Genomic DNA, 144,179 nt, shown 5'->3' on the forward strand with positions numbered 1-144,179 from the left:
ATTTATATTATCAACATGTTAAATTACTTATATCAATGAAGATATACAAAAGTGACAATTGCCATAATTGTTATTATTTTTTTAAATTTTTTTGATGCAAAAGTAAGTATAAAATATGTATTGTAAACATGTTAAATTAAAATTTCAATATAGATGCACGATAAAAAGTGACAATTGTCATAATCGTTATTTTTTGAATTGCAAATGGGTATAAATATATATATTGTAAACAAATTAAATTTAAATTTAAATAAATATATACCATCGAAAAGTGACAATTGTCATAATTGTTATTAACTTTTTTGAATTTTTTTGACGGAAATGGGTAAAAATATAAATTGTAAACATGTTAAATTAAAATTTCAATAAGGATCTACTATCGAAATGTCACAATTGTCATAATCGTTATTTTTAGGCCTCATCTGAGCCTCACATCTTAAAAATTACTAGTATTCAACAAAAAAAATCAATAAGCCATATATAATATAAAATTAAAATATCGGCCTAAATAATTTTTTATTCGCGAATGTTTTATGATTCTTAAAATTTTACGAATTTTGAAAATTTTATCATTAAAATTTTCAAATCAGTTATTTTTGCGAGAAAAATGTCATAGAATTAAAATATCCTTCACATCCTAGGAATTTTTAAATTGCTGGAGATATTTGATAAAAAATTTTATTTTGCGAGAGAAGTATGAAATGTGCGAAAGAAATAGAAATTGCTAAAAAAAATTGCGGAAGGCCGGGGTTAGAAAATGGCTTAGTTATCCTCCCCTTCCCCCTTTTTTTATAGTTACTTTGTATAGATATTAACAAACTCCGTAACGTTTTGTAATATTTTTCAAAATAAGTAATATTTTTCAAATAAGGTAATATTTTCTAAAATAGGTATTATTTTTCAAAATAAGTAATTTTCAAAATAGGTATTATTTTTCAAAATAAGTAATATTTTTCAAAATAGGTATTATTTTTCAAAATAAGTAATATTTTTCAAATAAGGTAATATTTTCTAAAATAGGTATTATTTTTCAAAATAAGTAATTTTCAAAATAGGTATTATTTTTCAAAATAAGTAATATTTTTTATAATAGGTATCTTTCAAAATAGGTAATATTTTTCAAAATAGGTAATATTTTTCAAAATAGGTAATTTTTTTCAAAATAGGTAATATTTTTCAAAAATTTTTATTTTTCAAAATATTTAATATTTATTAAATAGGTTTTATTTTTCAAAATAATTAATATTTTTCAAAATAGGTTTTATTTTACAAAATAAGTAAAATTTTTCAAAATAGGTGTTATTTTTCAAAATAAGTAATATTTTTCAAAATAGGTAATATTTTTCCAAATAGGTAATAGAGAATACATGCTCGCATATTTTTTCTAGGAGTGGAGATTTATCGCACCAATGTCTTTGGATCATTTATTTTAGAGTGTTCTGGAGAATCATAAAAATAAGGGGTATAACAATCTCCCCAAACAAGTTATCAATTATTGGTGTTTTAATATATTTATCAAACTAAAAAAATCCATCAATTAATTTTTTTTATTCCAAAGGTCAAAACATTTAAAGTTAATAGAATTATTAAAACCAAATATTGATTGCAAATACTTTAAAATTGTTTTGTAATAATATCTATTTCATTAAAAGTCCTTGATTTAATAAATTTTTTTTAATCTAAATGGATTCGGACTTCGGCAAAATTATATTTTAGCTTAAAACTAATAATATAGAGAGCTACAGAAATATCAATGTTGATAAAATTTCAAATGATATCGTATATTTTAACACTCCAAACTTATTTGGATAGAATCTTCAAAAAAAAACTTCTCTTATCATTGCGTATAATGAAAAAGAAACTTCTTAAATTTATTATATAAAAATATAAATTTTAAGGATAGCAGTTTTTCCAAAATTTATGATCGTTTTGACGGAATTTTTACTGACCATTAAATTAAAAATAGAGCTTATAACTTGACAAACCTGATATTTTTTTCACAAAACATTTATTTTTATAAAGAAAATTAGAAATATTAGAATAATTAGAGTGATCTGTCTACAAAATCCTAGTTTGATTTAATTGTTTTGCTATAAACACTTATTGAAATTACATTATATGACTAGTATATCGTCTTAAAAAGGAAATTATCTTATCTAATTTAACTAGGTATTCTTAGATCAATATGCCGAGGTTCAAGAGAGACCAGGATAATTATTATATGGGTTATTAATTTTATTTTTCTAATGGTTCAATTTCTTTATAATTATATTAATTCTACTTAAGAGTTTTCATTTGAAATTTGTAAGCCAATATTATAAACTTTATTAAATATCACATTTATATAAATATAAAATATGATGAAAGATAAGCTATATATATTTTATAAAAAAAGGTAAAGGGAGAAAATAATGGTGGAGGGTGGGAGTGTGAATAAATAAATAAATATTAAATTAAAATACTAATAAAAACAGAGTTGTTAAAGTAGCGCGCTAATTTTTTGGTAGCTATAGCTAATAGCGGCTACTTTTTTTGCAATTATTTATTTTTTTAGCGCGCTACTTCTACTTAGCTACTTTTAAAAATATATTGAAGGTGAGTATAAACATGAAAATTTAAATATAATATCATAATTAATTATAATTTTTATGATTTATTATTTAATTTTGAAATTGAAATTGAAATATATTTTCAATTCTTAATTTATATTTTCAAATGTATTATAAACCTAAATCACGTGTTAATAATTTAAAATGTCATCGCCTATGGATATCCAAATTGTTGAAAGTGATTCAGACAACGATATTAATGAAATGGAAGATACCAGGGAAGAAAATGTTCTTAATAACTATAATTTCCAATTCCCTAGATTTGAAACCTTTTTAAAATAATTATATAATCCAAAACTGGCTTCAAATTTATTTGTTTAAAATGTAAAAAAAAATATTTCCTCAAATCAATCCAGGCTATAACCTTAAGAAACACCTAAAGGTAAATTGTCATTTTTACATTCTAATAATATTTATTTTATAAGACTGTTCATGAGTTTTAAGGAAATGGAGAAACATCTAAATAATTTTGGTATAGTTATTGTTGATTTTATAATTTATACAGTTTAGCCAATGTCCTTGGATGATAATCCATCATTTACCATGATGATTAAAATTCTATCCCCTGGTACAACAATTTTATGCCGGCTGACACTAATGAATAAAATATCAGATAACTTTAAAATGATGAAAGATGCTCTAATAGTAGAGTTATCAGAGATATCATATATATATATACCAGGGGAGATAGTTGGACACATAACAGAAGGTAAAAACTTATTTATATTTACAAAATTGATCTGATTAAATATTTTTGTGCTTATTTAGGAATCACATTGGCTAGACCCTAGGACTTTAAAAATAAGATCTGTGTCATTAGCCCTCAAAATGATAATAGGATTCCAGACATACGATGTACTTTCAAATAAAATTATTGATAATCTATCTTATATTAAAAATATGTATATAAGATTAAATACCCCCTTACCCTCAAGTGCTAGTCTCGAGAGATTATTAAGTAGGCAAAACTTATACTTTCTGATAGTCGCTCTAGACTTGGGGATGATATAATTGAAATGATTTTATTATTAAAATGCAACAAATTACCATAAATATTTATTTTTATTACATAAATTTAAATTTTAAAATTAAACAAAGTAAAATAAAAAGATTATGATTTAGAATTAATTATATAATTTAAATATTCTTAATAATTTATATATATATATTTATTATATGAAATTGACTAATTCGTTCCTTTCTAAATTAGTAGCGAGCTACCGTTATCGTTATTTTTTTTTACATGTAGCGTGCTACTTGGGTTAAAGGTTAAATTTTTTTAAATAAATAATGGGTGGACGGGTATAAATTTTATAACGTGGGTGGGCGGGTGGTAATATAAGAAATTTTAAACTAATGGAATAGCGGAGATTAGCATTGGCGGGTTGGCTGACTGGTTAAAAAAATTTTTAAACATTGAGTATATTTGTCATATGTGCTAAAACCCGCCCATTGCGACCTCTAGTGCATACTATCGTGATGTTTTACTCGTGAGCGGTGAGCACTTATTGCCGGCTATTAAAGAATTGTCAGTCAGTGAATTTCTCTATCAGCAAGTCAGGGCTCTAGCTCACTAAGAAAGAAACTGTGGATCTTTTTACAAGAGAAACTCCAGATTATATTTTAATCACTCTTTAACCCCCACTCCCAATAATCCTGATCTAAATCCGGCCCAACAATATATGGAGCATCTATCAAAAAGGTCTTTATCAAACCCGCATGCGAAACATCGACCATCTCATACAGCAATTTGTGAAGAATGGAATTGTTTCGATCAAAGAATTGTTGTGCAATCAATGAAAGGCGAGATCGCGTTATATTATGCATTCGAGCTAATGGCTGCATTTTGAACAGTTTTGAAGAATAACATTTGAATCAAATTAATTTTAAATGTTGATGCTTTCATGTTTTTGTCGAATTATAAAGTTCTTTAAAAATAATAAAAATGAGGTAAAAATTATTTTCACAATGTTTTCCTTCAAATTGATTAATATACCTTTTGATGTGTCAATTTATGATATACTTTATGAATTTACTTATGATTGTGATATACAATATTCAAGAGAACCCAATAGTGATGATGTTATCTTTGAATTTTTTATAAACGGAAAATTTTATGTTTATAATGATTTGGAGTTTATTCAACTCCGGTGTATATTTATAAAAATATAACGTATCATTTTTATTTTAAATGCATATATGAAATGTTATAAAAGTTAACAAATGGACACTAAACCAGATTTCATATTTTATAAATTTCCAAAACTTATTGGACCACTTACTGAGATTTATTTAGATAGGGTGTTAAGTTATTTTTCGACCAGCACATTACCGGACTCCATTAAAATAAATACTTTACTTAATAATTTATCTGATGATGTGTTTGATAATATTAAATCAATTTGCTCAGATACCGATATATTAGATCTTAAGATAGTGATTAAGAAATTAGCTTACCTTTTACCTGTACAAGATAAAAATATTTTTAAAAATAAATTTAATCTATTACAGCAGAATGCGAGTGAGAATTTCATGTAATAGTACATAAGAGTATCAAAGCTGCATAAAAAATGTAATTTTTTAGACGACAGTGGGATTAAAGAAAAATTACGTACGTATACCTTAAATGACAAAATAAAATATAAATTTTGTAAAAATATTAATTTAACTTTAAACGAAATGGTGGAGTTAGGAAGTAGATTAGATAGTATTAATGATAAACCAGATATTGACAATATAAGTTATATGAATCACGATAAAAAGTCTGATAAAGATAAAAACTTAACAATAGAAATAGAAATGACAATAATAATTATTTTAGACCTGATAATAATTTTAGAAATAATTATGATAATAGAGATAATAATAATAGGAATAGAAATAGGAATTATGACAATAATAATAATTTTAGATGATAGGAATTACGGTAATAATAATTATAGATACCAAGATAATTATAATAACTATAACTACAACAATTATTGCTACAACAATAATAATCAATCTAATTATGGTAGAAATAATACATGGCATGATAATAATCAAAGAAAACGGATCCAATACGCTGACGGAAATCATAACAATTACCAATCCTATAGCAACAAATTAAATAACTATAAAAGTAGCGACAGCAGTCAAAGAAAGCAAATGCAATATAACAACAATTCAAATAATTATAGTGGTAGCGACAACAATAACAGAAAGCAAATACAATACAACAACAATGATTACAATATGATTATTGAAGAGAAAGTCGACTTTACAAAGAACAAAGATGATAACGATTTTAATGTTAACAACTTATCTGGAGACATGCTCAATGATAAAGATAATGCATTTATGACTACTTTAAAAGTGAATGATATTGTTACAAGTATGTAAGCCGACACAGGTTCCAAACATACTATTATACCTCATGGTCTGGTTAAAAAACTTGGTATTAGAGATGTTAAGAAATCCGAGTTACAACTTACCGCTTATGACGGAAATTTAATTAAGATCATCGGCATTACACAAGTTAAAGTGACTTATGAAGATATCTCAAAATATTTACAAGCGGTAGTCGTTGAATCAAGGAAAAATTCTTTGTTAGGACGTACATGGATCAACGCTTTCAAAAATATTTTAAATAAATTTATAGCAAATGTTGACACTAATTATGAAGATGAAATAAAACAATTGATTAAAGAGTGTGAAACAAATTGACTAATGGGCCAATCAACAAAGCAAGTGTCAAGTTACATTTAAAAAGAGATGCCCAACCTAAAATTATACCGCCTAGATGTATTCCTTATTCAAAAATCGATCTTGTGAGCAATGAAGTTAAAAAATGGATACATGATAAAATTATTGAGCCGGTAAATGATGTCCGATGGGCAAGTCCTATTACCGCTGTCTACAAAGATGATGGGAGCATTAGGCTTTGTGCTGATTTTAAGGACACTGTAAATTCAGCTCTAGAAGATTTCAGATACCCTCTACCACGAATCAATAATCTAATAGCTAAACTTTCAGAATGGAAGAAATTTATGAAGATTGACTTTAAAAATGATTCCTTACAGGTCCCGATTGATAAAAGTTGCATAAATATTTTAACTATATCTACGCACAAGGGATATAACCGATTTACTAGACTTCCTTTTGGGTTTAAGACCTCATCTGCAATCTTCCAACAGATCATGGATCAAATTTTTGGTGACATGGATGATGTCATATTTTATATTGATGATTTACTAATAACTGGGAAAAACGATGAAGCCCAACTTAATAACATAAAAAAAGTGTTTGATAAAATATAATCGTTTGGGCTAGTACCTAACTTCAACAAAAGTGTGTTTGTCAAAAATAAAGTGAGGTTCCTGGGTCATGATATTGACGCCAAGGGGATTCATGCTAATCACGACAAAATTGAAGCAATAATTAATATGCAAGAACCAAAATCAGCTGCTGAATTATCAATGTTTCTGGGAATGGCTAGCTACTATAGAAAATTTTTGAACAATTTTGAAATAGCCGATCCTCTATATAAAATCGTCAACAAAGAAAAATGGGCTTGGAACTTAGAACCCTCAAAAAGTTTTAATGATCTTAAGAAGATGATTAGTCTTCCACCTGCTTTGACATATTTTGACCCTGAATTACATATAGGGATAGCCACTGACACATCTAAATGTGTTAGGAGCTGTATTATTTCATACTGAAAAAGATGGTGAAGAAAAACCTATAGCTTTCGCGTCGAGAACTTTATTAAAATCCGAAATGAATTATACTAATATTGAGCGTGAGGCTCTCGCTATTATGTTCGCTATAAAGAGATTCCAGGAATACCTAATCGGCACAAAATTTACAATTATTACTGACCATAAACCTCTTGTTCACATCTTTACTAAGGGTCTTAAGGATAATAGTACCATGTCCTTAAGACTCCAGAAGTGGAATATAACATTAGGAGGATATGATTTTAATATAAAGTATAAAGCCCGTTAATTTAATGTTGTTCCTGATTGTTTCTCGAGATTACCACAAGAATGTCATAATGAAATGTTGAAAATATCATTATAATAAATGAATATGGGGATTTACCTATTAATTTTAATCAAATTCGTGATGAAACTTTGAAAGATATTGAATTAAAACAAGTCATAAATTATATTAAGAACAACAGACCTATAATGAACAATATCTATAAAAACATTGAATCGGAATTAAGTATAATTAAGGATTGTCTTTACAAAAGCAACAGAATCATAATTCCGTCTTTTATGAGAAAAAATATACTACAGTCATTACATGAAGGTCACTTAGGAGCAGGAAAAATCAAATCCTTAGCCAAATATTACATGTGGTGGTCTGGTATAAATAATGACATAGAAATGGAAGTGAAAAGTTGTGACGATTGTAACGTATATCATGACAATCCCAAAAAGATACAAAAACCATGGGTTTCGGCAACCAAACCGTTTGAAAGGATACACATAGATTATGCTGGTCCGTTCTTCACAAGAAATTGGTTGATAATAGTCGATGCCTACAGCAAATTTCCAATTATTGCTCCTGTTAAAAATATTACTACCGATATTACTTTAAAAGAAATTTTAAAACTATTTCGCTATATGGAATACCTGAAACTATAGTTACTGATAACGGCACTAACTTTACGAATAACGATTTTGAAAAATTTTCCAATAATTATGGTATCAAACATGTGCTCACATCTGCCTATCACCAGCAATCCAATGGCCAGGTAGAACGCATGGTGAGAACGTTCAAAACACATATGAAAAGGTATATCAAAATTTACTTAGACATTGCACTTGACAAATTTTTATTTAATTACAGAAATACGCGTAATGATACTACAGGAGTTACACCATCTAGGAGAATGTTCAATCGAGATATTAGAATTAAATGGGACCTATTAAAACCGTTGGAGGAGAAGGATAATAAAATAAACGTTAATTTACCACGAAATAGAACCTTTAATTTTGTTTGGTACAAAGTACAAGGTGATGACAAATGGTGTAAAGGCATGGTCACACACAAAGAAAGTGACATGATGTTCCAAATTAAGACAGATAAAGGTATTTTGAGGAGGCATTTAGATCAATCAAGATTAAGAAACTATTTTAAAACACTTTTTAACTCTAAGGATTCTTTTAAGGAGGGAAGTGTGGACAAAATATAAAAATTATTGATAAAAATGATATAACACCGATTTCTAGACCAATGCGAATTAAACAAAAACCTGCTTATTTAAAATATTATATAACTTAAAACATAAAAATAAAGTAAATTAAATATTAAAACACATAAAGTAAATTAAAACGCTTATACTAAAACGCAAAATATGAAAACGCTGAAAATATTATATAACAATCTTATTGTTTTATCATTCTTCATTTATTCTTATATCCAACTTGATGAACTATTATTTCTCATGCAACTTACTGAAGATAATAACAATTTTGAAAATTGATAATAATAACGACTGAGCATTACAAACAAGCTATATGACAAATTCACGATTTATAAGGACAACCTACGATAAGGATATCAAGCTTATGATTTGAACAAACCAACGTGCAAAATCGATTTAAACAAATTAACGTGCAAAATCGATTTAAACAAACCAACGATTGGGACAAGCCAACGATTACTATGACTTATGAAGCTATAAAACAACTTGATGGTCAAAACGATAAACCACTTGTACAACAAACTAACTATGACAGCACAATTAAACTTATGTGAAGGCTTCTTTAGAAGAAGGATAATGTTGAATAATATAATTTTAGTTTTACAAATTGTAACCTTTATTTTAATTTTATAAATTGTAACCTTTATTTTAGTCGTAACGTATATTTTAGTTTTATTTTAATATTATATTTTCATTTTAGTTTTATTTTAACTTAACCTTTTTATATTTATTCAAATATTACTTTTGTAAAAAGATATATATATGTTATGAAAAAGAGTAATAAAACAGATAATAAAAATATATTTTTTACTTTCTCTACAATAATCGACCGTCACCCTATAGAATATCTCTCATTATAGGACAAAGCAAATCTTCGCCATGATAATTTGACCTAGCTCAAAACTACGCAGTGATAGGATACAGGGGCGTCGCTAGCCTTAACAATCTCAGGGGGCTCAACTAAAAAAAATTTTATGGAGGGCTTCGCCCCCCATACCCTTCAATTTGAGGGCCTTCGGCCAGGTTTTATATTAATATATTATACTTTTTTAAAATTTTTTAACTCTGAACAATTATTCTGATTTTCATATTTTGTCATTTATTATAGTATGCATACAAAATAAACTGGCATATAAAAAATCACATAATGCAATAATATAATTCTTAGCACTTACATTGACAAAAGGTTATCAAACTAGTATAATTCTCTGTAACCATTTTAGACAATGTTTTATAGAATGGACTAATAAGTAAAAATTTATAGGCCTAAACCAAATCAATAATTTTTGTAGGAGAGAGTATAAAAACCAATCCAAATCATAAAACTATATGGTGGTTAGAGCTTCCTTTTAGATGAAATTATGGAAGCTAGATAAGTAATCGATGTGAGATATTAAATTTCTAAAAGATTATCTTCCATTTTAAATGGTATATAAACGACTACGCAGTTGACCATTATTGTTTATCTAAAATATGCAATTATATGCTATCAGCTGTTATAGTAATAATCTTAAATTACATAGCAACACAAATAATAGATGCTGGTTAATTTGCAGTATTAGCCATGACACTCACGATGTAAACTAATATCAGAATTTATTATGTTGGATAAATTAATAAAATAAAAACACTAAAAATCTTTGGAAGAAATCATTATGAAAATATATTGAGGCCTGGAGTTATTTACACGGCAATGCCATATTAGAAATAAAATATTTTCTAACTATAAAATAAGGACCAGAATGATATGATTAAACAATTAAGATTTTATATATTGTCGCACCACCTTGGTATATTATATCTTAAAATAATAGTAGTTTGTAATAATATCAAAAATATACTTGTATTAAAAATTTAACTCAAAACTGTTTTTCGAAAAAGAAAAAATATCTTTCCTAAAAACACGTAAAAAAAGAGAAGAAAAGATATCAAATTTATTACATCTATTGCAGGATGAATAATAAAATATTTAATTTTAAAAATCATATATAACTAAATAGATGGCGTTAAATACTTGAATGCAATTTGTTATTATATTTATTATCAAAACCATTTATTAGTAAAATTTATTATATTAACTGCAATATATTATATAACTATCTAATACGTCTATAAAAGTGGCATTATATCTAATATTTTATAAACAACTGTATATAGTAGAGGATTATAAACTATATGTCTACTTACTTTTTATAAAGAAATCTCTTATACTTATTTGTACCTTGAAAATATTTTTAAGATATGATAATAAAATTTCAAAATAAAAATACAGTTGATTAATCATTTTGAACTCGGCTAATTACAATATTAAATTTGTTAATTTTCAAATAATATATGATTATATTTATCTAATTAGGGTTAAATAATAATTTAAATAATAAAAGTCAATTAAATTTCAACAGTTAAAGCCAAATTAATATTTAGTGAGTTATTGATATTATATTTTTAATACAGAATTTGATTGCAAGCTGACATAGTGAAAATATAAATTATATGTATTAATCTAATCTAATAATTAAAATAATATTCATTTAATAAAAATTTAAATAGTCTTATTAATTTCTAAATAATAAAATTATATCTATATATTACTTAATAGAATTATAAAAGAAATCATTCCGTGGGCAATCAAAAAAATTTATTTTTAGTTCAAAGGGATATTAATGAGCCATTAAAAAAAAAATTTTGCTTCAGGGGGCTATTATTTTTCAGGGAGCTCAAGCCCCTGCGCCCCCCTAGCGACGCCACTGAAGTTGCTCAAGATGCCTGTACCTTAATTAATGAATGATGGGAAAGTTATGACAAAAATATATGGTATAATTTAAATTAAATATATCCAAAAGTATAGTCATGAACACAATTGAGAGGCAAGGAGGTTATCTATGAAGGCTGTGTACAACTGAGGTCATGGAGTAATTAACACGCGAGACGTTGCAAGGAACGATATGTGCCGAAGATTCACATAGGCGATAAATTGTAGGATTCAATCTCATGGAATCACTGATATATAAATAATTGCCTTAAATGGAGAAAAAAGAACTCACATTTATTAAAATCATATAATAATTATAATATAAATTATAATAGGAAAAATAAATATGATTTGCAGTAAAAATTAAGATTTTGATGGTCTCAGAAGATAAAAAAATAAACTTGTTAAAAATTCTAGAATCTGTTTAATGACGGACTCGGAAAATTTTAAAACTTCAATCTCAATATCATTTTTAAAGAAGTGGCTCAGCAAAATTTTTTTGAAGCTGGTTCAGTTTCTTTGGCCTGAAAAATAAAATAGACGAGACTTTATAGGAATTCCAACGTTTAAAGATAATAGAACGTATTACACTTTTCCAAGTTTCTACATTTTTCTCTTTACAATATACCAAACGCATTAATATAATATACGCATGTAGTTATTTTATTTTTATTAAAGAAATAATAAGCCCTACATATTGGAATGTTAGATTAAGCGTTTCCAATCATTAGACAAACTTCACGGAGCTGGTGATAGATTAATATATATTTTTTAAAAAAGGACAATAAAAATAGCAAAAGAATCTAATAAATATTAAATAAAAAAACATAATTATTATTTGCCATTCACAGAACCCGGATAAAATTTTATCATATCTTACATTCTAAATTAAGCAATTTGAAGGTTAAATTCCCTTATGTGTTAGATAGAATTAGAATATTGAGAAAATCATGTTTATCATAATCTAATTTAAATATTGAGTTAATAAAATATTATATTGAACATTTATTTTTTAAAAAAAAACAAGTATTTTGATTTTAACATTCTAAATAATGTCACAAAACAATAGCTCATAATATACATAGTAATAAAAAGATTTGAAGTAAAATAAAAATTAATAATATTTTTATAGATTAAATGAGGGCTTCTGAAATAAATTAATTCCGGACATTGGATGGAATTTCAGTATAATTTACTCTTTTATACGATATAACTGTAGCGACTTCTTTTTTTATTTCGACTCATTTGCATGCGTCGTTTAGTTTTCATATTAATAAAGAGTCTATAGCAAGTTTGAAAAATTGCGGTAATAAATATTACCAACGATTCGATTAAGATAATTTCGACAATTAATCCCAAAACTACATTAAGGAACCATATAATTCCAATATTAAAATACCAACTCTTCGATAGGTACATCGTAGCTACTAAGGAAAATATTATTGATAAAATACTAATAACTAGTATAAGTTGATATGCATTTTGGGGAAATTCAATGTGTTTGAACAAAAAGGATAATTCAGATCCAACTAAATCGCTATCTTTCATAGTTTCTTTTTTAGTCACTTTGTGTTTGGTAGATTGTGTATTATCAGCTATATATATGGCCTTACGACTTTTAGGAGGTTGCCCTTTACCTACAGGTTTCAAAATTTTCTTTTTTGCCAAGTCGTTTTCTAAATTTTTCTTATCAGATTCACCATGGCCTTCATTAGGCGATTTTTTAGCCCTTTTAATAAAAACTTTAATGCTATTAATTGGCGATATTGAAGGCTTTCTATCTATTTTATCATTAGATCCAGTTCTATCTGTGCGCTGTTGTTTAGTTGCATTATATTCATCATAATACGAAGTATTTAAGTTTATCAAAGATTCTACTACATCTTTTAGTATAATCGCCGATGGTATAACTATTTTATCCAACGACACCCTTTCCAAGCAAGCGTTTATCAACTGAGATAACCATATTTCGCAAGTTTGAGTTGCATGTTCAAAAGGAAGGCTTCTTAACACATCCTTGATCAAATAATCTCTCATAATGGTAACATAATACAATATGCTAGCTGGTCGATATGAGGTAATTCCAAAGTAAACCTGTGGATCTGTCCTGAATTCATTTTCTGTTGGTCTCATCATAATTAATTCAGGATCGTTTAACGCTCGTCTAGTTACATAGTTGCGCAAAAAGTTTTCCAATTCAACATCCTGTTCCCACATAAATCTTGACATTTCTTTATGCATATTTAATTTTTCTTCTGATGCCTTATCGCCAACAACTTGGTAAGTCTCAAAGGGTCCGAGTGCCAATAACCTCTGCATTAAATTACCTTCATAGTAAGCGATAGATGAACGAGACACGAATTTTTTGGCAGGGGTTTCATCTTGGCTTTCTTCTAAGACTATACTAGTTCTTTTATTTTTCGATGATACATCATTACTACATCAATTTTTTTAATGTTACAATTAAATATAAATATATATTTTTTTAAATAATACCTTATAAATCATTAAAAGGAATTGAAAATTATTTAATTAGGGCGTAAAATTATCCTCAACTAATAAAGATTTGGAATTAAAATGGAAATACCTCAAATTTTCTATAGGCAATCTAAGTTCATTCTTTGCATGCTCACTAAAATAATTTGATTTTGACATGGACGTTGTTTGAATATTTATGTCTTTTACCTTTTTAAAATCAATCGTTCCGTCTTCCTGCATAAGGACATTTATATCAGTTAAGGATTGGATTCTATTCTGGGAAGGAGTTTTTGGGTAAAGACTCACATAAGGAATGTGTGTTGGAAGTTGCGTACTTCCTAAACCTAAGCAAAAAAATTTTGTTTTTTGAGAAGGTTTATCATACATATCATAATCATCTTCTGAATCATTTTCTTCTAATTTGTTAACAACTGCTTTAGAATTTCTTATAACAAAAAATGCTGAATGATTAAGGCATGTTACCACAATTAAGGAAATGCATATCTTCAATGTGTCCCGAGCTATAATACCAATTTTATTATCCTCCATATAAAATGTTACCGTTAAAAGATCAGCGAAGGTTTCTGCTTGATTGTATTTATAAATCTTTGAGTCAATAACTAATGCAATTAATAAACAAATATTGGCAAATAAGCTAAAACAAATGGATGACTGACCAATTAATACACTCAAAACTTTAATTTGTCTGAATTTATTTCGCGTCTTATATATATTTATGTAGCGTGAACCCATCATTGACAACCACAAATGACATATTATATGATATTCATACATTATGCTCCAAAAATATCTCCAGTTACTTAGACCCCTTTTCTGAATTTTATCATGTTTAAAATGCTTCGATTTGATTTCGCATTTAAAATACTGACGCTAAAATAATAATAAATTTAAATGAAATACTTAATTATCAGTTACTTTTTTGATGATTTTAATTAATCTCATTTGTAAAGCAGAAAATATTGAGAAGTAAAAAAAAAAGACTAATAAAGATGTCACAATTGGAAACACATATCCATAAGGTAGCTTGTTGGCAGTGGTTACCGAATAAGTTGTCAAAATTGTGGAACTTGTAGTTGTTGCATTAGGATCAAAAATATCAAAAAATTCCATTTCAGTCTGTTTTAAATTTTACCTTACCTTTAATATAATTTTAAAATATTGTACCTTGTTATCCATTATTGTTAAAAGATTTTGCTTGTGTTTATTTTTTTTAAAGCGAATAAATTTTTTTCTAGAAAATATACTTTCTAAAACACATATTAAATAAAGTTTTTAATTATTATGAAATGAATAATTAAGATTCAGTTATTTTATTTATTATGTTTTAAAATATAAATTCGTTATATAAATGGCCCTCCATCAATTTTTATGAGCATATTCAATTATTTAATATTATTTATAATTAGTTAATAGAATTTTTAGTTACATAACGATTCTGAGTTTTTCATTTTGAATACATGGGTGAGTGTATACCTAAATTAAATATCAAATAATTCGAGTATTTGAATTATTTGTAGTGTTGCTAAACGACTTAATTTGAGTCTATTTTTAAAAACGGCTAACTCAATATTTTCTCTAGAAAAATATTATGCAATTTTAAAGATTTTGCTCATCTATGGCATAAAGGATTGAAATCTATTGGCGAAATCTCAACGCTTAGGGAATATTTTCCTGGCTATATAAAAATCAGCTCAAATCGAGCCTTTTAACAACACTAATTATTTGTATACCTATTCGGTTCGAATCGAATAATTCCTTATTTAATCTGATTCGATTCCTAGAATATTCGACTAGATTCTAAAGCTAAATTCTTTAAAAATATTTTCAAAAATGAAAAAATGGATTATTAAAAATTTAAAAAGTGATAATTGATTGTTATGATAAATTTGGAAATAAAAAAATCTAGTTTTTAAAATAATAACATTTTGATGTGAGCAATAGAAATTGGAAGATAATTTTGGTACAAATCATACTCCCTGAAAAATGATAATATTTAAAAAAAATTCTTAAATTCGTAAAATAATTTAGTCTCGATTAAAAAATTATCTCAGGATATAAATATCTTTGAAATATACACTAGAAGGTTTTATCATCAAAAGACTAGTAGCTGCTTGAGAAAACTTTAAAAGCAATATATCAGACAATATCAGTGTGTAGCCCAATCCTTTATCCAGTAGCGTCACTAGGGGCGGGGGGGCGCTCAGGGGCTCGGGCCTTCTAAAAAATTTGAATAGATTCCTGAAGCAAACATTTTTTTTTTTATTGGCTCCAAATACCCTCCTGAACTAAAAATAAATTTTTTTGATAGCCCCTAGAACGATTTTTATTATAATTCTATTAAGTATTATATATAAATTTGATTTTATTATTTAAAAATTAAAAAGACTATCTAAATTTTTATTAAATGAGTGCCATTTTAAATATTAGATTAGATTAATACATATAAATTAAATTTTCAAGTCAGCTTGTACAATCAAATTCTGTGTTGAAATTGGATTATCAATCATAATATCTAAATATCAATTTAGCATTAACAGTTGAAGCTTAATTGATTTTTATTATTCAAATTATTTAATAGCCTTAATTAAATAAATAAAATTATTTATTAATTAAAAATTATATTTAATATTAAAATTAGCCGAGTTCAAAATTACTAATCTATTTTTAAATTTAATTACCATGCATTTTTCTAAAAATATTTATAGGGTCCAAACAAATATAAGAAATCTCTTTATAAAAAGTAAGTAGAGATATAGTTGAGATAATTTTATATTATATAGAATTGGTTACAAAATCTGAGGTAAAGTACCCCTTTTACAGACATATTTGAAAGTTATAGAATATATTACAGTTAATATTTTAATAAACTTTACTAATCAATGATTTTGATAATAAATATAAGTAACAATTTGCATTCAATTCTTTAACGCCATCTATTTATTTTAATAAAAATATATTATTAAAAATTAAATATCTTATTATTTATCCCACATTGGATTTAATCTTATTAATATTTTTTTCTTCGTTTCCTTTTTATATCCTTTTAGGAAAGCTAATTTTTTCCTTCTTTGAAAAACAGTTTTGAGTTAAATTTTTAATACGAGTATATTTTTGATATTATTACATACTACTATTATTTTAAGATATAATATAAAAACTAGAGGAGCAAAAATATATAAAATCTTTATTGCTTTCATCATATCACTCTGGTTCTTAATTTATAGTTATAAAATGTCTCATTTTTTATATGACATCCTTGCCGTGTAAATAACTCAAGGCTTCAATATATTTGAATAATTATTTCTTCTAAAGATTTGTAGGGTTTTTGTTTTATTAATTTATCAAACATAATAAATTCTGATATGAGTTAACAGCAGTGGCGTCGCTAAGGTGGGGGCGTCGGGGCTCGAGCCCCCTGAAAAGTTTGAATAGTCCCCTGAAGCAAAATTTTTTTTTTAATGTTCCTTAATATCCCCTTGAGCTAAAAATAAATGTTTTTAATTGCCCTCTGAATAATTTCTTTTATAATTCTATTGAGTAATATATAGATTTAATTTTATTAAAAAATTAATAAGACTATCTTAATTTTTATTAAATGAAAACTATTTTAATTATTAGATTAGATTATTACATATAAATTATACTATGTCAGCTTGCAATCAAATTCTATGTTAAAATATAACAATATTACTCACTAAATATTAATTTAGTATTAACAGTTAAAGCTTAATTGATTTTTATTATTTAAATTAATATATAACCCTAATTAAATAAATATAATCATTTATTAATTGAAAATTAATAATTTAATATTTTAGCCGAGTTCAAAATCACTAATCAACTATATTATTGATTTTTAAATTTAATTATCATGTCTCTTCCTAAAATCAAATGTAAAATATTAGTTGACTCCAAAGGGAGACATGGTCTAAATTGTATATATAGTCAAGGCAGGCATGCAAGGCAGGAATGCAAGGCATGCAGCAATTAAAGCTATTAGCCGTTCTCTAACCAGGGCTCGAATACCAAACATCCTGGAGCCTACAAATTTATCATTAGATGATGGCTTAAGACCAGATGGCTTAACTTCTGTTTAAATTATGATCAAAATATTTATAATATAAAATTTTTTTTTTATTATTTACTCATAATAATATGACTCATATTATTTGTTATTATCATGCAAAATAAATCCAAATTTTTTGTGTTCAAAAGCGTTCCTATTTTTTTTAAAATACCATTTAAAAAAATTTAAAATAACAATATTTATTTATTTTTTAAATGTTTTTTATATGTATTACATGATTTTTAAATAAAAGAATTAAGATAATATATAATTTTTACGTTGATAAATCTTTTATCATGGGGGAGGGGGGGGGGCTGGAATTTTTTTTTTGGGGGGGGGCTTCACCCCCCAACAAACCTTCCATTTTTTTGAACACATAATTGCTTATATTTTTGGATTTGTTAAAATTGTTTTATATTTTCATATAACAAAATTTTAGGGTATTTTATTATATATTTTACATTCCTTTATTTAATCATGTATATATTTTTATTAATTAAAATATTTTCAAAATGTTGATATTTTATATAATACAGATTTTAATATTAAAAATTATAATGTATAAGGACTCTATTTTAAAAAAAGTAATTACAATTATATAAAATATGTGTAATTCTTATGCAAATAATGGTATTTAAAAAAATATGATGATATTATCTTATAAATAATACTTTTTTTACAAAAAAAAATTGATTATATATTAAAACTAATAAAATTTTATTGCTATTTTTTGATTTGAATTTAAAAAGAGAGATCTACTTTTCTCTGAGATTTTGCTAATTCATCTAAAATCAAATTTTTATCTAAAATAATCTCCTTATAAATATTCAATAGGGCTAATCCATTTAAACGTTTTTCACCGGTTGTGTTTCTTAAATAGGTTTTTAACCATTTTAAAGTTGAAAAAAACCTATCATCAGTGCAGGTACTAATTGGCAAGATAGCTAAAATAATTAATAATGTTTTGATATTAGGCAGGGAATCTAAAATGAAATTACACATGGAAAGGGCCTGCAGAGCATTTTTTGGTCTCAAAGAATACCCTATTCTGTCAAGATTTTTACACCCAAATTCGACATCACAAAGTAACTTATCATATGAACCTACTAAATCATCAGCATAAAACTCTAAGATTTTTTTAATATCCTTTCGTGTTTCAAGTGTAATCAATAGTTTAGACTCTACCGGCAAAAGAAAATAAAAGCTTTTTAAAATATAATTATGACTAATAAATCTTTCTTTTAATTGAAATAAAAATGTATCAATAAGGGGAATAAAAATGTTTATTTTATAAAAATCCTCAATCGTAGATGCATCAATATTTGATCGATTGGATTGTCTAGAATCTACTCTAGGTCTAAAAATTTAAATTCCAAACATATTAGCAATCTCCTTTACTTTTCCATATATTTCATGAAATTTTTCTCCACATTCTCTCTGATATTTGTTAATATTTCAACAATATCCTTTGCTCTATTCATAATCTCCCTTAAATCCAAATCAATTTTTTGTAGCATTTTGCTAAAATCATATGTATAATTAAATAAAAAATAAACACATTGAATTGAAATTAAAAACTGTAGATTAATAATAGCCTGCAAACGATTTTCGGCATAAATAGCTGCAAACCAAAAAAATATATAAAAATAATCAAATGTGTATATATATTATTATTTATAATAGATTTAAAACATAAAAATCAAGCGTTTATTAAGAATTTATTAAATTAATATTCAAAAATTTTAAAAAAATAAAAAAAAATTTTCATTTTTCATGGGGGAGGGGGGGTTGAACCCTTAAACCCCCCCCCCCCCCATGCCTACGCCACTGCTCATACAACTAACATTAGAAACGATCCTAATTTTTCTTCGTCTATATTATTTCTCAGCCTATTTTTTATAATTTACTAAATGTTCTCTCGCAATTAACTTGAGTAAATGATAAAGAAATGTATTCATATGCGAAAAATAAATTTGTGTATGCACTTGTTTGCATATTGTATCTTTTAAGAATTTCATACAGGCATATTAAACAATTGTTACATTATTATCACAATTCACATTCTGAGTTATTATCTTATTCTACTTTTTCATTAGACTCCTTACCTGCTCATACGATATCATCGTCCGTTTCATTTAATTCTGCTATTAAATCTTTGATTTCACAGGCAAATGAACACAATTCGTTACGTTATTTAACATTCAATATATTTGTTGTGTCACTATTTCCAAGGCCTTTTCAGAAATACATTTACTATTATTTTTATCAAAATGCCTAGGATAATATTGCACATTCAAAATAAACTCTCTTTTTGCAGAAAACCGTTCTGATGTTTATAATTTGATCAATTATAGGACGAAATACTTCTACCCTATAATTTCAAATCAAATCCAACAAGTTTTTTTTATCTCATTAATTTTTCCGACGATAACATCCACAACAGTTATCGATAATCTGGTATTTAAAAAAAAGTTATGAAGAATATATTTTTTAATGCTTACCTAATAAATTTTAAATAACAAATAAAAGTTGTTTATTAGCCTACCCATTGTTAAAATTTTTCAAAGGTCCGTTAGCACTTTTTAAATTATTAAGCTAGCCAGCCCAATTTGATAGAAGGGCGTGGGCTAAAAACCAGATCATTTCGGCAAAAAAATTCAAAAATATTTTAAATAACGATTAACTGAAATTTTAATTTAACATGTTTACAATATATATATTTACAAGTTTGCTTTAAAAATTTTCAAAAAGGTTCACAAATAATGATTATGACAATTGACACTTTTTTATGGTCATCTTCACTGAAATTTTAATATAACATGATTATAATATATATTTTTACTTATTTTCTTTGAAAAAATTCAAAAAAGTTCTAAATAACGATTATAACAATTCTCACTTTTCTATGGTACATCTTCACTGAAATTTTAATTTAACATTTTTACAATATATATTTTTACCCTTTTACTTTAAAAATATTCAAAAAAGTTCAAAAATAACGATTATGACAATTGTCACTTACTATCAGAGTTGTTAAAGGATCTAGATACTTATCTAGATCCTGTATCTAGATATAAAAATGTGGTATCTGTATCTAGATAGATTTTTAATTAAAATATCGGTATCTAGATATTATTTTAGACGATGTATCTGTATCTAGATCCATTTAAAAAGTATCTTTTAACAACTCTACTTACTATGGTATATCTTCACTGAAAATTTAATTTAACATGTTTACAATATAGATTTTTACCCATTTGCTTCAAAAAAGTTCAAAAATAACGATCATGACAAAAATTTTAATTTAACATGTTTTCAATATATATTTTTACCCATTTGCTTCAAAAAAAGTTAAAAATAACGTTTATGACAATTGTCACTAGAGATCTGCAAAGTTAGGCACGGCCCGAGTCTCGGGCCTAATTCTATTTAAAATAATCGGGTTCGGGCCGGGCTGGGCCTAGGATATTTTTTTAAATATATCTAAATATATCTAAATTTATCAATTTTATATTGAATATTTTGTCAATAAAAATATTTGATTTTTATTTATTGAAACTAAACTACATATAACATACGTCTTTTATTTTGAGTAATTATAAAGATTAATTTCTATATTTAAATAAATTCTGGCCGGGTTGGGTCGGTAAATTTTTTTAAAAAAAATTTCGGGTTCGGGCCGGGCTTGAAAAATTAGGCCCGATGCAGATCACTTATTGTCACTCTTCTATTGTACATCTTCACTGAATTTATTTTAACATCTTTACAATATATATTTTTACCTATTTACTTTAAAAAAATTCAAAAAATTAAAAAATAACGATTATGACAATTGTCACATATCTATTACGTCAAAAAACATTAGGAATAACGATTATGACAATTGTCACTTATCTATGGTACATCTTCATCGAATTTTTAATTAAACATATTTACAATATAAATTTTTACCTATATGTGTCTAAAAATTTCAAAAAACTTTAGAAATAACGATTATGACAATTGTCACTTATCTATGATACATCTTCATCGAATTTTTAATTAAACGTATTTACAATCTATATTTTTACCTATGAGCGTCAAAAAAATTTCAAAAAACTGTAGAAATAACGATTTTGACAATTGTCACTTAATCTATCACTGAAATTTTAATTTAACATATTTACAACCTATATTTTTACCTATTTGCGTCAAAAAAATTAAAAAACTTTAGTAATAACGATTATGACAATTGTCACTTATCTAGGGTACATCTTCACTGAAATTTTAATTTAAGATATTTTCAATTTATGTTTTTACCCATTAGAGTCAAAAATAAACTAATATATTTAAAAATACAGATTATGATAATTGTCATTTTTATAAAGGAACATCATTGAATTTATAATTTAACATCTTTATAATATAAATTATATTTTTATCCTTTTCTGTCTAGATTTCATAAATGTTAAAAAATAACATGACAATTATCACAAAGACGATCATGTAAAATAACTTATAGAAGTTTAATATAAATATTTAAAAATAAATTATTTAAACTAGTTCTTATATACTAAAAAAATAGATAATTTTACAAAAATTATAAAAATAAACCTATATAAATAAAAGATTTCAACTAAAAAATTGTTTATTTAAATAAAATTTATAAAAGAATTAATAAAAAAAGTTTATAGAAAAAATCATTTAAAATTCAAATCAAATTTTGCTTAAAATTTGGGCGTGAAAATCATTAATTAATTGTAACAAAAATGATATTACTTAACTTACATTGCAGCTTATCATTTTTTTATTAAAAGATATCAAATAAATATTTATTTTCATAATATATTATAAAATAAAAAATATTAAATTATATCATTTCTTTAAAATATAATAAATATTTAAATATAAATAAAATAAATTATTTTACTAAAAATAAATAAATAATAATTAATGCTTGTAATTTCTATTCACGACTTACTCAAGTTGGAAGTCTAAATTAAAAAAAATAATTGTATTGTTAATTAATAATAAAAACTAATTTGAAATCACGACTTGAGTCGACTTTAGTCTATTTGAGTTCACGACTTGAGTCGATTTGAGTTCACGACTCGAGTTCATAACTCAAGTCAGCTTGGGTCGATTCTTAGACTCAGTTTTCGACTCAGTCGTTATACTAATTTGGGCTAATAAATTCTAATTTAAGTGTATGTATAATATTTACCATTCTTAAAACGATGTTGGAGATTAAATTGGAATTTGAAATCATCTGTTTTAGATTTCAAATATGTCATAAAATTGACACCAAACAATGTCACATAACTTTTCATTATGTCAGGTTTGACATGTGGTGCCTTATGCCAATCTTCAATATATTATTATCTGTTAATATTACCTTATGTCACATACGAATCCACAAAAACGCAATTACAGACAAAGAGCTCATTCGAATCCTATTTCATATCGTTCTTTATATCAGTTCGTAAACCCTAATGATTTATAATATCCATAATATTTTTAGTCCAATTAGGCCACAATCACTAAATTTAGGCGCGCTTTACGCTGAAAGTAATTTAGATAAAAAAATAGAATTTGTTGATATAGGTTGTGGCTATGGAGGACTCTTAAGTATATTATATCCTGTTGATTGTTAATTTATTATTGTTATAGCACATTTATCTCCTATCTTTCCTAATGTCTTAATGTTGGGATTAGAAATAAGAACAAAGGTTTCTGATTTTGTTATTGATACTATTAAGAGTTTGAGAGAATATAATGAAATAAGTCATGCTTATGGAAATATTGCCTGTATTAGAACTAATGCCATGAAATATTTACCTAATTTTTTTGATAAAAAGCAGGTATAATAATATAAATTAACATATAATAATATATATTATAGGTTAAAAAGTTATTTATACTTTTTCCAGATCCTCATTTTAAAAAATCAAAGCACAAATGGAGATTTGTTAGTGAAACAATGATTGCTGAAATTGCATATATTCTCCACGAAGATGTATATATTATGCTTTAGATAATGTTGCTTAATAATTTATTAGGGCCTGGTTTATTCTATAACTGATGTTTTTGATATGCATGAATGGATTTCAAAACATTTTAACGAACATCCCCTTTTTGCAAAACTTTCAAATGATGAAAAAGTATTAATTTAATTATTTATATAAAATATTTTACATCAAGTGATAACCTTTATTAAAAACTAAAGACCTGATGCCATAAAATTTTAAATATCTAGACCAGGGCTGAGAACTTAAACCCCCCAAGATTTCACTGATGAGCCAAACCCATCTATAAATTTGAGGGTTCAAGAATATTTTTTTTCCTCAATATTTAAACATTTTTTTGTGAAAATCTTGTGGAATCATTTATATTTTATGTAAAATTTTACTTCTACAATTTGTAAAATTTTTATCAGATCTAGAATATATATAAAAGTAATGTCACACTCACAGTCACAATTTTTTAATATATTTTTAAAAAATCGTAAATTTTGAAAGGCATCTGTGGCCTAATCGGCAAGAGTTACAAATCTGATGGCTTTGAATTCAAATCCCAACAAAGATCATTTTTTTTTCTTAATCCAACTTGGTGGTTCCATCTTTTGGGATGGGCATTAACTAATTGTGCCTGAAAATGTTATTTGCAGACCTCTGGTGTTAAATGCATGGGAAAATAAAAGTGGTCGATACATATCATTTATAAAGGATTTTTTGGCAGAGGTAAAATCCATTATGATCTACTGTTTCCAGTCTGCATTGGTAAAGTTTTGGTGCACCTGCCTGCTCATTTATTTAAAAATTTTGTTTAAATTGCCTATCCAATGTTTAAAAAAAATTATTATATTGGATTTGGCTCTTAATGTATTATTTTAATGTTTTTTACTTAGACTTATAAATTATGAAATAAAAAAATAATATCTAATAAATAGAAGTCAGTTGCTTATTTTGACTGAAATATATTTCAAATTCACCTACCCATTTAAAAATTTTTTTTAACCCTACCACTCACCAACCCAATATCTTTCAGTCTATCCACAGAATAGGCAGGTTAGAATTAGATAAAACCATCATCTACTAAGAATAAATTTTTAGGTTTTAAATTGCAAATGATAAAAATTCTTGTAGAAATAATTTTTTATTGAGCACATAAATATAATTTTTACAGATTTTATGAAATTAATTAAATGAAAATTCATATGTTCTTATTATATATTTATAATGAAGGTAATAAATATATCAGAGACCTGTATGTACCATTTGCATAGCCTGCCATGATTTTTTTTAAAAAAAATTTTGGCATGGCCCAGTCTGGGTTTTAAGATATATTATATTTATTTTCAATTTTTATAGATAATAATGGCTACTTAAAATATACAACCCGACCTGGGTATCTTTAAAAATTTTAGGCCCAGCCCTAGTATATTTAAAAAAATTAAAATATGCCTAACACCTATACCTGTATCAAAATATATTTTCTTATAATAAAGATCATCTTGAAGAATGGATCCATATCATGAGAAAATGCAAATTTATTCAAAACTGTGGAACAATTTACCAAGGAGTGCTTTGTTGCTTCCATTGTAAATAAAAAAACCCTTAAGGAAGAATCCATTCCCACAATCTAATAAATATTTGCATTTTATGATTACTAACTGATGTCTCAAAAGAATGACAAGGAATTAGTATTCTCCTTAATTTGATGATGGATAAATTAAAATAAGCTTATATGAGGTGTGAATCAGAAATTTACCTTATTTTGATGAGAGTTAATTCCAAAATTTTTATTATTCTTATAATATGTTAATGAAGTGTATATATATATATTGCATTCTATATGAACAAATATTTGAAACATGTTTGAATATACTTTTTTTAATTATATTAATTTCCTTATTTTTTATTATTTATGTACTCAATAAAAAATTTAATCCTGCTAGATGACGGTTTTGTATATTGTTATCATGGAAACAGTTTTTGGATTTGGACTTACTAAGAAGAAGTAAAATTGGCTTCAAGAAAGTGATAACAAATTATTTTAGTAAGAGTGTCACAGATTGTTCCAGCATCAAGATACCAAATTTTTTTATCCAAATCAAATTTAGATTTAAGATAATGAAATAATGAATATCAAGGTAAAATAAACTAGGACGTATGGCCCCTGCTGGATCCTTTCGTCAATCCATGACACGAGGGCTGAATAAAGAAGTTTTAATGTTACAGTATGTCTAGGAATTTTGAATAAACAGGAAATTTGGAGTAACAATTTATGAAATGTTCACGAAATTTTACTAAGCATTTTAAAATTCTACTTTTATAATAGCCATGTTAGGAGGAGGATTTGGATATAATACATGTTATGATAGTATTTTTGTTTATTTTATTATTTTTTTCGTGAAATTCTTTTATATTTTTTTTTATTATTATTTTGGTGCGGATTAATATTTTATAATCTATGCGGAATTATTTACTTTTGAAAAGAGGAGACTCTTGGTGAGTGGAGGACATTTTTTTTGTTGGAAAATATAATTGGTATTTAATTTTTAATTTTTTTAAATATATAATTTTTTATATTAAATTTTTTTTTGAAAAATTGGAATTGTTAATTTTTTTTTTTGTAATTTTAATTCTTTATAATTTTTTTGTTTAAAGAAAAATAAAGTAGAGTGATTAAACTTTTGGTTTCAGTTTGTGTAAAGAAAAATAAAAGTAGAATAATCAATTAAATTCGTTAGGAAGGTCATTAAGATACTGCACAGCGTCAAAATACAAATGGCATGTGAAGCTTTTTTATTTCTCCTTAACACCAAATCCTAATTGATACGTATAATTAATTAGTTAAGACCCTAGGTTTTGATCCGTGGCAATTATTTTTGCTAATAATCTTCTAAATAGCCCATTGCAATGGGTACCACCACAATGTTAGTGAGATAATCAAGTTTGCCCCAATAATTGATTCTGCAGGTCTTTTTTTAAGAGTTTCTAGGAAGGTTTTAAAGCATTTAAATGATTCTATGAATGTAGATTTTATACGAAATGAAAGGGCAAAAGCCATAGCGTCTGGATGTGGAAAATTTGTTAAAAGAATTGATAAATATCAAAATTCACAAATCATATTTTTTTACTCCATATTTTTCATAATATATTTGGCCTTTTCTCTAAAAATTTATAGAAATTTTGTAAGAATGAATACGGATAATCTATTCCTCTCATTTGACTATTCTGATTAATCCATTGTCAAATGAAAATAAAATTTATTATTTATCCATAAAAAGAAAATTCGGATTCCCCGTCATTCTTGACGGGTTATCAGCTAGTAATATATATTTTTGGAATATCTATTGCTAGATTTTTTAAAATTACTTTTTTTTTATTTAATAAAAAATATAATTAATTAAATTAAAGCCTTAATAATATAAACTAAAGTAGATTAATCCAAAAAATAAAGAAGAAATATATCATAAAAAATAAAGCAGGAAGAATAAGTCTAGGAAATATGATTGCTGTTAAAGCTAGTTCGCATAAAGGAAGAGTATGACCAGCCTCTATCTTAGGAAGAAGCCTTCTCGAAGATTGCCAGAGAGCCTGCAGATGTGAGATCCTAAATATTTATAAAAAGATAAGGCTGACCCATAGAATGAGCAGGCGGGCTAAAAATTCGCCCATTGCATAACTTTAACTTTGGCATCCCCAAAAAATTAAATATAATAATAAATTTAAATTATTTTTAAATTTTCATAATTTGAATTATTCATAGAATTTTTTAAAATTAAAGCCACGGGAATCAAATATTTTATTTTTTTGATGACTTATTTATAAATTTTAAGATTATTCAATAAGGATGGAAAATAAAGCTTTCTGTATTTTATAGGATTACCAAAATCATATGTCTCTAATAGAAGAAATAATTGTATCTGAAAGAATTGCCCTTTTAAATATAAATTTATTTAAAAAGTTTGTAATTAAAAGTGTTGACAAAAGTTACTTTTGAAGAGTAACTAGTTATCATTATTCCTCTCTGGTCTTACTTCTTATGTTTAAAAAATGTAGCCGCCAGTTACAGGTCACGAGTTACATTGAAAGCTACTTTATAACTTTTTTATGTCTTTTAATAATCTTTATTATACTAAATTAATTTAGTAATTTTAATTAAGGTCCAAAAAAAATTGGCCACATTTTTAATTTTTCATTAAAATAAGGCTTATATTGTGTTTCAATTAAGTTTTAAAGGTTTTGAATTAAATTTTTTTATGTTTTGGGCACACTAAAGTAATTTAAATAAAGAAATAATTGCATTGATAAAATATTTATTTTTCATTAAAAAAATTTTTTGTCGAAAAGGTAATTTAATTTACATGAACACCTGATGTAATTAAGAGACATATAAAAACAACAATTTCAAATTTAGGCAAACATCTAACTAGTTGCTGTCGTTACATTCTAAATACAATTTTTTTCCTATAGTAATTACAATTATTTTCGCAAAAATGTAAATAGTTACTTTAACAACACTAATAGTTATATAATAAAATGTTTGAATTTTATCTTTTGAAATAAAATTTTAGATTTGACTCAGATCTTTAAAAAAGCAAAAATATTTTCAAGGATTGAGCCAGACCTGAAAAATAAACTCTGGTGCAGAGATTTTATATTAAAAATAGTTTAATAAAATTTCTGGTATAGTTGAGTTGGGTGGTGGTTAATCGGCTTATCTACAGGCGTGTGCCGAAAAAATTTATGCATCATATTGCAATGTCGCCTTACTATAAATCAATAAGTCCTTGTGTATTTTTAATTATAATTTGTTTTAAAATATTATATTTTTTAATAGGTAAGGTTTAGTAGACTTAAAAAATCAATAAATATGCTAATCTAACTTTGTTAAACAATATATTATTGTCATATTAAATATTTTTTAGATCATATTCCTTTTTGTAATAAAAATAAAATACTGTAGGAAGAATACGATTGGTTAAAAAATCTATCAAATCACACACAGGAAGGACAGAAAGCTCACCGTGAAAAGAAAACGCTTCATTATGCAATTTTTAAGTTAAAAACCATCTGAGGTGTACTATTTGACTATTTATTCAATATTTTTATTTATGTATATAAAGATTGCAACTACAATGATAAAATATGCGTGTAAAAATAAAAAACCTCAATCCACTACATACATTGTATTATATGCAAATTAAGCTAATTAAAAAGTATGTATATTATGTTTGTCTACACTTGAAAAAATAGTTATTTCTAAACTTCTGCTTCATGTTTTTCCTCATTAAATGAATTTGGAGTGTTTATCTGATATTAACATAGAAAGATTAAATTTTTTTATATAATTTAAAAGTAATTTTATTTAAAAGTAAACTCATTAAAAACTTGATGCAAGTCAAATGGCACAGGCTTTCCTTGTGATGTAAGACAGTTTTTAAGCTCTCTTAAAGCAAATATCCTAAAATGCTCAGTTTTTAATTGATGTTCTTTTATTGCTCGATCATACAAAGCTAATGCGTCATTGTACATAGAATTATGACCTAAGAATTAAAATTTTTGAAAAATTATGTATAGAATGAACGATATTATGTTAAGATAGAAGGTTTATTCACGTTGAAAACAATAATTAACAGTAGTCTTGAAATATAGAGATTAATTCTAATAAGGGGTATAAGAATCAATGTAAAAAATATATATTTAAGAGATAATTATATGGCATAAATAAAATGTGTCTAAATACCAAAAAGAAGCATACTCACATTTCATGCTAATCCAAAAGCTGAAGGCTAAACCAAGTTGCGATTTACTTGAGTTTAATCCTATATCATTTATCAAAAATTTGATCGATGAATCCTATATATATTAAATAGTTATAATTAGAAATTGTCTTTTAAAAGACCTAATATTTTTTAAAAAAATCGGGTTGAGACTAGTTTAAATTTAGAAATTTAAAACAAAAAGCTAATATTTTTAACTCGATTATGCTCATGTTCAGTGTAAAGAATTTTGTTAAAAACCCCAATTTGGGTAGATTTAAAAAAAGGCAAGATTATGATTTTAGCCATTAATATTATGTAAGTCTCAAAATTTTGCAAATAAAGGTCCTGACCTTTCTGCAATCCATGCTTATATGATATTATATTGGCTAAAATCAACATAATTGGGCCGTTTTTGAAAATCGACCTGAATCGGGTTTTATAACATTAAGATATTGGGAAAAATTTTTTATATTTAAATAAATTCGGACTGGGACAAATAATTTTTATTTTAGTTTGGGCTTTGCGAGGAATAAAAAAATTATTCAGAATTGGGTCAGGTTGGACAATATTTTTTTAAAAAAATCCGACCTGATTTGGCTTTAAAAAGTAGATCCAAAGCACTAGTTAGAATTACAACTTATTGAACTAGTATTTAATAGATAATCTCTCCATTACTCGTTTCTATATTGATAGAAGAATTTTATAATTAAATTTTTTTATTTAAATCATTCATAACTATCAAATATTTTTACGTCATTTTTCCCTTTAGCGTTTTTGCAGATAGTTATGATGTTAATAAGAACAGGTGAAGATTTCAATGATGAATCTTTTAAATCACTATCTGGATTCAAAGTGGTTGAATTAACGTTTTCTAGGTTTGATTCATAAATAGGGCGGAGCGTATCTTCATAAAGAATCTTAGCTTCCTGAAACCTGTTGTTTAGGGTGTAATGAGTGAATATTAGGTTATACAGGTGATAACTTTGACCTTTTTGGGCATAAGCTTTGGCTAAGGACATAACTATTATAAAAAATTTTAAAAATTTCTAAAAGATTTTTTTTTAAAATAAACGAATGTGATAGATTCGAAGTTAATAAAATATAAGGCAATAATAGGCATAGAATGAATTGTATGAAAAGTGGGAAATTTTAATTATATAAGGGAAACTAAAACTATTTATGTATAGTCAAAACTTCTTTCAAAACATTCTGGGAATTTGTTGATAGCATATAAAACCCCTTGAGGAGAAATGTTTTTTTTAGAATAATCATCGAGGTTGTCTTCAAATTGTTTCAAATAGGTTAAATATTGACCACTATTTTTTTTTAATAATAAAACAAAATGAATGTATTAATAGCACTTGATAATCTTGCTCTGATTTACTATTGTGAGTTGATTCACTAATTATTTTACTCAAGATGCTTTATAAACTTAAAATGATCACAATTTAAATATATAATTGTAAAAGTGCGATCTGACCTGATTTAAAATAAGATCTAAATCTGATCAGAAATAAAACTAAGTTATGATAATAATTAGTGATGCGGAGCTCAATTTAACAGGGATCCAAACCGAACCATTAAACCGCTAAAAACCGGTATTTTTTATCGAACCTAAACCGCTAAACAAATTTCTAGCCGAACCTCTAAAATGCCTCTGAACCGTTTTGAGTCTCATAATTATATGCTTAAAAAATAATGTGTATGTTATTACTAGTATATTGCATAAATCTTAATTATATTCGAATTGTTTTAATTATCAATCACATTTGATTGATAAGTGTCAGTCATATTTTTTATAAACTTTAGTATATTGCTATTTTACAACATTTTTTAAATATTTTAAGCTTATAAATTATGCCTAGAGAAAAATTAATTCCAATATATAAATTATTTACATATAGTATTATAAATGACACATCAAATCTGATATCATACTAGCAGTGCCGGCTACCCAAGTTAGTGTGGAAAGATGTTTATCAACAATTAAATTTATATTATAGATGTAATTTGAGTGAGACTAATTTTTAAAATATATTAATTGTGCGGCTTAATAAAAAATTTTTTAAGTAATTATTCATATTAAAATTTATCATTGATATTTGTTATATTTATAAATTAAATATTATTTTATAATGCACAATTAATAAAAATGAAGGTTTTATATATGTGTTTTTTATTTTAACTATGAAATAAATAAAAAAAATTCCCTATACATAATTCGAGGTTTGAATACAAAAGCGTTAAAACTAGTTTTTAGAGGTTCGAACCGAACCGATATTTTTTATTTTTTGCGAACCTGAACCTTGAGCCGTTATTTTTATTCGAACCTGAACCGATACTCTTCGGTTTGGATCCCTGCAATTTAAGCCAGAAATTACCTAAACCTCGAGATTTGACTAATAGATGTCCAAACCTTTGTGCCATCTATGAGCAAAATCTTTAAATTTGTGTAATATTTTTCTGGATCAAATACTGAGTTAGCCATTTTTAAATAAAGGCTCAAATGAAGCGATTTTGCATCACTAATAATAAAATTGTAAAAAGCATTTTAAAAAACAAAACAATTTAAAATTTGGCTATGGATGTCCAATAATTTTCTGTCTAAACCACAACCTGATTAAAAATTTAAACAAGGGCTTGACAGTCTGTTTGTATAAGATCCGGGCCGGATTTTAATTTTTTAAAATATACCAGGGCCAGGCCTGAAATTCTTTTTTAAAAAAATATCTGGGCCGGGCTTAAAATTTTTTTTTTTAAACAAATTTTAAAATCGCCTATATTAGTTATAAAAATCAAAAATAAATATAATATATTTTAAAAAATCGGGACCGGGCCATGTAAATGGTACATCCAGATCTCTGAAAAATACAATAAAATAATTTATTGAGCAAGCGGGTAAAACAAATAATTTTTAGGTGAATAAACGATCATTTTTTAAACCCATGGGCGGGCGGGGGATCAGGTTAAAACAATAAATAGATGTTTGGTTTAAAACGTTCATTGCAGACCCCTCACTAGTATATTCTTATTCCTCGTGGAACTCGGCACAACAAAACGGGCTATAAAATATTAATTTAAAAATCCTGATTATAATTTTGTTCCAACAAAACCGGGCTGGGCTGATTTCTTAAAAAAAAAATTAAGTTAGATAATTAGTTGGGAAATCAAATAATAGTTAATTTACATTCTTTTGATGCCTAAATTTTCAATTTCCCTAGAAATAATCGAAAATGACAAAATAAACTTTAATAATAAAAGTTTTAAAAACCCAGTCCGGGCTAAAAAACAACAACTTATTTTTAGGTCTTGTTTGAAAATGGAGAAAAATGAAATCCAGAAATAGCTCAAAAATTAGACCTTGCAAAAAAATAACATTATTTCTCATTAATATTTTTATTATTAGAATAAATGAAGATAAAATCTGGATTTTAATTTTTTTTTAAATAAACTTAATGTACTAATCATCATAAGCGAAGTGCACTTATATCTAATCTATTCATTATTAGATTCAAACCAATTTGTATAGGCGTAGGCCACATATTTCTCTATATTTAGCCTAAATAAAGAAGTTGGATTGTTAACTAAAGCTGGGATGCTTTGTTTTATATCGTCGTATCGACCTAAATGGCTTAGCTTGGAAAGTAGAGATTTCACGAGAGGTATGGACACAAACAAATGATTTTGTTTCATTTCTTTAGCTAAGGCCAGAGCTTCTTCTATCTTATCTATAAATATGTAGAGCAAGTTGAGTATATAAAATATAATATATGTAGCGAAACTAAACTTATTTTCTTTCATATTTTTATTGTTAAATAACATTAACGTTAACAATTAATGATTAGCATCGGGCCTATTTAATCTAAGAAAAAATTTGTCCGACCTATCCAATAATTTCTTCAAAGAACCTACTTATTAAGTTCAAGTCCGATCAGATTCAAAAAATATTTTAAGAAAAAATAAGATTTTATGGTTGTGGAAATTAATTCGAAATGTTGTAATAAACGTATTTATATTGATACTGTTATATTTTAATATCTTATATATTTAAAAGGTTACGTTATTTGTATATTATATTATTATAACTTTCCTACATTTAATATTATATTATGGAGGTGAATATAATTGCATAATATTAGAAGTTAAATTACATAATTATAAAACACTATATATAGAACAGAATCTAAAATAAAGATACCGATTGTATTGACTATAAAAGATACATATTTAGATTAATGAATTATTAGTTAAGGTAGTATATATGTCATTGATCCCAAATGTCTATCCAACCAATCTAAATTTAACCAAATCAAACATATTCCAGCAGGGTTTTAGATTCAAGCCTTTAACCAGGTTACTATTAAATTAATTTATATTGTGCTTGGTTTGGCGAATTCTATTAACATGCAGATAGAAAGGTTAATTTTTTGAATATATCGACCTAAGAAATAGAGACCTTAGGGCAAATAGAATGTATTTCTAATTTTTCGAATAATTTATAATGTTTCAATAAATAATTTAATTTGCTGAAAAAATTTTACACATTATTTCATTATCAATATTAAATTGTCTTTATAATGATAGTAATTGTGTATAAAACAGAATCTTACCGTCAATCCTTATCAAATTTTCTAGTAAGGTTGAATAGGTATGTGGAGCTAGCACCTTCCCGTTATTTTTTAATCTAAGAATAAAGTTTAAAAAAAATATTTCATTTGTCAAAATATTTATATAAAAATTTTATCTAAAAAACCGATTTTTGATCATCAAAGCCTTTTCAATTTGCCCTTCATTTAGTAACTGGATAATTTCCCTGTCTTTTTGAATGTCCTAGAAAAAATTATAAAATTTTTATTTGAATACATATAGCCAGCTATTTGACTTGTTTTTATTATAAACGTTTTTCCGCTTTTAATACTTGAGATGGGTTTCAGAAATCTGTTCATTTTACACTGTTTCATGATTAGTTGTGATTACATTTAAATCTTAATGTGTGATCATAATTAATTATAAAAATTATTGAACAAATATATTTGTTAAGAACTATTTATAATATCATAACCTGAGATTTATTTTATTTCTTTGTGCCTTGAAATATTTTAATGTTCCATTAAATACATAGTTAACATGTTATTTTTATTATAGTATATATTAATTTATATTTTAAATCCTTCGAAACTTTTTTTAAAATAAACTTTATAATAATAATAAAAAAAGTAGATATAACTTGAGGCATAACATTGTCTCCATAAGGCCCTCCTACCATTCTCTCATTATTAGTCATATTTTTTGTAGTATCAACATTGAGTGCAGTAGCGGGTATTACAAATGGCAAAGGCTTAGAAGCGTCACCCTTTTTCAATATTTGAGCTAACAATAAAAGATTTTTAAGCTTGGCGTTGTTCAATCGATATCTATTTTACGAGTTTCATTTAAAAAAAATTTTGTTCTGATATATATAGTTTGTTTTAGAGATCTGCAAAGTTAGGCCCGCCCTAAAAATTTTTAAAAAAATTTCGGGCCGGGTCAGGACGGACTTTGGAAATTTTATCAAATATATCTAAATTTATCAATTTTATATTGAATTTTTTATGTAAAATAAAAAATTTTGATTTAATTTATTGAAACTAAACGCTATATAACATATGTCTTTTATTTTAAGTAATTATAAAAATTAATTCGGGCCTGGCCGGGCTGGTAAATTTTTTAAAAATAAATTTCGGGTTCAGGCTGGCAAAACTTTTTCAAAAAAAATTTCGGGCCGGGCCGGGCTTGAAAATTAGGCCCGATGTAGATCACTAGTTTATATATCTTGTATTTACTCTCCTTTTCATTTTTTTTATATTACCTTTTTTTCTCGCACATATTTTTATAATTCGTATCGTAGAGTATTTTAGTTTAAATTGTCTATATGAAATATGTTGTTTTCAATTTTTCCCCCTCTCCCTTTGTTTGTAAATTTATAAAAATATAATTAAGTATTCTGTTAGTCCTTTTTTATAACGTCAATTGTGTATAAATATCAAGGCTGCGTATCCCGGGGTGTGACTAATATCTTCATTAAATTTATAATTAGGATCTAAACCTTAACTTAATTAAACTATTTCAGTCAAAGTTTTTTAAAAATCCCCACTTATCCCAGGGTGCTAATGTCATCTTTGAGTAAATATTACTCTTTTTTGTAGATTCCTTAATGATGAATAACATCCTTGAATTATGTTAGGTGTACTCAGGAAAGTATTGGCCAAATAAAAAAATATTATACCATTTCTCAGATTATATTTAAGCGTTCTGAGAATGTTTAATTACCAGAGTTGTTAAAGTAGCGTGCTATCTTTTTTGGCAGCGATAACTAATAGCGTGCTACTTTTTCCCAATTATTTATTTTTTTAGCACGCTCCTTTTTTTGCTACTTAGCTACTTTTTAAAAATATAATGAATGTAACTATAAACATGAAAATTTTAATATATTATCATTTTGAAATTTATAATTCATTTTAAATTATAATCCTAAATCATCTGGTGTAAATTATTTAAAATGCAATCGGAAATGGATATTCAAATCGATGTAAGTAAGTCATACAATTATGATATTAATGAAATGGAAGGTACCCTGGAAGAAAATGTTCATGATAAAAATAATACAAATTTTACATTTTAAAATTAATGTAAATACAAAAGGTGGTTACAAATTTATTTGTTTAAACTGTAAAAAATAAATCCTCAAATAAATATAGTAGCTATAACCTCAAAAAACACCTAAAAGTAATTGACCTTTTTAAATTCTAATAGTATTTTTATTTTGTAAGAATGTTCATGACAAGAGATAGAAAAACATCTTAATAATTTTGGTATAGGGGAGACTACATCCAAAAGACCAATTCAATTCAAGCTAAATTGATTAACAGTTCAGCCAATATCATTGGATAATCTATCATTCATTTATCATGATGATTAAAACTATATCCCCTGGTAAAACAACTTTTTGTCGCCAGACACTAATGATTGAGATAGCAGACAAAAATGCCCTAGTTAGAACCATAAAAACGACTTCCATTTATAATTTTTTAGAATAAAGAATACAAATATAAAAGAAAATCCCCAAGACGCGTTTTTTAAATCTAAAAATACTCAATTGAATATTTTTGATAATTTTTCTTATATTAAAAATATGTATATAAAATTAAATACTGCCTTGCCCTCAAGTGTTAGTGTTTAGAGATTATTTAGTAAGGCGAAACTTATGTTTTTTGATCGTCGATTTAGACTTGGGGATGATAGTATAGAAATGATTTTATTATCAAAATGCAACAAAATAAATAAAAAATGAATATTACCATAAATAGTTACTTTTATTACATATATTATAGCCTTTTTACATAAATTTTTTTTATAATCAAAACTAACTATATTTAAATATTTATAATTGTTTATTTCTATGTATTATATTATAGGCAATTACAATATAAGCAAAAAATAAAACAAATTTATTTCTAATTATTTTTTATAAAAAGTAGCCAAAGCTACTTTTAAATAATAGTAGGTAATAGTGCGCTACTTTTTTTGATGAGTAGCGATAGCTGTAGCGCGCTACTCTTAAAAGTAGGGTTTAACAACCCTATTGACCACTCCCTAAAAAAGGCTAGCACTTAAATTAAAAATAGTATTTACTTGTAGCTAACGTCTCTATTTTCCTTATTAGTGCTATCATCATGAATTTGATTAGGATCCAAATCAGAAATGGCTACGTTATTGTTAATCAGCAAGTAATAATTGCTATCCTCATCATCTAACATACGATCCCACAATTTAAGGGCTGAGAAATGATCGTCATTTTTATCTTTGAAAATTATTATATCTTAATTATCACGTTCAAAATTTACTTGTGGTTAAAATATTATCATCTATATTCCCCACCCCATTCTTTCACCTTAAAACCCCAATATGTTTTTTAAATGAAATAGTTTCTTTTTAGAATGTTAACGAAATGGAATTGTCGTTTTTAAAAATCTCAGCCAACTGTAAAAATTGTCGAAAGTTTAAACTTCTACATAATCTAATTTTCAATGTCTCGCATTTCCTACAACAATTTCCTCTTGCTATACGTTTTTCTCGAAATTAAATTTCTACTTCAAGCATGACTTTTTTTTCTCTTACTATTACCTGATAGTTTTAAAAAATGATCATGATATAGTTAGCACCCAATTCAATATAAACTTTGTATTGTTGAAACCAAAGATAGCGCTGATATCAAGTATATATTTCATTTTTTTAGGTTAGGGTAAGGTAAGGTTAATTAGTACATTTTATATAACGCCGTCCTCACTACAAGTCGTCGTAATGTTTTTCAAAAAAAATTCCTTTTGCAAAAAAGGGTCTACATTAAAGGTTCTCTATGATCAGATCACCGCTGGAATCCTAATAATTATTAGAAACATTTTTTTCATATTAGATTACTTAGAACCATCCAAAAATGTTCATATTTTAATAAGACTTAGTTTATGAAAAAATATTATGAAGCACATAAGATTTCTTTTATCATATTAGCAAATTATTTTATTAAACTAAGATTTATTAAAAGTTTTTTGACCTCCTGAATAATTTTAAAAATTCCACATACAAGGATTTGCAGTAAGGACTCTGATATGCGAGCTGAAGTATTGGCCAAAAAATATTTTTCCAACTTCACATTCTTAGAGATGAAAATTTTATTATGTTTATTTATATAAATTTTAGCTTCCTAAATAAAACAATTAAGGCTTAACTGAACAAGATTTCATAATTATTCTATTATCAAATATGATAAAAAAAACAAGAAAAATGATAAAGAGGAAGCGATAAGTATAAAAAATTTCATAATTATTATTACCATAAACTTTCAACAAGTAATAATACATTTGATCTTTATTTATGTCTTTCAAATTTTTCGTGGCGTTAACAATGTATTCCAATTCTTTAACCTAATTTAATAAGTTAAACTTTAAAATAAATATATGAAATTGTCAAAAATTGAAAAATACATACAGGTTTAAAAAAAATCATATAATCTTTTTTTGCCCATTCCAATTTTTAAAACTACGATATCCGATTTAAAATATATTGCAGATTTATAAAAAAGATATATACTTTATTGTCTTTGACATAACGCAAGCAATAAAAATCGAATCTTGAAAATTTATACACCATATTAGTTGTCTAAAATAGATAAAATAATATGCAAAATTTGTAAATAATAAAACTTTAGTTAGCCCACTATCTCGAGTTTTTAAATAAATGTATGTATATCGTATGATCTAGACAATCAAAATCATTGATTACATAGGGACTTAGATGAATACTGTTCTAAGTCCTGAGGTTTATAGCTATTTGGCTTATTGAATTTAATTTTAAAAAAAGGAAGTACATACCTCTAAGACTTTATTAGCCTCTTTATATCTTCCCAAATCAGTGAAAGCGAAAAGAAGATCGATTAACGTGTTAGCCTCTGTGTGTATTTCAGATGCAACATCGACCACTTTACAGTTAATATTGTTAACAATAATAAATGAATAAAACTTTTAAATATATAGCACAATTTCTTTTACAAAAAAAATTAAAGAGAGAAAATAAGTTTCCAGTATATAAATCTATTTATTTTTTAAAAAAAATATATATTTGATTTTAAGTTGACCTACCCCATCCACCTTTTATTATAAAAACACTCAAGAACTTTAAAATTACGTTTTATTTATTCTAAATACATTCAGAAAAACTTTAAAATATTTTTTTTATTTATTTGCTATAAATTTTTTTGGCTAAATTAAAACATTTTTCAACTGAAATCTGAATAAATTAAAAAACAACATAATATAATATAAACTTTTCTGTAAATTATCTGTGTCATTATTCTGGATAAGTTTTTTCAGCAAAATAGTTAAGTGTGGTGTGACCCTATATTCCAGAGCAAATTTGTGGAACTCATTTAACGCAGATTTCATATCACCTCTATAGAAATAGAAAATATAGTGAATAATTTATATGTTAAATAGATATATGCTAATATCATTAAAAGTCTTAAAGCTATAAAATAAATTCGATTTTATTCTTAAACTTTGAAGGTTAAGTAAAGAAGTCGTTTAATTATAATCAAAATTGTTCATAAGTGGAGTTAGAATATAATCCTCTTCTAAGAAAACAGTCACGTTCTAAAACAAAATTCAGATATCATTCAACTCCTTATAGAACATTATAGTTATAAATCTGATTTTATATAACAATCAAAATTCTTTAATAAAAATTATTATATTACTGATTTAATCTAGCATTGATCAGGGTAGATAAAATGCTAGGAGATGGGTTGGATTTCCCGCTGGGTGCAATGACGAGCCCCAATAAATTTAAGGTGGCATCAAATATTTTATCGAAGTCCTTCAATACTATATATAATATACAAATTAATTAATAATTTATAACATGTATCAACCATAAAACATTAATATAATAATTAAAAATATTTTGTAAGGGTAGATGTCAAAGTAGATTCTTAATTTGTATATTTTTTATTATGAAATGGTGTAGGATATATTAATTTTAAAAAAATTTTACCAGGTTTTTTCCCTAAATCATCAAGATTATTAGTTCCGCCAGAAGCTAAACTCAACAATTTCCAGACTTGATACTCTGTATTGCTCCTAGGACTTACATTGCTGTTATTATTGAGGTACCGTTGTTGCCCCATCGCTGACTCCCTGTCCTTATCGTTATTGCCATAATTTTCGGAACTTATTTCGTTATAAACGCTTCCTGGATTTTGATCAATTTTTGAGTAAGAATCCAAAGGAGTGTAAGGCGAATCTTGAGAGGAGCCCTTTTTGGAGTCTGAATAATTAGATAAAGTGAATGGCTGAGATGAGAGAGGTATGATGGACGCTTCAGAAAGTAATTCAAGGATTGAGTCGGTCCTAGTTTCTTCACAATCGATTCCGGCTAATGATTGAACTTAAAAATGAGAGGTGAAAGAAAATATTCATTGTGTGGCTATGTATTATAGAATATTTTAAAGTTGTATAGGTATACAAATTCAGGCTTCCGTAATTTAAAAAACAAATCAAAATGGGTGGTGAGGAGGTTGAAATAATTTTTCCCATGTTTTAAATATTGTGTAATTTTAGAATTTTATATTGTCATGATCAGTCCCCTTTCATTCTTTAATTCCCCCATTTCACTCCTTACATTCCAATTTCTATTTTTTTTGTCTCTAATAGCCTTTTCCTTCTGATGAAAATAAATAGAATATATATACTTGCAAGAGCTGTACAGATTTCCAACGTCTTAGGTATAGACAAATTCCTGAAACCGAAATCAGACTTATCATTGGCTATTTCCCGTAAATTTTTGAAAGATAAAGCCTTAATCCCGTCCCCGTTCCGGGCAAAAAAATCTATTAGAAGAGTAAACGCGGCAGCATCAGCTTGTGTGTAAGGTGGAATAGTGAGGGATTGTGCTAGAGATTCTATTTTGGAGTGATTGTTCTGGTTTATGCGTTATTTTAATATTGATTAATATATAGAGTAAAATCTTTAATTTGAGAATTATTTTTATAATTCTTTGTTAATAGAAATTGATTAATAAAATGCAAAACATTCAGTTAAGAAATATATAAAGAAAAGTTAATATTCGAAAATAAACACATTTTTGGGAATCATAAAGTCGTTTCATAACTAAATTACCAGAATTCCCAAGCAAAACAAAGCCAGTGTGAATTATTATAAATCCCTGAAACCTAATATAAGAAAATCTAAAAAAGAGTAAAATGGAACATTAAAAATATTTCCGAATAGGCTCAAATATGTAAAAAATAAATTCTAGTTGTCTTGATACTATTATTTACTCTTTTTTTAAAGTTGTACATTCTTGAAATAAATTTTATTAAATTCAAACCTTGTAATTACCGTCAGTCCTATCCCTACAATATCGCATTACTAAGTGCCTCTTGAGGGACCGAATCCTTAAATTATCTTGATTGGCGTCTTGGTTTCGATCTTTGACAGCCGTCAATCTAGTTAACAATTGTTCGAGCCTTTCTGTGCTTGTATCCGCATAAAGCATAGTTCGATCGAGGTTGTCCGAAAAATGACGGTTGACTAAAGGAGTGCCATGAGTGGTGGTTGTTGGTAAGGTATCGAGACTAAGCTCGTTGAGGACTTTCAAGGGATTTTTTTTTAAAGTTGTTAAAAAGTCATCAGATAGGTGTTTATTTGTGATCGTATCGACAACTTTGCGAGATACTGCCAAGTTTAGATCAGAGAAGGTTTTAAGTAAAGAATCTATTGCACGGTTCTGTAGCGTGGGCGATAATTTAGAGGAGGTTTGGAAGTTGGAGAAAATATCTAATAAAACCTTTTTCGTTGTTAAATTTTGATTAAAGAAAGAATTTTATATTTCTAAAAAGTAAAGGAATTAGAAAAAAATGATTGAGATGTAGATATATGATAAAAAAAAATGTATAATATAGTTAAGTGATATCTAGACTATAAAAAAGGGAAGTAATTTAAAGGTAAACTTGAAATAAATAAAGATAGAAGGGTTAAAAATTATTTTAAAGCTTCGAATATTATTTAATGAATTATCTTAATAACATTTGATAATCGAAATATTAAAAAAAAAGTATTATAAAAACCGATTTACTATACTAAAGTACAAAAAAGTAAAAATGTCAAAATAGCAACAAAAATTAGTATTTAATATCACTGGATGTCATACTATTTTTACGTATCTATATGTACAGGGTTGGGCAAATTTTCAGAAAATTGTATTCGGATACAGATACAGATACTTTATAAAATTTTGTATTTAAGATACAAGATACTTTAAAAAAATTTAATAAGATATAAGATACAAGATACTTGTATTTTTTTAAAAAAAGTATCTAAGATACAAGATACTTTTTTAAAAAACTTTAAATAGTCAAAATCAAAATGTATAAAGCTTTATTTTCTTTATATAATATAAATTTATAAAAAATATTTAAAATAAATTGTAGAAAATAACAAATTTATTATAAAAGATAATGCGATATTCCATTTAATAATTATATAATTAGTAAATAATAATAAATCAGCATTATTTTTTAATATTATTAATTTTTCAAATGATTTATCGTTCAATCTTTGACGATTTGGTCTATTAACCATATTAGCAAAGCTAAATAATCTTTCAACGGGGGCTGAGGAAGGTAATATTGTGTCATATTTAATAAATATTTTTTTTATATATTTATAACTATTTAACATATTTATACTCAGCCTGTCATCTTTCATATAATTTAGGACCTCTATTTCAATATCATTTATTGAATTATTAGAATTGGATGTGGTACTTTTAAGGCATAATCATCATCTTCATCAATTGAAGATTTTGTTGAAGTATTAATTTCAATATTATTTTTAAAAACAATTAAAACTTCATGTAATAACAAATCCTGAAGGTATTTTTTTCTTTTTCACCATCAATCCAACGATTTTTAAAATAGGGATGAAAAATAGTTGCCAAAAATGCACTTTTAAAATTGTTATCAAAATCATATATATTTTTAAATCTTTTATTTAGATAATTTTCTATGGCAATAGCTAATGGTTTGCAAAATTGTAGATTGGTTTGAATTAAATTTGTAATTTTTTTAACGACATTTAAAATTGGAGCTGATTGTCCATAATAGCAGTTGATTTCCCTCTGTATTTTGTCAATCGCTATAGCCAATGGGGCCATTATATTGCAATATTCTTCTAAATATTGAATTTCAATATCTTTTAATTTAGGAAATTCTAATTTTTGACATAATTTAGGAAGTTCGCCTTTAAATTTTAATAAACTATGAAGACTATCCATACAAAATATTCCATCTAGTGCAACTAGGTGTAACTAATTGTTTTCCTAAAACTGCTTTGATAAGTTCTGCAGTTTTAGGCCTATTATTTGCATTCCATAGCTTAGATACATTTAGCTATTGCAGGATGATGAATTTTAGAAATGTTAGGAGAATCCTTAATAGCTCTCTCGACATCTGTTATGGCAATTTGACTTATCCTATGGCATAAACAACGAATGTGTTGAGGCAATGTTATTGAGGCTTCTTTAGACCCTTAAATAAACAAATAAATAATTTTATTTGAATAAATTTTTTTACTAAATTTATAATATCATAATAAATTTTAAAGAAGTATTAAATAATACTTTCAATGATTTCGAATTCTATACATTCATCATCATTGATGTCAAAGTCATTCTCTACAGCTTCTATATAATATCCAAACTCCTTGAAAGCTTTCTTAAAGTTAGAGCCGTTATCTGTAACAGTTGCTATAACTTTTTCGCCAATACCAAAGTCACGATGAATTTATTTATTATGATCATCTTGAAGTACTTCAAAAAATTTGCCATTAAGTATGTTTAGTTTAAATTTATTGTTATAATTTTCGGTTGAAGAATCATCTGAAGACAAAGATAAACATATTATTCTATTTTCTTCTTCCATAGTTTTAAAATAGACAAATATAAAACGATTCAAATATGGTAGTTCTAATTGTTAGCAAATTGCTATATGACGACCAACGTCTTATATAAAAAATTATCTTAAAATATCTAAATTTTGATTAAATTTTTCATTTAAATCTTAAAACAATATCATTTTAAATTTTAATACTATTTAAATTAACCAATATAAATTTTTTTTAAAGTATCTGTATCTTTTTGAATACAAAGTTAGTTAAGATACAAATACTTTTAAATAATATGTATCTTAGATACTGGATACAGAATACTTCCCAAAATTTTAAAAAAGATTCAAGATACAAAAGTATCTTGTATCTTAGTTACAAATATCCGCGATACTGCCCAACCCTGCATATGTATAATATTAACTCTATGAGAGGGACCTAGTTAGTTTCTAAAGATTTTAAAAATAAAACAAATAATAATGTTTTCGTATCCTTTATTAAAACAAAACGAAATTCGAATTTCTCTAGAACTAGGACAAAGAAATTGGAGACTTTAATATGGTATAATTTTTATTTTTTTCAATTAAAAATTTCGGGCTGGACTCGTGGCTAAAAATAAATTGAACAATTGAATTTGAAGAATATATCATATTAAATTATTTACTTTGCCATTCCAGTCAAAATTAAGTGGCGTAACTTTTATATTTTCGATATCTAAATTTGGCAATTCTATTTTAATCACGGATAGCTCTTCGTTAATATCTTGTTTAAACAAAAATTTAATAAATAAACCCAATTATTTCAGTGATAATTATAAGAGATAGAGGAGGAGGATTATTAGGTGTCACAAATTAATCTTGGCATTATAATTTTATGATCTATTATATTAAATACTTTTGTAAAATGTTTTATTTTTATACATTTGTAAATTCTATAATGTTTTATTTTTATACATTTGTAAATTCTATTTAACGATTATTACTTTTGTCCTCTTCCTTATGCTCATGCGATAATACTCAAAGGGAAATATGCCTATAAAATATTCAGAAATTGTATTGCATCCAAATAAAAATAGAACTAAATTTTATTATTAAATTTATTTTAATTATAAATATTTTTTATGTGCATTTTATATATCCATAAAACAATTTTTCTTTCAGTTAACCTAAATTTTATATTTAAAGTAGATCCATCAAACCATATATGAATATTTGGACTTCCAAGACAAAATGTAGTATATGGTAATAAATAAATTTTCAATCTTGGAAGCAAAAGTGCTGCAATTAAATTTTTGGTCACAAATAAATTGTCGATTTATAAATATAATCAATCATTACAGATTTATTTATTGAGTAAGATTATAAGTGAATACAATTAATTTAATTATGTGAGTATGAGAACAATTTATTTTATTCATCAAATTTTCTAGGGGAAGATAAATATTTAGGTTATAGGCGGGGTTTTAGGGGGGGGGGGGGTAAATAAAAGAGGAGATACAACACCATATGCTGAGAGGGATGTAAAGTATATGTATGCATGGACGTGTATTTATTATTACATATTTTATAACCATCCAGACCTCTAGTGCAGACGTAAGTTGCTGATTTATGTTATATCAGTTATATTCAAAAATCCAACATAATAACAAAGACTATAGTGCCTTATTTTTTAAATTTTAGTGAAATAGGTAAATATTAGCAGATAATTCTAATAATAAATGTCCAACTTGAGTCTGTTTTGGATTCTGATATAAGATTGCTATTATTGAAATGATTACTCGAGATCAAAATTTCACCCAACATTTGCTCGTAACTTTTGGCAACTTCATTCTTGATTTATAAAATAATTTTGTATAGATAATTAGAATCATGTTACAAACTAACTTTAAATCAGAGACCTGCAGAGGCATTTGCAAGGCCTGGATTTTTTTTTCAAATATTTTATTTAGCACGGCCCATATTTTTTTTAAAAAAAATTTTCAGGCCTGGCCCAGATTTTTTTAAAATATGCTATATTTATTTTATTTCTAATTTTTATAGCTAATAATGACGATTTCAAATATTTAGTTTTAAAATATATGGCCCGGTATTAATTTTTTTTAAAAAAAAAATTTTCAGGCCAGGCCTGGGTTTATTTTAAAAAATTAAAATATGGCTCGGTCCGAGCTTAGGGCTAGGCCTGCAGGTCTGTTTTAAATAATGGTTTCAAAAAAATAAAACCTCGCCTTCTATAGTAAGAGATCTCTGATATAATTGTGGTAGCTTGTGCATTAGGATGGTAGATTCAATGGAGGGAAGTGGCATAGAGACGGTTGAAAGAAGTTCGTATACTTGATTAAGATTTAAATTCTTAGAAAGAATATTCGATTCATTGAGAGCATAAAATAATAAGGCGTTGATCGCTAAAAAAAGGATTATATTATTTTTGAAAAAAGAACCAATTAAGTAAAATAAAGTGACACATGATGATCAATATGTTAGCATATTCATCTACCCCTGATAACCTTATATATCCTAACAAAAATCCGCCCCATGAAAACAATGATAATCGCTTGTTACTTTAGATATTTACATAGATCAATATAATCTTTGAATTTTACAACATTCGAGCAGAATGTTTATATAAAACCTTCTTTTTTACTAGGCGAAGAAAATGAACAACTTTATATTAGATATGATACTACTTAGGTAATATATGAATTGAAAATTGAAGATAAGTGGTGTGGGGTTGAGAGAAAGAGAAATATTCAGATAGATAAAATATATATTAAACCCTAATTAATTATATTTATCCTACTGTTGAAGATATACTAATAATTTATTCATACTGAATTAAACTCTCTTTAAGAGAGTTAATAAATATTTTGAAATTTGGTTCAGAGTCAGCTGGGTAATTTTAAGGATAGATTGTCAGTGAAAAAATTGTATCCGGTACATTTCTAACGATTATTAAAATGCACATTAAATTATCATTTTAACATCCTTATTTTCGTAATGACAAATCGATGATTCGATTCAAGTAGTAACATAAAGATCAATTAAAAAAATAGTCGGCTAGGTTGGGTGAAGTATGATAAAATAAAAAACCGAACAGTTTTGATTAGTTTGCATAGAGGGGGCAACTCTTTTTTTTTAAATGGATGTGATCCGAACTGGTAACTATATACTCCATCTACAATGCACTAACGCAATCCATCACTTGCCATTTATAAAGCTGGGTGATACAAACGTTGGTCAGGCTCAGGGTATAAAATAATGAGGTCTGCAATGAGCGGGTTTTTGGCCAAAAAGCCCGCCCACTCATTATTTTGAAATTTAATTAACCCGCCCACTTATATTTTTTTTCTTAATTTACCTATCTATAAATTTTGTTTAACCCGCCGCCCGCCTAATGTTTTAAAATTATTTGAATAGCTGGTTTGGCTCTTTAATTATTTAAATGTATTTTTAATTAAACATATATAATATGCAATATTAGGAAATAAAACTATTATTTTTAATAAATTGAAGTCTGTCCTGCTCATTTGGCCTGAAAAATATCTAAAATTTACCCCTGCCCATTACTTTTAAAAATTTTTCATCCCGCCCTCCACCCGCCCAATGTTACAAATATTTAAAAACCCGACCATACCCATTCAAAAATAAGCGGGCGTGGGCGGGCGAAAAACCCTCCAAATGCAGACTTCTAGCTGTAATTTTATTTAATACACATACGTTTTTTTTAACATAAGCTAATCTTGATCAATATCTTTTATCCTACCCTCTTTAAGCTAACGGGTCCAAAAGGTTGGATTCAGTAAATTATTTTCCAAAACTGAAAAAGGTCATTCTATATCAAGCACCTAACAACCTACCTCTTTCATTTTCAACAAAATTTGCAGGTATATCTTATTAACCAGTTAGACTAAAAACAAAATTTTAGCTCGTTAATTATTTGAGATTATGGGGATTTAATGTATAAAAATCTATCTTTTTAAACTCTTTTTTTACTGTTAAGTATAAGCCATTAATTAAAAACTAAATCAATTTGAATATTAACATATTTATTTATAACTAAATCTAATTGATAATTTTAGTGGGAAAAATGAAAATTTTTCTGCTCGTTTAATAATTTTCTAACAATTTCTTCAATAATTGTTAGTTACTATTTAATTTTCTCAAAATATTGCAAATAAGGTAAAACCCCTCATTCACAGTTAGCGCGAATTTACGGCGAAAAATAAAAAAACACAGCATATTTTGTAAACTTCGCCACGAATTCCCTCTAACTGTGAATGCAAGGTAAGAAACCTATAGATGGGGTTACATATGAACATCCCAATGCAATAAAAGATTTTTTTTATTGTTTGAAATCATTAAAGGCTTTTGATAAAAAAAAATTACGGAATAATCCAAGAATAAATTTTTTTTTTATTTTTAATTACACGATATTCTTTTTAAATCAATTGTATTGCTTTAAAATGGGTTTAAAAATTTTTTTAAAAAAGAAGCCTTTTGTGCATTGAAATGTTCAAATATAGCAAATAATATCTATGTTTTTTAATTCATTGTTCATAATATTTTTAGTATGAAAAAAAATTGGAGTTCCCAATCTGAAAATTTAATTTTCAACTTTCAACTGTAAACATACGATGAGCATATATAACGAAATTTTTTATTTTTGTTTGTTCGCCTAATTATTAATCATTGACTTCTTTATAAATATAAAATCGAATATTCAAATTTACTTCGTTTTTAATAACTAATTATTTAACAGGGAAAAGGGATTAAAAAAAGGTTAATTTTTATACCTTATCCACATTATCTCAAATAATATAATGAGTAACGAGCTAAAAGCTCGTTGTTAATCTAACTAAAACATGTATGTTGTGTCTATAAATTTTTATCGAAATTGAAATGGATGAGCCGAAAATCTCAATTTTCTTGCTCTTTGATATGAAATAACTAGATTTGTGCGCCTGCTCATGCCGGCAATTTTCTTCAGGTGAAGCTGTCGATTGAGATAAGCCTGGCTCTCCGCTAATTTTTTTATCGGCAGCGCGACGTGTAGAATTTTTAGAATTATATCACATTTAGTCTTCATCATTTAAATAAAAATTTATATTTAAAAAATTTTACATGGCAACTAGAAACGTGAAAAGCATACTGGTGAAACCATATTATCGGATATCGAAGGTATAAAAGAGGAATTCCATTTAAAAAACAAAATAATTCAGATGGTAAATGATGCTGGGACAAATGTCAAAAGAAGTGTGAGATTGGGAATTATGAGCATTATTTACGCTTAGGGCATGGTCTCCATAACTTAGTTAAAGTTGATGGCAGTTACATGAATTAATATTCTAATTTAAAAAAATTAAAGAAATCCTTTCAGCCCTCGGATATCGAGTATCCGATTTGGAATGTGCAATTAAGGTTGAGCATCGTAAATGCCTGCAATCAATTTATGAGACAGGCCATCTTTTGGATATTGATGATTCTGATCCATACCTTTGTGAACATTTTGATATCTCTGGTGAGGCTGATAATATAAATTGCACTGTACCAACAGATCTAATTAATACGAAAACCTTAAAATTAAATTGCCCTACCTTCTGAAACAGCATATTAATTATACTAAAAAGTATCCGCTGTGACAAGATTCCTATAAATAAAGTGCTAAATAAAATAGGAAAATAATCTTTAGAACTTTTCAATAAAGAGTTGGATCTAGTTCACGAACTTTATACATTATTAAATCCACTCAGCGAGTTGGTGTAATTTCTTTCCTCCCAAAAGAAAGCAATAATAAATTTAGGGTTATTGTTTCGCAGTGAAATAGAAACACATACAAATTAATAAATTTGATTGCTCAGATATAATTTGTCTAAAAGAAAATATGCCATAAGGCTTGAATAGGATTTCTTACCGAACTTCAAGTAATTTATATAATATTTTTATTAATAAAATTATATAATAAACATTCGATAACGACGCTACTTGATCCGAGATTTCAAAATCTTGAAATTGTTTTAAATATTTAAATTCTAATTTTAAATTAGATATTTAAAACTTTTAGAGCATGATAGAAATGCATAGTGAGGTTCAAGTTGAAGATAGTGGCAAATATCCAATTCATATATAATTAAAATAGGTCGTGAACCTTCCCCTCCAAGCAAAGATTATAACCAAATTAGCAATCTAGAGCAGGAATGCCATATTTTATTCAGGTAATATAGTATACCAGAGGAGGATGCACTCACTTTTTGGGAAAAAGCGAGAAACTTCCTAGGCCTGCTAATTTAGCTAGAAAGATCTTTTGTATACCTGCAACTAGTACACCCACCAAAAAGGACTTCTTTATGTCCCACGAATCTTAATAAAATACTATTTGTTCATGACAATTATAATTTTACTAAATCAGATTTCTCATTTACTATATTTTTTACTTTATATTTTGTTTGCATTCCAAATTCATATTTTAATTTGTTTTAATAAAATCAATAGAATATTACTAAGTGTTGTTTGTGTCTCTCTGACCTGAGTAAAAATGCAATTCCTTAGTTTATTTCTGAAAATGAGAAAATATATAAATTTATATAGAAGTGAGACAGGAAATATAAAGAACTCAACCAAGCAATCATATAGGAATGACCCAAAATCGAACCCTAACTTGTTGAAAATTTCAGATATGTAACCTTCTGAGCCACATCTGCCATAATTTTTTTTAGATACATTAATAATTTACGACGCTACCAAATATTATAAGTAAAAACCTCGAAAAAAATAATAATGTAGGACACTATCGCTCACTACCTATACGCCTCTCTATATCATTTTATATTTTCGTAAATTTTCTATTATTTTATATAATACACCTAAGGTACATTATTTTGGGTGATGTTGGGAAAATCGGATTGGGTCGGAATTTTTTTTTATTTAAATTTTCTGGATTGGGTCAGTTATGATTTTGAATTTCGGGAATGTTGATAACCTAATAATAAAACGTCAGAAATAGTGACAATATCTTTATATCAACGAACGTATATTTGAGTTTACAATTATTATACTAAATAGCTAATTCGTTTTTAAAACCTGTATTTTCGGATGATTTCCGATCTTTGACGGAAGTACTATTCGAAAATGTACGCCATATGGTAGTAAGTTTATTCTGATTACCCTGAAATATTTTATAAAATTATAAATTTAATTTTTATTAAAATCAATCTCGAGGCTAAATATTTCTAGAGTGGCTTGCTTATTATTTATATTTGTTCGAGTTTAGTATAAATTAAATCATTTAAATGGGATGGAACAAAATCGCCGTTGTCTATAAAGATTGTTAAGTCAACTGAGTCAGGAATTTAATATAATTTTTTAAAGAATTAACTTAAATAAGCACTTTTTTGTTTTAATCTTAGTTTTTATTGTTGGTATTTTTTTAAGGTACATTTTCATTTTTAAGCTTTCAGCTCCTTTAAAGAGAGCTTTAGTTTTGCTAATCACACTTTTGTTTTATTATTTTGGAGTTGATTTTCTGTCCAAGCAATCTAGAAGAAGTGATCTTCTATGGCATTAATCTAAATGATCGGAGAATTATCAAGATAAAATTAAAAAGAATTATAAGTATAGGGCTAAATGTTTGATTAATTATAGGAGTGCGAGAAATAAATCTATTAATATGCTAGTAAAAAAAATTGTTTGAAATCTCTAAAGCATGAATGCCAAAGGAAACAAACAAAAAACTTCTATTTGAATGAACGCGGAGAGATATGGTAGATAAATTCTGATGTAAAAAAGATAATCAAGAAGAAAAAGAGGTGTTACACAAAATGGTAAAAAATTATAATGGTGGAAGACAAGGAAATCTATAAAGAAGCAAAAAAATCCAGGAAGAAGCAAGTTTTTAAGTGAATTGGGAAATGAGGAATATATTCAAGATTGCAATAGCAGATGGCGAAAGAAAGACGTTATAAAAAAGGATTGCTTAAAAAAATTATGAGTGATTGGCTGCAGATTTAAGAGTGCCTGAAAGAAGCTGCCAACCGCATCTGCTTAAATGAAAAGAAATCGATAAATATGTCGAGATGCGCCGATACTGATACTAGGGTATCAGACGGTATATGACAATACTTTCAATTTTAACTATACCAGGGACCGATCCTTAAATACTTATTAATCTTTATATTTTTTTAAAAAAAATTAGCCTATTTTTAAATAGGAAAGAAAGAAGAAAGCGTTGTTAAATTTTTTTCTTCCCTAAATCTTTTTATTTTAAGATTTTGTTACAAAATTAACTTTATTAATAAATTACGACTACAAGTTTCATTTGAAAGACGTATTTTTTACAAATCAATAATCAAAAAAATAATTTTTGTGGAAATGGAGACTATGAATGTTATAATAATATTTTTGAAATAAACCAAAGTATTTTATATTTCAATTAAAAAAAAATTGTATCTAATGTTAAAAGGCTCGATTTTTAAAAACGGCCCGATTATGATTTAAGTCAAATAATATTATGTAAGCTTGGAGATTTTTCTCATAAATGGCAGAAAGGTTTGGACCTATGCCAAATCCGAAGCTTACATAATATTATTTTGGCTAAAATCCCAATCGGGTCATATTTAAATCGACCCAAATCGGACTTTTTAACAACACTATTTGATCGGCTAAAAAAGTGATATCTATGACATCTCTAATATTTCTATTTATAATCATTTGAATGGTACTATTATCAATTAGTTATAAATATAACTTTTTACTGTTACTTGTATATTATATATTTTCATTTATAATAAATTAATTTACCAAAAAAGCGATTTTTAGTATTTAAGTTATATGATAGATATCGCTCGATTTCAATTTTGAGATCTTAATGTTTTAATTTATTTTTTTACAATAAATTATCATTTTAATTTTGTATTTAATTTTGAGATGATAAAATAAAATAGATTATAAGAACGTTTAAACACAATAAGAATATTGTGATCAATCAGAATCTGGCAATAGGTTTGTAGAAAAATTTTGAGAAAGTATAAGATAACAAACGAATTTAACGCACGCCTGCTGTAGTATGTAGTATATATTTGCTATTGGGTATTGTAATAAAAAAATCAAAAGTAGCAGCTTATTTATAGCGAAATTCAATATTTAAAAAATAAACTATTGTTTTAACACTATTCCTTACCCATAACTCATTCTAAATCCCGATTATAAATTAGATAATACTTCTAAAAAACTATTTTTTCCTTTCTTATGTTTTCATACAAATTATATAAATTCAAAAAATAAATAAAATTATAAATATACAGACCGAAGGCTGATGATCTTTAGATTGTGCTGTTTCTTCTTCGTAGTCCTCGTCCATAGCCTCCTTTAAATCTTCATCCTCTATTGCCTTTTCCCGTTTTCTCCCCAAAGTAGAGCTATTCCTATTTGCCTTAGAGTTGTTATCAACAATTTTGTCTAGAATAGGGTAAACGTAATCCACTAGTGTTTGAAATGTGGGCCATATTCCTGTAACACAAAATGGTATGGTATGGTAAATAATAATAGCGTTCAAATGTGCAAAATATATACTGATATAAAAACAATTATAATGGAGAGATAATCGGTATTTTAATCTGAACGTATCTGACGGTGAATAAACGAAGAATTTTCATTTGTCATAAATATAATTCCATCCTTATTGTCAACTAGACATAAACGAGTAGAAATCGATATACTTACAAAAAAAAATTAATGGATAGCCTCGTGATAATTAGGCCATTGATTCGATACTGGGAGGTATTTTTTGTAAAAAAAATTTGATAAATTTTGAAGAATTGAAATACAGGGTAATTTTTAAAATAATAATAAAGAGGATTTGGCTAAAACGATCATAACATCTGATAAATATTTTTTATTAGAAGTACATGAATTTTGATCGGGCTTTGAAATTTGGTTCTAAATAACGAATTTCGAACTAGCAAATATCAAATATACCCGCGTTAAAAATAACGAGGTTATACAGTAAGCATTATAATAATTTGGGAAGATTGGTAAAATGGTGTAAATGCTAGGATTAGAAAAATCAAAACTGAAATTAGAGCATAATAGAGAGGGATTGGATAAAACTGACTAAATCATGTTTCTAAGAAAAAAATAGATAATCAAATTAATGATAGTCTAGAAATGTACCAGATTCCGGATCCAGGCATGTATCTTGACCGATTCTTTTTTATGTATATCAAGGTTGAGCAATTACAATTTTGTAATTTGTAACTGTAATTATAATTAATTCACTTTAAAAAATGAATTAGTAATCATAATTAATTACATTTTTCAAGAATGTAATTAGTCATTAGAAGTTATAATTGCAATTCATTTTCTTAAATTTAATATGTATTATACATGAAAAGCGATTAATTAATACAATCATTCATTCAAATATTTTTTTAATTTTAAACGATTAATAGTTGTTACGCATCATTTATATTTTATAATTATTCCTGTAGAACTCTAATAATAACTCCGCTAATTGCTCTTCTAAACCAATCCCACATTTATTTAATTAAATCAAAATCGCCAATATTCATTCCAAATTTTTTCTGAAAAATATCAAACCACAAGAGCTGATTGTAAAAATACCATCAAATCACTGCCAGTAACAGAACATATTAAGGTGTATAAAATATAAATTATTTATTCCTAGCAGTGTTGTTAATCGCTACTTTTAAAAGTAGAGCGCTACCGCTATCGCTATTTGTCAAAAAAAGTAGCTCGCTATTAGCTATTATTTTTTAAAAGTAGCTTTAGCTACTTTTTATAAAAAAATTTAGAAACAAATTTGTTTTATTTTTTGCTTATAATGTTATTGTATTAGAGATCTGCAAAGTGAGGCCCGGCCCGTACCCGGCCCGAACGGGCTTCGGGCCTAATTCTATTTAAAATAATCGGGTTCGGGCCGGAACGGGCCTAATATTTTTAAAAAAATTCGGGCCGATTCGGGTCGGACCTTGGAATTTTTTTTTAAATATATCTAAATTTATCAATTTTATATTGAATTTTTTATGTAAAATAAAAATATTTGATTTTATTTATTGAAACTAAACTTGAGTAATTATAAAGATTAATTTCTACATTTAAATAAATTCGGGCTGGGCCGGGCTTGAAAAATTAGGCACGAAGCAGATCACTAGTAAATATATAAAAATTAACATTTATAAATATTAAAATATAGTTAGTTTTGATTATAAAAAAATTTATGTAATAAAAATAAATATTTATGGTAATTTGTTGCATTTTATAAGTTTTTACCTAGTGTTATGTGTCCAACTATCTGCCGTGGTACATATATATGATATCTCTGATAACTCTACTATTAGAGCATCTTTCATCACTTTAAAGTTATCTGCTATTTTATTCATTAGTGTCTGGTGACATAAAATTGTTGTACCAGGGGATGTTTTAATCATCATGGTAAATGATGGATTATCAACCAAGGACATTGGCTGAACTGTATCAATTATAAAATCAATAATAACTTTATCAGCCAATTTCTGAGAAATATTGACATTTGGATTATTAATTAATTTGGTTTGAATTCAATTAGTCTTTTTGGATGTAGAGTCGCCTATACCAAAATTATTTAAATGTTTCTCCATTTCCTTAAAGCTACTGGCATGAACAGTCTTATAAAATAAATAATATTAGAATGTAAAAATGACAATTTACCTTTTGGTGTTTTTTGAGGTTATAACTGGATTGATTTGAGGAAATATTTTTTTTTACATTTTAAACAAATAAATTTGAAGCCAGTTTTGGATTATATAATTATTTTTAAAAGTTTTCAAATCTAGGGAATTGGAAATTATAGCTATTAAGAACATTTTCTTCCCTGGTATCTTCCATTTCATTAATATCGTTGTCTGAATCACTTTCAACAATTTGGATATCCATAGGCGATGACATTTTAAATTATTAACACGTGATTTAGGTTTATAATACATTTGAAAATATAAATTAAGAATTGAAAATATATTTCAATTTCAAAATTAAATAATAAATCATAAAAATTATAATTAATTATGGTATTATATTTAAATTTTCATGTATCTTCATTATATTTTTTAAAAGTAGCTAAGCAAAAAATGTAGCGCCTTAAAAAATTAAATTACAAAAAAAGTAGCCGCTATTAGCTATAGCTACCAAAAAAGTTAGCGCGCTATAAGTAGCTCGCTACTTTAACAACTCTGATTCCTAGTTGTTAAATTTTAAATAAATTTCCTTCTTTGGCAAAAAAATATAATAAATTTTTTAAAAAAAAACACTGAATCATCAAAAACAAATAAAATAATCAGATTCTACAAGGATTATTTAAATCAAAGACATCCAAGAATCCTATAAGGCGACTATTGATTTTGAATTTTGTTATTAAGAGTCTAATATCTATGCGTGTTTTTAAAGATGAGATATGTTTTAATAGAAATTTCCCTATATAAGTTATGTAAATTAATATCTAAACAAAATGATTTAAAATATCTGAAACTATTCCAATAAACATTGCTAGCTAGGTATAATTTCCAATAGATTGTTCAATTTTATCCTGATAATTTTTTTCAACTTTGACTCTTACTTCCACCACAAATATAATTAATAATTTATAAACTTAAGATGCTTACATCTAAAATGTGAAAAAGATAGGATTAATTAGTATGCTAGAAAGTTTTCCAACAATTAATGAGTACAAAACAAAGTTGTCTTCATTAGCACCTGTAGAAAAACTATTTAGCTTGTAACAAACTGTTAAACAAAGTATTTATTAAATCCGATTACCTCTAATTATATTAATTGTAGTTTTTAGAATAAATAGGTAATTATAATTAAAATTTTATAAGTAATTGTAATTAGGAAATCATTACATTTTTTAAGTAATTATGCCCATCTCTACTATATATTAACACATCTACTATATAAAAATGAAGATTTATAAATAAAAAAACATTTTATTTAAATGATATCAAATTAATAAACAAATTAATTGTAAAATATTGAATAATGTCGATTAATATATAGTAATAAATTTAAATAGAAAGAATTTTTTAATAACGAGTTGGTTTTGTAAAATGCGACAATTATTATTTTCAAGCGATAAAATTATATTTATCAATTATTGTTATTAAAGGGGATTCTGAGTGCAAAACCTGCCAAATAATAATAAAAGGTTGACACAATACTAACCTGGAAAAACATGGAATACCTAAATAGAAATAACCAAATTTTTGGAAGAAGACACTGTTACAAAGTATACTGTCAGTATTGTAAAGAAGAATGAAAATAATATTGAAAAATTTTGCTTTAAAAAAAGCATTCATATTGTAATGGTTGAGGATGAAGCTTTCGTTGAGTTAGTTACGATAAATGGAAGACCTTTCAATATTATTGAGAATTCTAGTTTAAAAAAAATTATCGATCCTATTAGTAAGGAAATTGGTATATCCATTAACCGTTTTAAAATTAAAAACCTAGTAGTTAATGAATCGAGAAAAAAAATACAAGCAAAAATAATAAAAGAAACAAATAATTAATTAATTTCATAAAAATTGATTCCGCCAAAAGATTAGGGAGAAATATTCTAGGAGTAAATGTACAGTATATAAAAGGAGATCAATATTGAGAAATTTGGCTATGAACGAGATTAAAGAGTTAGCAACTTCTGAATATATAAAAAGAATATTATAAACATTAAATACATTTCATATTCCTATAAGAAATGTTTATATAATCACTACGGATATTGCTGCTAATCTTACAAAATCAATTAAATAATTAAATGAATTCACTGGAAGAGAAAAATAATATAGACGATGATAATTATGACATAGATGAAATTAATTTACAGGAAATAATATAAGATTTCTCCACAAATATATATTTCAGATGTGCAGTCCATACTCTACAATTGGCTATTAATGATTGCCTGAAAAATATTCACTTTGAAATTATAAAGCAAGGGATGCAAAATATTTAAGAACTCCAACCATTGCAATAATATTAAAACCAATGAAAAGGTCAAAGGCAATATTAGATTGTACACGTTGGTCCTCAATTTGTATGATGCTAGAACGATTATTAAGTTTGTAAGATTTCGTACTGATTTTTTTACAGGAGCATGTGAAGTCGTTATGTCGGAAAAATATTGGTGCCAAATAAAGTACCTTACTAGCATTAGTTTCTTTAAAAATAACAACTTTTAGATTACAATCAGAACAATTATGTTTATCGGATTTGTCATATGGATTAGATGATTAGATTTAGAAAGATTTACAAGTCCTTTTTTATAAGAAATATAGAAAAGATGAAAATTAGAGAGCAAAATAATTTGCAAAATAGTGTTTTATACGCTTCTATATATTTAGACCCTCGATATATAATTTTATTGAGTAATGAGCAAACAGATGGCTAAAGACCATCTTAAGGATTTATGGCATACGCAAAACTCCATTATTTACAACATAATAAGGCTACAATACCAACTGGTTGTAGTGATAATAATGATAATGATAGCAACATTGATGATCTTAAAATTATAGTATTAGATAGAGAAAAAAAATCAAATTATTATCAGATAGAAAGGAGGAAAAAAAATACCTATTACATCTTTAATAGAAAAGTTCTCATAAGAGAATTAATAAGGATACACATATTTTAATGGGATGAAAATTCAATATATCCAGAATTATATATCTTGTCCAGAATCGTCATGACTGACCGGCGACACAAGCACAATAATTTTATAAAGATAACTATCTATTTTAGGTAAGGGTAGAACGTGAATTTTCATCTTTAAATATATATTGTATTATTTACGTGGAAATATCAAGGATGATATTTTAGAAGATATTATGATTGTGCGATTGAATAAAATATTCAAAATATAAATTATTCCATTTTTAAATTTTTTATTTGTAAATTATGTATGTTTATTGAAGTATAATAATAAATGGATGAAATAAAAGTTTTATATTGAGCCATTTTTTTACGTTCTCTAATCCCTGAACCCGGACCCTTTTTTTTCGAAGAGTTCACATCGTATAAAACAAAAATAATTTTTCTTAATCTATAATTTTAAAGATGAAATAGATCTAATATAAATTTTATTTTATTACTAGCTGATAGCCTTTCAAGAATGACGGGTAATCAGAATTTTCTCCGTATGGATAAATAATAAATTTTACCTTCATTTGACGATGGATGAATCAGAATAGTCAAATGAGATGAATAGATTATCCGTATTCATCTTCCAATATTTCTATAAATTTTTAGAGAAAGGCCAAATATATTATGAAAAATATGGAATAAAAAAAATATGATTTGTGAATTACGATATTTATCAATTCTTTTAAGAAATTTTCCACATCCTGACGCAATGGTTTTTGCTCTCTCACTTCGTATAAAATCTACATTCTTCTCAAAGAATCATTTTAAATGCTTTTAAAACCTTCCGAAATACTCTTTTAAGTCAATCATGGGGGCAAACCTGATTATCTCACAAACACTTTGGTGGTATCCACCCCATTGCAATGGGCTATATAGAAAATTATTAGCAAAAATAATTGCCATGGATCAAAACCCAGGGTCTTAACTTATTAAGTATCAATTAAGATTTGGTGTTAAGGGAGAAGGCATAGCTTCACATGCCATTTGTATTCCAAAATCCTCCTCCTAACATGGGTATTATCAAAGTAGACTTTAAAAATGTTAATAGCAAATTTTGTGAACATTTCATAAATTGTTTTTATCCCAAATTTCCTGTTTATTCAAAATTCCTAGAGACATACTGTAAACTTAAAATTTCTTTATTCAGACCACATGTCATAGATTCTGACAAAAGGATCCAGCAGGGGGAGAACGTCCTCGTTTATTTTACCTTGGAATTCATTATCACATCCATTATCTTAAATCTAAATTTGATTTGGATATAATTATTTGGAATCTTGATGATGGAACAATCTGTGATGCTCTTCCTAAAATAATTGGTTTTCAATTTCTTGAAGCCAATTTTAAAAGACTCATTCTTAATAAGTCCAAATCCAAAATCTGTTTCCATGATAACAATATACAAAACCCTCATCTGGCAAAATTAAATTTTTTTTGAGTACATAAATAATAAAAATTAATATAATTTAAAAAAAGTAAACAAAGTTAGATTAACAAAAAAAATGCATTGGGATTCGAACCCAAAGCCATCAGCTTCGTAAGCGACGCTCTTGCCGATTAGGCCATAGACGCTTTTCAAAGTTGACGATTTTTTTAAATATATATTATAAATTGTGACACTGTGACTATGACACGGCTTTTATATATTATAGATAGATAGATATATGTTTATGATGTATTAGATGGTAATGTTAGATATTATTTTGAGTGTTTGATATGGTATTGCTATAATAATACTATTGGTTATTACGTTGTGAAAAATTTTTAAATATAAGAATACCTATTTAATAGTTTGAATTTTAAAATACAGTGAAACGATACACATGTTTAAATATACTATAAAAGGGGGTAAACAAAATAAGATTTTATTTTTAATAGAATAAAGATTGAAATTAAATATGGACAAGCAATTAATTAAGAAGATTAATAGTTGATTAATCATTATAAAAAGAAATGTGTTACATATATATAATTTGTGATGAAAAATGAATTTTTTTCTTATTTTCTTTGAGAATGCTCAAGTAAGATATTTGATTAAATTTCATTTAAAATTCTAAATCATTTTTTGTAAAAAGTCTTTTTAATATTTGAAAATATTTTAGAATTTCTTAAATGTAATCTATTTTGTATATCCATTTATTTCGATAAAAATATGATAACACTATAAACTTTTATAATAATTTCGATAAAATAATTAATACATAAAAATTATATTTAAAATTTATCAAACATTTGTTGTTCTTCCGGCATTGATAACATTTTGGTAAATATATCTAATTTTTCTTTATTCCAATATTTGTGTATTCTTTTTGGTCTTTGAATTCTCGACGAAGATTGGGAGTTTTCATTTAAATTGGAAAAATTAGTATTACTATTGGATAATAAAGATTCTATATTAAACATTTTTTTTTATTATTTAAGAAAAATTAAAAATAATTAATATGTAAGTATTTTAATTTTTTATTTTGAATTAAATTTTAACACATTTTTTTTATAATGATTAATCAACTATAAATCTTCTTAATTAATTGCTTGTCCATATTTAATTTCAATCTTTATTCTATTAAAAATAAAATCTTATTTTGTTTACCCCCTTTTATAGTATATTTAAACATGTGTATCGTTTCACTGTAACAACAAACTTTGAGTATGTGAATATGTCACACTTAATTATTTTATCTTCTATTTAATTAATTTTGCCAGATTAAGTAAAAAAATTTTTTACTGGGATTCGAACCCCATGACGCGACGCTCTTGCTTAGGCCACAGACGCTTTTAAAAAATCGTGAATTTTTAAAATATATTATAAATTGTAACATTGTGACTGTGACACGGTTTATATATATATTATTATTATAGATTATAGATAGATATTATAAGTGTTATTTTTTTATTACATAATTTATAAGTTTATGTAAAAAACATTAAAATAATACATATAGAGCCAAATCAACCAATATAATAATTTTTATACATTGGACAGGCAAGTTAAACAAAATTTTTAAATAATTGAGCAGGCAGGTGCACCAAAACTTGCCCATTGCAGACCTCTAATCAGGATGACATCGGAAACAGCAGATCATAATGGATTTTACTTCTGCCAAAGAATCCATTTATAAATGATATGCGTCTGCCACTTTTCCTATGCATTTACCACCAGAGGTCTGCAAATGACAACATTTTCAGGTCCAATGGGAATTTAGTTAACAATTTTTCATCTAAAAAGCATCATTGGCTTTACTTTAGCGGAAACTTGTTTTCTCAACTCCTGCGCATCTTTCAAAGGACGGAACCACCAAGTTGGATTAAGAAAAAAAATAATCATTGTTGAGATTCGAACCTAAGTCCATCAGATTTGTAATCGACGCTCTTACCGATTAGGCCATAGACACTTTTCAAAATTCACGACCATGAAATGGTTTTTTAGAAAAAAATCATAGCATTAAAAAAATATCAGTGTCACGATTTATAATACATATTATAGATATTTCAGTTAGTTCTAATATATATATGATGATGTATAAGATGGTAATGGAAGATGGATGAATGTTTGATAAGATATGATTCTATGGTGATTTTTATTGGACAAATATTTTCTAAAAGAATATTAAAAATTTAAAAATATAAGAATACCTATTTAATAGTTTGAATTTTAAAGTAGCTACAAACTTTGAATCGTATCTATTTGATTAATTTTGCCAGATTAAGAAAGAAAATAATATTTTGCCAGATTGAGAAAAAAAAATCTTTGCTGGGAATCTAACCTAAGTCCATTAGATTTGTAAGCGACTCACTTGCCGATTGGGCCACAAGTCACTTATCAAAATTAACGATTTTTTGAATATATATATTATAAATTGTGAAAGTGTGACAGTCACATGACAAGGTTTATATATATATTATAGATTGTTTTCAATATAAGTGGCGTCATACATATAACAAAAAATATAAATATATGAAATTCACAAGTATTTTTGTTTATATTAATAATAAATGTTAAGGGATAGGTTCTAAATCGCTAAAAATTTGGAATCTTACTCTCAGAGTTATGTAAAAATTTTAAGCAAGATCTATCTCAAAAATTTGAAAAAAAATTTCAAGTTTTTTTATTGATAAAAAATTTTGAGCAACGATCTTTAAAGATCGATATATTTGTAAGCGTCATTTCTAAAAAATGATTCTAAAGAAAATTTTATCAAATATCCCCATTTGAGAGTTATGAAATTTTTTAGATAGTTGATTTTAAGCAACTGAAACCTTAGATAAAAGCTATGAAAATGCCTTATAATTTTTTATTAAATAGATTTTTACTAAAATATCTTTAATATATAAATTACACCTTATTTATTTCGGGCTGGGTCGGGCCTAATATTCTTTTAAAAATTTCGGGCCGAGTCGAGCTTAAATTTTTAAATATATTACATTTTGTTAATAAATTGATATATTTAAAATTCTTGCAAGGACAAACCATGATATTATTTTAAGAAAACAATTATTTATCTTATAAAGATAATTAATTATAAATATTTAAAAAAAATTGCGCAGATCTATGTACAAAATACTAATTTGATTTTCTGAAATTTTATTTAATTCTTCTAAACTTATAATTAATTGTTTTGCAATAAACACCTATTATAATTATATATATTCAATTGTTAACTATGACTAATACAATATATTTTGTCATGAGATATCTAATATAACTCGGTATTTTTATATCAATACCGAGGTTCAAGAGAGACCGGGGATTGTGTTATCCCGCAGCATTTTTCTTAAATATTAATTAACCATAAAGATATGTAAAGAAAAAAACTACTTTAAAATATTTTAAAAATTTGCTTAATCTATTTTTTATAGCACTTAAGTTTTTATGGAAAAATATAACCACGGTCTCCCTTATTAGATTTTTATATTGAGACAATCTAGGTTTTATATTATTAGATTCGTTCCTGCTTACAGTTATTCTACACCTTACCTACATAAACAAGATGAGAACATTTAATAAAAAAAATACGATAATTATTTTGATGTGAATATTGAACTACTCGTCCTCTAGTTTTTAATTTGGGTCCCCGATCAACACTCGAGTTCGTGAGAGTGGTGGAAAATATAAATAAAATATATAATATTTGCAGATCAAGATAATAACAATTTATTTTAAAAAAGGATCTAATATATTCATTTTAATACGATAATTATATGTGAATATTGAACTACTCATCCTCCCTCCAATTTTTAAATTGGGTTCACGTTCACAACTCAGATTCACGACTCGAGTTGCTGGTCTAAAATAAAAATTATACAATATTTTCAGATTATAAAAAGAGAATAATTTATTTAAAAAAGAATCTAATATTATCAAATATAGTGTGCTAGGGTATATGGATCGTTGGTTGGGTTGGTTCATTTTTTCGACCAAAAACCAGGGTCATGGCCGTGTAAAACCAGCCATTTACCCACACTAGATGGAACTTTATATAATGAATTAAACTTTTAAAAAAGTTTTAAATACTAACCAAAATCTCTTTTCATATAGTTGAGTGTATCGAACAAATTTTTTTTAATTAAATCCATCGTTCTATAGTTATAGTTGCTATTTAAATTAGCTAGAATGGGCCAAAAATAATGAGGTCGAACAGGAACGGAAAGATTATTCATCAATTGCATGTATCTGTTAATAAAAAAAATTAAAATAAAATACATATCAACAATTTAATTTCACAAATTCTCATTTGTAACAATAAATATTTGTGGTTCACTTTGAATTGCTTCTAACCAAATAAATCTATAATCAGAGTTAGAAATACTTCAAAATAAAAAATTTTGATCTCTAAAGATTTTTCTTAAAAAAAGGTTTTTTAAGGATGTGCAAACATCAAATTTTATTTAAAATTTCAAATTTTTTTGTAAAAAATCTTTTGTGATTTTTCAGCATAAAAAATCTTTCATGATGAAAACAAATTTTTTACTATTTGAAACTCTGAATGAGTCTAGCCCATTCGAAGTAGAGTAGGGCCTATTCCTCCTTCAGATCAGAGATGATCTTTTTTAAACTAACCATGCATTATATATTTTACAGATTACATTTTTTAAATTTCAAAATAAATTTGAATTTGATATGGTAAAATTTTAAAAAATAAATATATTTTGTTGAGTACTGTTCCAAATCTAATATAAACAATATATTATTAAATAGACAAATCCGAATAAGTGTTCAGAATTCAGGAATACTTTCCTATTGTCAAAATAAAAATAACTTTCTCGTTTAATTTTATTTCTAAACTTTATTTCACTTCCTTTTTTTCTTTTACATTCTTTTATGTTTGTTAATTTGCAGTTTATTTTTTGTATCTGGCTTGAATGGATTTTTATTTGTCTGGCCAGATCAGGCTTCTTTAAAAAATTGAACTTTAGATCAAACTACAGAAGAAGAAAAATTTAGGTGGATTATAGTGAACTAAGAAAAATTTGAAACTTTGAATGAGCGTATAAAAATAGGTAATATGGATCTATCATGTCTTGTTTGTAATGAGGCAAATAAATAGGCTTATCAAAAATTATTAGTAATAAAAAATTGAGGAATAATAAAATTAACATTAATCATAAAATTTATTCTAAAATCTTTATATTACAATTTTTAAAATTGTTAGGCAGACAACTGTCAATAATAAAATATTTAAATTTTTTGCAGTATTGATATTGTTAATAGTAAATGAATTAAAATTTATTCCCTTTCCAACACCCTAACAAAATATTTGAGAAAAAATGAAATCAAAACAAAACCAAAGTGAGACAAAGATAATGGTGTTGCCCTAATTAAGGGAATGCCGAAAAAAAATTTTGCAAATAATTTTAAACCTAAATATTGCAGATAATTTTAAGATTTCCAAAGAGCTATAATATAGCTGGTATATATTAATCAAAGATGTGTAAAGTTCAATTTTGTAGGCCCAAATTGCTCAGCTCTTTATTTATTTCTTTCGAATTTAGCTCAATAAAAATACCTTTATATTAAATAACACTTATAAATATTAATTTATTTTAATCAAGTCTAAACATTTGTAAAAAAAAATAGTAATTGCTTGTTATAACATATAATTAATTCTTTCCATTTCCTACCAATACTTTTTGTTAACTAGTCTAAAAGAAAAATCTGTAATGATAAAAATAGAATTGTATAAATATGATTAGATTCCTCCTAATATCATTTTCTGATTATATTAATTTTTTTTAAATAATATTAATATAAAATGCCATATAAACTTCTTATATTCTTGATTTAAGCTGAAGTTGTCAGTGTTGAAATGCAATTCCAAAGCCCTTTGGACAGCATATATATTGATACCTATGTTATGCATATCTGTGATAATTTCAAACAAATCCTCCCATTCGTGGGGTGGGAAGGCCTGCGTTAACATATGTTTTATGATAAAAGCTCCAGAATTTTGCATTGGATTTTGAACTGTTTTGAACATAAAACAAAAAAAAGACCAGATTAATTAATTACATAAAGTTTAATTAAAACTGCAAGGGATTTGACAATGGAATCAATTTATACATTTTGCTTAAGAGTTTCTTTACTAAAATACCTTCATTATTAGGTTCATTTCACTTAAAATCAAGCAAACCCACAGCTGATCCACTTCAATTTCAATAAAAATTTGTAAGCAAGTTATATTATTTAACATTTGTAAAGGTTATCCATTATCTCAGGTTATATTGCTAATGAGCTAATATTTCGTTTTTGTATCATATATAACATTCTTACATATTTTTATGAAAATATAAAGGGGTTGGATAAAGATCTTAATTTTTTTGCTGATTTGATATGGAATGACTCTACATCTTGTTCATAATCATATTAAGCTTTTGCAAAACTAAAATTATTAAAATCTAATTTCTAAAAGGTTGAAATGATTAAATCAATATTAAATAAAAATTACAATATAAATAAATTCTATGTATTTCAATTAATTATTAGTTTTTGCTTTTATGGTAAAAAAATAATATGTTTTCCTAATTTTCCATCTAAATTTTGTAATGGTAAATTTTATTATTATAAATAATTTTTTGCATATCCTAAAATTATTTTTTGTCACAAAAAACATTATTCATTTTTTTAAAAAAATACCAAAAATTTCTATAATTATTTCTGTTTAATAAATATCAGAGACCTGCAGGCCCGACCCTAAGCCCGGCCCGGGCCGTATTTAAAATTTTTTAAATATACCCGGGCCGGGTCTAGAAAATTTTTTTAAACATATCTGGGCCAGTCCTAAAAAATTTTTTTTAAATATATCCGGGCCGGGTATATTTTTGTTAAGCCGGGGCCGGGTCTTAATATTTTTTATAAAAATTTTTACATTATGAGTTAATGGTTATAAGATTATATTATATTATAGTTATGATTAATATAATATTGGGTGATGGTTAACACTACCTAACAACCCACAGATCGATCTAATTATTAATTTCCTGCAAATTTATTCAAAGTATTAATATATTTTTTTATAATTCACATCTAAATTTTTACAACATATTTTACCAAAACAATCAAATAAAGGAATATCTTAAATAAGCCCCAATATTCAAGTATTATTAATATATTTTTTTATAATTCATATCTAAATTTTTAGAATATATTTTACCAAAACAATCAAAAAAGGATTATCACTTCTTAAAGTTTGTAATTGATTTTACTTAATATAAAGCATTTTTTAATTGAAAAATTTGTTTTACACAAGTATCATTTTATTTCTCTTTTTCTCTGTCCCAAATTCAAGCAATTACGTATGTAGTCAGGGACAGATCGCAAAATGACGGAAAACTATATAAAAGATTATATTAAATTACAAGAGGCTCAGGAAGTAAATGAAATACCATCGACCAGTCAAATTACGACTGTTGTTAAACAAACTGAATCGTTTTATGACAAATGGGGCGATGGTAATTCTGGTAATATGTCAATACCCGATGATGAATATTATAATTACATAAATAAAAAATAGATAAAACATTTAAGGTGGATAATTTGTTAGAGTGGTGGGCGGCTCATCAAAGCGAATTTCCAATTTTAGCAAAATTGGCAAAACGGTATTGGCAATTCCTGCTTCAAGTGCAAGCTGTGAGCGGAATTTTTCCACTACTGGTAGAATTCTTGAAGAAAGAAGAAGTAATCTTCAACCTGAAAAGGTAGATATGCTTCTCTTTCTTCATGATAATTTGTGAATTTTTAATATCTTTCTTGAGTATAGGGTTTCGTCAATCATGCTGGTTTTTTACTTTGCAAACTGTCAAATATTTATTGCATTTATTATATTTTACCTTGAGTCATGAAAGTTTTTAATCCAACATTTTTCATTATTTTTTTTTACAATATTATATAATACAATTATCTTCTTTTGTTAAAAATTTATATTATAAAATAAATTATATTAATATTTTGCAATTAGATTATATTTTCAAAATACTATTTATAATACATGCATTTTTTTAAATAGCGATTTATTTTTATTTTATAAATTAAATAGTAAATTAAATACAATATATTATATTCTCAAAATATTTTCCATTTTTATAAATTAAATATTAGTTTTATTTTTTTTAAATGTAATATAAAATATAGTATATGATCAAAATATTATTACCATTTTTATGAATATTAGTTTTATTTTTATAAATGCAATATAAAATATAGTATATGCTCAAAATATCCATTTTTATAAATAACAGTTTTATAATTTTATAAATTCAATATAATATTCTCAAAATATTAGCTTTTTACATGTATTTTTTAAATAATAAGCGATAATACTCACTGAAAAATATGGTAAAATACCTCATAGGTGAATTTTTGTATATACCAGGTCGAATATAATTTTAAAAAATTCCGAGCCAGGCCTGAAATTTTTAAATCTGGGCCAGGCCGGTCTGTAAAAAATTTTTTTAAAAAATATCCAGGCCGGGCCTTAAATTTTTAAATCCGAGCCGGGCCGGGCTGTAAAAAATTTTTTAAAAAAATATCCGGGCCGGGCCAGGTCTAAAAAATTTAAAACCGGGCCGGGCCGTGCAAATGGTGCCTCTGCAGGTCTCTGATAAATATTGATTCAATATTTTGTTGATATTATGATTAATTTTATATGTAATTTATAAAAAAATTAACTATTTTTCCATATTAAAATATTAATTTAAAACTAAAACAAAAACAAAAACAAAAAAATATTTTTAGCACTAAAATTTAATTATACCATTTCTGGTATTAGTGATAGATCACGTCATCTAACGTTTCCTATCATTTCATATTTATATGCCATATCTAAAAAATAGATTAAAATAACTCAAATCTAATATAAAATTATAAAATATTCTAAAATCTATAGATACTGCTACAACCTCATATCTATACCATCATGCTACCCCAGCCTTACAGGAGAAAGTATCTGCAATTATACAAAGTAATATTTTATCTTGATATAAAAAAATTATATCTTCATATAAGATATTGACATGATTTTGGAAAGAGACAAACAATAAAAAGATGATGAAAGTATATCATTATTTGTAGTTCATTTTTGAATTTCTTTTATTAGTTTCCAATTTAAAATATAATCAAAAAAAATTTTTTTACTATTATAGATAAAGAGAACATGGAGAGCAAAATATGCAATGTAATGAATGAAAAAATATGGTACTATCTTTCATACAATATAAATTCAGGTATTTATATAGCACATACTAGGGTTCTGGAATGAACTAATGAAGAAATAGGGTACCTTATTTTAATTTAGCAACTAGGAGTTTTTAAGAATCCAAAGAAAATATTTATATCAGAAAATAAACCCATGGCCTATTCAAATCTTTTAAATATAGAAAAAGCAGTTTGGATTTTATAATGATTATCAAAATTATAAAAAACAGCAATTCCCATTGACAAAATATTGATATAAATTATATATTTTGCTTATATTAGCTTATTCATGTTTGTCACAATATATTATATTATAAAATTAGATTTAAGACATAGTTTTAAAAAAACAATGTTATAATTTACAAGAAACAGAGTTAATTCTTAAAAAAACAATGTTAGAATTTATAAAAAACAAGTTTGATTACAAAAAACAAGGTTGGTTTTAATAAAACACTGTTAGAATTTACAAAAAACAAGGTTAGTTTTAAAAAACAATGTTTTAAAAAATAATATTAGAATTTACAAAAAACAGTTAATTTACAAAAACAATGTTAGAATTTACAAAAAAACAGATTTATACAAAAAACAAGGTTAGTTTTAAAAAACAATGTTAGAAAGGTTAGTTTTTAAAAAAACAATGTTTGAATCTACAAAAAAAAGCCTCCATTTCGGGGTACTTAGCCTATAATTTTCTTTATTTACCACCAAATAGGGGCACCTAGCCTATAATTAACTTATTTACCCTCATTTGGGAGCAAGCACTCTAAAATTTTCTATTTACCCCTGTTTGGGGGCACCTAGCCTATATTTTTCTTATTTACTATTTACCACGTACAGCCTCTGCCTATAAATTGTAAACTCAGAATTAGGACACAACCTGGGCAAAAATTTATAAATCAAGCCAGGAAATTTGCACAAAATATTTTTATGGGCCCTGCCTGAAGTTTGCAAAAAAAATTAAGTAGAATCAAGCAAATTTATGGTTTTTTTCATAGATTATTAAAGGAAACCATTTTATAAGCAGCTGTGCAAACAAATTTATGGAATGGGCCAAACTATATTTTTAAACATTTGTAGGGTTAGTATGACCTAGGCTAATCTCAATTCAAAATGTATTTAAAATTTTATAAATAAACAAATATTAACTATTTATCAGAGACCTGCAGGCCCAGCTCTAAGCCAGGCCGTATTTTAAATTTTTTAAATATACCCGAGCTGGGCCTATAAAAAATTTTTTTAAACATATCTGGGCCGGGCCTAAAATTTTTTTTTTATATATATCCGGGCCGGGCCTAAGATTGTTAAACCCGGGCCGGGCCAGGTATAAAATATTTTTTATAAAAATTTTTACATTATCAGTTAATGGTTATAAGATTATATTATATTATAGTTATGATTAATATAATATTGGGTGATGGTTAACACTACCTAACACCCACAGATCGATCTAATTATTAATTTCCTGCAAATTTATTCAAAGTATTAATATATTTTTTTATAATTCATATGTAAATTTTTACAACATATTTTACCAAAACAATCAAATAAAGGAATATCTTAAATAAGCCCCATTATTCAAGTATTATTAATATATTTTTTTTATAATTCATATCTAAATTTTTAGAATATTTACCAAAACAATCAAATAAAGGAATATCATGGCACAAAATACTAATGATATAATTAATAAAATTAAAAATAATATTTATTCTTAAAGGAATACAAATAATAATAAAAAATCTGAAATATGGGCTAAATTTAACATCATCATAGATGAAAATAAAAAAAACATTGGCTACGTAAAATGTAAGAATTGTTCAAGTATATTATCTTATAATTATAAACATGGTACATCACATTTAAAAAGACATAAATGTGATGGTAAATCCATGAAAATTAATAAAAAAAATTTACACCTGAAAAACCAACCTATAAATGTAATATAAAATATTTAAAAGAAAAATATATAGATCATTCCTTAACACTTTGTGCAAAAGATATTAGACCTTTCGAAATGATAGCTGGGAATGGGTTTCTTGAATTCAGCCAGGCTCTAATCGATGTTGGGGCAAAGTATGGTAAAATAGATATAACTCATTGATTTCACATCCCACCACTCTATCACGCCACCTTAAAGGAAAATGTAATAAAATAAGAAGCATTTTGGTTGATACTATTGCCCCAGTAATCAAGAATCGATTTATGGCTGCTTCCACTGATATATGGTGCGATGACCATAAAAAGAACTCGTTTATAACAGTTAACATGCACTACAGATGACTGGAAGTTAGTGAAGAGAAACCTATTTACCGCTAAATTTAAAGAAGTGTCAAAGACTAGATAAGTAGTTAAAGATGATCTATTAAAAAATTTTCATAATTCTAATTTTAACACTAACGATTTTATTAATATAATATTTGTTACAGACCAAGGTAAAAATATTATAAAAGCATTGGAGTTAAATGAACGATTAAATTGTTCTTGTCATATATTAAATACAATTTTAAGAAATTCATTTAACTTCAAATATTTGGAAAGTAATACCCCATTAATAAAATCAACAATAGATAATACTAAAATATTAGTGGGGCATTTAAAACAAAGTAATAATGCCAGCATTTGAAAGCCCTTTATCAAGATATAGAAGTTCGCTGGAACTCTAAATACAATATGCTCAATTCTGTTTATTCTCAAAATGAAGAAATTATAAAGGTTCTTCAAGAACATGGGGGATCGGAAAAGTATTATATTATAGACTTTCCGATCCTTCAGGATCTAGTCAAAATTCTTGAGAATTTTAACAGAGCTATTGTTGAGTTACAGTCGGAATCTTGTACTCTTTTTAAAGTGGTAATTTGGTATTATGAACTTCTTGAAGTTTGTAATACTTTTCAAAGCGAAAAAGGAGAAATAAAATTGATTTTACTTAATATAAAGCATTTTTTAATTGAAAAATTTGTTTTACACAAGTATCATTTTATTTCTCTTTTTCTCTGTCCCAAATTCAAGCAATTATGTATATTGTCAGGGACAGATCGCAAGATGACGGAAAACTATATAAAAGATTATATTAAATTACAAGAGGCTCAGGAAGTAAATGAAATACCATCGACCAGTCAAATTACGACTGTTGTTAAACAAACTGAATCGTTTTATGACAAATGGGGCGATGGTAATATGTCAATACCCGATGATGAATATTATAATTACATAAATAAAAAAATAGATGAAACATTTAAGGTGGATAATTTGTAAGAGTGGTGGGCGGCTCATCAAAGCGAATTTCCAATTTTAGCAAAATTGGCAAAACGGGTATTGGCAATTCCTGCTTCAAGTGCAAGCTGTGAGCGGAATTTTTCCACTACTGGAAGAATTTTTGAAGAAAGAAGAAGTAATCTTCAACCTGAAAAGGTAGATATGCTTCTCTATCTTCATGATAATTTGTGAATTTTTAATATCTTTCTTGAGTATAGGGTTTCGTCAATCATGCTGGTTTTTTACTTTGCAAACTGTCAAATATTTATTGCATTTATTATATTTTACCATGAGTCATGAAAATTTTTAATCCAACATTTTTCATTATTTTTTTTTACAATATTATATAATACAATTATCTTCTTTTGTTAAAAATTTATATTATAAAATAAATTATATGAATATTGTGCAATTAGATTATATTTTCAAAATACTATTTATTATACATGAATTTTTTTAAATAGCGATTTATTTTTATTTTATAAATTAAATTGTAAATTAAATACAATATATTATATTCTCAAAATATTTTCCATTTTTATAAATTAAATATTAGTTTTATTTTTTTTAAATGCAAAAATATAGTATATGCTCAAAATATTATTACCATTTTTATGAATATTAGTTTTATTTTTATAAATGCAATATAAAATATAGTATATGCTCAAAATATCCATTTTTATAAATAACAGTTTTATAATTTTATAAATTCAATATAATATTCTCAAAATATTAGCTTTTTACATGTATTTTTTAAATAATAAGCGATAATACTCACTGAAAAATATGGTAAAATACCTCATAGGTGAATTTTTGTATATATTAGGTCGAATATAATTTTAAAAAATTCCGAGCCAGGCCTGAAATTTTTAAATCTGGGCCAGGCCGGTCTGTAAAAAATTTTTTTAAAAAATATCCAGGCCAAGCCTTAAATTTTTAAATCCGAGCCGGGCCGGGCTGTAAAAAATTTTTTAAAAAAATATCCGAGCCGGGCCAGGTCTAAAAAATTTAAAACCGGGCTGGGCCGTGCAAATGGTGCCTCTGCAGGTCTCTTAAATGAAAACACATAATAAAATAATTTTTAGTTAAATAGATTTATTTTCATCCAGATAATATTTTTTAAAAATAAAAAAAATTTAATCAAATCAATTTTTTTATAAAAATTTTGCCAACCCTAATTTCCATACTTAACATATAATAAAAAAATCTAAATCATATTAGATCAATTAACTGTTATTATAATAATCATACATAAAATATATGTATACTTACATTTAAAATGAGGGTCTAAATTTTGTCCAACAGTATAAGAAAAATACTTAAACATTTTATAGGCATCCTTGTCCAAACCATTGAATGATAAAACTTTATGGGTAACATTAATTAAACTTTGCATAAAATCAGAATGTGGCTTTAAATAAGGTACCAAACACTCAGCCACTTGTTCCCAGCTAGAGGATAAACAACTTGAAATATGATCATTTTTTGTATTGGAATATTTTTTAGACTGGGTAATAGCAAAAAATACCACATCTAACAAATCCTTGTTCAATAGGAAAACACCTAAGCAAACAAATTATATTAAAAATAATTACAAAAATATTTTTTTATTATTTTAAATAATAAAAAGATTAAACAAATAATTAACCATTTTCTTGAGATTCTTTTAGATATTTATTAAGTTCTGATAAATTATTTTCTAAAACTAATGCTTTGAATATATTGGTATAGATTAAGGAAGTTGGCTCCAATTCAGATTGTTTCATGATCTTATTATTTAAAATATATTATAAATAAACCTAGAATAATTATTACACTTAGTATGCTTATAACATTTTCAAAATCTTTCAAAGATCCATAAGCACTAATCAAAGATGCAAAAACTGCTTCATTAACAGGTATATCCTTAGCTTTCATAACTTCTAGGACTTGTTCAGCTTTTGATATATCACCAGATTCACAAAAATAGGAAACTAATCTTTGGTAAGTAATCCGACTAGGTTGAATATCTTTATTTTGGATAATCTTGAAGTTTGGAAATATATCATTTAATATGTTAATAGCTAATTCATCTTTATTAATATCTTTATCAAATGATTTAATATTTGGTAATGCTAAAAAGTGTTTGTTTTCACAAAATATTTTTAACAAACTATTGAGGTGGCTTATATCAAATTTAACATCTAAAATAATATATAATATGTAAATAAGAAAAATACAACAACTTAATTTTTGGCATAAATTTATAATATTATCAAGGATTTTATTTCTTTCCAATATATGCTCTTCAACCATAAAATCTCCACAACATCTTATTAATAACAATGCTTGCATAGAAGTCATAATTTCTAAATTATGTGTTATATTTATTAACTACATTATATACTTTTATTAGCAATATCCTTAAGAATATCATTTAGTTCGTTTTTTCTTAACCTTCCAAACTTTTTTACTTGAACATCAAGTTCATAAAAACTTTTGTCTAAATTATCATTTAATAATGAATAATCGTCCCTTTTTCTCAATAGTTCAGTATTTTTAAAACTTTTGATATCAGTATCAAATATATGGTTATTGTCATGTTTATTTAAATCTTGAATCAAAACATCTGGTTGCAAATTTGTAACACTTGATAAAAGAGAACTATAATTAATTTTAAATATATAAGATATATATAAATTACGTTTGCCTTAAAAATACTGGTTTATTTAAGTTATATATATAGCTTGCAATAATCTTATAACTGTTTTTAGCATTTATTCTTAGCATTATTTAAACACGCTGGTCTATGAGTGGAAATTAAAATAAATATATTAATATTGTGCTAAAATAAAATGATTGACATCATATAGTTTGACAGAAAATATGACAAAAGAAGTTATATAATTTGTAGTAATACATTTCCATATAGGTTTAAGAACATTCTTAGGCAGTTATCTAGCTAAAATTATTGCAGAAACAGGTTGAGAAAAACATATCCTTTTCTGAAACTTTAAAAAACTTTTAATAAGAAGTTTAGAAAAACATATTATTTTTTCAAAACTTATATTAAAACTTCTAATAATCTTTTTCTATATTTGTAATAATTTCTATTTTTTATCTCAAATTGAACTATCGCTGGTATTTTGAATATATCTACTAAGCGTATTTTTAACAGTTATTTATTTTATGTATTATTCTGCATATTTTTATTTCAAAATAAATTATATTAAGCTGAGTTCATTAATTATTTCGAAGACATAATGGTAATAAAACATCCAAAATATAATTATCTGAAGAGCAAAGTAAATTAAATATTGAATTTACTTCCAGGGGAAAAATATAAAATATAGGAAATACAAATATTACCCCTATAATAACTGATGATACAAGTAATACGAGGAAAGTATTCATATAAAGTACTGCAGATTTAAATTTTAGTAGACAAGGTGAAAATTATTAGAATATATATATAATCCAATAAGTTTGATATCTACAATTAAAACACAAAACAACTACTTAACCTTAAAGTTGCCTAATGTAACTCACTGGGCATGCGAAATTTTTTATTTTTTACTGATTATTCGAAATCTCAAATGGTATCAAAAAAATGATAAGGTTAGGAATTTCTTAGTTTATGACAAAAGTAATTCTGCAAATGACAAATTGCTCGATTCTAGATATTCAAGTTATCTGGAATCGTTAAAATAAGATAACGCACAAAATAATAAAAATTATATCATACTTGTTTAAATAATGTTAATAGTCTATATGATTTCTGTTATATCTGCTGATGTAATTGACAGATATAGATGTTTTTCAATTGATTTCGAATGAGATAGATAACATTTTTCATTCTTTTCTTTTATGTGTTATTATTAGGTGAAATAAAAGTGAAATTATTCTTTGGGATCGTATTTTAGAATATATATCTATATATACTTTAATTTGTATTATTAAGGGATAGATAGTAGTGCCGTGACGATGCAAAGACACTTAGGAAAATTGTAGCACAATATAAATGTAACAATATACGATCATGGAATTTTAGTAATTAAATAAAAAAAAGATTTGAAACAAAGGTAAAACAAAATTATATTTGTATGAAAAGAATTATATAAAAGAAAGTAGAGAAAAATTGGAATAGATGGAAGGGAAAAAGAGAAGAGAAGAAAAAAGAGAAATTTAAATGGAATATGTTTTGAAAGAGATATTTGGATATAAATAGAGAATTTTAATTTAAATAAAACAATATTAATAGAATTAAATTATATGAAATAAAAATTAGATGTTAAATAATTGATTTTATATTAGAAATAATAGGAAGTGAAAAGATTTTATATTGATTAAAAAGGTTAAGATGTTTTGATATTTGGAAGTTAAATTTTGGATACATAAATGATTTATATATTGTTAAAAGATTTGGTTATAAATAATGTATTTTAATTTAAATAAAAAAAATATTAATAGAATTAAATTATATGAAACAAAAATTAGATATTTAGTAATTGATTTTATATTAGAAATTTATATGAATTTAGAAATAATAGAAAATGAAAGGATTTTATATTGATTAAAATGGTTAAGATATTTTGATATTTAGAAGCAGGGATGTGAACCCTTCGACAAAAAAAAGGGTCCCGGGTACAGGTTATCACTACACCCAGTAGGTATTGTTGTAGCCTCCAATATATTGTAAATAATGGAGTTTTGCGTATGCCATAAATCCTTAAGATGGTCTTTAGCCATTTGTTTTTGATCAATACTCAATAAAACTTGATATCGAGGGTCTACATATATAGAAGCGTATACAACACTATTTTGCAAATTTTGTTGCTCTCGAATTTTCATGTTTTCTATTTCGTATAAAAAGGACTAGAAATTATTCTAAATCTAATCGGCATCTAATCCATATGCCATAAAAATCAAATAAACATAATTGTTCTGATTGTAATCCTAATATTGTTATTTTCAAAAGAACTAATACACTAGTAAGGTCATTTATTTGGCACCAATCATCTTCCGACAAAATGACTTCACATGCTCCTAAAATAAAATCATTACAGAAATCTTTCAAACTTAATAATTGTTCTAGCATCATACATATTGAGGACCAACGTGTTGTGCATTATCATTTAAATTAAAATATTATTACATATTTCACTTTAAAAATAGTCAACGTATTTCTATAATATAGCCTATTAAAATATTTACATAATAAAATATTATTACCTACACTAAAGATATAAATCTCTGGAAGTTCAGGAAGAAAATTGAAAAAAAAAACGTGAAAATAAAATCTAGGTTCCACAAAAAAAGTGTTAATCAAAATTTAAAAATTTTTATGACACCTAAAACCCTTGGACCCTCCACTTTTAAAAATGGTCCGGGTTCAGCCAAAATACTAAGGTTCAGGATCCGGGTTCACATCCCTGTTTAGAAGTTAAATTTTGGATATAATAATGATTTATATATAGTTGAAAGAATTATGAGGGTAAAGTTAATGTTGTATTTATTAGTTCCTTTTAAAAAGAAAGAGATGTGTGAAATTCAATAAAGTGTGTTTATTTTAAAAAAAATTTATAAGTTATTAATAGTTAAATTTTGAGCAAATAAAAGAAAAGATAGAAAGTAAATTATGGGTTTAAAAGGTTTTCAATTGTCTTAATTCAAAAAATTAAAATAAGTGATAAAAAGTAAAACATGGGTTTAAAAGATATTTTTATATATTATTGTGATAAAAAATTTTTTGGGAACCATTGGATATGGTATATATATATATGAGAAAATTTTGGAAATATTTTTGAACCATTGGATATGGTTGAGGTATTAATAATTTTTGTACCATTGGATATGATAGGGGTAATAATAATTTTTGTTTTATATATTTTGATTTTAATGTTTTGATAATAAGTTTTTTATGGTATTATTTTGTAAGCCTTAAGACTTATTGAATGCGTTATAGATATTCCGTCATAGGAAATTAAGACCTCATGATATGCAGGACAGAAAAGATTGCTTAATATTTAAATTTTGGAATTATTAGCATGAATAAATTTTTTTTGAAATATAATGTTAAAAAAAAAGAATGATTGTGATAATATTGATATTTTTTAAAAAAAAAGGTGGAATTGAAAATTATGGATATGAAACATTTTGACAATGCTTAAAAAAAATGAAAAGAAAATTATGGATATGAAATGTTTAAATAATGTTGTTTAAAAAAAAGAAATTTTGTGATGAAGTGCTAAAGATGGATTGATAATCAAGAATGGGTCATAAATAGTTCAAGTTTTTTAAATAGAAAAATAATGTGTAAAGGTAAATTGATAAAAATATTTTGGATGTTATATGTATAAATGTCGATTTATATATATGTAAAGAATAATAATGGAGGGAGCCATTAGAATATTAGAATATTTTTATGTTTAAAATTTTGATTAAAGATTTATTTATATATAGATTGGCCATTTGATATTTTAGATCCAAGAAAAGGGGGAAAGTAGTAGTTCATAATATAAAAAAAGGCCTCTATTGGTATAATATTTGAAATTCAGGATTATGATTGATAGGGAAGAAGTGTATTTAGGATAATGTTAAAAGGAATGAATAATGATTACATTTTGGATATAATTTTAAATAAACATTGGATTAACTTACTATTCGTAATAATCCAACCAATCAACTACGATGATGTTGGATTAATAATACCAAGCTTAGGATAGAATGATCATGAATGACTGACCACAATGGATAAATCAATCTATACATACAGTCAAATTAAATGATAATCAACAGCACAATTGAAATATTATGTATGGTCAAGAAAAAATATGCAACTTCCTGGAACCTACAAAAAAAATTAAAGAAAATAAATAATAATTTTTATAATTATATTTGATCATTTATTAGAATTTATGTAGACATACTTTGATTATATATATATGTGCGTAAATTGCATTTTTTACCCCAGTTTGATTTTCTAAAGAAAGGGGGCCGTGTTATATCTGTTGATATGTAATTGACAGATATAGATGTTTTTCAATTGATTTCGAATAAGAGATAGATAACCTTTTGTATTCTTTTGTTTTAGATCATGTGTTATTATTAGATAAAATAAAAGTTAAATTATTCTTTGGGTATGTATTTTAGAATATATATATATTTATATATATATATACTTTATTTTGTATTATTAAAGTATAGGATAACTTCAACATGGAAAAAAATAATATTGATTATAAAATATTTTTTTATAAAAAATGTTTTTCGCCAAATTTTCCTCAGTCTCACGGGAAATTTATATGTACATTCTTTGTCCCAGGTCCGAATTATGGATCCAAATTTTGTTTAATACCTAATTCAGTCCATTAATTGGATCATAATACGTAAGCAGACAACTTGTCATTAAATAATATGCTTAAAACACGAAAAATATTAATATTGATCTTTAAAATATTTATTAAAAATAAATTACCTGTTTCGCTAAATTTCCCTTAAAACTCTGTTTAATACCTAACTCCGCCCATTTATTAAATGGGGATAAGCATAATGCATAGGCAGACCTCTTTTGTCATTCAATTATTTTGAAATTTACATGACCTCATGGTAAGTAAAAGCGATTTTAGTTTTTTCCTCTCAGAGTTGTATGGACTGAGCAAATAAAAAGCAAAAATTGACAAATTTTTACAAAAATGGAAATATCTTGGGAATGCATTAAATTCGATTATTCAAAAATACTAGTTTTGTTTGCAGAAATGGGCAATTTTAAAAAAAAATAACAGGTATAAATACTCTTTAAATATAAGTAATAAAGATATAGATATAATTAGGGATGTACCGATATTTTATATCGGATCGGGCCGATATTTCGCCCATTTTAAAATATCGGTTATCGGCAAATATTATAAAATTTCCCGATCCGATATAAAATGGCGCTTTTAAAAAAGTTATATCTAAAAAACCAAATCATTTTCTTATAAATAAAATCGAAATATATTTTTGTATAATTTTTTTAATAGTAATAATTAGTTAATAAATAATCTGCAGTTTTTTTTCGCATTCTGTTGAAAAAAGTGTTCATTAATTTCTTCCGAATCTGTTTTTAGTGATGCTAGTGATATTAACAGTCCCCATCACCGCAGACCGATCTCTGATAAATTGGAAATTTTGGTATTTCTAAAAAGAAATCTTCGATATATTAATTTCAAATTTCATAATATATTTGTTTATTACTAATTATGTAAATAGATTAATGTTATTACTTATTATATAAATAATAGCAAGTGAATTGAATATAAACTATAACTGATTATATTTAAATGACATATGTTATGGTATAGTAAAATTATAGATGTTGTACTAATAAAAAGTATATTAAAAATTAAAACGGGTATCTTTACAGAATACAAAATTAGATATAATATCGGATCAGTTATCGGCCGATATCAATTTAATATCTGGAATATCGGATCGGATCGGCCTCCAAAAAGTGGTCACCCCTTGATATAATATACTTTTTCAAAAAGTTCAATAAAATACAAGATGCAGATACTTGATAAAAAATTAAAAAGTGTATTTAGATAGAGATACAGATACTTAAAAAAGATATTTTAAAAAAACCGACATAATGTGAAACCGTATATTTTTGGACATTGTGTTTAAAAAATCAAGACATAAATATAATGGTTAACAACACACTCTATTTATATTCTTTTTACTTAATATAATTTTATATAGGGTGTATATTATGATTTTATATGAAAAAATTGTTGATAAATTTTATAAAAGTAATTAAAAAGATACAAATAACTAGGGCTGTGCCGATATTAAATATCAGATAGGATCGGCATCGATATTTAGCGTCTTCCAAAAATATAGGATCGGGTAGATATCTGTAAAAAAACCGATCCGATATTTTTACTTTTCTTTTTATATTATTTTATGTATATTTATTTTACATTAATAATATCTTCGAAATAATTTTTTTTAAACAATGCATATGGACAAATTTTATTTATTTTTTTTAATATATTTTAAAAAATTTTTTATACCAAAGTTTTATTTATTTTAAATCTTTTTAAATAAAAAAGCCAATTTCATTATTTATACCTTAAATAAAATAATTTTTTAAAATATATCTGAATTATGGAAATATTACAAAAGACAAAGATAATTTTGCAAAATGCGTTATTCTAATTTCACGGGGAGGAATAATGAAAAATTCATTTAATACTATCAATATTCGTAAACTTTTTTTAATTATAGTAGAAATAAAAAAATTAAATTAAATGCATAATATTTTTGCATAAAAAATTATTGATTTCTTAATTACCTTTTATTCAAAGGGGGTGGTGAAAAATCAATACAAATCGAATCGGTATCGGATTTGTTTTGAGCCAATATCGGATCGGTGAAAATATGTGGATCGGCACAGCCCTACAAATAACTAAAAATTCTATTTTATTTTTTTTATGTGTCAATTGACAAGTTTTAAATCTAAATAGCGATTTAACTGGGATTGTAGAAGGCAAAATAGTATACTTTAAAAAATATCTTTAATGTGCTTTAATTTATGTTAGTTTCTGGTACCAGGACAATCGTCTTTAATATAATTAAATAATTCCCTTTCATTATCCTTATTACTTTTAAAAAGTATATTATTAAAACAAAAATAATTATCCTCTTTAATATAAGAGGATGAATTGTAGACTGGTCAGATGCATTATCAGTGTATATTAAAAATGACATGTGCTTCATCTTAAGCAAAAGATATTTTTTATCATCATCAACCCATCCATCTAATTTTACAATAAGGATTTAAAATGGTGATCAATAGGTATTACTAATGGTTTAGTATATCTCAGAATTATCTTTTAAGTTATTATTGGTGATGTATTGAAGCTGCAGAAAACTATAAGCATTTTTAAATCTATTTATATTATATATTTATTAAATTTTATTATCAATATTAATGATATATAACCTTAAAAAAAATTAAACAAATCATCATTTGAGAATATCATTAAGATGATAATAATTATTGGTGGGAAATTTTATAAAAATGTTTAAAAGTTTAACTCGAAATCAAAAAATAATAAAAAGTATCTATGTATCTTCTGCATATTAAATCGTTAAAGATACAGATGCTCATTTTTAAAAAAGCATTTAAGAAAATAGATAGAGGATATTTTTTCAAAATGAACGATATGATACAAAAGTAACGTGTATTTAAGATACAAGTATTTGCAATACTGCCCAACCCTGGTTTTTTAAATGACATACAAATTGATGTTCATAAAACTAAAATGGTCATAGTAAAGAAAAGTTTTATAAATGAACTAAATCTTCAACCTATCATATTTCGCCTCTATTATCTTAATGATTTAAATTAGACAGAGTTATGGGGAAAAAATTTGGTTGAATTGTTTTGTTGTGAAATACATCATATATGAAAGATTTAAAATAAAGAGGATTCCAATTAAAATTTTATTATGTTAATTAAGTCATTGATAAAGAAACATTATTTTATATATCTAAAATTACGAATTATCTATGAATAGGTGTAGCAATAAAAAAATTAACATATTATATTAAATATAAAGGGAGAAAATTGATTTTATAAATCGCCATCTATAATATTTATAAAAATAGAATTTTGCAAAAATACACAAAAAAATCTTTTCAATGATATTTATAAAAAGTATTTTTTTAAAAAAAAACAATTTAAAATCCTTCCATTAAATATTAAGAAAATGGGTTACAAAATTTGATTATAATTTAATTTTGTTTACCTTTCTTATCGATATAATAAGAAATACAAATTAGAATATAGTATAAGGGATAAAAACAATAACATTTATATGGTTTGCTCCACTAGATATCCATATTATTGAAGTGAAGAGTGTCTATGAGATTGATTATGGTTATAAACTGTCAAATGTGGGTGAGATTGTTGGGTAGATTTAAGTGAAGCTGGCAAGCCAATAGTGTTGCTGCCTAGCAATATAGGTATACTAGCTTTTCGAGCAGGCACATTCTCAGGAGTTGGAATGACCCTTCCCATTATGTCTTCTAAATTTTTGTCGAGGCCGGGATTTGATTCATGGCCTAGCGAAGTGCTTTCTCTTCTTTTATTAACTTCCTTCAATTCTGTTTTTTCCTTCACGATATTATTAGAAGAGTCAAAAAAGGCCGAGTTTGAATTGATAGGTATATCAGCAACTTTTTTCTTGCTAGAATTGATTTTTATATTATTTAAATCTAAATCTTCTCTATATTCTTTGTGTAAGGTTAAATTATCAATAACACCCTGTTCAACACAAGTACCCTTGTCACATATGATTACATTTTCGAAGTTTTTTTTTTTGGATTCGTCATTTATTTTTGAATTTGAAACCGTGTTATTAATCAATTTATTAGGGGAAGAGATATTAGGATTAAAAACCATGGTATTAGAATTGTTTAATGTTATGTCAGCAGGCGCCTTATTGGATTTGTTTTTGCTAGCTATAGCCATGTTGTAGTCACCGGAATCAAAAAACTTTTGCTAGAAGATTAAAGAAATATGGTTTAAAAATATCTTGTATAGTTGGATGAGATAAATTTTTACTCATTTACAAATTTAATTTGGTTTGACTAAACTATACATTCTCATAAATTAGAGCCACACATTCTGCTAAATATCTCAAATCCTAATTCTTTAATGAATAACCCCTTTCACTCAACTCTTAGATACCCCGCCCCTTCTCCCATTTCCATAAGCTACACTCTAAATAATAATATATTACTATAAGTGATATATAATTAAAAAGATATTGTATATTATATTGAATTTAATAGTGATATTAATGTATGGGTTAAACCTTTACAAAATATTTAAATACACCAAATAATTTGAAAACAAATCCGATCGGACAGGATCTGACAAAAATTATTTCAAAAGAAAAGTAGAAAATCTAAGGCAAAAAATCATTTTAAATTTTATGTTAGCGTTATTTTTTTAGCCATCCCGTATACATTAGGCTATTTACGTTAGTGATATCTATAAATAAAAGTTTGATTTTATATCAGGCTGTTTACAAAATTTAAAAAAATCAAATTCGCAAACTTTTAAAACTTTATCAAAAAAAAGAAGCTTTTTTTTAAATATAAAAATCAGGGCTGCGAACGCTTGTTCCCAGTGGCGTAGCCAGGATTGATCCATGTAGGGGGGGGTTAAAAATTTCCCAATTTTGTGCTTTATTGGTGTCTAACTACTATAGTAGCCAGCATAAATGAAAAAAATATTAGTAACAAAATTTTGGCCAAATTTATGATTATTACGCGACTGAAAGCATTATTCTGAAAATTTTATCAATGTTTAGTCAATTGTAAATTAATTCAATCCATTCGGTGTAGAAAGAAGAATAAAATCGCCCCCCAAACTTCCCATTTTTTATGATCACTCAATTTATCTTATTCTATGTTAAAAATAATTATTTTAATTAAATTTTTGCATATAACAAAATTTTGCAGAGAATTTCATTATAGATTTTATTTATTATTTATACAACATAATAAATTTCAAAATGTATAAATTTTATACAGATTATATTAAAAATTTATTCTTAAATAACTATATTTAAAAAAAATAGAATTACAATAAAATATGAGTAATTCTTGTGCGGTATTTAAAAATCTAATTTAACAATTATAATATAATTAATACAAATGAGTATATTAATAAAAAAATAATTCTTATTAGAGATCTGCAAAAGTAGGAAAATCGCGGGCTGGGTCGGGCCTAATATTTTTTTTTAAAATTCGAGTCGGGTTGGGTCGGGCCTTGAAAATTTTTTTAAATATATTTAAATATATCAATTTTATGTTAAATTTTTTATGTAAAATAAAAATATTTGATTTTATTTATAAAAACTAGACGCCATATAACATATATCTTTTATTTTGAGTAATTATAAAAATGAATTTCTATATTTAAATAAATTTAGGCCAGGCCGACAAAACTTTTTAAAAAAAAATTTCGGGTTCGGGCAGGCAAAACTTTTTTAAAATAATTTCGGGCAGGGCCGGGCTTGAAAAATTAGACCCAATGCAGATCACTAATTCTTAGTGCAAATGCAATATATATATTAAAAATAGTATAATATATAAATATTATGAATATAAAAATTTTATGACTAAGATCATATTATAATAATATAGCAATTTTATAATTTGAATTTATAAAGAGAGGTCTAATTTTCTCTGAGATTTGATTAATTCATCTAGAATCAAATTTTTATCTGGAATAATCTCCTTATAAATATTTAATATTGCGAATCCATTTAAACGGCTTTCACCGGTGCTATTTCTTAAATAGGTTTTTAACATTTTCAAAGTTGAAAAAGACCTTTCATTAGTGCAAGTCTAATCGGAAGCTAAGATAAAAATGTTTTGATATTAGGCAGGGAATCTAAAGTGCAATTATACATGAAAAGGGCCTGCAAAGCATATTTTGGTCTCAAAGAGTACTCTATTCTGTCAAAATTTTTATACCAAAATTCGACATCACAAAGTAATTTATCATACGATCCTGATAATTCATCAGAATAAAACTCTGAGATTTTCTTAATATCCTCCCCGCGTTTCAAGGGTATCTACTTAGACTCAACCGGAAAAAGAAAATAAAAGCTGTTTAAAATAAAATTGTGACTAATAAATCTTTCATTTAATTGAAATAATGTATCAATAAGGAGTAAAAATAGTTATTTTATAAAAATGCTCTCGTTCCAAACGGGGTTCAGGTTCGAGTTCAATAAAAAATTTATGAACCAGGTTTGGGTTTAGGGTTTGGAGTCTAGAAAAATAAGGACTTTTTAAATTTAGTAAAAAATAGAAATATTAATTATTTAAAAATCGGGTTCAGAAATGTATTCTATCATGTTTGGAATACTTATCTTATGAATTGTAGACAATTTTCTGTTAACATTTGAGTCATTTATAATTTATATGAAAAATATATAAGGCAAATTTAATAAAAATTATATTAAGTATAAAAGTTCATGGAAACATTGTCTTAAATTCATAGGGTAGGCATTCCAAACATGACAGCATACATTTCCGGTAAAATCAGAGATTTAAATACGCGCTTAAAAAATAAAAGTTGAAAAAATAACACATTGCAGGAAAAAACACATTGACGCTAACATATACATACCATAAAAATAATTTATTATCATAATTATAATTAAAAAATTATATTTGTTTTTTTAAATTTTATATGATAAATATCATGATATCTTCCAAAATCTAATGTTAAAATTAAAATATTTTATGCCTAATGCAATTTATATTTAATAAAGCTATTTTTGTGATTTTGTTTTTTTTTCTTTCGTCCTCCACTACCTAAACTTCAAAGATTTAAGATCTCACATCTGCAAGCCCTCTGGTAAATCCTAGAGAAGACTTATTCTTAAGATTGCTGGCAATTATCCTTAAAGCTAAGTACATATACTTCAATGGCGGTCTTCTTTCCAAGAAGTTTTCCTAGATCTACTCTTCCTTCCTCATTGATTACTTACATTTGTTTTGTTACATAAATATAATATTTTAAAAATCTAATTAACAATTAGTGTTGTTAAATAGCTTGAATTTTAAAAACGGCTAACCCAATATTTCATCCGAAAAAAATTGCATGAGCTTATTTGCTCATAGATGTTTAGACATCTATAAACTAAATCTCGAGGCTTGCTTAATATTATATTAGTTAGAATTATAATAAATTAAAATTGGCTTAATCGAACCGTTTAACAACACTAACAACATTAAATATTCCTAAAACATAATATTATTATATATTATCAAAATATGGTGGTAAAATTTTTATATAAAATATTATAAAAATGATTTTGACAAAAAAAATGTTTTTAATGTTGAGAATTTTAAAAGAAAAATTCTTAAATCCTAGAACTCTAAATTTTTAAAGGGTTCGGGCTCAGTAAAATCTCGAGTGTTAGGGCAAAATATAATTCTATAAAAACATTTTGAAATTTAACATAAGATTTCATAAAATTTAAGAAGTTTTGAAATTTCGATTTTTTTTAAATAGATTTTGGACTCAACCTTATTATATATTTTACAATTCCGTTTTAAGATTATTTCATAAAAAAATCAAACAAAAAAGGTAAAATTAATTTACATTTTGATTTTTTTGGTCGGATTGTGGATATAAAATTAATTTTATGTTGAGGTTGAGGTTGAGTCAAGTCAGCAATTTTCTTTTTTTAGGCTGTGTCCAAAATATCAAAATATTCGATTAGCAAAACTTCGAAACTTTATAAAAAAATAAATATGCTTTTTTTAATATAAAAATATAAACATGTCCAAAATATAATTCTAAAAAATTTTAAATATCAGACTGATTTCATTATAGAGATTTTATAAAAGTAAGGGGATCAAGTAGATCTTTAGTTCGTAGTAACATCTAAAGATGAACGGGTTGGAGGAAAGATTTATAAGGACATTAAGGTCACGATATTATGCAGGAAAATCCACTCAGCCTAATAATGAATTTATACTTTGCAAATAATTAAGTCATACAAAATACATGACAAATTGACCAAAATAACGTGATTTTTGGACCACCATTTTTAAAATGGATGAAACTTAGCATGAAGGTTAAATAGATTGTATATTTCATAAAAATCAAAATTGTTAGATGAGAGCCTTTTCCACTTTTAACGAATCTTAAAATACTCAAAATAATTTTGGTTTAAAGTAACAAATTTTATATCATTTTATAGCCCTTAAAATTTTCCTTAAGAAAAGAAAAAATTATTTTAAAAATATATTCATTGTCGTAGTACTTCTGGTATAACAAACAAATTAGGTGCCACATAAAATGATGAAACTCATGAAAAATGTTCATTCCCAATATATTTATATTTTTTAGTAAAAATATCAATGGAGAAAATAAGAATTTAGATTTTATTTAGTTTTTTATAATTTTAAGAATAAAAAAATCAATTATAAAGGGCGTTTGGAACGATGAAACTCATCGAATATGTTTATTACTAATATATTTAAATATTTAAGTAAAAAATATTAATGGAGGAAATAGGAATTTAAATTTAATTTTTATAATTTTAGGAATAATAAAAGCAATTATATAAGGCGCTATCTATAAAGAAAGTAATTATAATAATATTACCTTTTTATTGGGGTACAAAAATATGTATTTTTAAATATTTTTTATAGAAAATATTAATGTTTAATTTTTATTTATAAAATATATTATAATTAACTTTAAAAATAGCTCCCTCTATAATTTATTAATTTATTATAAAAACTAAATAAAATTTAAATTCCTATTTTTTCCATTAATATTTTTTGCTCAAATATTTAAATATATTAGAAATAAACATATTTGATGGTTTCATCATTTCAAACGCCCTTTATAATTGATTTTTTTATCATTATTATAAGAAGCCAAATAAATTTAAATTCTTATTTCCTCCATTAATATTTTTACTCAAATATATTGTTAATGAATATATTTCATGAGTTTCATCATTTTAAATGGGGTACCTTTCAAAATAATTTTTGTTTTAATGAAAATACCACGACACTGAAGATATTTTTTAAATAATTTTTGCATTTTCTTAAGGAGAATTTTAAGGGCTGTAAATTATATAAAATTTGTTATTTTAGAACAAAAATATTTTGAGTATTTAAAGATTTGTTAAAAGGGGAAAAGGGTTTCATCGGCTAGGGCATTAAAATTTAGATTTGTATAAAGTATACAATCTATTTAACCTCTATGCCATGTTTTATTCATTTTAAAAATGGTTGTCAAAGTCACTGGTCAATATGTCATCGAGTAATATATGTCCAATGTGGGAATATAAACTTCCTAAGAGATATGGTGAAAATTGTACTGTAAATTAATATATAATGGAGAAGTTTTATAATAGGTTTATTATAAATTATTATGATTATTATAATAGATATATAAAGTAAAAATCATTAAATTTTATATAAATAGATATAAAATAGTTAATAACTTTTAGAATTTATTTATTTTTAAAGAGATTTTTTGAAATTATAATCTAATAGCTATTATTTTAAAGTCAATTTTAATTTTTAATATTATAAATTTTTATATTTTACTAGTGCTATAAAGTAACATCAAAAAAAGTAACGTCGTTACTGATTTCGTTACTTTTTTAAAGAAAATGAACGCCATTCGTTATCTTCTTCTAGAGGTAACAAGTAACGGTAACGCCAAAAGTTACTCGTTACTTTAAATTTTTTCTGCACTATAAAATTACTTTTATTTATTTTTTAATATAAATAATTTAAGCCGAGTTTTTAATTCATATCAACCCATTCCTTCATTTTTATTTAATTCTCGTTGTTAAATTTTCAGATGAATGTTAATCTAATTAATATTCAATCAAAATTCAAAGTAAATGTTAATAATAATAATATTATTCTATCTTATAATTTATTTTAAGAATATTATGTCCATAGTACTTTGAAGATGATTTAACACTTCCCTGGCCCCAATTTGAAACATATTTTACACCAATAAAGAAAATTAAGGGTACAAAGTCTACACTTTGTAAATGTAAATTATGTCCCAACGCAAATATTTCAAAATCAATGTCCCATAGTTCAAACTTAAAAAAGAATATGAAGGTAAAAGATGAATTAATATACTATTATTTTAAACATTACTTTAATAATAAAATATTAAATCATGGGTATTATAAAATATCCATTAAAAGAAGTATTCTTTTATAATATTTGAAAAACTTAATCATGAATTAAAATAAAAGCAATTAAATTACAATAATATTGGGAACCAACATTAAAAACACAAGATTAACTAAATATTGGTATTGGTTCAAAATTTTATATTGGATATAAACAAAATCTTCTATTTTTTGTTTTAGTATTGCTATTTGGTTTAACTTCGAATTGTTAATAAGTTTTAAGAATAAAATAGTGATTTTAAAAAACTTTGTTTAAATAAATATGTATTTTTAAATATATATATATATATATATACGGAATAAAACTATAAAGTAATATTGTTTTAAAGAACTGAACCTAGATATTTTTCCTGATTCCTTTTTAAATGATAATTCCGAATTCTAAAAAAGATAAGAAATTGAAAAATTTTCTTTGGTAATCATAATTTTAATTTTTAATGTTTTCCTTCCTTGACAATAAACTTAGTGTGGGATTAAATAATGCAATTAAATTTTTAAAAGATTTCTCTTCAATTATTGAAAAAGCTAAGTTATTTTCAATAAAAAATTCAGGCATTAATAATATTTTAATTAAAAAATTATAGACTATACATTCCTCAAAAATGAAAGAGATTAATGAGCATTTGAATAGTAATTTTAAAAAAATTTATAGCCAATCAAATCACACTTCTTGAGTTGCAGAATCCATCTTCATCAAAATAAAAATAGCAAAATAAGCTGTTGATGAATTATTTTTAATTTTGTAACAGAAGAAATACAGCCATTTTCAACTGTAGAAAGAGTGTGTTAAGTACAGCAAAAGCTGTGGTGAGTACTAGGTGCTCTTGTTTGACTGATCAAAATTTTGAAAATCAATTGTTGCTAAAAATAAATAAAAAATTATAACAAAAATATGTTATCTTATATATAATATATTATTTTTGTATAATTTTATTTATATTATAATAATATATATGAAAATTTTTTTTTATAAAAAGATCTTATTGCGCACAAATTGAACGTTGCAACGCAGCGTTTCAAAACGCATATATAAAAACGTAAACGCAGCCTTGTTTAAATTGATGTGCTAAGTTTAATTTTAATATTAAACCTTTAAATTTAAAACAAAAAAAATTACTTGCCTTATATTTCCTTAAAAAAAATAAAGAAAGGAAGAGGAGCAAGACATCTCAAATATATGTTAAAAGAAATCTTTTTTTCTGAATATATAAATAATAAAGGCGATTAAACACATTCTCAATTTTATAATTATACAAGATGAGGTAAAATAAATTTAATTCATTATTAATTATTTATATAATAGGTATTTATGGTGTATAATTTGCACAAATTGCTTATAGCTCAAGGATTTCAAAATCCTGTATAGCTTATATTGTGAAATCAGTGTGCACAGCAATTTGGAATGCTGCTGTACATATTCACATGACTAGGCCTAATAAAAATGATTGGGAAAGGGTAAATTTATTATAATAAATCAAGATTAATATTTTCTTATCTTTAGTTTTCCCAGATTTCTGCTTCAATCAAAATTCCCAAATTGTTTTGGGGCTATAGATGGAAAACATATCTATATCAAGAGCCCTCTTAATAGTGGCTCATAATTTTTTAACTGCAAGCATAGATTTTCAATTAACCTATTAGCCCTAACAGACATTAACAGAAAATTTATTTATATAGATGTGGGAGCATATGGAAAGCAGAGTGATGGTCGAGTATTTAAAAATAACTCTTTATATAGAGGTTACATTATATTAATTTTATTATATCTTAAAAATATATTAATAGTTGGTGAACCATACACTTGATCTGCCTGCTAATCAACCAAATTAGATACAGCAATGATAAACCTCACTACAAGACCTTTCTTACCTAGCAGATGAAATAATTCTACTTCAATGGAATCAAAAATTATTAAAGACAAATATAAAAATTTATAAATTATTAAAATTTTATATTGTATTAAATTTATTTATGAAAATATTTTATATTAAATTGTGTTACATATTTAATTTTTATAGACAATTATGTTTTAAATGATATAAATAAATAGATTGAATATTAAGAAAAATTTATTTAATAAATCCTTATTTGGACACTATTATTCTAGGTGTAGATTGAGTTATTTAAAATCTTGTGGATGAACCTCAAACTTAAAATAATATTAATTCTAATATCTTACAACATGTTACAAACATATTATAAAACTTCTATTAAAAATTAGATATAGGTACTAAATATTTAAATTTATATAAAATTATTAAACACCATATATCTTTATATTTTTAAAATTATGTTTTCATCAAAATAATTATACAGATACAACAATGATAAACCTCACTACAAGACCTTTCTTACTTAGCAGAGATTAAATATTTTATAAATTATTAAATTGTGTTACATATTTAATTTTTATAGACAATTATCAATATGTTATTAAATGATATAAATAAATAAATTGAATATTAAAAAAAATTTATTTAATATATTAAATCTTAATTTGGACACTATTCTAGGTGTAGCCCATTAAGCTATTTAAAATCTAGAGGAATGAACCTTAAACTTAAAATAATATCAATTCTAATATCTTACAACATGATACAAACATTTATTAAAAGTTTATAAAAATATATAAAATACATACAATACATTTTTATAAAAAACAAATAATTTATATGCTATTAAATATGTCTAATGGAGATACATTGGCAGGTTGTGGTGATATATCATTTGTCTTGCGTGAGATAGTATATATATATATATTTTATAACATCAAGGCCATTCAAAAAATGCCTAAATAAAATATAAATAAATTTAAAATATAAATTAGCTTTACAGCATCCCAGCTGGGCTTTCTTCCAAAACATTGGATTTACAAATATAGATGATAAGTAAAATGAATATAAATTTTGGATCAATATTGGATAAGCTTTGTAGTAACATCAGAACAGAATTTGAGGATTGACACAGCTCTACTTTTTATTTTCCAAGTAGTTATTATACCAATAAAATAAATAACATGCATATTTAATTAAGTAGGTTTTCCTATTTTCTCCGTATTCAGCTGATACTTGAAATTTCTCATGAAAAAGAGTTCAGCATTTCTGCAAACCTTTTGGTAATTTCATCTTCTAAAAATATTGTTATATCATTTAATAATTATTATTCTTACAATTTAGAAGAATTTTATCACTTCAAAATTTAAAAAGTTTCAAAAAAAGCAAGCAAGTTTGTCTTTTAAAAAATAATTTAAAATGAAAAACGGAAATGTGCTCAATTTGAACGAATGCATTTAAAATACATTGTTTGCATTTTGAAACGCTGCGTTGCAGAGTTCAATTTGTGCACACTATTAGCCTATTATATATATTCTTTTTGTATAGTTTTATTTATATTATATATATTTAAGGAAAAAATTAAATTTTTTTTTGTATATAATATTTAATTTTTTAAGTAATAAGTAACCCGTTACTTTTTAAAATAGTCAGAAACACGTGTTCCTTTTTTAAAAAGGTAATGAGTAACAGTAACGCGTTCCCTTTTTCAGACGTAACAAGTAACGATAACATGTTTCTTTTTTGTAGTAATGCCTATAGCACTATATTTTACAAATAATTAAATTTTATTACATAAAAGTTTTGAAAAATTTATAAGATAATATTTTTTATAAATGAAATATTTTTTATTCTTTATATTATATTGTATTTATATGTATCAAAATAAAACTAATTTTAAATAAGGCTAATATATTTTAAAAAATTTATAAGGCATTTATTTATATTAAATTAAATTTTTTATTCATAAAGTTAGAACAAATGTGAACATGTTCATGAATGTTAACACATTTCTTTTTTGAGTTGGACTTGAACACACTATTATCAATGAACATTGAGCACATTCAATTTTTTAAGAAATGTTTGCAGCACTAATATATTTTTAACAGTAGTGTAAATATATTTATTCAATATTTTATTTATCTAAAGATTGATTTTTTTGTTATAACTACTTTGTTTATTAAATTCAAAAATTTTTTTAAATAAATATATAAACAAGAAGCAATCCAGCTATTTAAAAAGAATAGACCAAATAAAAATGGATCATCTGGCTGAGACCAGGTTTGATATATTTCTAATTATTTTATTTGATTTTGAAAAAATTTTATTTTATTCATTTATATAATGTAAAAATGGTCTTCAAACCTTGTTTAAAAAATTTCAAAACTTTAAGAAAAACTAATACTAATCACATTAATTTTTCATTCCATTAATAAAAGCTTATCATAATTTTTGAATAATTTTTAAAGTTTTTAAATTAAATTTTTTTATTCAAAAAAAATATTTCACATTAATTTTTCATTCCATTAATAAAAGCTTATCATAATTTTTGAATAAATTTTAAAGTTTTTGAATTAAATTTTTTTATCTTTACATATAAAATATAAATTCAAAAAAAAATTAAAGGATTATTCATTTATAAAAATAACACAATCATGATCCTCATTTTTAAAGAGAATTATGAATCCAGGCAATTTGCCAAAATAAGGTTTGAATACAAGATATTACCAATCTTTTAATAACTGACTATTTTTCAGGTCAGATTGACCTGATAAACCTTTTGACTATTTAATGTTTGTATGATGTATTATATAGTATAACCTTGCAAAGATAAATGAATTTGCATTAATATATTGTTTAGTCAAACCTTGCAAAGAAATAGTTTGGTCAATAAATATTTAAATAAACCATTTGAATTGCTTAAATTGTATATATATATATAGAATAATATTTTTTGGATGAGTTAATAATATGCTTAAAAATATATATTTACTAATTATAAGTTTTAATCATTTACACGTCAAAAACTATATAAATCAATACCCCTTTCTGTAATCTCTTTTGTAAAAAGTTTGAGGATAAAGGTTTGTTTGAAATTTGATATTTTGCCTTAAATTTCTGTTCAGCCTTTTTAACATCATCGGCGTCATCGCTTTCTACTTCATATTTTTCTTCAGTAACGGGGGCACTAAGATTCTCTTCTTTAATTGCTGAGAACATAATACTTTTTGGAATATGGATTGTTCTGCCTTCTATAAAATAAGATGATCTACATATGTGTAACATCAAGGTAACTGATAGATATCAATCAATATTTTTTTAATTTGAAATGGCGTTTATAGGTTTATGCAACGAAATTATTGTACTTGTTTATACAAATTCAAAATATTTCAAACAATATCTTTAGAGTTTAATAATATTTGTTTGGGTTCTTTTTATGTAGGAAATTTAATGGTCATTAACCTGCTATGAGAATATTGAGAATTATCAAATTATAAATGATAAAAATGAGATTCAATTTAGTTTTTTTTTGGATATGAAGAATAATTATATAGTTTAAAAGGACTCTATACTACTAAATTATTAATATTTTTACTATTTTTTGTATAATTATTATTAATATAATTTATCCTTTAATAATTAAATTTTATATTCATTCAATAAAGATAATCGATTATTTTTTGTTATAATTATTTATAATACTTAATTTTCCATAAATTAATTTTATATCCTTAATTTTTTATCTCAAACTAGCTAATAACCCGTCAAGAATGACGGGGAATTAGAATTTTCTCCTTTATAACTATTTTTATATCTTTAAAAACTCAATCTATTAAAGGATGATAGATATTAGGGCTCCCAGGTTCTTAAATATAGTCGAGACATCCCGGTGCTTGAGATATTTTCTTTATTGTCAATAAAGGACACAAATATACACCTTGCTCACATTTAAAAGATAAAAGAAAATTTTACCCAATCATTAAGATTTATTACATGGAAACAATGTCTCTTATTGGAACCCCAAATATTACATTATCCACCAGAGCTCCTGTTAGTCAGCATTTCTGTTCACTGAATGAATAAAAGAAGGAAGAAATAGAAAAAAAGAGACAAAGATATGAATTATAAGAAATATAATAATTGTGTATACCTTAAGACTTAACGATTATGGGGTTCCAACACATATACATTTGTAACCATATAAAAAAATATAACATAGTAAAATTTATTGATAATGATGATGGTATCGTGTATATGATGTTTTTGGTCGATGTAGTGTCGTTTTTTTATTTCATTTCTATTTAAATCGTCTTAATTCTCCTATATTGAAATGGTTTCTTACTATTATCCTTTTTTGTTTTATATATATAAATATATTTTGTTTTTTTCTATTTTTACTTACGGTAAGTTTTTTATTTCCTTTTATTATTTCTTTCACGCAACATACATCAATTAAAATTTACAAAATAAAACATATCATAATAATTTTATTTCTTTTGCTTCCATTATATATTCACTTTCTACCCCCTCATCGTTATTCATCACAAAACGAAAATAAAAATAACAATAATAATAATAATAAACAATTTTTCCCTTTTCGATAAAAAAACCATAATAATAATAATTCTTTCCTTTTTGATTAAAAAAAACAATAATTATAATAATTAATATAACTTTCATAATGTTCCTCAATAATGTTCCTCGTTATTTCTTTCATAATGTTCCTCGATAATGTTCCTCGCTAATGTTCCTCGATATTGTTCCTCGACAATTTCCTTGCTCGTAACTTGCCGGAAATAACTGGAAAGAAAACGTGTAAATTGGAAGTATAAAATAAAATTTACTGATGATGTTGGTATCATGTCTATGATGTTTTTGGTGGATGTAATGTCGTTTTTTGATGAATTAACTTGAAGCTACAGAATTACGTCCTGATATACGATATTAAGAGTAAATACTCTATTATCATTCAAAAGTGTGCCCTGGTATTTTGTAGGTAATATTTTTATTTTCATATTTTTTTTTAATCAGCAACGTGTTAGAGCGACATAGAGCTGACCATGGGAAAACACAGGTTCAGGAAGAAAGAGGCCGACATTGTCGAATGTTTGACCTTGACTTTTGTTTATAGTGATAACAAAAGCAGGAATTATAGGAAATTGGCGTCTTTTTAATATGAAAGGCAACCGGGAATCGCTCGGGGAAAGATCAATTCGAGGAATAAAAACGCGATGGCCATTATGCGTCCTTGATAATATTTCAGAATCTATGAAATTATCATGTAAATTTTTGATAAGAAGTCGTGTCCCATTGCATAAGCCTCTGCTGGGATTCATGTTACGAAGAAGCATTATTATTGTCCCAACTTTAAGATTTAAAATATGAGGAGGCATTCCTGATGGGGTTTGAGAATGAAGAAATTCAATGGGGAAATTAAGTAAATCCTCAGGATTATCTGTTTGTATAGAATCAGCGCTAAGATATATCTTAGAATTTCTTGGTAGTTTTTGAATAATTTCGTTATTTAAATTTAGGGCTATGTTATTTTTAGTGGTTAATATAATTTTTTTAGAAAATAGGTTAATATCAGATATTTGTATGGAGTCTCCATATATTGATTTGATTAATGAATTTTCTAATAATGAATTTGGGATTTCAATCGAATCTGGAGGGAGTAAAGGATTGGAAACATTTGATAAAGATTCTCCAACATTCAAAAGCCAGGAATTATACTCAACATCTTCAGAAGATAACCGCATATTTTCATTCAGGTGGATAACTTTAAAATAAACCCATAAATCAGAAGACTTAAGACACGATTCAATAATATATGCTTTTGAACTGTTTGGAATGACAGGTAAAGTTTGCCTAAAATCGCCGCCAATATAACTTTACCACCGAATGGGAACTGTGTTTGCATTATATCTTTAAGTAATCTATCGATACAGCGTAAAGCGTATTTAGTCATCATTGTGGCTTCGTCGATAATAATTAATTTGGACCTTTTAATAACAGTAGCATCAGGGGAATGAAGACTCATGCGAGATACAGAGTTATCAACAATCGGAATAGGTAATTTAAATCCACTATGTATTGTTCTACCCCCTTTTAAAAGAATAGCGGCAATGCCTGTTGTTGCAAACGGTAAAACTATTTGGTTGCGTCCTCTAATGTAGCACATTAGGGTATTATACAAAAAAGTTTTTCCCGATCCACCTGGACCATCAATATAAATTCAACGCTGAGGAAAATCATTATTTTCGATAGATTGAACGATTAAATCAAAGGCTGATTTTTGTAAAAAATTTAATTTAGTAATTAGTTTCAATGCCTCAGCTGCCTCAAGATAATTATTATAAAAATCATCCTGAGCTATTAAAGTAGGAACAGGCAAATTGAAATTACTACTACGAAAACCATGGTCGTGCAATACTTTTCTATATCTGATAAGGCCATATTAATTGCAATAGAATCTGTATGGGTATGTGCGAAATCTTCTATCAAATATTTTTTAAATTTTTCCCAGAGGTTATTTGGATTTTCTGGCTGACAAAAAATACAAATAAAGGCAAAAGATTGACGCAACTGTATGGGCATTAAAAATGTTGACGCTTCTTCCATAAATGCTTCCCATTCCTTGTCATCAACCAATAAATTTCTTTTAAAAGCCACCTCTTTAAAAGTATTATATAAAACTCCATTTACAGTTCTCAAATATTCAAAACTTGTGGCGCCAACAACATGAAGTAATAGTAAACGTAGGAAAAATCTCTCTCCGGATTTAGGATCAACAGTATACATCCTTGAAATTATATTGTTTTGTCTTTGTCTAAGTTTCCACTTATTAGCGCTGAAAGTATAATGATATGGTATAGTGACATATAAATATTGATGGGCATTAACATCATTTTTATTTAATTCAAACCAGGCAGTTAATGTAGTATTTTTGCTGGCAGATTTCTCTAATGCCTGACGTTCTTGTCCTTCTATAAAATATACCGGTTGATGAAATGGCAAGTGTATTGCTAATCGATTTATACCGTGAGATCGATCATGCATACGATTTTCTAATAATCTCCACATGGCTTCACATGCACTTACATATCGGGCATTTATATGCATTCTAATTTCATCATGAGATTGAAGCGAATTAGTTTTAAGATCTATATTAGCGCAGTCGTATCCTTAGTAAACGTACTTAAAAATATATTTGACGGATTTTATTGATGTACATATTTCAACATTTATGTGTGCATTAAATTTTAATAATAGATATTTGTTATAAGAGATTACGTATCGATTATCAACTGGCTTACCTCCGACATGAATAAAACCCTTATCTCTACGTTGATAAAATGGATATCCATTCGCATTGTGTTGAGATTCTTTTTGAAAATCTTTCGGAAATTTTTTTGTACACGAACCATTTTCCATGCATGGTGAGTGAGGATTCAAAATACCACATGGTCCATGTATCATAAAGCGAGTTAAAATATTATATAATCGGGGTTCGATATTTTTATCTGGGATTTCAGCTAGAACAAAATTATCTATACACTCGGTTGATTCAATTTTATTATTTTCGCTTAATATAATGAGCAGATGAGTATGAGGTAATCCTCTCTTTTGAAATTCTATGGTATAAACATACGCCGAACATTTGCCAAAGAAATCTTTTTTAATAATATAGTGTAATAATTCAGATAATTTTAAATGAAAAACTCTAGCTAATAAATCAGGTCTATCCGAAGGGTTCTGTCCTTTATAAAGATTTTCTTTAATTTCCCTCCAATTGGGATTGCATGTAAAAGTTATAAATAAATCAGGCTTACCAAACTTAGAAACGATAGCCATATCATCATGATATCGTTCACGCATGTTTCTTTAGGACCCCTGAAATTAAGAAGGCAAAATAACGGCTCTTCCTAGAGGTAAATTAGTATTATCATTTGCTTTAGAAATATGATCCATAAGCCCTGAATATTCCTCTACACGTAATTTTGATTGGTTTAATTTTATATAATTCAAATTATTAGCTTCGACTTGGAGGTAAGAATCAACAACATATTGATGAAATAATCGCCCAGCATAAAGAATAAGATTAAAAATGTTAGCACGAATGGCTAACCTTGATATTTTAAATTGTAACATAGTTATATTTGATCTTGTTCCCTTGTTAAATGGCCCATTAAATTTCATATCCGTATGCCATCCATGATCACCATAAGGAAATAGTAAAGGATACACCATAGGATCTAAATTTGGGCTAAGAATATTTAAGATAACTAAATTTGAATCATCATTTCGTGGATAAACTTTAACATCACGTTGAAAAGGTGGTTCTCCATCATCGTTATTAAAAATCATTGCTACTTCATCAATAGTAGGAATATTAAATCTTCTTCTATCATTAGCACGATCACGGCGAAAAATCATATTTACCTTTGATATAGGACGGTTTTCTAACCTAGCTTTCATTTCTTCGGCCTTTTCAACCTCACCCAATGTTTTAAAGCTAATAGCATATGGATTTATTTGACGAATTAAAATATCAAGTTTTTTTAATAAATGAATATCACAGGCTGAATTTTCTTTTAAAAGTACACGATTTTCAATAGCCTGAGATGTTTCAAGAAAATATAATTGTGCATATTTTGGGGAAACGCCATTAGGAGGATATAAATATGAAGTTCGATGATAAATTTGACAATGAACCCTAAAACAGTATGGACCTTTATTTAATAAATTATCATTTTTAGCCCTCGTGGCAAAGGCCAAGGAGCTGTTGTATGAGCGGATATTCTGAGAGAAATTTTTATAATAATTAATGTCTAAATTTGAAAGTAAATCTTTTAAAAAATCTGGATATTGTAGAGAAGGCAATAAAACACGACCTTTGTGGCAGCAATTTATAAATTTTCCATCAGATGGTTTTTCAGAAATAAAATTTAATGCATTACAATATGGGCATAGAATATTTAATGGCCCACAGTAATGTTCAACTTGTTCTTGATTTTCAGTATCTTCAAGATGATTGGATGTTGAAGCAAATTGTTTATTTCCAGTATCTTCAAGATACTTGGATGTTGTAGGATTAGGACTTGGTTCGTTACTTTTCTTGCTACGACAAAGTGCCTGTCTCTTTCTAGCTTTCTCCTTATGTTGATTTATTATTAAAATTTAAAAATATAAGAATTACTCAATTTTATAAAAATAAGTTTAGTTTAAAATATTTATTATTGTGGACATAAAATAAAATTACTAAATATATACTTCATAAACATATTTATAAAAAATAATGGAAAATATTAGAATAGCCCCTCACCTAATAAATATATATTTCGGAATCACATCTTATAAGATAGGAAAAATCTGATTCCTCGTCATTCTTGACGGGCTATCAGCTAACATACAATACAAATTTAAAAAAATATAAAATTTACTCTTGTTGAAGCAATAATGCCTTCTTTAGATTTTGGTAGTATGAAACGTTCCATTGTTTGGTTTTGTTGAATGGTATCTTGTGTAGGAATCTAAAATAAATAATAAAATAGATTTTAATGGCCCACAGTAATGTTCAACTTGTTCTTGATTTTCAGTATCTTCAATATGATTGGATGTTAAAGCAAATTGTTTATTTCCAGTATCTTCAAGATGGTTGGATGTTGAAGGAATAAGACTTTGCTCGTTCCTTTTCTTGATACGACAAAGTGCCTGTCTCTTTCTAGCTTTCTTTTTATGTTGATTTATTATTAAAATTTAAAAATATAAGAATTACTCAATTTTATAAAAATAAGTTAGTTTAAAATATTTATTATCGTGGACATAAAATAAAATTACTAAATATATACTTCATAAACATATTTATAAAAAATAATGGAAAATATTAGAATAGCCCCCAGGGCCGTAGCCACGGGGGGGGGGGGGGCGGCCCCCCAAAAAAAATTTTGGCCCCCAAACCTGGTTCCCAGAAAAAATCTTCGGCCCCCCAAAAGTGGCCCCCAAAAATTTTTCTGGCCCCCCCAAATTTGAATTTTTTTTTTAGAATTGATTATTTTTATATTTTTAATATAAATTTTAAATATTTATTCAAAAATATTCAAAAAACATGTCTATTTAGAATTGATTATTTTTATATTTTTAAAATAAATTTTGAATATTTATTCTACAAACATATCTAGTTTGTAAAATTTTTTTTTATCCTGTTTTATTTTTATTTTTACCCAATATTAAATTATCATTCATTCATTTTTTTCATCTGTTTTTGTTGTGTATCACATTCTCTATAGGTATCACATTAATATTATAATATATAACCAGTTATTTTATTTTAGAGCGTTTATTTTAAAATTATGAAGAAACAATCAATTATAAACTCTTATTTTAAGTTAAAGTTAAACAAATGTCAAGCAACATCACCTCTACAAACTACTAGTAATACTACATCAGAAATTTCAGAAACTGATTCTTCTCATAGTTAGTATAAATTTATATTATTATTTCATGACTTATATGATATTGATATAGGGAAAAATTTGTATATTATTATTTAATATAATATATATATTTTATATAAGATAAGAGAAAGACATTTATTATTAATATTATCATTTTTGTATAATAATTTTAATTATTAAAATAAATATATTTACTCATATTTCAAGATATGAATGAAGCTAATCTAGAAAATCAAGAGGATGAAGATGGTAAATAGTTTAAAATTTAACCCAAATTTTTCTATTTATATATTTTTGACAATATGAATAGGAGTAGGAGATTATGGTGTTTCATTATTACATTTTGATTTTAAAACAAATAAAGACGAAGAAGAGACTCAATCATCTTCATCTAGCAGCTCAGTCTCTCATTGTCAAGAAGCAACTAGTAATTGATTTATAAATATAAAAATCTTATATTTTTTTGTTAATCTTTAAAGATATAATGTTTATGACTTTTTTCTAGTTTTTAATACTGAAATTTTACTGATCAACTTTACTGATAATCTTCATCAGGGTTGGGCACTACAGTAACTTGTATCTTAAATACAAGATAAATTTTGTGTTTGTTCATTTTCAGCATGCCCTTCCTTCGCCCATCCTGATGACCATTATTATTTATGACCCTTTCCCTCATTACAATTTATTAATTATAATATTTTTAGTGTCAAAAAAGTCCTCTAATGGTTCAATTCAAATCCCTGGTGACCTTGGCAGAATAAACCAAATCAAATCAAATTAAACAATTACGCGAAAAAAGATATCCATGGAAGGCAAAGATCATTTTAAAAATCATGGTATAGAGGCCGAGACTGGTTGGAGTATAGTGTAGAAGCTGACGCTGCCTTTTGTTTTCCATGTAGGAAATACTTGTGTAATCCAAGTGATGAATTTGGACAAACGGGATTCAGAAATTGGAAAAATGCGTTAGCTGCCAAGAAGGGACTGCTTAAACACGAGAGCTCAAAAGCTCATTTAAATTCAATTACAATATGGCATGATAAAAATCAAAATATAAACAATGGTACAGAAATAACTAAAATGTTGGGAGGTGATCAAATTAATCGTAATCAATATTATATTAAATCAATATTTGATTTGATGCTGTTTCTTAGCATACAAAAGCTACCTTTCCGTGGGACTGGTTCAACAAATATTACGGATGCTGCAAAAGATGAAATCATAATTTATTCTTCTGAACTATTTATAGCAATGTTTTCCTACACCATCCAAAAAGACCCTGAATTAAATAAAATTATGAAATTTATACCCCAAAATTCCCAGTATACATCACCACAGATTCAAAACGAAGTAATATCCATTATGGCAGATATGGTGCTTGAACATATTTCAGACAAATATAATAAAAGCGAGATGCCTTTTTTTTGTCTTAAAGCCGATGAGACAAAAGATGTTTCAGGTTGTGAAAATCTGAGCATAATAATTCGCTATATTTTTTCTGGAGAAATCCAAGAAAATTTAATAGGAATCATTAATTTAGAGTGTCTTTCTGCTGAAAGCATTACAGATTGCATTTTAAAGCAACTTAATGATCTAAATATTAATTCAGCTAATATAATAAGCCAGGCATATGATGGTGCAAACGTTATGTCTGGCCGAAATGGAGGAGTGCAAACACTTCTTCAAAAAAAAATTAATAAAAATGTTCCTTTTATACATTGCTACAACCACAAGTTGCATCTTGTGGTTCAAAATTGGTATAATAATATTGTTATTATTTTTAATTTTTTTAATTTATCAAATGCATTGTATAATATTTTCAGGCGTTTTAACGTATCCTGTAAATAAACAGGCCACGCCCTTAAGAGACTTTTAGACCAGAGATGGACTGGTCATTTAGAAACATCTCGCATTATTTATGAGAATTTTGAGGCTATTGGTGAAGTATTATTTTACTTTTCTAATAGAACTCTTAATTCCGAGGTTTCAATTCATGATTCAGTCGAAGCCTCTGGTCTTTTATCTCAATGTATTAATATAAATTACATTATATTAGCCATCATAATTTATGAGATATTAATTACAATAGATCCACTAAATAAGTATCTACAATCAGTAGGTACTAATTTAGTGGATGCTAAAAATTGTATTGATTCTACTATCAATATATTAAAAAATAAAAGAAGTGATAATTCTTTTGCTTTGATTATGATTAAGGCTGAAAAACTTTTATCAAAATTTAATCTCACTCCCCAAAAATCATCACGGTACGAAAACGCCTAAAAATTTCCAAGATTTTTTAGTTGATAGCAAACTAGAATTCGATTGTGAAAAAGACTCCAATTGGAGTTCTTTAAAAAGGATATATTATGAAATTATAGATAACTTTGTGGATCGTTTTTTAGACCGATTTACAGAAGATGATTTTAATCTTTTAATACATTGTTCCCCCTTGACCCTGATTATTTTTTATCAGATAAAATGGCCCCATTAAAATCCCTGTTAAACTTAAATATGGAAACACTGCATCATGAAATGAAGATAGTAAAAGGATTGCTAGCTTCGGAAGCTAAAGAAAATCATAATTTTGAAAACATCTTACATATTATGTATAAAAAAAATATAATCATGCATTTAAAGAATTATATAAATGCTACTCATCAGCGATAATCATTGGGATATCAACGGCTTCTTGTGAGGCCTCGTTCTCTACATTAAAAAGAGTTTTATCGAGCAGTAGAGAGTCTATGAAGGATAAACGTAAACAAAATTTAGTATTAATGGCGTATGAAAAAAGAATAAAGCAGGATTTATCTTTTAGTTCATTTATATTAAAATTTAAAAATAAAAATCGCCGTATTCTATTATAGTAATATTTTGTTTTGTATATGCATATTATAGTATTATTTTTTTTTGTATATTCATATTATAGTATTATTTTGTTATTAAATTTTTAATAAAAATAGGAAAAAATTTCTATGAATGCGTAATTATTTGTTTGATTTTAAAAAAATAGTGCCCACCTCCCAAGTTAGCACTTGGCCCCCCTAAGTGAAAATTCCTGGCTACGGCCCTGATAGCCCCTCACCTAATAAATATATATTTCGGAATCACATCTTATAAGATAGGAAAAATCTGATTCCTCGTCATTCTTGACGGGCTATCAGCTAACATACAATACAAATTAAAAAAATATAAAATTTACTCTTGTTGAAGCAATAATGCCTTCTTTAGATTTTGGTAGTATGAAACGTTCCATTGTTTGGTTTTGTTGAATGGTATCTTGTGTAGGAATCTAAAAAAAATAATAAAATAGTATTTATAATAATTTTAAATTACATTGCTTATGAGATAACCTTATAAATAAGTTTTTTAAGGTTATCTCATAGGCAATGAATAAAAGTATTCTTTTATTATTATTACAATTTATATGTTAGGTGATAGATGGGGGGGGGGGGGTTAAGCTTTCATTGATAAAAAAATTCTAAGACAGACAACAATATTCAATATTTTATTGGGTTACAAAACTAATTTCAATACAAATCAAAATATAAAACTAATACCACTTAAGCCAATCTCAATAACTGATAAATTCATCTAAAAGTAAAGATATATACATGTTTAAAAGCAATGTCAATATTATTTACAATTATACGTCATTACCTCTTGATAATATATTTTATTAACCCATTCAAATAAATAAACCAATAAAATTCTAAGACAGACAACAATATTCAATATTTTATTGGGTTACAAAACTAATACCAATACAAACCAAAATATAAAACTAATACCACTTAAGCCAATCTCAATAACTGATAAATTCATCTAAAAGTAAGGATATATACATGTTTAAAAGCAATGTCAATATTATTTACAATTATACGTCATTACCTCTTGATAATATATTTTATTAACCCATTCAAATAAATAAACCGATAAAATTCTAAGACAGACAACAATATTCAATATTTTATTGGGTTACAAAACTAATACCAATACAAACCAAAATATAAAACTAATACCACTTAAGCCAATCTCAATAACTGATAAATTCATCTAAAAGTAAGCATATATACATGTTTAAAAGCAATGTCAATATTATTTACAATTATATGTCAATACTATTTTTTAATTGTAATAATAATAAAAGTATAAAATAAAATTTACTGATGATGTGGTGTCGTTTTTTTGATGTTTTCCTTGCTCGTAACTTGCCGTAAATAACTGGAAATAAGATGTGTAAATTGAAAGTATAAAATAAAATTTACTGATGATGATGATGGTTAATGGTTTTGCTCGATGTGGTGTCTGTTAAAAAATATAATTATTTACTGATGATGATTGAAGGTTTTGCTCGATGTGGTGTCTGTTATAAAAATATCAATTATTGTAATTATTATATTATTTATGTTTTGTAATTGTTTTTTGTATTGAAATTATTTTTTTGAAAATGGCGGTTCGATTTGGTTTATGAATGCGTGTTTAATATGTTTAAGCTATGATGATTTTTATTGAATATTTATATTATAGATTTGAATTCCTTAGCTCTTGTAGGATTATCTGCAAACATTTTTTTCATACTAATGTACTTCTGAAATGCTTTCCATGATTTATAGGAGATTAAATCCATTTTGCTAATATGATCATTGGCTTAAAATTGCTCTGATAGATTGATAGATAAATTATAGATATATAGAAAGAACAATATATTTGACATCAATTAAGACAAAATATTTACATTTCAACTTAGAAATATAATGCTATTATTATAGATGGCGCTAAATATTATGTAGATTAAAACTACAATTTAACATAACTTAAATACTTCCGAATTTGTTAATATTAATTAAATATTATTAAGAATCACTCCCTATTTAAGTAGGACAAACGTCCAATAATTAATAAAGAAGTTGAATATTACATAATATATTAACAAAATTATAATAGACTATTATCAGGTAAAATAATTGACTATATAATATCACAGTTGTGACAAGCCTTTTATTATATAAGATTATATTATCATAAACTTTAAGTAACTTTTTAGTTTTTTTGGTTATCAATTGCTATATAAAGTATTGGCTGAAAAGCAGAGTTGTTAAAGTAGCTCGCTACTTAGCGCTCTATCTTTTTTGGTAGCTATAGCTAATAGCCGCTACTCTTTTTTAAATTATTTAATTTTTTAGCGCGCTACTTTTAAAAAATATAATGAATGTAAGTATAAACATGAAAATTTAAATATAATATAATTAATTATAATTTTTATAATTTATTATTTAATTTGGAAATTTAAATATATTTTCAATTTTTAATTTATATTTTCAATCTGTGTTAATAATCTAAAATGGCATCGCCCATGGATATCCAAATTCTTGAAAGTGATTCAGACATGGAAGATTCAATGGAAGAAAATGTACTTAATAGCTCTAATAACGATTTCCCATTCCCTAGATTTGAAAATTTTTTTAAAATAAATATTAAAACAAAATCTGGATTCAAATTCCTGTGCTTAAAATGTAAAAAAAATATATCATCAAATCAATTGAGTAGCTATAACCTGAAGAAACACCTAAAGGTAAATTGTTATTTTTACATTATAATATTATTTATTTTATTAAACTGTTCACGCCAATTGCTATAAGGAAATAGAGAAACATATAAAATAAAAAATTTTGGTATAGGAGAATCTTCATTCAAAAAGACAAATACTATCCAAACCAAATTAACTGATAATAAACATGCCAATATTTCACAAAAATTGGCTGATAAAGTAATTGTTGATTTTATTATTGACACAGTTCAGCCATTGTCCTTGGTTGATAATCCATCATTTACTATGATGATTAAAACTTTATCCCCTGGCACAACAGTTTTATGTCGCCAGACATCTATGAATAAAATAGACGACAACTTCAAAGTGATGAAAGATGCTCTAATAGTAGAGTTATCAGATATATCTTATGTATGTACCACGGCAGATAGTTGGACACATAACAGAAGGTAAAGACTTATTTATATTTATAAATTGATCTGATTAAATATTTTTAGAGCTTCCTTGCCCTCAAGTGCTAGTGCCGAGAGATTATTTAGTAAAGCAAAGCTTATACTTTCTGATAGTCGCTCTAGACTTGGGGGTGATAATATTGAAATGATATTATTATTAAAATGCAACAAATTAAAATAAATATTTATTTATATTGCTTATTTTTTTATAATCTAAACTAACTATATTTTTATATTTATAAATGTTGATTTTTATATATTATTTATTATACATTTACATTATAAGCAAAAAATAAATAAAAAAAATTTGTTTCATTTGTTTCTAAAAAAATTTTTATAAAAAGTAGCTTAAAAGTAGCTAATAGCGCGCTACTTTTTTTGACAAATAGCTATAGCGGTAGCGCGCTACTTTTAAAAATAGCGTTTAACAACTCTGCTGAAAAGGAAATTAAAAATATAATGACCAGGTTCTCTGTGGTGTTTTAGATATAAAAGGTTTTATAAGAATCAAATGTAATTTTATTTTCACAAGAAAAGATCAGAAAGATAATTTAACTTTAACAATAATATGTTTATATATTAATCGAAAGTACTTTTATGATAACTAATATTGTAATAAATTGTATCCTATAACAAAATACAATTTATATAAAGTTTATACATTACAGTTCTCCACACTATAAATTAAATTTGTCATGATAACACAGTGGGGGTTTCAAAACTCTCTTTTTAAGAGTTGTATATCTATTACCCAAATCTTTCGTCATTCTTATATGTATTTTTTAGCTTGTACATGCGCATCCCTCAGTTGGTCGGCATGCTAGTTTTTTACAGTACACTCATTCTCAACATAATAAAATATAGCACTTTTCCGTTGAACAAAATCCCTTCATGCCATCCCGCAGTCCTTTCGATTTCTAATCAAACCTTTTGTTTCATTTAAAATTCACAGGGCTTAACGTTCCTATCTTTATAAAATTTTTGCTTCCATAATTTTCAATCCTTTCTCTTGTAGATAGTTTCCATTGATCAACGTCGTCCTGCCTTCCAAACATTATTTTGGCAATGGAATTCACTAAATTTAACTGGTATGAAGTCCCACATCTCCTTCCATCATAGAAGCGTCTCTTTACAGATAAACCATTCGATTTGGGGCTATAAGAGATCGATCTATAATGTTTTTTGTTGTTTTTAAAAAGAAATATTTTGAATTCAGATCCAGTAAACTGAGTACCGTTATCTGAAACAATGTAGTGAGGTAACCCAAATCTAGCGAAATAATCACGAGGATTATTTATTACATTCGTCGGATTAATATGTATTAAAATTGCAAAGTCAACCCATTTGGTGAATTCGGCTAAGTAAATTAAATACTTTTCAGAGTCGTTCCTTAGGTCTGGTAGAAATGTTTCAATTGTATAACGGCAGTTCTCAGATTTCCGTTCTTCTTTCATGGCAACTCTTGCAGCATTTAACAAAATCTTCAAAAAACATGGTATCTACCTAATGATTCTCTCCTCACTATCTCAGAATGTCTTTGATGAATAATATTCAAAATCTCCTTCTTTAGAATATAATAATTCTATCATTATTAAAAAATAATCTTTCTTATGATAAAATATTATCATTAATTAAAATATAAATTAATTAAAATCTCCTAATAATTTATATTATCAATATACCAATGATTTTTATTTAATTTAATATTCTCTTTCAGATTGATATTATTGCTCGTTTTACTTACAATTAATGCGGAAAGATAAATCTTCGACTAAATTAATATTTAATTCATTGATTTCATTTTCTAATTTTTTTGAATCGTCATTAGTTTTTTCTCTTTCCACCCCTTTAATATATATTATCAGCAATAATTTACCCGCTATTTAAATTAGATTGGCCCTTAATAAACTAGATGACAGCGAGGGAAAGAAGCTTAAATTATTCCCTGTTGAAAAATTATCTTGACAAATAAAAACCAGACTTGATTCCTTTAAAAAACAACAGCGTATGGATTATTTTCTAATAAATATATTTAAAAAAACAACATGAGGATCTGAATGAAGATTCTTTTGACGATGACCTACCCTTTTCAAAATAAAGATAATTCTTTAATTTTTAAAAAGTAATTCTATTAAAATTTATATTAAACAAAAAAACCCTCCTATTGGTGTTAGTTGAACTTGTGTTTAGCACATTGAAAACTATTTTGAGCACTTCTCTTTGTTTATCTGATCTAAATTTAGGGTCGCCATTAGCTATTAAAATCTCAGAGGCTCAAAATAAAATATTTTTATGAGGGTTTTTTGTCGGCCCACTTTTGCCCAGCTTTCGGCTAGGCTTTAGATTAACATATTATACTTTTTTAATTGATATTTGCAAACTCTGAACAATTATTCTGAATTTCATATTTTGTCATTTATTATCTATATTATAATTTTCCGATGTCCTAACTACGTCATCGTGACGTCATGTAATCGCTACGTCATGTCATCTGTACGTATTTATTTATATTTCTTTTATTTGTTTATTTTTTTTTTCTATATAAACAGATGATCCTATAACTTAAGTTTTCTATGCAACTGTAGGATGCCATATTAAACCCTTAAATATTCTTATAATTTATCATCACAAAATTTTACAACCTATGCAAGTATTGGATATCAAAGTATTACATTAAATATATCTATTTACAAAATATTACAACTTATTATTTATTTTTTCTAAAACAGATGATCTTATAACTTAAGTTTTCTATGCAACTGTAGGATGCTATATTAAAACCTTAAATATTCTTATAATTTATCATTACAAAATTTTACATTGGATGTCAAAGTAATACATGAAATATATCTATTTACAAAATATTACAAATTATTAATATTTTATATAGAAATTCAATTTAACTTGTATGTCAGAGATTTTTTCTCAATAACTTAATTTTTGGAGTTATCTCCAATAATACAAGATAATATTTGATTTTTTATAATGATATTAGGGCAGACCTGATTTTGTCATGATTCTTTGTGTATTTTCCATTTTATAGTTTAACAGTCTTTTTTTATAATATTAGATTTTCATGTACGTTTGTAATATTGCCGCAGAACAGTAATAACTCATAGATTAATTGGTAAATCAGAGATTTCCCATTCATTAATTATAAATTTAATATCTCCAGGCTTGGGAAATTTCAAAATTATTAAGGGTTGGACTGGGCTTAATTATTAATTTAATATCTCCAGGCTTGAGAAAATTTTTTCAAAATTATATTGGGTTAGACTGGACTTAAATAATATTTTTCAAAATTAATATTGGCTTGGTTTTCAAAATTATTAGAAATTGAGGTGGGCTGGAGAAAATTTTTTAAAATTATTAAGATCTTGGATGCTGGAAATTTTTTCCAATAGTACAAAAAATGTATAAAAATCATTAAGCATTATTACTCAAGAAGCTGCTAATAATTATAAATGTACATAATATTTTCATTATAACATTATATTACAATATTCATAAGTATTGGATATCAAAGTAATACATTAAATATATCTTTTTTACAAAATATTACAAATTATTCATTTCATCATTAATATTTTATACATTTACTCAATAAAATACCAACAGTTTTAATTTATTTTAAAATAGTATTTTTTTTTATAAAATCAAAATATAATTATAACCTTGATCAGAGTATAAAAAAAGTATAAAAATCATTAAGCATTATAAAAAATAAATTGTTAGAATTTACTTAGTATGATATTATTTTATAATTTAAACAAATTTATATTATTTAAGCATCCTATGTATTTTAAAGCTATCCATTTTGTCGGGCCGCACAATATGCTCTTTTATCTCTGATGAATATTTTGTCTAACTAACTGAAAAATATACAAAGTACATTAATTTTAATATTTAACTAAATTAATATAACAATTTTTAAGGATCCTACTTTTTAAAAAGCTTACCATTTTGTCGGATCCACCATTGCTCTATTATTCCTGCTGATTATTTTGTATAACACACAAAAAAATATACATAGTACATTATTTTTATTAAAAATAATTATATATATGATTTTATATCTATTCCAAGAAATAGATTATTTTTTTATAATTTAATTAAATTTATATTATTTTAAGCATCTTACGTATTTTTAAGGCTATCCATTTTGTCTGGCAGCACAATATTCCCTTTTATCTCTGATGAATATTTTGTCTAACTAACTGAAAAATATACAAAGTACATTTTTAATATTTAACTAAATTAATATAACAATTTTTAAGGATCCTACTTTTTTAAAAGCTTACCATTTTGTCGGATCCACCATTGCTCTATTATCCCTGCTTAATATTTTGTATAATGCTCAAAAAAATATACATAGTATACATTATTTTTATTATAAATAATTTTATATAGGATTTTATATCTATTCTAAAAAATCAATATATACTACAATATTTATTTTTATTCAATTAAATTATATATTTATTCTTAAGGATCCTACATTTTTTAACAATACTCCTTTTTATTCTTTCAATAAAAAATACTAAACGGAGTTTTCTATTTTTAGGATTTTTTATTTATTCCAAAAAAATTACATATTACGATATTTAAATTATTCTATACCTATTCACAAGGATCCTATTTTTTTTTTAAGTTTGCCAATTGGTCTCTCCGAATGGTATTTTATATTAGTCCTACCTTAGAAAATTAACTTGAGAATTATTTTTTTTTACTTTAGAAAACTATCCCCATCTTATTTCCTCTTTATAATTGTTCAAAATCTTCAAATATTGATATATCAGCTATTAATAATGAACAAATGCAAAATAAACCTTTAGAATATCATAATAGGCTTGATAAGTCCCCCAAAAAATTTTTTTGATGATAGCCCTCCAACTACTAGAAATATGCATCTAATATTGACCCATCTACTGGTTTACATTATTTTAATGTTTGTTTAATTTCAATAATAGTTTATTTATATTTTTGCCTGATTTCTTTATTTGTCTAGGCTAACCCAACCTTAATCCCTCACATTTCTACAAACATTGGAAATCTCCCGCAAAAATCTACAGAATTTTTTAATTTCTCCCGCAATTTTTTTTTTTTTAGAATTTAAGTATTTTAACATTTTTAATATAAAAATAATAATTTTGAGAGACATTAATTGATTATTTTTATATTTTTAAAATAATTTTAAATATTTATTCGAAAAAAAATGTCTAATTTGTACATTTCTTTCTATCCTGTTTTATTTTTATCCAATAATAAATCAACATCAAGTACAGGGAAATATATGAACATCGATTGCAATACAAAAATATTCTCTAATAATAAATAATATAGATGCAACTTTGCAGAAATCTTATACATCTATCATGTAGTACAACATTCACAGAGCTATATCATCACAATGTGGGTCGAATCTTTTTCTCATGATATTTAACGACTCCAATATAAGTGCAAACCTTACTTGTGGCAGGACAAAAATAAGCAAGGCTATCACAAGTGTTTTAGTACCTGAATCCTATAGGTCAATTCTAGACGATTTGAAAGATGGGCATCTATATGCAATTCTAACAGATGCAACTAATAAGCTTCGCTATTTCAACAAGAATAGGAACATTTCAAAAAAAACTGTTAAATTTTTTCCTCGGATAGTGAAAAATCCAACGATGTAGCTAGCCACATAATGGTAAATATAGCTGATTCAGGGTTATCAATGATTTGCATGTCAGCTTTCTGCACTGATAATGCCTCTGTAAATTTTGGCAAAAACCAAAGTTACCGAATTGAGGCAGCATAATGATATATTAATACCAATTGGCTGTATATGCCATATACTACATAATTCTTGCAAGAACCCAATAAATGTACTATCTGTGGATGTCGAAATAATTGTGATAAAATGTTTTAACGAATTTAGTCATCAACTAAAAAAGTTAATAAATTAAAAGAGTTTTTAAAATTTTACAAACCCTTAAAAAATATTTCTTAAATAAAGATTTTAGAAGCTGTCCTATTGGAAAATTTTTTCAAGTATGAAATGACAGAAGCATATTTGGGGTTTGTTTTACATGTAGGAAATCTACTTCATGCAATTAATATTCAGTTGCAATCAGAATATTCTTTATAAAAGATTCACAAAATCATGCTACAGCTCTGTTCATCTCTACAGTTAAAAATTGATAATAAATTTTATGGCGCTATTGCTAAAAATATTATATTAAAATGTTCAAATTATACTCTAATTAATACACTTTTAAATGAAGCAGATATTTTTATTAAGACAATTTTAGAATATTTACAATCAAAATTTGATTTTAATAACTCTATTTACAAATGTATAAATATTATGACCTTGGAACAGAAACCATCAATTGATGGTTTTTATAATTTAATAAATATATTAAAAATACCGAAAGACATTGATTTCTTGTTTGAGGAGATTTTAATTCTCTTTATTTTTTATGATTCGCCAAAATACTTAAAGTTAGATGGTCTACAGAGGAGAAATGGGTATAATTTTTTCGTAATAACGATAAATCCCCATGCTTGGAAAAAATATGCGAGTATGTCTTCTCCTTACCTCATTCTTATGCTTCATCTGAGCGAATTTTTAGCCTGATGAGGACTGCCTGGAAAAAGGATAGAAATCGGATTGCTTTAACAACATTAGAGGCCGAGCTAATGGTTAAACAAATATATAATATGTCATACCAGGAATTTTATAAATATCCCAATAACGACGGTAAACATTTTGTTCTATTATTTAATCTCAAATAAAATATAATTAAGTTTTAGCAATGGCGCCATAAAATTTATTGTCAATTTTTAACTGTAAAGATGAACACATCTGCAGCATAATTTTGTGAATCTTTGTTAAGATTCTTCTGATTGCAACTACACATTAACAGCATGTAGTAGATTTCCTACATGTGAAATCATTTCTAAATATATCTCTGCCATTCATTATTGAAAAAATTTTCAAAATATTAAGACAGCTTTTATAATCTTTATTTAAGAAATATTTTTTTAAAGATTTAGGAACATATCGCAACCAACATTGTGCTGACTCAATTCTTTAAATATACTCTTTTTTTACCAAATTCACTGAGGCATTATGGCTGACATGCAATTTATTGATAATTTCGAATCTGCTATATTCGCCATTATATGGTTAGCTATGTCTTTAGATTTTTCACTATTTGAGGAGAAAAAATTTAATGGTTTTATTGAAACTACCTTAATTTTGATGAAATAGCGGAGGATCAAGAGAAATATTTTAATATTTCTCTTATTAGATGTATCTGTTAGAATTGCATATGTATGCCCGTTTTTCAAATCGTCAAGAATTAACCTCCTTAATTTAGGTCTTAAAACATTTATGATAGCCTTGCTCATTTTGTTCTACAAGTAAGTTTTCATTTATATTAGAGTCGTTAAATATTTTAGGAAAAGGATTCTACCAACATTCTGATGATAGGTATCTCTGTGAATGTTGTACTACAAGATACAATTGTCGCAACTATTTCTTATTTTTGGAGTACTTTATTATGTATTTAAATGTGATACGTGATAATTAAGCGTCTATCCTTATAATGTTATACACACACGCAATAGATTTCCAATTGCGGTCGTTTTGCGGGACATTCGCATAAAATATATTTTTAATTGTAAAATTAAAATCGTTTTTTTTTATAAAATTTTATCTTGTTTACATTCTTTTATATAAAAGAGCGTTGGTTTTTTTTTATAAATTAATATATTTTAATAAATCAAGATGTTATTTTATTTTGAAAAAAAGTTACCGACTTTGTATTTATATAAACTATATAAAAAAAATAGGTGGATAATTAAGAATTCAAAATCCCGGGCGTAGCAATTTTTATATTTCTACCGCAATTTTTATAATTCTCCTGCATAATACCAAATTTCTCCCGCAATTTGAAAATTTTGACCTGGCAACCCTGTCTACAATCCTAAATGATATTAAATTATACATTAATTATTTCCTCTCCAGGACCGCCCAGATTTATTTTATCGCTTTTTCCATCAAAAATTAAAATGTCAACAAAGATTTGCTCTTAATTTTATCAAATACATAATAATTAATCCTCATTTTTTTTTAAAAAAATTATCCTAAATTTATATGTCAATAAAAAAAAGTATCTTAAAAAATATATAAATAATTTGCATATAAGTTTCATTAGTGTTTGATGGCATTTTTGTAATTTAAATAGATAGCATTTTTTCTTACTTAACATAAAAATATATATATCCTTTATCAAATTCTTTAAAAATAATTTCAGAAATGCAAGATATAGATTAAATTTATCTGAAAAACAAAAATAACCCTATATAATAAACAGCAATTTATTTTTTAGAAATTTTAATTGATCATATTACAAAAAAGTATAAGAGTCGGTTATTTTTATTTCATTTGTCATAATTCTCTAATAAGTGGTTTGTTCAGGCCTTCCCATTTTCCCTTAATACGGAATTCACATGTTTTATTTTTCATATTAGATTAATTGGTAAATCAGATATTTTCCCATCATGTGATGATAAAATTAAAAATTTAACTATCTCCGACTGGGAAAAAATTTTCAAAATTATAATGGGTAGGACTGGGCTTGAAACCTCAAAATTAATACTAGCGTGCACCTCACTTGGGAATATCTTTTACAAATTATTAAGGGTTGAGCTGGGCTTGATAAACTTTTTTAAAGTTATAAGATCTTGGATGCTTCCTAATATAGTGAGCTTGAACCTGACATTACATCTATCGAAAAAATGAATAAAAATCCTATTCCCCTTCATTTTTGATAGGCTTTCTATTAGTATAAATAATGAAAGCAAAACAATACAAGATATTTTTAATGATAATATTTTTTTTAATACAAATTCATTTATTACAATATTAAATATTTTCGATTACCGATTTTAAATAATTTTACATCTTAATAATTACAAGTGATAAAAAAGGTAAATTAATTCATACCATGCCTCAATTGATAATGGTATTTAAAAACCCCACAAGGTAATATAATTCTTAGCATAAAACTAATATAACGGTGTGTTACCATTTTAGACAATGTTTCATAGAATGGACTAATAAGAAAAAATTTGTAGGCCTAACCAAATCAATAATTCTTGAAGAAAAGAATATAAACGACTAATCCAAATCTTAAAACTATATGATGGTTAGAGCTTCCTCTTAGATATCATTATGGAAGCTATGTAAGTAGTCGAAAGTATTGTGTGTTATTAAATTTCTAAAAGATTATCTTCTATTTTTAATGGTATATAAATGACTACACAGTTGACCATTATTGCTTATCTAAATATGCTATCATATGCTCTCAACAGCTATATTAATAATATTAAATTACATAACCACATAAATAATAGATGCTGGTAAATTTTTAGTCATAGCCATGACACTCACGATGTTAACTCATATCAGAATTTATTATGTTTGATAAATTAATAAAACAAAAACATTAAAAATCTTTAGAAAAATTATGCAAATATATTGAAGCCATGAGTTATTTACACGGCAAGGATGTCATATAAAAAATGAGACATTTTGTAACTATAAAATAAGAACCAGTGATATGATGAAAGCAATTAAGATTTTATATATTTTTGTCGCTCTTTTAGTTTTATTATATCTTAAAATAATAGTAGTTTGTAATAATATCAAAAATATACTCGTATTAAAAATTTAACTCAAAACTGTTTTTCAAAGAAGGAAAAAATAGCTTTCCTAAAAACACTTAATAAAAGAGAAGAAAAGATATCTAATTTATTACATCCATTGCGGGGTGAATAATAAGATGTTTAATTTTAATGATATTTTAAATAAATGATGGCTTGAAAAAATTGAATGCATATTGCTTCTTATATTTATTATCAAAAGCATTTATAAGTAAAATTTATTAAATATTATATAACTATCATATACGTCTATAAAAGTGGCATTTTATCTAATATTTTATAACCAACTATAAATCGATCAACTTTTTATAAAGAAATCTCTTATACTTATTTTGATCTTGAAAATATTTTTAGAAAGAGGCATGGTAATTAAATTTAAAAATGAATAATATAGTTGATTAGTGATTTTGAACTCGGTTAATTACAATATTAAATTGTTAATTTTCATTTAACAAATGATTATATATATTTAATTGGGTTATATAATAATTTAAATAATAAAGGTCAATTAAGCTTCAAGTTAATGCTAAATTGATATTTAAGGAGTGATATTGATATTCTATTTTTAACACAGAATTTGATTGCAAGCTGACATAGTGAAAATATTATTTATATGTATTAATCTAATCTAATAATTAAAATAGTATTCATTTAATAAAAATTTAGATAGTCTTATTAATTTTTAAATAATAAAATTAAATCGATATATTACTTAATAGAATTATAAAAGAAATCGTTCAGAGGGCAATCAAAAAATTTATTTTTAGTTCAAGGGGGATATTAAGGAACCATTAAAATAAAAATTGCTTCAGGGTATTCAGATTTAGGGAGCTCGAGCTCTTGCGCACCTCCCAAAAAAAATAATTAGATTGTGCAACCTTACATAATGAAAATATAATATATATGTATTAATCTAATCTATTAATTAAAATAGCATTTATTTAAAAAAAATTTAGATAAACTTATTAATTTTTAAATAATAAAATCAAAATTATATATAATTCTTAATTATAAAATAAATTGTTCAGGGGGCTATCAAAAAAATTTATTTTTAGTTCAGGGGGATATTAGGGAGCCATTAAAACATTTTTTGCTTCAGGGGGCTATTCAAATTTTTTAGGGGGTTCGAGCCCCTAAGCCCCTCTCCCCATTGTGATGATACTGTCAAAATTTTAAAAATTGATTGTTATTAAAAATAAAAGAAAAATTATTATAAAAATATCTTATCTTATAATAAATTATAAAAAAAATTATTATAAAATGATATCCTATTATATATTTTTTTAATAATTTTATTTATATTATACATATAAGGGAAAAAATTTTTTGTATATAATATTTATTTTTTATATAATAACGAGTAACCCGATGCATTCTGAATAGCCGGTAACGCGCATTTCTTTTTTGACAAGATAGAGGTAACGCGTTCTATTTTTCAGATGTAACGAATAGCGCGTTTCTTTTCTGAAATAAAATTTACGGCAGTAGTAATTTTACAGTTATAATTAAAAATAAGTGAAAGAAGCACATCTTTAAATACTTATTTCTTGATAAATAAAGGATAAATTTTTTTTAATATAATTTTTTATCTTATGTTTAAAAAAAAATATATTCCTTTTTAAAAAAATAATTGATTTAATTTGAATTCTGTTGAAAAATTATATTATAGCTCATAAAATTTGCCTATAAACTATGAATAAATAAATTTTAGTACATACAAAATCTTTACAAAACTTGAAAGGAAATAAAAAATTTTAATTAAAACTTTGGTTTCAACTACTGCAAGTTTGGAGCAGAGATTTTCATATTTGTAAAGAATAAAAATTTTATCCATCATTAGAATATAAAGTTATATTTAGCTTGGATTACATGAATTGTCTTTTTTTATCTGAGGTACAATTCTTCCTCTAGATTTTAGTCTTAGATATAATATAAAGCGATACCCCTTGATAAGACTAGAGTGTTAGTGCCAAAAAAAGTTAGCGTACTATTTGTGATTTTATATAAAAAATAAAATAATCAACTGACCTTGAATTTTTAGGTGTTAATTTTATTAGGGTTTTGTTTTATTTTGTGTAGGATTCTCTAATAATATATTAATTTATAAAATAATAAATAAAATATTATATACCCTTTATCAAAGTTTTCTCTAATTTGTTTTTTAAGGCAAAAAGAATGAAATTATAACAATAAAAGCATTTAGTGCCACAAATAAAATAATATTTATTTCATATAAGCTTCAAAATTTTGTAAGTATTTATTTAATATATAAATAATATATTATTTAAAAGGGTACTTGTTATAGTTGGAGCCAGGATCGTCTGTTGTCCAACCATCGGGGAGGGTTAGGAAATAACGGAGTTCGAAGGTCCGGAATTATCGGAGCATGGGATTGGGGGACCGGGCTTAGCAGCATTTTTGTCATCGTACAAAACAGGTTTTTATGCAGAAAAATCGAGAATTTATTGAAACTAAAATTGTAATCGTATTCCAAAAAAAAAACAATCATGATATATTTAATTTGATAAAAATAATAAGATAAAATACAAAGATAATTTCATAAATTATTTCATGTCCCGTATAATTTTTTTGGGGATCTTATATATACTAAAAATTTACCAAACAAAACAATAAAATCCATCGATGTATTTTTATAATATTTTTTTCATGTATATCCTTGAAACTGGCCAGGACCAGTTTCAAGTGAATAAAATATAAAAACAAGCTTTGTCTATAAATTACGATTATGAACAAAATAAAGAATAATACTCTTTTGAGTGGAAAGAAAAGAAAACATATAATAACAGTCTTTTATTTCTTTTATAGTATCATAGGTATAAATTAAAAATGAGATTATATGACAAAAAATTTGGGGAGGCTTTGGTGGGAGGTTTCATAAGAGATTTTTCAAAGTGAAAAGCATGTCCCAAAGAGATTTAATATTTAAAAACAACAGTACTTATTAGTGTTTTATAAACAGCCCGATTTGTATCGATTTTTAAATATCACCAGATTAATATTTTAGTCAATATAATGTTATATAAGCCTGGAGATTTTGTTTAAAGGGCAGAAAAATTAGAATCTCTATTTATCAAATCTCAAGGCTTATAATGCATTATTTTGGTTAAAATCTTAATCGGGCCATTTTTAAAAATCAACCCATATGGTCCATGTAGCAACACTAGTGCTATCATTTAAAATGGGTGCGAGAGAGGGTGGGGGGAGGCTCTACTTGCAATAATTAAGAAAATGGAAAACGAAATAACTAAATCCTATAAAGCAGGGATTTTAAAATACGAAAATCTAGTTTCCCTTTTCTAAGTTATTCTTTCTTTTTCTCAATTTAATCAGGAATTTTACTTTAGACGTTTAATACATGTAAATTATCCACCAGTATTTTTATTTAAAAAGAGTTATTTTATTTTTAAAAAATTATTTTTGTTTATAAAATGGTTAAAAATATTCTAAAGGAAAGAAAAACATTAGCAAAGTCACTTGAAGATGGGGGCACAAGACCTCGAGCCACTTAGAAAATTTGACAAGTCTCTTGAAAAATTTTTTATACCTAAAAGAAAGTTATTTTGAAAATATTGAGCCCACTGAGCCTGTAAAGGTTAGTGACACTCCTGAAAAACATGTTACATCAAATAGAGCTATTACGATGGCTACTCATTATATTAAAAAAAAGCTATTTGTAACTTTTAACCTAACCCTGTGGTTTGACAAGGGATGCATATTGCATTTATATTAATCAAATGTGATTGTTTTAATCTTAAGAATTATCATCACATATGGCAAGGCGGATTTTTTTTTTACCTAAAAGAGGGTTATTTTGAAAATATTGAGCCCACTGAGTCTGTAAAGGTTAGTGACACTCCTGAAAAACATATGTTACATCAAATAGAGCTATTACAATGGCTACTCATTATATTTAAAAAAATATGCTATTTGTAACTTTTAACCTAACCCTGTGGTTTGGCAAGGGATGCATATTGCATTTATATTAATCAAATGTAATTGTTTTAATCTTAAGAATTATTATCACATATGACAAGGCGGAGATGTACATTATTTTATCTAAGATTGGGATAAAATATACATTTATTATTATAAAAATGCGTCTTATTTCGTATTTCAAATTTACTTTCGGAAAAGTCCAATTAAGCTTAAATGAATAAAGTTTGAGGCAAGCTAGTCTTTTAAATAAATAAATACTTTGAAGTTTGCTTAATATTATTTTTAAATTTCATAAATAAATAAATATTAGAAAAGTTCCACACAAGTTTATTAATATATTAATTTTAAATTATTAAAGAGATTTTCTGGATGATAAGTAATGTTTATTAAATTGTTTTTGTGATAATTTAAGAATAATAATTAATATTTATATTTTTTAATGTAAATTTAAATAAAATAAAATAGATATTATTTATATAAACATATTTTTTAAAATAGATTTAATTCACAAATAAACATTTTATATTTACCAATTATCATCTTTTCAAAATTTAGAAAATGTCTCCAAAATATGTAAGATATTAATTTTGATGATTAAATTATTTATTACATTAGCATTCTCCCTCTCCGGCTAATGGCTATAAAAAGAAAGGGCGCAGAAGATCTCCTAGCCGTAGTAGATCATTCTCTGGGTCTAGAAGTCCATCTTCATACTCTAGATCTTATTCAAAATCTCGATCAAGATCAAATTCACGAAGTCGTACAAGGTAAAATATTTTACACGGCATATAAATATTAAATATAGAAGCCCATCATTTGTTAAATCCCGCAAAAGATCATATACAAAATCTCGATCTCGTTCTCCATATGATTCAAAAAGACAAACACAACCCGTAAGATTTAAATAATATTTTATTCCTATATCATCGATTTTTAAAGGAGGAAATTGTACCATGTAAATGTTTGGGAGTTTTTGGTTTAAGTTTATATACACGTGAGAGGGATTTAAGAGAAATATTCTCAAAATATGGTAATGTTGAAGATGTTGTGATAGTTTATGATCATGCGGTAAAAAATATAATATTAATAGTATCCAATTTTTTTTTGCAGTCACGACGTTCAAGAGGATTTGGATTTGTTTATTTTCAAACAATAGAAGATGCTGCTTATGTAAATTATATTCTTTACTTATAAATTATATGATTAATGTTGTTAAAAAATAGAGCAAGGAGAAATCAGCAGGACTTGAAATAGATGGTAGAAGAATAAGAGTTGACTTTTCAATTACTCAAAGGGCTCACACTCCAACACCTGGAATATATATGGGAAAACCAACATAGTAAAATAAAATTCATTAGTATATTGTATGTAATCAAAAAAAATAGCAGCAACAATGGACCTGGGTACACAAGAAAGAGGACACCTTCTCCATATTACAATAAGAATCGAAGAAGCGTTAGTAGGGACAGCAGATCTGCCTCCTTTACTCCCCCACCAAGTATTTAATGATAACAATTTAAACATAACTACAACATAATTTTTCCAACATTTATTATAAAATTTTATTTTTAAAAAATAAATAATTATGGTGAATGCTGAAGAAAGAAAATTTTGAAGAATATTAAGAAAAAAGAAAATAAAAGTTACTTCTGAAAAGAAAAGGTTTAAAGAATGTTGAAATAATTGTAGAAATACAATGAGAATATAGGAATATAGATGAAGGTCTTAAACAGGGCATATGAAATAAAAACATCTTATTTAGTCAAAGTGTCAAAATAAGAAAACTGAAAACCGAAAAATTTCCAGAAATTACACTTGTGAATTTTTTTAATATTTTTTTTAAAAAATCTAGTTTAAATAAAAATTAAAATTTCCTTAATCTTAACATTTTTTATCATCCAATTTGAAATATTTTTATAACCTGTTTTTATGACTTTTTTTATTATAGGAGGAAAATACTGAGATTGGTTTCAAGATGGGTCATTTGTAAATATTAAATGTTTTATGTTTAAATAATCATATATTTTAGCAGTTAATATATTGTATATTTTTCTATATATGTCATTGTAGAAGGAAAATAAATCAAAAATCATATATAAATGGCTAAACATTCTTTTTGAATATTATGTCTGTTCCATGCTATACTTGTCATGAAGAATACGTGATTCTGTTCTTCTGGGTCTCTTATAAAGGTCTACCAGTCATTGGCATAAATTTTTTATTACCTGCCCATTTTTTAAAATTATTAGATCGAATAATTAAAATTATATATAATATTTTTTGTTGTTCAGTAGACCTTTTCCAGGTTTACCTGGATAGACCAAATTGAATCTTACCAAATATAGGTCTACAATTCTCTCAACAATATATCATTCATCTACCCAATGTTTAATTCTTCTTAATATAGGCTAATTATTTATAACTATAGTTCCATGAGTGATTAAACTATTTTAAAATAAAAGTTAAATATCCTTACTTGCTATTTATCTTGATCTTACCTTTTAAAAAAAATTTGACAAATGATTTTATTTCATCTAAAAACTTTAAAAATGTATTTGACAAATGGAATTTTCCTTGCATGTAAATGTTGACTAGATTTGGGATCCAATTAAACATTTAAATTCAATTGATACAATAAATATCTTAATGTAACTTAAGTCAAATTATCTGAAAATTTATTGTACTTACCTTAAATGTAAATAAGCCTATTAAAAACTAAATTGAATCAAATAATTTACTATTTGTTCCAATAATAAAATATACTATTTGTATTCAATTCGAATAATTGAAATGAATTTTCTGAATAAAATATAACATACTCAAATATATTTACAATTTTTTTTATTGCAAATTTGATTTCAAACAGAAAATTTATAATCTGAAAATAAAAAATATGTAATCAATAATCTGATGATAAACATATGTAAATTATTAATTGAATTCATTTTTTCTTCTATGACATGTGGTTTTTTGTAGTGTTGTTAAAAAGCCGAGTTTTTACGGCTCCGACCTCGAGGCCGGAGCCGAAAAATTGGCTTAGGCTCAAGCCGGCTCAGAAGTTGGCTCAAGCCGGCTCAGAAGTTGGCTCAAGCCGGCTCAGAAGTTGGCTCAAGCCGGCTCAGGAGTTGGCTCAAGCCGGCTCAGGAGTTGGCTCAAGCCGGCTCAGGAGTTGGCTCAAGCCGGCTCAGGAGTTGGCTCAAGCCGGCTTAGGAGTTGGCTCAAGCCGGCTCAGGAGTTGGCTCAAGCCGGCTCAAGAGTTGGCTCGAGTCTTATTTTAAGCCAAAATTTATTTATTTAATGTTAAAAAACAATATAATATATATTTATTTTTTTTAAACTAATTTATATATTATGAAAATAGTTTATTGATTTGATGTATTTTTAATAAACAATATGCTGCTATTGTTGTATTGTAATATTATTTTTTTTTGTTACAATTTATTAGTGATTTTCACGCGCCCAAATTTTTAAGCAAAAAATTTTTATGAAGTTCAAAAATAATAAGAATTTTAAATTTTCATTTGAGCAATATTTTGGAGAATTTTCTTATAAATAAACAATCTTTGAGGTGAAATCTTTTATGTTTTTTTTAATCATCTTTGTAAAACTATCTATTTTTTTGTATATTTAAAGAGGTGGTTAAATAATTTTTAAAAATATTTATATTAAACTTTTTTATGTTATTTTATATGTATTTTTAAGGAAAATATTTTAATGTGACAATTGTCATATTCGTTTTTTATACATTTTTGAAACTTTTTGACATATTTATATTGTAAAGAGGTTAAATTATAAATTCAATGAAGATGTAACTTATAAAAGTGACAATTGTTGTCATAATCGTTATTTTTGAACTTTTTTGAATTTTTTTAAAGTAAATAGGTAAAAATATATATTGTAAATAAGATAAATTAAAATTTCAGTGAAGATGTACCATAGAAAAGTGACAATTGTCATAATCGTTATTTTTGAACTTTTTTGAGTTTTTTTAAAGTAAATAGGTAAAAATATATATTATAAAGATGTTAAAATAAAATTTCAGTGAAGATGTACCATAGAAAGGTGACAATTGTCATAATCGTTATTTTTAAACTTTTTTAAGTTTTTTTAAAGTAAATGGGTAAAAATATGTTTTGTAAACATGTTAAATTAATATTTCAGTGAAAGTTTATTATAGAAAAGTGAAAATTGTCATAATCGTTATTTTTGAACTTTTTTGAGTTTTTTTAAAGTAAATAGGTAAAAATATGTTTTGTAAACATGTTAAATTAATATTTCAGTGAAAGTGTACTATGGAAAAGTGACAATTGTCATAATCGTTATTTTTGAACTTTTTTGAGTTTTTTTAAAGTAAATAGGTAAAAATATATATTATAAAGATGTTAAAATAAAATTTCAGTGAAGATGTACCATAGAAAGGTGACAATTGTCATAATCGTTATTTTTAAACTTTTTTAAGTTTTTTTAAAGTAAATGGGTAAAAATATGTTTTGTAAACATGTTAAATTAATATTTCAGTGAAAGTTTATTATAGAAAAGTGAAAATTGTCATAATCGTTATTTTTGAACTTTTTTGAGTTTTTTTAAAGTAAATAGGTAAAAATATGTTTTGTAAACATGTTAAATTAATATTTCAGTGAAAGTGTACTATGGAAAAGTGACAATTGTCATAATCGTTATTTTTGAACTTTTTTGAGTTTTTTTAAAGTAAATAGGTAAAAATATATATTATAAAGATGTTAAACTAAAATTTCAGTGAAGATGTACCATAGAAAGGTGACAATTGTCATAATCGTTATTTTTAAACTTTTTTGTGTTTTTTTAAAGTAAATAGGTAAAAATTTGTTTTGTAAACATGTTAAATTAATATTTCAGTGAAAGTGTACTATGGAAAAGTGACAATTGTCATAATCGTTATTTTTGAACTTTTTTTAAAGTAAATAGGTAAAAATATATATTATAATGATGTTAAAATAAAATTTCAGTGAAGATGTACCATAGAAAGGTGACAATTGTCATAATCGTTATTTTTAAACTTTTTTAAGTTTTTTTAAAGTAGGTAAAAATATGTTTTGTAAACATGTTAAATTAATATTTCAGTGAAAGTGTACTATGGAAAAGTGACAAATCATAATCGTTATTTTTGAACTTTTTTGAGTTTTTTTAAAGTAAATAGGTAAAAATATATTTTGTAAACATGTAAATTAATATTTCAGTGAAAGTGTACTATGGAAAAGTGATAATTGTCCAAAACTTTATTTTTGAACTGTTTTGAATTTTTTACAAATAAATAGCTAAAAATATATATTGTAAACAAGTTAAATTAAAATTTCAGTGAAGATGTAAGAAAAGTGACAATTGTCATAATCGTTATTTTTGAACTTTTTTAAAGTAAATAGGTAAAAATATATATTGTAAACAAGTTAAATTAAAATTTCAGTGAAGATGTACCATATAAAAGTGACAATTGTTGTCATAATCGTTATTTTTAAAGATATTTGATTTTTTTGACGCAAATGGGTAAAAATATATATTGTAAATATTCGTGTAGTTAAATTGCTAGGTTGGGTCGAATTAGCATTATTTTTGGTTGGGTTTTTGGTCGAAAAAATGAACCAAAAGCAAACAAATTGGTCGACCAAATCCATAGACCCGAGCACTGACCTGAGCACCAACCCAAATCAACTTATAATAATTGTTAATGTTTTGATCAATTTTATGCATAGAGGACGAATATTTCAATAACAGTCTTTTTTAAAAAATTGTATACTTATATTAAAAATTAGAGGAGAGTAATTAAATTTCATATTAATTAAATAATTGATATGGAATTCGAAATAATTACCTTCTAAGACCGGGAAAAATTTTTAGATATTTATAATTCATATATCATCGAAAAATGAGGATAATTTATGTTGATTTAATTCTTGCCCTAAAGTTGTAAAAATTGGTTAAGGCTCAAACAGATTTGATATGCTGGCTCAGGAGTTGACATTAGTCACCTCAGGAGTTGACTCTAGTAGGCCCGACTTTAATTTTAAGCTGAAATGCTTTTATTTGTTGTTTAACTCTAATTCGATAGATATTACAAATTAATGTATAGCCTAAAATTACCTTCCCATCAAAATATTTTTACATTTAACCACATTACGAAATAAATTTGACAAATATACTTTAGACGATATTATAATCATAAAACTTAATATAAATTTGTTAAACAAAGTTATCTTTTTCGATATTCATTTTATTAATATTTGTGAATAATTTTATATTTGTCATAGAATAAATAAAATAATTTTAATGGAATTGTTAAAACTTTTGATAGTTTTGAGGGAATTTTTACGGGTCATTAAATTAAAAGTAAATAAAATATAGATTTAATCACTTGATAAACCATGATATTTTTTAAAATTCTATATTGATAAATTTGCTTAGTCTATTTTTATAACACTTATTTTTTATGGATAAAAATAACCCCGGTCCGGTCTCCCGTATTTGATTGAAACAATCTAAGTTTTATATGATCAGATTAGCTTCTGCTTACAATTATTCCACACATAGCCCTTATAAAAACAAATTTCCAAACTTGCCGAAAAAAATTTCAGTTTTATTTATTTTAATATTAATAACTTCCATTTTTTTTTACTTATTTTTTGTTTTTTCCATAATAGCATAGCATAACTAACTTCCAATTCTATCTATTTATACCCTCCCTTTTTTTCCCGCCAAAAATTAATTCCATAATAAAAATATTTATTTTTTGTTAAAATAATTTCATTCCCAAGTCAAAATTATATAAACCATCTCCCTCCCTCCATCTTTTCTTTACTTTAGTAATAATTATTAGTAAAATAAAAAAAATAATAAATCAAAAAAAAAATATATATTTTTTTAATTTTATTTAAATTTTATGAAACTAGATTACTTATATGATTTATTAAGCAAATTGAATGAGAGGGAAATTTTGCTTCAAAAGGATATTTCCAATTAATAGCTAAAGTTATATATTTTGTATATTACTTTATAAAAAAGTGTTAGAAAGGAAATAACACTCAATACTTAAAAATGGAACTATATTATTTGACGGCATTTACGCAAAAGTTTTTCCAACAACCTGGGGTTCATAAACCCTATTAGATTTTAGAAAAAATATATTTAATATTTATATTGTTAGCCAAAATAAAATATTTGTAATAATATTTATTTATTTATATATTTTGCTAATAACAATTTATTATATACAATAATCAATCATGTCCAAAAATCATCTTTTAAATTTAATATATCAAAATCCCATGATTTTAGTGATAAACATTCATTTAATTTCATTGATGATATGCGATTTCTTTTCTTGGTCAACGTTTCTACAGCACCAGAAAAAACTCTTTCACTAGGCACTGACGTAGATTGATGCGAAAAAAAATCTTTGGCCATCATCGATAATTTAGGATATCTGTGGATGTTAGAACTCCACCAATCCAAAACATTTATTGTTGATTTAGCAACCGGTTCTCCAATATAATCGTCAATTTCTTCTTTTGACGGCTCTGGATAATCATAAGCTTGCCTTAAAACGAATTATAAAAATATATGATTAAATATAATAAATTGCTATATTTACTTTCTGAGGTCGTTAAATATGGATACCGACATCAAATTCGCTGGATTTTCTTCGTCGTTATATTCATAAACATTGTATGTGCCGGGCAGATATTTGTTATATAAAATTTTAAATTTATCAAAATACTCAATTTTATTGATGTACGTTGGTATATATTTTTTTTTAATCCTTGGGTCAAGGAAAGAGCATACATAATTTTCAAATGTATTCATATAATCTGAATAAATTTTACATTTATTCTTCATTTTTACAGCAGCCTCTTTTATCCCATCACTTGCATTAGATGCGATGGTTCGCTCAAGTGATGTCATTATTGTATTAATATACAATAATGATAAACCTACAGTAGTATAGGTTTCGGAACTTACTTCACAAGTAATCTTGTAAAATGGAAATAAAAAACTTTCTAATTCTTTTAAAAATTTACATTCTTCATTATTTAAATGAAAATCTTCCAAGAATTTTGTGCCAAACTCTTTGACAGCATCTATATTCTATAAATATTAAAAATTATTAAAAAGTAAAATATTTAATATTAATACCTTATTGATTGATTTAATCATTAAATATCTACTGTTCCATCTGGTGGCCACATCATTTGGGATTTTTGTGCCACCACTAATCCTCATGTACTCCTGCATGAGTTTGGGACTTCTGTGCAATTTTTTAACTAAAATATCTATATTTTGGAGGAGGGAAGAATATGAATCTAATCCTTCTTTGACTATTATATTTATAGTATGTGCTAAGCATCGATTGATGTAAAAATCTTTGTTATAATTTTTTAAATAATATTTTTTGATATATTCAGATGCTGATAAAATATTTGAGGCATTATCATGGGTTATTGATGATATTTTTTTAGGAATTTGAAATTTTTTAAGAGATTCAATTATAACTGAGCAAATATCCTCACCCGTGTGGGGGTGAGGTACCTCGATAAAATCTAGTAAATAATTTTTGGATATCCATTCATTATCTATATAATGGATCGTAAGAGCCATATATGAAGTGGAATTTATTCCAGTCCACATATCTGTGGTTATAGAAATTTGGCTGTTAACATTATTAAGCTTAGAAATCATTTCATTTTTAGCTATTGTATATATGTTCGATAAATATTTGGATGCGGTCTGTCGACACCAAATCTTTGAATATTTATTGATATATTTAAATATATCTTTAAATGATTCACTATCGAATCCATTAATAGGTACATTTTGATCAATGTGATACTTTAAAATTAATTTATTTAGATTAAGATTTTCATTAGCTGAAAGTTTTCTAACTCCAATTAATGATGTAGAACTAGAATCACTCAATTGTAGACTAACATTTTGTAATATATTGGGATGACATCTTTTTAGGTGGTTTTTTAAATTACTGGAAGCTGTAGTAGACAGGTAGAACTTATCACAAAATTTACATTTACGTCTTGACTTCTTAGGAGTATCTTTAAAATTATTTTTGATAATGACGCTGTTCTCTGATCTAGAAGTTTTATATCCTTCTTCTTGAATTTCCATGATTGGACTGGACATAGGCTGCGTCTATATATTAAAAAAATAGATATAAATATAAATTTATAGTTTTTATACTATTTAAATAAATTACTATAAGGAATATATCTTAAAGGTATGCATTGGCGGGATATTTGTCATTTTCAAATTAAGATCTATATAAAAATATTTCAAGAAACAACACTAATATTTTTAATTTAAAAAATTTTTTCCAATAAAAAAATTTTCAATTTATATAAAATCGGGCTGGGCGGAAAGATTATTTATATTTCGGGTCGGACTTTTCGAAATAAATTAAAAAACTCATTCCGGATAGGATATATTTTTAAAAAAATGGGCCGAGCTTGGCTTATTATCATTAAGTTGTGTTAAATTAAGATCTATATTTTAAAAATATTTCAAGAAACAAAGCACTAATATTTTTCATTTAATAAATTTTTTCCAATAAAAAAATTTTCAATTTATATAAAATCGGGCTGGGCGGAAAGATTATTTATATTTCGAAATAAAAATTTAAATATTGCCCTAAATTTAACTTTAAAGATATTAAATTTGTGCTTGCCTTTTTATAAACACATCACCTGTCAGATTGGAAGATCATCAAATAGAAATGACTAGATTTATTAAAAGCAATTCATTAAATATTCCGAATAATTCGTGAATCATATACAATTATTCGTATTCGGATAAAACAATTTATTATTCAAATTGAATATTCGAATTTTTTGAATAGACCTACTTTATAGTTTTGCGATCCTATATTATTAAACAAAATTAACTAGGATATTATTTTACGAAAGAAGTAGAGTATGATATTTATAATTTATTGATTATTTTGGCTGGTTTAAAAATGGCTAAGATAAGTTGGAGCAGTGGCATATCCAGGACTTCCCTATAGGGGGGCTTTGCCTTCCAAACCATTATTTCCCGGTCTTCCACCATGGGTTCATACCTTTGAGCTATTCTTTTAAATTATTCATAATTCAATAATATTTTTTTATATAAATGGCTTTAAATAGCCTTAGCTAAATTCTCATACAATATAGTTGGTCGAACGATTGAGGTTCAATTAACAAAACCTATGCCAATATTCTTCAAATCAGACATCAGCGGAATCAATGGTTAATGAGTTATAAGGAAAGTGTGAAATTTTTAAGCTGTAGGAACTACTTGAGGATCAATTACAGAAACTTATACTTTTGTGTAGCCCGTTAATTGATCTTTGCCTAATTAAAACTAGCCTATAAAATATTAGTAAAAATAGAATAGGAAGTTTTACTAAAAAAGCTAAAATAATGAGGAATATTGTATCGGAACCTCAACCTCTTAAGTTGTCAGATATTCCTAGTTACAATAATGATGATAGTTTGAGGTTGAGGTTCAGGAACAATAAAAGTAAAACCAGCGGCGTTCTTGCTACTCTCCTCCAGGAAATGAACCGTTACTAAGTTATAAGCAAAATAAGAAAGTGTTGGCACTGCCAAATCCAAAAATAAAAAAGATCATGTTCTGAAATTATGTAGTATTCAATACGTTAATAATAACCGGATATCGGTATCACTAACCGCAACCGAGTTATAACTGTTTTAAAAACATGAAGTTAGCAGAATTTTTTTAAAAAGTGATGATCAACTACCGAAAATTATGCCAAAGTGTAGAGCGTTAATTGATTCTCCAGAATCTTTAAGCCGCATACCAGCGGAATAAACCTTTAGTGAGTTATAGGCAAAATAGAAAGGTTTTGGCATTTTGCCAAAATTTAAAATTCTAGTAAATATTTTTTAGTTAGAGCCAATATTTACTGTCTTAATTGATCCTCCGAATTCTTCAAACGGAATGTCAAAAAAGTGAGATATCAACAAAATAAATAGTGTGAATTTTGACTAGCGGAACAATTTGAGGATCAATTACTGAAACTTATACCACTGTGTAGCCCGTTAATTGATCTTAATTGTACTTCTATCCGGCAAATAGCGGAATGAACCGTTCTTGAGTTATGAGCAAAATAAGAATGTATTGTCACTTTGCCAAAACCTAATATAAAAAAGATTTTGTTTTGAAACTTGGCAATTATTTAGTATTAAATATGTACGTCTATAATCTCCAAACCTATCGGTGTCACTAACCGTAACAGAGTTATAACCTTTTTTAAAACCTGAAATTAGCGGAATTTTTATAGAAAGTGAGGATCAATTAGCGATTAATATGCCAATATGTAGCCCGTTAATTGATTCTGCAGAATCATTAAACTGTATACCAGCGGAATGAACCGTTCGTGAGTTATGAACAAAATAAAAAATGTTGGCATTTTGTCAAAACCTAAAATAAAAAGGATTATGTTTTGAAACTTGCCAATTATTTAGTTTTCAATATGTGCATTAATAATCTCCAACCCGAATATCGATATCACTAACATTAATAGAATTATAACCATTGTTTTCAAAACGTGAAGTTAGCGGAATTTTTTTTAGAATGTGAGGATCAATTACCGAAAATCATGCTAAAGTGTAGTGCGTTATTTGATCCTCCAGAATCTTTAAACCATATACCAGCGAAATCAACCGTTCGTGAGTTATGAAAAAAATAGAAAAGTTTTGGCATTTTGCCAAAATTTAAAATTTGAGCAATCATTTTTTAGTTAAAGCCAATATTTAGTGCCTTAATTGATCCTCCGTATTCTTTAAATGGAATGTCAAAAAAATTATAGGAAAATGGGTTAACAACAATAAATATTTCAAGGTCAAATTTAGACCTGACAAATTAATGCATTAAAGAAATTTATGCATTTTTTAGTATTCCGTTGATATAAAAAAAGAAAAAGAGATCACACTTGAGAATTATATTTTTTTCCACCAAATAGAGTTGGACTTGTATTTTTACAAATAATCTTTTTAGTCGTTTTGATAATTCCTAGGTAGAGTTTGGGTATAATTGTTCATAATTATCTAGGATAATACCTATGAGGTTCGGAAATATGGATTTCTGATTTCTATCTGGAGTATACATATAGTAATTTACATTGTAACTCTACCTACCGAAGGGTTTTGGCTTCACAGAGTTAAACACCTCTCGGTAGTTATAGTTACCGTGTCAATTTTTATATGTCTTTTCTCATCTGTTTTGTCTACTGAAGTATTTAATGCTTACAAATATAGTCTTTAGATATAGGTCTTCAACCGTTATTAAAAGAGCTTGTAGTCAGTGATTTGAATACGGATATAACTCGGTTACGGTTAGTGATACCGATATCCGGGTTGAAGATTATTAGCGTATATATTGAATACTAAATAATTGCCCAGTTTCAAACATAATCTTTTTTATTTTAGGTTTTGGCAAAGTGCCAACATTTTTTATTTTGCCTATAACTCACGAACGGTTCATTCCGCTGGTATACGGTTTAAAGATTCTGGAGGATCAAATAACGCATCACACTTTGGCATGATTTTCGGTAATTGATCTTCACTTTCTATAAAAAATTCCGCTAATTTCACGTTTTGAAAACAATGGTTATAACTTGGTTACGGTTAGTGATATCGATATCTGGTTTGGAGATTATTAATGCACATATTGAAATACTAAATATTTGACAAATTTCAAAACATAATCTTTTTTGTTTTAGGTTTTGGAAAAGTGCCAACATTTATTATTTTGTTCATAACTCACGAGCGGTTCAATTCCGTTGGTATACGGTTTAAAGATTATAGAGGATCAATTAACAGGCATAAAATTTTAAAATTTCTTATATGATTGCAATTTGAATTGATAAATAAAATCACCTAAATTTGCCATACCTATTACCAGTAAACATTGTAGATTAAAATTAAAAAACTTCATGGTGGCAGTTCCGCTACATATTCGAGGAAATCGTAAATAAATTAATAAATATGAAACAGATTCCCAATAATAATGTTAATATAAATACTGAATTTCCAATATACTCAGGCAATGGCGATCTTTTTTGAGTAGATTCGAATACATCTTAAAGAACACTTAGATCTCGGACGTCGAAAAAGCAGGATCATTTACAAGAAGACTACCAGATGAAGTATATATGAAGTTCAAATCGATATGTTAACCTACCGACTTCATCAGTCTATTGATATTGATTGAAAAATTCAGTTATTACACTCGAGGAAATCTACAAGTTCTGACTTATTATTATTTAACGCAGCTGTACAAGGTAAAAATGAAAGTTACATCAGTTGGGTAAGTAGATGCATTTTAAAAAGTGAATGTTTGCTAAATGATAGTAGAGTTATTGAAAAAGTAAAAATTTCGTCAATCAGCAAAAATATTAGGCAGAAAATTACGTTAAAAGAAAACATTACATTAGCAGAAGTTCTTACTTTAAGAGCTGATTTTGAGGAGTTAGAATTAAAACAAAATATAATTGCTAAAGTTGAAAATATTTCTTTAGACGAAAAAACAGAAAATGATACAACCGTGAAACATGTAGAAAGGCAAAGAGGTAGAAAAACAGAAGAAAATAAACAGATAGTCAGATATGGAGACCATGACGAAAGACAAAATTTACAATCTAATTACGATAACAGACAACGATGGACAACAAGAGGCCATGACTTTCAAAGAAATAATTATCAAGGAAAAAATTACAACCCTAGATATCAGAATTATAAAGCGAATTATTACAATAACGACAGGGCAAAATATCCAGGATCGTACAATAATTCTTCAAGATTTGATAATAGGGCTAGTTAAAATAACAATAACTATAATAATTATAATTTTAATAATGATTATAATTATAGATATAACAGACATTATAACGATTCAAGATTTATTCAAAGACATAACGATAATCGTAATATTGGAAATTAAGGAAGAAATAAGTTTGCAATTGTAAATATCATACAACGATAATAATCAATCACGATACACAAATAAAGTAAACACTGTAAATATAGAAGAGATAAAAGAATATGATAATGATAAATTAGAAAAAAAGAATATAATTTATACAATTTGGACATAAACAATATGGATGCCGATAATGATTATACAGATAATGATGCATATAAAGTTACAGTATATTTGAATGACGTGGCTATTTTGATGCATATTGATACTGGTTCTAGGTATAGCATCCTACCAATTCATATCGCAAGAAAGATTGGAATAAAAATTTTAAATAAATCAGATATTAAATTAACTGGATATGATGAAAATATGATAAATGTATTAGGTATTATCAAAGTCAAGACAGAATTCGAGGACAAAAGTCAAATCTTAGTGATAAGATTGAACTTTTAGGAATGACCTGGATAACAGTTTTTGGAAATATACTAGATAAATTTGTGAATCTGGTTGAGGATGATTATGATAATATTATACAAGAATTAATTAAGCAATGCAATTTTAAGCTTAACAAAAAGTCAATGCTCGCAGCTATGTCAATTTACTCTAAAACAAGATGCCACACCGAAAATCATACCGCCAAGGCGTATACCATATTCTTTAATTGATTTGATAACAAAAGAACTTCAAAAGTGGATAAAAGACAAAATCATTGAACCTGTTGAAGATGTTAAATGGTCTAGTCCTCTCACTCCCATTTTTAAGAGCGATGGCTCACTTCGGCTCTGTGCTGACTTCAAAAATACTATCAACCCTGCTTTAGAAAATTTTAAGAAGAAATTTGCCAAGATTGATTTTAAAAACGCGTTTCTTCAAGTACCTATACACAATGAATCCAAAGATTTTCTCACAATATCAACACATAAGGGCTATTACAGTACGAGACTTCCGTTTGGGTTAAAGACTTCGTCAGCAATATTCCAACAAATTATGGACAACAAATTCGGAGACATGAAAGATCTGATATCTTATATCGATGATCTACTGATTACTGGGGACGACGATGAAGCTCAATTGAATAACATAAAAATGGTTTTTAATAAGATATCAAAATATGGGTTAAACCAAACTTTAAAAAAAGTATATTTTTTAAAAAAAATTACGGTTCTTGGGGCACGATATAGACGACAAAGGTATACATCATTATGCAGATAAGATTAAAGCTATTTCTAACATTCCGGAACCGAAGACAAAAGGAATTGGCAACTTTTTTGGGGATGGCGAGCTATCATCGAAAATTTTTATATAATTTTGCGGACATAGCTGATCCCTTATACAAAATAGTTAATAAAGACAAATGATTATGGGATAGTACCTATCAAGAAAGCTTTGATGACCTAAAAACTGATAAGTACTGCGCCTACGTTAAATTTTTATAACCCGGATCTACCAATAGGCATTGTATCTGATGCTTCAAAGAAAGGTCTAGGCGAAGTCTTATTTCATATTGAGGGTGATGGTAAAGAGAAACCCATTGCGTTCGCGTCAAGAACATTATTAAAATCAGAGTTTAATTATACAAATATTGAAAGAGAAGCTTTATCTGTTATATACGCGGTAAAAAAGTTTCAAGAATATTTAATTGGTACGAGATTTACAAAAATCACAGATCACAAGCACTCGTTTATATATTTACGAAGGGACTCAAGGATCATTCGTCCATATTAATTGGACTCCAAAAATGGAGTTTGGCTATGGGAGCATATGACTTCACGATAATTCGTAGACCCGGTGTAACGTGATATTTTAACTTAAATTTAAATTAACTCCCTTTAGTAATACTGATATTTATGATTGACGTTATAATAAAATAACATTATAAAATTTAGTGTGATATTTTAACTTAATTTAAATTAACTCCTATTAGTAATACTGACATTTATGATTGACGTTATAATAATATTTTATTAAAATAACATTATATAATTTAGTAATACTGACATTTATGACTGACATGTAATGTTAAAAGTTTTTATTATTTAGTAATACTGACATTTATGACTGACATAATATGTTAAAAGTTTCTATTATTTAGTAATACTGACATTTATGACTGACAAGATATGTTAAAAGTTTCTATTATTTAGTAATACTGACATTTATGACTGACATAATATGTTAAAAGTTTCTATTATTTAGTAATACTGACATTTATGACTGACATGATATGTTAAAAGTTTATATTAATTAGTAATACTGACATTTATGACTGACATGATATGTTAAAAGTTTCTATTATTTAATAATACTGACATTTATGACTGACATGATATGTTAAAAGTTTCTATTATTTAGTAATACTGACATTTATGACTGACATGATATGTTAAAAGTTTCTATTATTTAGTAATACTGACATTTATGATTATTTAGTAATACTGACATTTATGACTGACACATAATGTTAAAATTTTTTATTATTTAATGATATTGACATTAATGACTGACATGTAATGTTAAAAAGATTCTATTATTAGTAATACTGACATTTATGACTTTATATTGCAATATTAACACTTATGACTGACAGGTGATGCTTAAAGTTTATATGTTTAGCATATTGACTCTTATGAGTGATAAATAATTAAAATTTTCTAATATTAAAATTTATGAGATAGATAATATTTTAATTTCTGATATACCTATAAATAATTTAACTTCGAAAACGTCATAGCTTAATTTTTAAAAAGTTTGATTGAAATCTATATACACATGGTAGGTTAATTTATTCATATTTAAAAATAAATTACATATCATTGATCAAATGATTCAATATCGTACTTTTTATAAAAATATCTATTAATAAAAAATATAAAAAGCTATATAATATAAATTGGCAATTGAATAGTACTTAACTCATCAAATAGATGGCTAACTATTGTTTTTTTATAAAAAAAACTATTAATAAAAAATATAATGCAATAAATATATTGTATAAATTCGCAATTGAATAACATTTAAGAGAAAGATGAAGTATTAAAAAAAATATATAATGCAATAAATATAATTTAAATTTGCAATTGAATAGATTTCAACTTATAAAAAGGATGTCAAACTATTGTACTATAAAAATAACTATTAATAAAAATATAGAGTACAATGACATTTAACAAAAAGATACTTACCAATTATCATCTTTCAACTAAAATGGAATTAATATAAAATGCAATAAATATAATTTAAATTTGCAATTGAATAGAATTAAACTTATAAAAAGGATGTCAAACTATTGTACTTTTTATAAAATATACTATTAATAAAAATATGAGTACAATAAAATTTAACAAAAAGATACTTACCGTTTATCATCTTTCAACTAAATTGCAATAAATACAATGGAATAAAAATATTAGAACAGATAATCACATTGATATAATTCTAACAAAATGATTGTTATTTACATTGCATATATAAATATTTTAATATTATTAAAAAATTTCATGGGCGAATAATAAGCCCATTTATATTGGGTATAGATTAATATATTTGTCTGTAACAATGTGGCCATAGATAATATTTCTACCTCTGTTGCTCAGACACCGTTTCTTATAACATTTCTGTTAACTAGGTATTCCTCTACAGGATATCCTATAAATTTTCCCATTTCCAATTTGAAATCTTCGCTCCTCATAAAAAGAATGCATTCCTCCCTAAGGTAAATAATTTTCCTGGCTATTTGATATCTCTTGACTTATACACCTATAAAGAGGTAAATAATTTAAATATTATATATAGATTCTAACCTAAAAAAAACAGTTCCATCACCCACAATATGATCGGTTGTGAACATCTCTTTTAATATACCACATTTTATCTTGGGATAACGTCCAATTACTTTGAAATTGAACCGTTTAGAATGATATACCTTCGAGTTCCTTGTTGTGGGCAGAAAAAGTTCACCAATTTTCTTTGGTATTATTGCTTCCACAATAATTTGGTCATCTAAATTTGATAATTAAATAATAACATATTTTTAAAAAATATTACTACCCTGATCTTGTACACCTATATATCCTTCCTCTCTCACTATACTTTTAATAGCTATTATTGGATCTTCACCAAAAGTATCTATATCCAAAAAAATATATTAAATAATTTTATATATTATACCCTTTTTCTTGACACGTTTTATTTTAGTATCCTCCTTTCTAAATTCCAACCCTAGAATTTTAGATTTATCAAAAATATAATTTTTCCAATTTTTAAAAAATAAAAACTTTCTCCTGAAACTTTTATTCCACAGGACATTTCTTTAAATAGTGCTTCTTCTAATGAAAATATAATAATTAAAAATATATTTTCCCTTTTCCCAAATGCATTTGTTTACCTTCTCCTTCTCCAACTATAGTTTTAAGAAGCCTACAAACTTAATTATTTGTTCAATATTATTTTATGAATAAACTGATATTACCTTGATCTTGAACACCCTCTATAGTTTCACAATGTGCAATATTTTTGACTGTATCTTTACCATTAAAAAAAGTTATATTCATATATTTAAAAAATAATACCTTTGTTACCCTCTATATAGTGCTTTAAATTACTTATATTAGCCTTAGTATGTAAAATTTTTCCTATTGAAGAGGATAATTCTACATTGCCTAAATATGTATAAATATTTTGTTAAAAATAATAAATTTACTATTAACAATTTTAACAATTGTATAAGGACCTACCCAAGGCTGCAACATTTTCCCTCCTTTCCTGTCAGCCCGACGATTATTCCATACAAGCACTTTATCATTTATGTGATAAATTGCATTCTTAGCAGCATTACGAGTTTTATAATCTCGTTGCTGCTTAAGCTGAGCCTTTATAATATTTTTTGTTGCAGTCTTGAATATGCCTTTCATATTGTCTGCCCTTCTTTGGAAATTGCAGTCATAATCTGTATCAGAAAGATCGTCAAGATCTGTTTCTGGTTCTCTATCATCCTTAAATAATAAAAATTTATTACGTATAATAATTTTATACAAATAATGATATATATATATCATACCTCACAGGGCAGTAAAGCTTTCCTGCCATACATCATCTCATATGGCGTAAATTTTGAGGATTTATGGCTTGATGTATTGTAGGCAAATACAATACCAGGTAGAACTCCAGGCCAATCTTTCTGATTGCCTTTTGTACACTTCAAAAGGGAATTTTGAAGAGTACGATTGGCTCGCTCTACCATGCCATTAGCCTGAGGATGGTAAGATTATGTTAAAGTACATTTTAAAAGTGTTACAAGCTTTTTGGGTGATATCAGGCTAAATTTAAGCAATATTTTGAAACAATATTCTATCAATTGAAAGAGAATTTTAAATTGAGTACTGTATCCTAGCTTATAAGAGCAATATTTACCTGATTATATTAAAGTAAATTTTAAAAGTGTTGCAAGCTTTTTGGGTGATATAGGCTAAATTTAAGCAATATTTTAAAACAATATTCTATTAATTGAAAGAGAATTTTAAATTGAGTACTGTATCCTAGCTTATAAGAGCAATATTTACCTGATTATGTTAAAATACATTTTAAAAGTGTTGCAAGCTTTTTGGGTGATATCAGGCTAAATTTAAGCAATATTTTAAAACAATATTCTATTAATTGAAAGAGAATTTTAAATTGAGTACTGTATCCTAGCTTATAAGAGCAATATTTACCTGATTATGTTAAAGTACATTTTAAAAGTGTTGCAAGCTTTTTGGGTGATATCAGGCTAAATGGTTTTGCATTTTAGGTAATTATAAATATCATTGATAACATCGTGATTCACTATTTAATATTTTTATATAAAAATAATAAAATATTTTACTTTTTACGTGAACAAGTTACTTTTTAAAAAGGATGTTTAATTTCACCAAGTAGATAAAAATTTTTTTAATTCGATTCAAAATTTAAATTCGAAAATCAAATTTACAAGAATTTCAGCAATATTAAAAAAAACTGCATGATCATATAACTCTCCCTATCAATTTACATTGTAATTAATATCTTTGTTACTTATTAACTCCCCCCTTAACACTATTTATCAAAGGGGGAGTTAATCTATCATAGTTATCACTTAACTCAGAGGTATGTGATAAGGGGAGTTAATTAATCACGCTACACCGGGAAACAAAATGTAGTAGAGGATTGTTTGACAAAATTACCCCAAATTAACACAGAAGAGATGGTACAAAAGATAGTTGGTGAAACAATTGATGACAAATTTTGGGACTTACCAATATAAGAGTTCAAGAAACTAGTATTGATATAGAATTAAGGGAAGTAATTAACAATATGAAAAATCATAAACAGATAAAGAATAAAATATATAAAAATATGGAGATGGAACTGAGCTTAATTAAAGATTGTCTTTTTAAAGAAAATAGGATCATAATACCGAAAAATATGAGAAAGGAGATATTGCAAGAATTGCATAAAGGGCATCTTGGTACTGGGAAAACAAAATAATTGGCGAGAGATTAATTGTGGTGGCCTGGTTTAAACGCTGAAATAGATCAGGAGGTGAAAAATTGTGATACATGTAATAAATATGCTGATAATCCTCATTATATACACAACCCTTGGGAAACAAGAACAACAACAATAGTATTCGAACGCGTGCACATCGACTTTGCGCGATTTGAAGATAGCAATTTTATGGTATGTGTTGACGCACTTAGCAAATTCACTATAAGAATGAGAAACAACCACTGAGTCAACAATTAAAGAATTGATGAAAATAATCAGCTTATTAGGTATACCTAATAAAATAGTCAGTGATAATGGTACTAACCTTACAAGTAACTTATTCAAGAAATTTTGCTAAGATCATGGAATTGAACACATTCTCACCGCGCCTCATCACCAACAGTCCAATGGTGAGTGTGAGTGAATGATAAGATATGAAAATAAGCATGAAAAGGAATATGTAAAGTAATAATAAAATAAACTTAGATATAGCTTTAGAAAAGTACCAAACGCAACAACCACCAAGATACCAAGCGAAGTGATGTTTAAAACCACAAGAAGATAAGTGAATGAATTTAATCGTAATATATCGTCAAGTAGAAATATCATGAATGGTGACAAAGTTTGATATAAAACTTTCAAGGATAATATATGGGACAGAGGCACGGTAAAACACAAAAATGGGAATTTATTATATGAAGTAGATACTGGAAACAGAATTATTAAAAGACATTTAGACCAAATCAAAAAAAGGTCAACAAGTATCATACCTCTTAATAATGAAACGACACATTTGAAAACAAATACTGATAATACAATACCTTTTACTCTAAGTTTTAGAAGAAGTGATGAACAAAGTATAGAAATACAAAAACAGAGTCTTATTAGTTAAAGACCAAGCAGAAATATAATTTTGCCCAATTATAATGAATGTAAAAAAAAGACTAAACAAAATATATACATTAAAAAAAAAATATAAATAATAAATAATAAAATATTTTTCCTTTAAATAAACTTTCAATAGCTAAAGCTAATGAAATA

At 25.7% G+C, this 144,179-nt stretch overlaps 6 protein-coding genes and 1 long non-coding RNA gene across 14 annotated transcripts; 3 read left to right on the forward strand and 4 right to left on the reverse strand.

Annotated features, from left to right (window-relative positions):
* The first annotated feature begins 23,444 nt into the window (after positions 1–23,444).
* Positions 23,445–29,323, forward strand: LOC135923481 (tRNA (guanine-N(7)-)-methyltransferase-like). Of its 4 annotated transcripts, none has more exons than XR_010571229.1 (7): positions 23,445–23,579; positions 23,623–23,729; positions 23,772–23,962; positions 24,004–24,117; positions 24,161–24,262; positions 24,303–24,498; positions 24,538–24,894. XR_010571229.1 is itself a non-coding variant. In XM_065458254.1 (7 exons), the coding sequence occupies exons 1-6, from the start codon at positions 23,500–23,502 to the stop codon at positions 29,184–29,186; spliced, it is 705 nt and encodes a 234-aa protein (XP_065314326.1). In that variant the 5' UTR covers positions 23,445–23,499; the 3' UTR covers positions 29,187–29,189; positions 29,236–29,285. The 4 variants fall into 4 exon arrangements, 3 of the variants coding, with proteins under 3 accessions (XP_065314326.1, XP_065314325.1, XP_065314327.1); XM_065458254.1 differs by lacking the exons at positions 24,303–24,498; positions 24,538–24,894 and adding exons at positions 29,076–29,189; positions 29,236–29,285; XM_065458253.1 differs by lacking the exons at positions 24,303–24,498; positions 24,538–24,894 and adding an exon at positions 29,076–29,323.
* On the reverse strand, positions 29,254–75,756 carry LOC135923480 (leucine-rich PPR motif-containing protein, mitochondrial-like). Of its 4 annotated transcripts, none has more exons than XM_065458250.1 (31): positions 75,655–75,756; positions 75,358–75,614; positions 75,197–75,319; positions 74,787–75,154; positions 74,620–74,740; positions 74,244–74,534; positions 66,293–66,491; positions 64,546–64,700; positions 53,643–53,845; positions 51,422–51,506; positions 46,568–46,749; positions 46,126–46,177; positions 45,013–45,110; positions 41,794–42,252; positions 41,156–41,384; positions 40,459–40,851; positions 40,163–40,289; positions 39,734–39,858; positions 39,282–39,388; positions 39,001–39,069; positions 38,744–38,834; positions 37,546–37,714; positions 35,102–35,288; positions 34,628–34,704; positions 34,485–34,558; positions 33,392–33,602; positions 31,069–31,190; positions 30,627–30,895; positions 29,875–29,968; positions 29,501–29,655; positions 29,254–29,422 (listed from the first exon to the last, which is right to left on the reverse strand). In XM_065458250.1, the coding sequence occupies exons 1-31, from the start codon at positions 75,738–75,740 to the stop codon at positions 29,372–29,374; spliced, it is 5,229 nt and encodes a 1,742-aa protein (XP_065314322.1). In that variant the 5' UTR covers positions 75,741–75,756; the 3' UTR covers positions 29,254–29,371. The 4 variants fall into 4 exon arrangements, with proteins under 4 accessions (XP_065314322.1, XP_065314321.1, XP_065314324.1 ...); XM_065458249.1 differs by having other exon boundaries at positions 46,075–46,177; XM_065458251.1 differs by lacking the exons at positions 29,254–29,422; positions 29,501–29,655; positions 29,875–29,968 and having other exon boundaries at positions 30,632–30,807; positions 46,075–46,177.
* LOC135923151 (uncharacterized) lies at positions 69,343–69,716 on the forward strand. The gene is made up of 3 exons (XR_010571145.1): positions 69,343–69,483; positions 69,528–69,575; positions 69,665–69,716. It is a non-coding gene; the product is annotated as an uncharacterized LOC135923151 (long non-coding RNA).
* Positions 75,757–83,502: 7,746 nt separating the features above from the next.
* Positions 83,503–95,832, reverse strand: LOC135923451 (uncharacterized). Its single transcript, XM_065458199.1, has 2 exons — positions 95,581–95,832; positions 83,503–84,498 (listed from the first exon to the last, which is right to left on the reverse strand). The coding sequence occupies exons 1-2, from the start codon at positions 95,821–95,823 to the stop codon at positions 83,839–83,841; spliced, it is 903 nt and encodes a 300-aa protein (XP_065314271.1). The 5' UTR covers positions 95,824–95,832; the 3' UTR covers positions 83,503–83,838.
* A 1,733-nt stretch (positions 95,833–97,565) lies between these two features.
* Positions 97,566–98,297, reverse strand: LOC135924354 (uncharacterized). The gene has a single exon (XM_065459411.1). The coding sequence runs from the start codon at positions 98,295–98,297 to the stop codon at positions 97,566–97,568; it is 732 nt and encodes a 243-aa protein (XP_065315483.1).
* Positions 98,298–98,913: 616 nt separating this feature from the next.
* On the reverse strand, positions 98,914–100,416 carry LOC135924355 (uncharacterized). Its single transcript, XM_065459412.1, has 2 exons — positions 99,855–100,416; positions 98,914–99,722 (listed from the first exon to the last, which is right to left on the reverse strand). Exons 1-2 carry the CDS (start codon positions 100,414–100,416, stop codon positions 98,914–98,916), a joined length of 1,371 nt encoding a protein of 456 aa, XP_065315484.1.
* A 22,721-nt stretch (positions 100,417–123,137) lies between these two features.
* On the forward strand, positions 123,138–124,773 carry LOC135923832 (transformer-2 protein homolog beta-like). Of its 2 annotated transcripts, none has more exons than XM_065458796.1 (8): positions 123,138–123,251; positions 123,294–123,445; positions 123,484–123,571; positions 123,618–123,746; positions 123,789–123,848; positions 123,902–124,017; positions 124,064–124,176; positions 124,627–124,773. In XM_065458796.1, exons 1-8 carry the CDS (start codon positions 123,237–123,239, stop codon positions 124,638–124,640), a joined length of 687 nt encoding a protein of 228 aa, XP_065314868.1. In that variant the 5' UTR covers positions 123,138–123,236; the 3' UTR covers positions 124,641–124,773. The 2 variants fall into 2 exon arrangements, with proteins under 2 accessions (XP_065314868.1, XP_065314869.1); XM_065458797.1 differs by lacking the exon at positions 124,627–124,773 and adding an exon at positions 124,280–124,576.
* The last annotated feature ends 19,406 nt before the right edge of the window (positions 124,774–144,179 follow it).

The sequence above is a fragment of the Gordionus sp. m RMFG-2023 genome, chromosome 2 (assembly GCF_954871325.1).
Source record: "Gordionus sp. m RMFG-2023 chromosome 2, tfGorSpeb1-WG-v2, whole genome shotgun sequence".
In the NCBI taxonomy this organism is placed as follows: domain Eukaryota; kingdom Metazoa; phylum Nematomorpha; class Gordioida; order Chordodea; family Parachordodidae; genus Gordionus; species Gordionus sp. m RMFG-2023.

Coding starts and splice junctions, on each gene's coding strand:
- LOC135924355 (XM_065459412.1), bottom strand. CDS start 100,416: ATGCGTGAACGATATCATGATGATATGGCTATCGTTTCTAAGTTTGGT. Junction 99,723..99,854: donor GGGTTTTATTCATGTCGGAG/GTAAGCCAGTTG, acceptor ACGTTTACTAAG/GATACGACTGCGCTAATATA.
- LOC135924354 (XM_065459411.1), bottom strand. CDS start 98,297: ATGCGGTTATCTTCTGAAGATGTTGAGTATAATTCCTGGCTTTTGAAT.
- LOC135923480 (XM_065458249.1), bottom strand. CDS start 75,740: ATGCTAAGAATAAATGCTAAAAACAGTTATAAGATTATTGCAAGCTAT. Junction 75,320..75,357: donor TAAGGATATTGCTAATAAAA/GTATATAATGTA, acceptor CACATAATTTAG/AAATTATGACTTCTATGCAA. Junction 53,846..64,545: donor CTATATGAAAAGAGATTTTG/GTTAGTATTTAA, acceptor TTTGTGTTACAG/GAATATGGCCCACATTTCAA.
- LOC135923481 (XM_065458253.1), top strand. CDS start 23,500: ATGTCACATACGAATCCACAAAAACGCAATTACAGACAAAGAGCTCAT. Junction 23,730..23,771: donor TGGCTATGGAGGACTCTTAA/GTATATTATATC, acceptor TTATTGTTATAG/CACATTTATCTCCTATCTTT. Junction 23,963..24,003: donor ATTTTTTTGATAAAAAGCAG/GTATAATAATAT, acceptor TATATATTATAG/GTTAAAAAGTTATTTATACT.
- LOC135923832 (XM_065458796.1), top strand. Junction 123,747..123,788: donor TGATAGTTTATGATCATGCG/GTAAAAAATATA, acceptor TTTTTTTTGCAG/TCACGACGTTCAAGAGGATT. Junction 124,018..124,063: donor TATATGGGAAAACCAACATA/GTAAAATAAAAT, acceptor CAAAAAAAATAG/CAGCAACAATGGACCTGGGT.
- LOC135923451 (XM_065458199.1), bottom strand. CDS start 95,823: ATGTTACACATATGTAGATCATCTTATTTTATAGAAGGCAGAACAATC. Junction 84,499..95,580: donor AAAAGAGATTACAGAAAGGG/GTATTGATTTAT, acceptor TTAATCTTCTAG/CAAAAGTTTTTTGATTCCGG.